The sequence below is a fragment of the Symphalangus syndactylus genome, chromosome 19 (genome assembly GCF_028878055.3).
Source record: "Symphalangus syndactylus isolate Jambi chromosome 19, NHGRI_mSymSyn1-v2.1_pri, whole genome shotgun sequence".
Classification (NCBI taxonomy): domain Eukaryota; kingdom Metazoa; phylum Chordata; class Mammalia; order Primates; family Hylobatidae; genus Symphalangus; species Symphalangus syndactylus.
The window spans coordinates 37308231-37452409 of NC_072434.2; the positions used below are offsets into that span (position 1 = coordinate 37308231).

The 144179-nt window shown below is 38.4% G+C and overlaps 2 protein-coding genes and 2 long non-coding RNA genes across 19 annotated transcripts in view; 2 read left to right on the forward strand and 2 right to left on the reverse strand.

Moving 5' to 3' along the window:
- Positions 1-2808: 2808 nt before the first annotated feature.
- Positions 2809-60423, reverse strand: LOC129458902 (uncharacterized). The gene is made up of 5 exons (XR_010114741.1): positions 60090-60423; positions 58659-58737; positions 8321-8442; positions 5385-5495; positions 2809-3535 (listed from the first exon to the last, which is right to left on the reverse strand). It is a non-coding gene; the product is annotated as an uncharacterized lncRNA (long non-coding RNA).
- A 27-nt stretch (positions 60424-60450) lies between these two features.
- On the forward strand, positions 60451-83217 carry IVNS1ABP (influenza virus NS1A binding protein). Of its 4 annotated transcripts, none has more exons than XR_010114740.1 (16): positions 60451-62704; positions 68325-68552; positions 70106-70234; positions 70439-70608; positions 70736-70811; positions 71943-72116; positions 72424-72549; positions 73925-74053; positions 78045-78174; positions 78414-78638; positions 79045-79166; positions 79260-79386; positions 79469-79600; positions 79721-79894; positions 81314-81614; positions 82858-83217. XR_010114740.1 is itself a non-coding variant. In XM_063613769.1 (15 exons), the coding sequence occupies exons 3-15, from the start codon at positions 70124-70126 to the stop codon at positions 81559-81561; spliced, it is 1944 nt and encodes a 647-aa protein (XP_063469839.1). In that variant the 5' UTR covers positions 60451-62704; positions 68325-68552; positions 70106-70123; the 3' UTR covers positions 81562-81836. The 4 variants fall into 4 exon arrangements, 2 of the variants coding, with proteins under 2 accessions (XP_063469839.1, XP_055091268.1); XR_008649763.2 differs by having other exon boundaries at positions 73925-74032; XM_063613769.1 differs by lacking the exon at positions 82858-83217 and having other exon boundaries at positions 81314-81836.
- Positions 83218-86569: 3352 nt separating this feature from the next.
- LOC134731979 (uncharacterized) lies at positions 86570-91318 on the forward strand. Its single transcript, XR_010114743.1, has 3 exons — positions 86570-86819; positions 90465-90534; positions 91032-91318. It is a non-coding gene; the product is annotated as an uncharacterized lncRNA (long non-coding RNA).
- SWT1 (SWT1 RNA endoribonuclease homolog) overlaps positions 87923-144179 on the reverse strand; it is a 128476-nt gene continuing 72219 nt past the window's right edge. For 11 of the 13 annotated variants that reach the window (XM_055235284.2, XM_063613763.1, XM_055235282.2 and 8 more), the window contains 4 exons: positions 141216-141347; positions 107050-107116; positions 101734-101798; positions 87923-88932 (listed from right to left, as the gene is read on the reverse strand). In XM_055235284.2, coding sequence (XP_055091259.1) covers positions 88803-88932; positions 101734-101798; positions 107050-107116; positions 141216-141347 — 394 coding nt within the window. In that variant the 3' untranslated portion in view covers positions 87923-88802. Of the gene's footprint in view, positions 88933-101733; positions 101799-107046; positions 107117-141215; positions 141348-141890; positions 141986-144179 lie in introns of those variants that run through there. The other 2 variants (XR_010114739.1, XM_055235288.2) reach the window with 2 other exon arrangements.

Consider the following 144179-nt stretch of genomic DNA (forward strand, 5'->3'; position numbering starts at 1 on the left):
TAAATAAAAAGCCCATGGATGCAAGGTTAAGAATAAAAGGAATTTTACTTGGGAGGCTGAGGAGAGGGGATTGTTTGAGCTCAGGAGGTCAAGACCAGCCTCGGCAAAAACAAGACCCCATCTCTTAAAAAATAAAAAAGAATGAAAATAACTTGTGGATTTTCATCCCTCTAATATATGTATACACACTCTATATTATGTGATCCAGTAAAAATGAAAATAAATAATAAATAGATTCATACAAATAAACATTTAGGAATATCAAATAATAAAAATAAAATCAAGTAATGGATTTCTTTTTTGCCAATACAAAAATTCCCAATCTCAGCTTCTGCGCAATTAAAGCCCTCCTTAAGACTTAAATTTAACCACTGCCTTATGTTGGGAAAAAATGTACATGACCAGCTATGAAAAACAGTGCCTAGGCTGATTGATTTCATACTTTTCTGGTAGAGATAGAAGACGTAAACAGTTTCACTCTCCAGGAGATCTTAGATCATGGCTTTATTGAGTTTAGCTTGTCAGAGACTGATACTTTAGAAATGGCGATGCCGGCCGGGCGCCGTGGCTCACGCCTGTAATCCCAGCACTTTGGGAGGCCGAGGTGGGCGGATCACGAGGTCAGCAGATCGAGACCATCCTGGCTAACACAGTGAAACCCTGTCTCTACTAAAAATACAAAAAATTAGCCAGGCGAGGTGGCGGGCGCCCGTAGTCCCAGCTACTCGGGAGGCTGAGGCAGGAGAATGGCGTGAACCCCGGGGGGGCGGAGCCTGCAGTGAGCCGAGATCGCGCCACTGCACTCCAGCCTGGGCGACAGCGAGATTCTGTCTAAAAAAAAAAAAAGAAAAAGAAATGACGATGCCATTCATGGTCACATGAAAGGCAGAGCATGGTCACAAGAGAAGGCAGAGCTGGGATTAAAAACTAGGGTTTGAACTCATATCTTCCCAACCTCAAAAGTAATCATTCCTGAAATTGTATGTACACTGTCCATCAGTATCAAGTAGAAGAATCTCTTGACTATTTGTTTTTTGTTTTTTTAATTTTTTTTAAGACTGAATCTCGCTCTGTCATCCAGGCTGGAACGCAGTGGCACAATCTCGGCTCACTGCAATCTCCTGCTCCCTGATTCAAGCAATTCGCCTGCCTCAGCCTCCTGAGTAGCTGAGATTAAAGGCACTCACCAGTATGCCTGGCTTTTTTTTTTTTTTTTTTTTTTTTTGTATTTTTAGTAGATACAGGGTTTTGCCTTGTTGGCCAGGCTGATCTTGAACTCCTGATCTCAGGTGATCCACCCACCTCGGCCTCCCAAAGTGCTGGGATTACAGGCATGAGCCCCGTAATAGTGCCTGGCCCTATTTGGTTTGCTTTTACTGAGACCTTCTTGCCTGGCAAATATAAACTTGAAGATTCATTAACTTTTTAATAATCACTCATCTGTCCATCCTATGTATGGTGGATTAGCAGCCCTCACAGCCATTCTAACCTGTTTCCAATGTGCCCTCCATGCTACAGAGACTGGAAAGCTAAAAGCCACGTCTCCTAGACTTCCTAGTAGCCAGGGTTTTGTTCCACCAATCATGCGTACTGGCATGAGAGCTAGAAGACAAGACAAATAAGCTTCCGCTGCTTTGGCGCTTCCTGTTAGCCAACACTAGAGTGGTAGTGTCTGGTTTTTCTGAGGCAGTTTCTTGAGAGTATTTATTTATTTCTTCTGAGTCAACTTGCTAGGGAATTTTTTTTTTAATTGGAGAAAAGGGATATACATTTTATTAACATGTACACAGGGAGAACCACACAGAGTCATTACCCCAGTCTCTTGATCTTGTCAGTTCCCAGTAGTGCTGACCTCCTTTACATGCAAGTGTGATCTTCCCAGAAGTGGTCATTTGGTCCCAGACTCAGCAGCTGACCCCTCAGTGTCCCAGCTTGGCTGTAGTTCTCCCAATCAAAGAAGAGCGTCTCTACCTTGGTGGCCCATGTAGTTCTCCCAATCAAAGAAGAGCAGTCTCTACCTTGGTGGCCCAGTCAGTGTGTGGTTTCCAAGGTGGTTCCTGAAAGCTCACTGTGGAGGATGTTGCTGCAGCCTTCTCAGTGGTGAACCACATTCTCTAATTAATCCCTTTCTGTTCAAACTAGCTAGAGTAGACTCTTTTTTTTTTTTTTTTTTTTTTGCTTCTGGACCTTGACAGATACAACCCTTAAACCCTTTCTATAGAGACTCTCTTCCACCCTGAATTGATTAAAAGATAGGCATACTTATTCAATCAGCTCATCAACGATGGACCTTGCACTGTTTTAGACTACTGTTTTAGATTACTGCCATTAATAAACAAAGCAGATAATGTGGAGTGGTCAGGGAGCATTCATTTAAGGGAACAAGGTGGACACCTGCCACGTAAACAAGATAATTTCCAAGACAAATGTAATGCAGAAACTAAAACAGAGTAACAATATAGAGAGTGACTCTGGCTGGCAGGGAGGGTCATGTAGGATATGGTGATCAGGGAAGCCTCTCTGAGCAGGTGTTATTGGACCTGAGTAACAAGTAAACAGAGACCTGCGAATAGAGCTTTCCAGGAGTGACATCTGAAAGAAAAAGGCTGAAAGGTGAGAAGGAGCTCCAGATGTCTGAGAGGTGGAAGAAAGGTCAGTGTGGCTAGAGCTTAATGAGCACACGGGAACAAGGTCAGAGCACATTTCATTTATTCACCAGTGAAATATCTGTTTGAGCACCTACTATGCATCATACCCTATTCAGAGTGCCTGCATTATATCAGTGGAAAATAGACACAAAAATTCCTGTTCTCGTAAAGATTATATTTTATTGGTGGGGAAGGGAGGAATAATAAACAAATACATAGGTAAAATGCATATTTACATTATGTCAAAGATTCTCAACCAGGGGTGGTTTTGTCCCCCAGGAGACATTTGGCAGTGTCTGGAGACATTTCTGGCAGTCACAACCTAGGGAGGAAAGTTGCAGGTATTGAGTGGGTCGAGGGTGGTGATGCTGCTAAACATCCTGCAAGGCACAGGATAATAGCTCGCAACAAAGAACTATCCCAAAATGCCAATCATGCCAAGCTTGAGAGGCCCTGTATGAGGTGGTGGCAAGAGTTACAGGGAAAACAATCCAAGAAAGGCTAAAGGGAGTCTCGGGGGCAAGGTGGAGGGGGTGAGGAGCCGTTCAGGGAAGAGCTCACCAGGAAGATGACATCTGAACAAAAACCTGCAAAAGGAGCAGCGGGGAGCTGCTGTAGATATCTGCAGGAAGAGCATCATAGGACAGGAAATGACAAATGCGAAGGCCCTGAGGGAGGAACACGTTGGGCAAGTTCCGGGAGAGCAGGAGACCAAAGTGGCAGGGGCAGAGTGAGCAAAAGGAGGAGGAGCAGAAATGAAAAGCTTATGGGTCCCAGATGTGTCGAGCTTCAGCTTGTGCTCTAAGTGATCGGGAAGTCATTCAAGAACTTTGGGCAGAGCAGTGACATGATTTCTGAATCCATTTTTGAAAGGATCACTCTGGCTGCTGTTTGGAAAATGATTCATAAGAGAAGAAGGGCAGAAGGCAGGGATATCAATTAGATGGCATCAAGTAGACTGCAAGAGAAGGAGGTGGTATAGGTAACAACAAAATGTCTGGTGTAAGCAAGGGAAAGATCTGAGATGCTGGGCCCCAAGATGGGAGAGCCATGAGAGAAGCTGGTTTAGGAGGCAATGGAGATCAGGCATTCCAGGTTAGACATATGGAGTCTGAGATGCCGACAAGAAATCCAAATGGAGATGTCACAGATTGTAGAATGAGTCTAGGGTTTACCAAAATCTGGGTTGGACATACTAATCTACTGGAAACAACAAACAAATGGTATCTAAAGTGGCAAAGAGTATAAAATCGCCAAAGAAGTGAGCATAGAGAGTAGTAGTCTGAAGACTGGGGAGTTACGCAGGGCCCAGATTGTAGAGAATGTTATCAAAATGCTAGAGATATATGGTCTGGCCGGGTGCAGTGGCTCACACCTGTCATCCCAGCATTTTAGGAGGCCAAGGTGAGCAGATCACTTGAGCCCAAGAGTTCGAGACCAGCCTGGGCAACATGGGAAAACCTCACCTCTATTTTTATTTAAGAAAAAAAAAAAAAGTAGATAATTGTTACTATAAATTCCTTAGAGGAAAGCTAAAACCAAGATTTTTAAAGCAACAGTATCATGGATTAGTGGAGTTGTTTAAAGAATTCCATTGCAGGACCATAAAAATCAACTAGCTTAAATCCAAAATATTAGCGATGAGGAGGCTGATGCCCCACATAGCCAGGTCACAGAATAGCGGGATTTTGGAGTGCCATTAGCCCGGGGTCCCACAGCTGATTATGGCATAATCAAAACAAGAAGCTTAATCTTCTTTCTTATTCTAATGCTCTTTCTTCTTTATCTGCTGAGAAGTCCAACTCAGAAGTCCAATTCAAAACAAAGAAGAAATTCTTCTGAAATAATCATTTCAACTGGGGGAGAAATTTGATTTGCTTACAAATATTTGATACTCACAAAACGTCTTATAGACAACTTGCAGCATAAAGCAGTGCACCTCTCTATCTACAGAAGAATAAGAACAATCCTGTGTACTAAACTCAAGGATGAAACACCAATCTTGTTTTGGGGAGGTAAAATAAGCTCTCTGGCAACTGGTCCTGTTGCTTTAGCAGCTAGGAGGAAAGTAAGGAAGTGAGTCAACATGGGGATGTAACTTGGTTAGCCCAAGATTTCGTTTGTATTCTGCAATAAACAAGCCAACATTCAGAAAGCTGCTGTGGGTCCCTGATAAAATTACCCGTGAATGTTGCTGGTGCTAACAGTAATAGGAGGGAGAGTGATTCTGTGCTTTCCCTGAAGAGGACAAGAACTAATCTCCTTTTCATCCTTGTCTCAAAGCACACTCACAAATATACACATTTATTTCCATGGAATGAAGAAAGACGGTGAGGACTGCTATGGTCCCACTGTACACAAAGGAACAAAAATATCAGGAGGGGAAGTGAGCTGGCCCTGCCATCCTGTGAGTCAGTGGTGAAGAGACAGTATTCTATCCACAGCTTAGCCACTGACCATATATTTGCCGTCTGTGCCCAGCAAGCAAACCCAGAGAGGCAGAGCAGACCTAGGTCTGAACTAGCTCAGCATAGGGGGAGATGAACAAGAGTGTACATTCACACAGTGAGTAGCCCATATGGTACAACATGAACCAAAACATCTCAGACCTCAAACCTCTGCTTCCAAGGATGCCAAGGTTCTCACTCTTAGATGCCATTTGTATACTACAGGACAAATTGTGGGTTGCTCACCTTTTTCCTTATTTCTTTTTTAAAAATTTCTGAATAAAAATACCTTTTAAAATGTCTCCCTTGTTTTTGTTTTGTTTTGTTTTTCAAAATGAGTATTTGCAGTTGCTTTCCGGAACTCTGTTTACTTCCTTTCTTCCATCAGCATGAAATTACTCTGGGAACAGGAAATATGGTTTAGTAAGAAAACAGTGTTTGTTGAAAAAGAGAAATACTAACTGCATCTTCTGAAAATCAAAGGGTACAGTAATCTACATCTCCAAAGCAGGTCTTTGACTGGTAAACTCCCCACTGTTGTCTCCTGGGAAATGGGGTTCTTAAGCAAGTAATGTGAATCTTATTGAACTATTTTTCCATGTAATACAACTTTGCTTATTTTCTAGGCCACTCTTGGAAAAGTCTTTCCAAATTCTACCTACACTTCAAGGCTAAGTTCACATACTATCTCTTTCCTGAAACTTCCCTGATTATTCCTGTCAACCAACATGTATGTGTGTCTTGTGTCTAAATTTCTCTACTAGGCTGAAATGTCCTTCAAGTCAAGAGTCTAGTATATATTATTGAACCCTATTCTCTCCTTATAGTATCTAACATGGTGCTTTTGTATAAAAACAGAGGAATCCCATATATTAATAGCTAGAAAGAGAAGGTTACTTGGTTACCAGAATGAAGGGTACATTCCTAGAAGATTATAGATATCTTTGGGGCATAAGTAAATATATCTAGAAAGGCTACTACCAAAATGGGGCATTTAAATGCACTACATATCATGGAAGGTGTTCAAATAGAAAGTGGATAATCACTTACGAGATGTTAGACAGCAGCTGGGAAGGTAGAACAGACGACCTCTTGGCCCTTTCCAACTCTAAGTTTCAAAGTGATTTTTAGAAGGATTGGTCAGCTGGGTAACCCTGTTTTGCTATTGTCTCTGTGCACACTGCCACTCTAGCAGGAAACTCTAAGAGCTTTTCCAAACAGCCTGGTGGAAACACCCCAGCTTACAGCTTCTAAGGAATGCATCCTAGAACCTTCTCACTTTGACATTATTCTACCTTCACTTTACTTGCTCATCACAAAAGGTCATGATTCAGAAAGACCACAAAGTAGCTGGCACCTGAACTCTTCAACTCTCAGTCCCAGATACAGAAATTTAAGTTCTGTGTCAATTTTGCACTCACTTGCTCTGTGCTCTTGGTCTCTCCTAGAATAAGCCAGATACAATAGAGAGCCTGAGAATCATTTTCCTAATATTTGCCATTGTTGCTTTTTTCTATATCTCATCAGCGGGAAATACTGCAGGGACTTTGGCTAGCTTCATCCTTTCTCAATAATTGTATGCGTCAGATTAGTGGCACAAAGGAAAAAGTAGCAGAAGAGTTGAAAACATGCCCATTGCGTACGCCATACTTCTTGATTGTTGGTGTTCCTTAAGGTAACACCCTCACTCTCTGAAGGACCTGCCCAAAACACTGCTGAGGAGGACTATGCCTAACACTATGGAGGCATGCATTAACAGTGGGATTTCAGGCATCAGTGGGATTTGGGGACAAAGTTAAGAGTGTTTCATTGTTGTCTGTCTATCTATTTCTGTTCTAATCACGACCCAGACCATAGTAATGCTAGTCCCTACGTGCTGCGTATGCAGATTTGTATAGAACAAACAGTTGAAGGTGTCAAAATTAATCAGGACTCAAATAGCAGTATGTTATAATATGATAATCTGTTTCATTATTCTAGTTGTTTTTACTATTTTGAAAGCCTAATAAAGCTAAAAAAGAAGTGACAGACCTGTCACATGTTTCTTTCCACGAGTCTACTTCACAATATAAGTGTTTTTGTGAGATTAATGCAGATTTCTCCAGCTAGAGATTGTTTTTATTACCATAAAGCTAAACACCCTATATATTAAATTCTAAAGTATAGTGATCACAAATTACTTAAATCACAAATTACTTAAAGTAATTCCAGCTAATTGAAAAACACGTTCTCCATTTAAAAAATTATTTATTATATTTTCAAGAGCCTCTTAATTATCCTTGGGAAAATATGATCAGTGTGGACATCTGTGGAAGTAGTTACAGTGCAAAATAATCAAGCCACAGCTTACGTTAAACAATCCAACAAATGAGAGCAAAATCAATTATTGCTTCAATTTTTTTTTTTTTTTTTTTTTTTTTTTTGAGATGAAGTCTCACTCTGTCACCCAGACTGGAGTGCAGTGGTGCGATCTCGGCTCACTACAAGCTCCGCCTCCCGGGTTCACACCATTCTCCTGCCTCAGCCTCCCAAGTAGCTGGGACTACAGGTGCCCATCACCACGCCCAGCTAATTTTTGTTGTATTTTTTAGTAGAGACAGGGTTTCACCATGTTAGCCATGCTTCAACTTTTAAAAAGTCTTCTCCCATGACATTAGACCAGGCTCAAGAAGACATTGTGTTGATTCATTGCTCATGTATGAATACACTGAAAAGACATATCCTAATAGGATTATCGTGAATCTAGCAAAAAGACAGCCTCAAGCCCCTTTTATAAGAATGAAAGATATGTCTAGGCACAGTGGCTCATGTCTGTAATCCCAGCACTTTGGGAGGCCAAGACAGACATATCCCTTGGGCCTAGGAGTTTGAGACCAGCCTGGGCAACATAGTGAAACCCCATCTCTACAAAGAATACAAAAATTACACTCTGGAAGGCCAAGGCAGGTGGATCATGAGGTCAAGAAATTGAGACCATCCTGGCCAACATGGTGAAACCCCATCTCTACTAAAAATACAAAAATTAGCTGGGCATGGTGGTGCACGCCTATAGTCCCAGCTACTTGGGAGGCTGAGGCAGAAGAATCACTTGAGCCCAGGAGGCGGAGGTTGCAGTGAGCGGAGATCACGCCACTGCACTCCAGCCTGGCAGCAGAGCAAGACTCCGTCTCAAAAAAAAAGAAAGAAAGAAAAGAAAAGAAATTAGCCAGGCATGGTGGCACTCACCTGTGGTCCCAGTTGCTTCAGGGGACTGGGGTGGGAGGATCGCTTGAGGCTGGGAGCCTGGGAGGCAGAAGTTGCAGTGAGCCACGATCATGCCACTCCAGCCTGGGTGACAGAACAAGACCCTGTCTCGAAAAAAGAAAAAGTAAAGAAAGATATGTTCACAGTATCTCGAAACCCTGCCTGACTTCCCTAGATGCTAAATCAAACATGGGATTCTGTAGCCTAGCACATGTTGGTTATTTATTAAACAATTATTAAATTAATTCAAATAGCCACCAAATTGTGTTACTCAAATCAGCACTTGGGGGGAAGGAGGACAATGTACTTGGATTTATCTTTTTCACCAAAGGCTTTAATTTCATCTGGTCTGTGGATCATCTTTCCATTGCATAAGTGCTACTATTGCTGTTGCCCATGCTGGACATGGCCCTGAGTCCTTCACATCCACACCTCACTTTATGCTGACAAAAAAAGAAAAAGAATTGACACATCTCACTTCAGATGCTAAAGAAGTCAGGCATCTCACCTCAGTTGCTATAAACCTCATGCATTTATGCTGACACAAGTGACCAGAATCAGATAAGTTATGGGACTTTCAATAATTTTTCGGGCAGCTATAAAGGAGGAAGCACATCCCTTCATTTTCCTGCTGAAAATCACCAACCAGGGCATGGAAAAATCCCAAACCCGGCACCTCTGCTTTAACTAGCCCTGCCGGTGTCCTGGCAGACCAATTTGGAAACCATGATTAATCCCTTAGTAAACAGAAAATAGATTCTGGAGCCAAGACAAGCCAAATTTGAGTCACTCTCTGGAGACTACATTTGGCTGATCTAGCTCTACCTCCTCCTCCAGGAGCTGGCTCACTTGCCTGGTGACTTTCAGCAAACAGAAAGGCCTTTCCATGGTGGCAGACTAGCACAGTGAAGCAGAGACCAAAGCATGGCTGCCAGTGATGACCATGAGCTGGGGTAACCCAGATCTATGCAGGGATCACCATGGCCTATATGGATCAAATGAAATTGGCTGAAACCCTATCCTATATGAAATGGAAAACTCAACAGGATTCCCATTTTCTCCAGCAACTCGGGGGAAAGAAGACAATGTGCCTGGGTTTCTCTTTGTCATCAAGGGAGAACTTCATCTGGTCTGTGGGTCATGTTGCCTTTGCATAAATATTGCTACTCTGTTGTCCATGCTGGACATGGCCCTGAGTCCTACACATCCACACCTCACTTTAGGTACTTCCCCAAAATACCACCCATTCCAGGTTCTGGGTGTAACTAACTTTTATGGAAGATTCAGGGCAATGGAGAAGTTTTACATGGAAACGCCAAAAATAATTTAAAATATCATTGTTCTCTAAAGCCCTTCTATCACTCTGGCCTCAGAAGTTTCTGACCAGTTATCCTTTCTCCTCAGGCTCTGGCCTCCTGCTCTGCACACTTCACTTCCTGCTTCCTCCCCTTCCCTCTATCTCCAGTTAAGCCTCTCTCCCTAATTCATGTCACTTTTTGTAAATGTAATTTTGATTTCCCATCTCCTTGCAGACTGCGTCCTCACCTCAAACTCTTTAAACATTTTCCTAAAGAAAGACACCTCTTTTGCAAACAGGAAATGTATGGCTCATGGTTCAAATACATTTACACACATACACCTGTACCTGTTTACCATCAGAAAACACAGGCTCAGAGGTACAAGCTTCCAGAGGGTGGGCCCATAGGACAAGAATGGTAGGGCTGGGCAAAAGGTGAGGTTTTTAAAATGCATTTTAATTTTTACATGTGAGTACTACTTTTCCCTTACTTTCCTAGGGTGTGTATTCACTGGAAATACTAAAGATTCTTGGCTGCTGTGAGACTGTCTGAGGCCAGGTGGGCCCTGAGAAGCCAGCTCCCACTACTCACCAACGTATACATGGTGCTCCTGGCACCTCAGGCTGTCACTTCACTTTCTCCGGGTCCCACCTGTTATTTCAGTCTCTACGTTTTTGTTCATGCTGTTTCACTCCCACCACTCCCCGACACATTGTTTTGCTTCCTGCAATGCTTTTCTAACTTTCACCTCCTGAATCACATCCATTCTTCAAGGTTTTTCTGCATGAAGTCTCCTAGATTGAGGCATTTGGTTTTATTCTTTCTCCTTCTTATTTGTTTCATTTACATAGGCATTTCCTCCCTACCAGTAATATGTCTGGCACCTTCTCTGTGTTCCCCTAGATGAACTAGCACAGTTTCAGACACACAATAGATGCTCAGCAATGACTATTGAATTGGTTGAAACAGATCACAGTGTCTCTAAACCAGAGTGTAATTAACCACAAATATTAATTTGCCCAGTTGAGGTCAGCTGAAGAAACCTGAAACCCTGGAAATAGCATTGTCGGGAGATTTAGGTAGTTTCTAATACCAAATCTAGTATCTACCTTTTTTTGTGAATTTGGGCCAGTTATTTAACTTCTTTGAGCATCATTTTTAAAACTGTAATATAAGAAAAATAAAAATACTTGACCTGCTCATCTCATATAGTATGCAGTTGTAAGAATTAAATGGGTACATACTTATATATATATTCTTTTATATATTCATATATAGATATATCTACATATATATAACAATGACCTGAGAAGCATTGTGCAGAAGACAAATTATTACAAGTTCCAGGTGTTCCAGATCTCTTTTTAAAAGCTCGACTATTTTATCAAGTAGCATAGATTATACAGACTATCTTCTAATATTTATTGTGAAACATTCTCCTATAAATAAATGCCAATATTATTTCCCACAAAACATTTCCTTAACCATAAGAAAGCTTTATGACAGCTTTCTAACCTATGCAAATCTCACCTATAAGCAAAATATGTCCTGTTTTTCTTTCCTCCTGTCAAGAGAATTTATTTTCTTTCCTGTGGGATTTGCTATTATATGAAAATTAAGATATATAAAGGCCATGTTTGATGCCAACATTATGAAAATTATTACACTTTAACATTTGATGGCAAGCTGTGTTGGGAAAAATGTTTAAGAAGTGGCAAATTTTACAAAAGGATCACTAATTTTAGATATTTAAAAAATAATAACAAGTATATTTTCTTATAAAACTCTAATAAATTTTTAAGTAGTTTAGCATATATATCTCCTCATTCCTTATGAGGAGTGTATTCCTTTCCTGTGGCTTCTGTAACAAATTACTACAAACTTGATAGCTTAAAACAACGGAAATTCACTTTCTCACAGTTCTAATTCGGAACTATGATTCAGAAATTTGAAGTCGGTTTCACTGGGCTGAAATCAAGAGGTCAGCAAAGCCGTCTGTGATCCTTCCACATGCTCTAGGGGAGAACCCATTCATTTCCTTTTCCAGTTTCCGGTGGCTGCCCTCATCCCCTGGTTGTTGCTGCCCTCATCCCCTGGTTGTTGCTGCCCTCATCCCCTGGTTGTTGCTGCCCTCATCCCCTGGTTGTTGCTGCGCTCATCCCCTGGTTGTTGCTGCCCTCATCCCCTGGTTGTTACTGCGTCACTCCAGGCTCTGCCTCTGTGATCACAGTGCCTCCTCCTCTTCCATGTGTGTAATCTCCCTCTGTCTCTCTCTTAAAAGGGTCCTTGTGCCGATATTTAGGATTCATCCAGATAATCTAGGATAATTTCTTGTCTTAAGATCTTTAATCAGATCTGCAAAGACCCTACTGTGAAATAAAATAATATTTTATAAGTTCCAGGGATTCAGATGCACTGTCTTTTGAGGTGCCATTTTCAGCCTATCAAACGGTGGTTCTCAGACTTTAGCATTCATTAACCTTGTCTGGGCCTGGCGCGGTGGCTCACGCCTGTAATCCCAGCACTTTGGGAGGCCGAGGCGGGCGGATCACGAGGTCAGGAAATCGAGACCATCCTGGCTAACACAGTGAAACCCCGTCTCTATTAAAAATACAAAAAATTAGCCGGCCGTGGTGGCCGCCGCCTGTAGTCCCAGCTACTCGGGAGGCTGAGGCAGGAGGATGGCGTGAACCCGAGAGGCGGAGCTTGCAGTGAGCCGAGTTGCCCCACTGCACTCCAGCCTGGGCGACAGAGCAAGACTCCGTCTCAAAAAAAAAAAAAAAATTGTCTGAAGGGCTTGTTAAAACACTGGTTGCTGGGCTCCACTCCCAGAGCCTCTGACTCAGTAAGTCTGGGGTGGGGCTCAATATTTTGAATTATTAACAAATTTCCAGGTGACAAATGCTGCCGGTCATGAGGCCACACTTGACAAACCACTAGCTTATCGAAGCTGTAAGAATTGTCTTCTTGCTTATTTTTCCCACTTTAAGCTATATGTCACCAACTTTTTGTGCCCATTTTTGTACATATTCTAACATCAGAGGTTTTGACAGAAACAAAGCAGCAAGCACCTATTTTCTCCTTTCACATACTGCCACACGTTCCTCCAATTAGAGCTTTGCAATTAGACATGTCCAGAGATGAAAAATCTTCTATACACTCATTTAATGCAGCCATTGGCTTCTGTGAGAGAAACCACAGGATAATTGGTACACATTCCTTAGCCTGACATTCAAGATCCTCCATAATATAACTTTAATCCCCACCTTCGGTTTGCAGCTAGATTCTTTGCAGCTCCCCAAATGCCCTCTGCACACCTCTCCCAAGTAGAAGACTTCCTCATGTAGTTTCAGCTAGATAGAGTATCCTTTCATCACTGTTCAAAGTGCCAGCTCTGCCCATCAAAATCCCAATGTCCCAAAGCCCAAATCATCTGCCTAGACTTTTCCATTCAAATTAATACGGTCTCTCCCTTGGCACTGAACTCTCTAGAGCCCTTTGTAAACATTTTGTGATCATTAGTATAGTCTCTCTTGAATCATAATTACCTGTGCACTTTCTAATCCCTCCATGGATTATAAAATTCTTTAGGATAAAGATTATTCCTTGTTTATGTTCATTCCTTGAGTGGCAGTGATAAATGTTTGTAAAATTGGCAAAAGAATTTTGTCTGTTGTTTAGCACTTCATATCTCCTCCAACCTCTTTGCAGTTAAAAGGCACACAGATGTCATGGTTGTCTTTTTGGTGACCCTGTAGCACACGACTTTGGGGGAACTCCTCCCACCTCATTCCAGCAATGTGGTTCTGATGATGGCTGTCAATCACAATAACCCACATATAACCCATATTCCTCCCTGCCTCTCCTACAGATGTGAGCCCCTTTCCTAGATTTTTTACCTTGGTTTCTAGAGAAAATGAGCCCTTTCCTCTCATGGAAGCAGCTGGGAATAAGTTGGCCTTTCGGGGAAAACAGTCTTCAGATAATGAGATTAACATATAAAGAGAAGAATGAGAAGAAGGGAGATGTGAGTCCTTACACCATCACATCTCCAGCAGTTTCATTTTTCGGGCTAATATGGTTGCCATTTTGCCTACTCTAGTTCAAGTTAGATTCTGCCACTTTCAGTCAAAAGTCCTATCTAATAATCCATGTGAAGCATAGAGGAACTCATTATCCTTGTTACCCTTTTGGATTGTCTGGATGAGAGTGAGGCTAAACACCACAATAGAGAGCTTCTAACCCTCTGTGTATATAGATAATGCACTGTCTGTGATGATATTAGGCATAATGGAAACTTACACATAATTAATTGTTGTGAAGCTATGACAACAGAAAAATAAAAACAGAAGAGTCCAACACTTTTTTTTTTTCAGGAGACATATCCCCAGGAATCTTGGTAAGGAAGGCAAATATTAGTTTTACTTTTGATAGCTTAAACAGGTAAAGCCCAAATAAGTCAATCGGTTTTAATTATGCAATGTAAAGATAACAAAAGAAATGATTCCTCTTAAAAGAGTGGTAATAAAGAACCAAGAATGGTAGGTAGATAAATACATTTAGAAGATCAGAAAGACACATACCAAAGAAGTTTAACCAGAAAAATAGCAATTTTCCAAAAGTCTTTATTTTTTCAATGGCTAGATGTTTTTGTTTTTTAGTTTGTTTTTGTTTTTGGTAAAACAATGTGTTTTCTTTTGGATATATAGCCGGTAATGGAATTGCTGGGTCAAATGGTAGTTCTGTTTTAAGTTCTTTGAGAAATCTCCAAACTGCTTTCCACAGTGGCTAAACTAATTTACATTCCTACCAGCAGTGTATCAGTGTTCCCTTTTCTCTGCAACCTCATCAACATGCTTTTTGTTTTTTTACTTTTTAATAATAGCCATTCTGGTTTAATAATAGCTTTCACCGGTATGAGATGGTATTTCACTGTGGTTTTGATTTGCATTTTCTCTAATGATTAGTGATGTTGAGCATTTTTTCATGTTCATTGGCTGCATGTGTGTCTTCTTTTGAGAAGTGTCTGTTTATGTCCTTTTCCTATTTTTTGAAATGGGATTATTTGTTTTTTACCTGTTGATTTGCTTAAGTTCCTTATAAATTCTGGATATTAGCCCTTTGTTACATGTAAAGTTTGAGAATATTTTCTCCCATGCTGTAGGTTGTCTGTTTACTGTATTGATAGTTTCTTTTGCTGTGCAAAAGGTCATTAATTAGGTCCTACTTGTCAATTTTTATTTTTGTTGCAATTGCTTTTAGAGTCTTTATAATGAAATCTTTGCCAAGGTCTACGTCCAGAATGATATTTCCTAGGTTTTCTTCTAGTGTTTTTAGTTTTACATCTTATATTTAAGTCTTTAATCCATTTGGAGTTGATTTTTCTATATAGTGAAAGGAAGAGGTCCAGATTCAATCTTCTGCATATGACCAGCCAGTTATCCCAACACGATTTATTGAATAGAGAGTCCTTTCCCTGTTGCTTGTTATTGTCAGTTTGTTGAAGATCAGATGGTTGTAGCTGTGCAGCTTGGTTTCTGGGTTCTCTAACCTGTTCTATAGGTTTATGTGTCTGTTTTTGTACAACTACCATGCTGTTTTGGTTTTGTTCTCTGGCTTTGTTCTTTTTGCTTAGGATTGCTTTGGCTATTTGGGCTCATTTTTTGTTCCATGTGAATTTTTGAAGTTTTTTCTAATTCTATGAAAAATGATGTTGGTAGTTTGACAGGAATAGTATTGAGTCTGTACATTGCTTCTGGCACTGTGGCCTTTTTAACAATATTGATTCTTCCTATCCATGAGCATGAGATGTTTTTCCATTTGTGTTATCTCTTATTTCTTTCAGGAGTGTTTTGTGATTCTAGTTGCAGAGATCTTTCATCTGCCTGGTTAGCTGCATTCCTAGGTATTTTCTTTTTTCTGTGGCTATTGTGAATGGGACTGCATTCTTGATTTGGCTCTTAGCTTGACATTATTGGTATAAAGAAATGCTACTGATTTCTGTACATTAATTTTCTATCCTGAAATGTTACTGAAGTTGTTTATTAGTTCTAGGAGACTTTGGGCAGAAACTATGGGGATTTTCTAGGTATAGAATCATATCATCTGTGGAAGGAGATAGTTTGGCTTCCTCTCTTCCTATTTGGGTGCTTTTTATTTTTTTCTCTTGCCTGATCGCTTTGGCTAGGACTTCCAGTACTATGTTGAACAGGAGTGGTGAGAGTCAGCATTCTTTGTCTTGTTTCAGTTCTCAAAGGAAATACTTCTAGCTTTTGCCTGTTCAGCATGATGTTGGTTGTGGGTTTGTCATAGATGGCTCTTATTATTTTGAGGTTTGTTCCTTCAATATCTAGTTTGTTGAGGGTTTTTAACATGAATGTATGTTGAATTTTATTTTTAAAAAAAAGCCTTTTCTGTATCTATTGAGATTACCATGTGGTTTTTGTTTTTAGTTTGATGAGATGAATTACTTTTATTACATAAAAGTGATTTGCATATGTTGAACCAACCTTGCATCCCAGGGATAAAGCCTACATGATCATAGTGGATTAGCTTTTTGATGTGCTGCTAGATTTGGTTTGCTAGTATTTTGTTGAAGATTTTTGCATCTATTTTTATAAGGTATTTTGGCCTGAAGTTTCCTTTTTTCATTGTGTCTCTGCCAGGCTTCAGTGCCAGAATGATGATGGCCTCATAGAATGAGTTACGGAGGAATCCTTCCTCCTCAATTTTTTGGAGTAGTTTCAGTAGGATGGGTACTAGCTCTTCTTTGTACATCTGGTAGAATTTGGCTGTGAATCCTTCTGGTCTAGAGCTTGTTCTGGTTAAGTTTTTAATTACTGACTCAGTTTCAGAACTCATTTTTGTCTGTTCAGGATTTCAATTTCTTCCTGGTTCAATTTTGGGAGGTTTTATGTTCTAGGAATTTATCCATTTCTTGTAGGTTTCCTAGTTTGTGTGCATAGAGATGTTCATAATAGACTCTGAGAGTTTTTTGTATTTCTGTGGGGTCAGTGGTAATGTCACCTTTGTTATTTCTGATTGTGTTTATTTGAATCTTCTCTCTTTTTTCTTTATTGATCTAGCTAGTATTCTATCAATCCTGTTTATTGTTTCAAAAAACCAAGTTCATGTCTCAATTTCAATCAGTTCAGCTCTGATTTTGGTTATTCTTTTTCTTCTACTAGTTTTGGGATTGGTTTGCTCTTGTTCTTCTAGTTTCTCTAAATATGATGTTAGGTTTTTAATTTGAGAAGCTTTTCATCATCTTGATATAGGAATTTAGCACTATAAACTTTCCTCTTAACATTACATTAGAATCTCTGAGTAAATGAAGATTCTAGCAATACTATATCTTTGTTTTCATTAGTTTCAAAGAATTTTTTGATGTCTGCCTTAATTTCATTCTTTATTCAAAATCATTCAGGACTAACTTTTTAATTTCCATGTAATTTATGGTTTTTGAGAGATCTTTGTATTGATTTCTATTTTTATTGCTCTGTGGCCCAAGAGTGTGGTTGATATGATTTTGGCTTTTTAAAATTTGTTTGGAATTGCTTTATGGCCGAGCACATTGTCCATCTTAAAGTATGTGCTGATGAGAAGAATGTATATTCTTATTGTTGGGTGGAATGTTCTGTAGATGTCTGTTAGGTCTGTTGGTCAAGTGTCAAGTTTTGCTCCTGAGTATCTTTGTTAGTTTTCTACCTCAATGATCTAACACTGTCAGTGGGGTGTTGAAGTCTCCCACTGTTATTGTGTGATTATCTAAGTTTCTTCATAGGTCTCTAAGAACTTGTTTTTATGAATCTGGGTGCTCCAATGTTGAGTGCATATATATTTAGGATAGTTAAGTCTTCTTGTTGAATTAAATCCTTTATCAGTATGTAATGCCCTTCTTTGTCCTTTTTAATCATTGTTGGTTAAGTCTGCTTTGTCTGAAATAAGAATAGCAACCCTGCTCTTTTTTGTTTTTCATTTACTTGATAGATCTTTCTCCATCCTTTTATTTTGAGCCTATAGGAGTCATCAGATGTGAGATGGGTCTCTTGAAGACAGCATACAGTCAGATCTTCCTTCTTTATCCAAGTTGCCACTCTGTGCCTTTTAAGTTGGGTGTTTAGTCCATTTACATTCAAGGTCAATATTGATATGTAAGAAGTTGATCCTATCATCTTGTTGTTAGCTGGTTGTTATGTAGACTTGATCGCATAGCTGCTTTATAGTGTCAGTGGGCTGTGTACCTAAGTGTGTTTATGTGTGGTAGGTATCAGTCTTTCCTTTCCATGTTTAGCACTCCCTTAACAAACTCTTGTAAGGCAGGTCTCATGGTAATGAATTCCCTTAGCATTTGTTTGTCTAAAAAGGATTTCATTTCTCCTTTGCTTATTAAGCTCAGTTTGGCTGGCTATGAAATTCTTGGTTGGAATTTCTGTGCTTTAATGATGCTGTATGTAGGCCCCTAATCTCTTCTGGCTTGTAAGGTTTCTGCTGAAAGATCCACTGTTAATCTGATGGGGTTCTCTTTGTATATGACCTGCCCCTTCTCTCTGGCTGCCTTTAAGATTTTTTTATTTCACACTGACCTTGCAGAATGTGATGACTATGTATCTTGGAGATGGTCATTTTGTATAGTATCTTACAGGGGTTCTCTGAACTTCCTGAATTTGCATGTCAACCTCTGTAGCAAGGTTGGGGAAATTTTCATGGACAATATCCTCAAATATGCTTTCCAAGTTGCTTACTCTCTCTCCATCCCTTTCAGGAATGCCAATGAGTCATAGGTTTGGTCTCTTTACATAATCCCATATTTCTCAGAGGTTTTGTTCATTTTTTAAATTATTTTTTATTTATTTTTGTCTGTCTGCACTGATTTGAGAGAGTGGTCTTTAAACTCTGAGATTCTTTCCTCAGCTTGGTCTAGTCTGTTATTAATGCTTCCAATTGCATTATGAAATTCCTGTAGTACATTTTTCATTTCCAGAAGTTCAGTTTGGTTCTTTCTTTTTTTTTAGACAGAGTTTTGCTCTTGTCGCCCAGGCTGAAGTGCAATGGCACAATCTCAGCTCACTGCAACCTCTGCCTCCCAGGCTCAAGCAATTCTCCTGCCTCAGCCTCCCAAGCAGCTGGGATTACAGGCACTGGCCACCATGTCTGGCTAATTTTTTGTATTTTTAACAGAGGCGAGATTTTACCATGTTGGCCAGGCTGGTCTCAAACTCCTGACCTCAGGTGCTCCACCCACCTCAGCCTCCCAAATTGCTGGGATTACAGGCATGAGCCACCATGCCCAGCCCAGTTTGGTTCTTTCTTAAAATGGCTAGATTTGGAAGCAGCCTAGGTGTTCATTAACAGATGAATGGATAAAGAAAATGTGGTACTTATACACAATGGAGTACTATTCAGTCATAAAATGAATGAGATTCTGTCATTTGCAACAACATGGTTGGAAATGGAGGTCATTATGCTAATGAAATAAGTCAGGCACAGAAAGACAAACATCACACATTCTCATTTATGGGATCTAAAAATCAAAATGATTGACCTTCTGAAGAGAGAAGATACAAGGATGGTTACCAGAGGCTAGGAGAGGTAGTGCAGGGCTGGGAGGAGGTAGGGATGGTTAATGGGTACAAAAAAATAGACAGTATGAATAAGACCTAGTATTTGATAGCACAACAGGGGAACTATAGTCAATAATAATTTAACTGTACGTTTTAAAAATAATTAAGAGTATAACTGGATTGTTTGTAACAGAAAGGATAAATGCTTGAGGGGATAGATACCCAATTTTCCATGATGTGGTTATTATTCATTATTGCATGCCTGTATCAAAATATCTCATGTACTCCAGAAATATATATAGCTACTATGTACCCATAAAAAATCAAAAGTTAAAAAAAAATTTTTAATTTTTAAATGGCTTCATCTTTCAACTGTTGGATCATTTTACTGGTTTCCTTGGATTGGGTTTCAACTTTCTCCTGTATCTTGTTGAGCTTCTTTGCCATGCTGATTCTGAATTCTATGTCTATCATTTCAGCCATTTCAATCTTGTTAAGAACCATATCTGGGTAGTTAGCATGGTCATTTGGAGATAAGAAGACACTCTGACTGTTACAGTTGCCAGAATTCTTGTGCTGGTTCTTTCTCATCTGTGTGGGCTGATGTTCTTTTAATCTTTGAAGTTGCTGTCCTTGAATGTGGCTTTTTGCTTTTATATTTTTGATGCCCTTGAGGGTTTAACTTTGGTATAAGTTGGGTTTACTCAATTGGCTTCCTTTCTGGATAGTTTTAGGGGCCCAGGGGTCAGCTCAACACTCCTGGGCTGCATGTTCTAACCCTGTGGGGCTGAGACTGGGCCCGTGGCTTTGTTCTCCGGCTTCTTGAGATTAAGCACTGCTGTGCTGGAAGGGCCAAAGTGTTCCAGTCCACTGGCAATAATAGGCCCACAACGACTGCCAGCAAAAGCCTCTGATGGGGCAGCAGGGGGTGGGGGAGTCCAGAAGAGTGTGCTGCAGTCCAGAGGCCATGGGGGAGTGAGCAGCAGCAGGACAGTATGACAGAGGGAGGGTATGGGCATGGGCACAGTGGTGAGGTGGCAGCAGTCCACACACATGCACACTGGCAGGATGGTGGTGGGTCTCAATGGGACTGCGCACTGGTAGGGCAGCTGGGGAGGCTGCAGGCAAGTGTCTGCCAGCTAGGGTGTGTCTGCAAAAGTGCTCCAATGGGAACATGGCTGCTGCCAAGCATTCCAGCAGGGCAGCTGAGGCCTGCTACAAGTGGATGTGTCCAGGCCTGGACCCTAGGGGAGGCCAGCAGACAGGAAGGTGTTCAGATCATACTGACTCTATCCCACAGGCATGACTGCCCTGCTCTCTCCAAATCTGGCAGCTAACAAAGTTTGCAGCCACCTAGAGGAGTATGGCAAGCCTTGGGGGATGAGTACTCCAAGGTTATGTTCCAGAGCAGACGTTCTCACACCAAATCCTCTGGGATCTGTGCAAGCTAGAGCTCTGTCTCTGCCAACTCTCTGGGCAGTTCTCCCTGCCAACTCAAATATCCACCCATCGGGGTCATGGGGTCTCCCACAGCTAGGATCCTGGAGGTCCATGGTGAGAGTGGGCTGCTCCATGCCTATTCCACTTACCGCTTCGCTAAGAGCCACTTGTGGTCAGGATTAAGTTCCAGTGCTTGGCAACCCTGTGCAGGATTCCCAACTTTCTCTCCTTTCAGCTCAGGGTCTGCATCCTCCCTCTATCCACTCTCAATGCCTTCTTTCCAAAGATCTATTTGGAGTGTGCTGGTCTACTTGATAGTCTGGTCTCTCTTGGTGGGAGAAGGACGGGGAAGATCAGGAGGGGTCATCCAAGGGGTACAAAGTTACAGTTAGGGAGAATAAGTTCTATCTTATATTACATAGTAGAGTGGCCATAGCTAATAACAGTGTATTGTACAGCCAGGCGCAGTGGCTCACGCCTGTAATCCCAGCACTTTGAGAGGCTGAGGCAGGTGGATCACAAGGTCAGGAGATCAAGACCGTCGTGGCTAACATGGTGAAACCCCGTCTCTACTAAAAATACAAAAAAAAAAAAAAATTAGCCGGGCGTGGTGGCGGGCACCTGTAGTCCCAGCTACTCGGGAGGTTGAGGCAGGAGAATGGCATGAACCCGGGAGGCAGAGCTTGCAGCGAGCTGGGATCATGCTACTGCACTCCAGCCTGAGCGACTGAGCAAGACTCCGTCTCAAAAAAAAAAAAAAAACAGTGTATTGTACATTTCAAGATAGCTGGAAAAGAGGATCTTGAAAGTTTTCACCACAAAGAAATGATAAAGGTTTGAGGTGATGGACATGCTACATGCTAACTAATACTGATTTAATCATTATACAATATATACATGTATTGAAACATCACATTGTACCCCATAAACATGTACAATTATTATGTGTCAATTATAAACAAAATAAAAGAATATTCATAGCTTTAATTAATAAACTTTGAATCATACTATCATATTATTTTCAAATATATTTATTTCACTTAATGATATATTCTGAGCATCTTTCCATATCAATAGCCAATATTTCTGTACCTGTTTTTGTTTTTTGTTTTTTGTTTTTGAGACAAGGTCTCACTTTGTCACCCAGGCTGGAGTGCAGTGGTGCGATCATGGCTCACTGCAGCCTCAATCTCCCAGGCTCAAGCAATCCTCCTGCCTCTGCCCCACAAGTAGCTGTGACTACAGGTGCACACCACCATACCAGGCTAATTTTTGTATTTTTTTGTACAGATGGGGTTTTGCCATATTGCCCAGGCTTGTCTCGAACTCCTAAGCTCAAGTGATCCACTCACCTCAGCCTCCCAAAGTGGTGGGATTACAGGCGTGAGCCACCACACCTGGCCTACCTATCATTTTTAATGGCAGTGACACATTCTATTGTGTTGATATAACTTATGTACAGTTTCCTTTTATAGGATATATAGATTATTTTTAATCTTTCATTGCAACAAACTACTTTGCAATAAATATGAATCATTTCCTTCATCCTCAATGTTTTCCTTAGGACAAACTCCTAAAAGTAGTGTTTTTGTAGTATTTTCGGGTCAAAGGGAGTGTACATTCGTAAAGCTTTTGATATAAGACCCTATGTTTTTCTGAGGACCCTTTGAAACATTTGTCTAGAATTTCAGCAACATGACAGTGAAACATAGAGTCTGAAAGTGGCAGAACTACACCTAAAGATGCCCTTAATCATCCACTTTCAGAGGATAACTCTGAGGTGCCAGCAGGTCAATTAATTTTTTTTTTTTTGACGGGGCCTTGTTCTGTCATCAAGGCTGGAGTGCAGTGGTGCAATCATGGCTCACTGCAACCTTGACCTCTTGGGCTCAAGTGACTCTTTTATCTCAGCCTCCTGAGTAGCTGGGACTACAGGCACATGCCACCATGCCTGGCTAATTGTCTTATTTTCTTGTAGCGACAGGGTCTCCCTATGCTGCCCAGGCTGGTCTTGAACTCCTGGGCTCAAGTAATCCTCCAACCTCAGCCTCCCAGAGTGCTGGGATTATAGATGTGAGCCACTGTGCCTGGGCCTGATTACTTCCTTAGCACATTATGTATTACCCTGATAGTCTGAAAGACAACAGTTTAGTTTATATGTACAGAATACACACTACAAGAATTTTCTCACTATTTTCTAATGTTAGTGAATTTGATTTAGGGTTTGTTTCTTTGGATTGACATTTGGGTTGCTATTGCTGTGTTTTAATAAGTAGACATTTTCTGGTTTAGCACAATAAGATAGTAGTAAATTTGTAATGGAATGGTATGCCAGAAAACTTCCACTCTACCAGTCTACAACAGCTAAGAGCTATACTTTCCATTTTGGTTACAACTAGGAGTGGCCATGTGACTTGGCACATGATATGCAAGCTGCAAGGATATGAGCCCTCCCCTTGGCCCTTCTCCTCTTCCCACTGTTTGGAATGCAGATGGCGGCAGTTGCAGGAGCAGCTACATTAGACCACGAGATGGAAACTTCATGTTGAGAATGGCAGAGCACCCAGATGGAAAGAGCCGGATCCCTTGCACTATGAAATGGCCATATCAGCTCTAGTCTATTTAAGCTTGACTATTTTGTGAGAAAGAAAGAAACTTCCACCTTGTCTGACACTGTTATTTTGGCCTTCGTTTCAGGAGCTGACCTGGTATCCTAACACAAAAGATTTGGGGAGTTTGGTCATTTATTTTCACTGGCGACTGCCAGAATATTCCATGTGGCAGATTCAAATTGCAACAAAGACTTTTTTAGGTTAAATGACAAGGACTATCGTTGACAGCCAAGTAAGTGAAAGCCAAAATATTTTAATAAGAAATAGGTACAAATTCTTTCACTATTTAATGAGTTTTTTCCTTTGAAACTAAAATCCACTTACAGTATATAAAAGGAATGATTTGGTTCACTGACTTTTTGGCTTCCTCTGTGGTGAGTGAAAAGTTAGACTCCATGGCTTTGGTCTCTTTTTGATATAATTCTTGGTGATTCTATAGATTTTCCCACTGTCTTTGATATTCAGGGATATTATAAAGATAAAACTTCAAATCATAAAAATCAACTCAAATTGCATATGAAAACATGCAAACATCACTGTTTTATAAATTCTAACCATACTTACATATTACCTCACAGGCTAAAAAGATCTAGATACCACTAACTAAATGATAATTTTTACAGTATTTAGTAAATACATGAAGTTGATGATTTTTATATCCATGTTAGAGGTGAGGAACATGAGAAGAAAAAAAGCAATTAGGTCACAAATGAGTTGATTTGTAGACACTACAGATTTACCAAAATAGAGATTTTTATATACAGTTGGCCACTGAACAATACAGGTTTGAACAGCATGGGTCCACTTATACACAGATTTTTTTTTTTTTTTTTTTTTGAGACAGGGTCTCACCCTGTTGCCCAGGCTGGAAAGCAGTGGCATGATCACAGCTCACTGCAGCCTCAGCTTCTCAGGCTGAAGTGATCCTCCCACCTCAGCCTCCTAAGTAACTGGGACTACAGGTATGTGCCACCATAGCTGGCTAATTCGTGTTTTGTTTTGTTTTTGTAGAGACAGGGTTTCACTATGTTGCCCAGGCTGCTTTCAAATTCCTGGACTCAAGTGTCTGCCCGCCTCGGCCTCCCAAAGTGCTGTGATTATAGGCATGAGCCACCATGCCCAGCCAACAGATATTTTTCAGTAAATATATTGGAACATTTTTTGGAGATTTGCCACAATTTGAAAAAAATTTGCAGACAAAATGTGCAGCCTAGAAATATCAAAAAATTAAGAAAAAAATTAGATAGGTCATACATGCACAAAATATATGTAGATACTAGTCTATTTGATTATTTACCATCACAAAATATATAAAAATCTATTATAAAAAGTTAAAATTTATCAAAACTTATGCACACAGACCATTCATGGCCTCATTTGCAGTTGAGAGAAATGTAAACAAACATAGAAATGCAGTATTCAATTATAACTACACAAAATTAACTACAGCAAATACTGTACTGCTGTAATAATTTTGTGGCCACCTCCTGTTGCTATTATGATGAGTTCAAGTGTTGCGAATATCTGCTTAAAACACTGTGTGATGGTAATTATCCCCACGTGAACCATTTGTCTTTCCAGTAGAACTGAAGTAAAGAGTATCTCTCACAGTTCTTGCCTATTTTTCACCCTGCTTAGTGAAATACCTCAAACTTGAATAACACCAAGGGACCCATACAAATGCCACCAATGATGCTGGAAGTGCTCCCAAGAATCAGAGAAAGTCATGACCTGGCCGGGCGCGGTGGCTCACACCTGTAATCCCAGCACTTTGGGAGGCCGAGGCGGGCAGATCACGAGGTCAGGAGATCAAGACCATCCTGGCTAACACGGTGAAACCCTGTCTCTACTGAAAATTCAAAAAACATTAGCCAGGCGTAGTGGCGGGCGCCTGTAGTCCCAGCTACTCGGGAGGCTGAGGCAGGAGAACGCCATGAAGCCGGGAAGTGGAGCTTGCCGTGAGCCAAGATCGCGTGACTGCACTCCAGCATGGGCGACAGAGCAAGACTCCGTCTCAAAAAAAAAAAAAGAAAGAAAGAAAGTCATCACATGACAAGAAGAAGTTGAATTGCTTGATATGTCCCATAACTTGAGATCTGCAGCTGCAGTGGCTGCCATTTCAGACAGAGGATTCATCTTGGAAACAGATGACATAAACTTAATAAACACAGAATGGTACCATAAACATATGTATCTTCCTTATGATTTTCTTAATAACCTTTTCTCTAGCTTACTTTATTGTAAGATGACAGCATATAATATAACGTACAAAATGTGTTAAGCAACTGTTTATGTTATTGGTAAGGCCCACGGTAGGCTAGCAGTAGTCAAGTTTTTGGGGAGTCAAAACTTATAGGAGAATTTTTGACTGCAGGGGCATCAAACCCTAACCCTTACAATGCTCAAGGGTCAACTGTACATAATATCTCCACACTGTATATCTATCTCTCCAGCTATACATCTCTAGCATCCATTTCTTTCTTTCTAATAGCACCCGGAATTCCTTTTGGAGAAAGGAAACCCCCTATGCAGTGTTCCGTCCTGTAAATACAGATGCATGTCTCCATGGAAATGGAAGGGTCCATATCCTCCCTGGCCCCTGACTCACCTTGGCCAAGGAGCAGGCAATGAGGAATCAGCCAGGCAATGAGCAATCAGCCAGGCAATGCTCTCCCCTGGCCTTTTGAAACTTGAGAGACACAAGGAAACAGCTGTGGCTCTGGCCTCAAGAAGTATTTTTGGGCCGGGCGCGGTGGCTCACGCTTGTAATCCCAGCACTTTGGGAGGCCGAGGCGGGCGGATCACGAGGTCAGGAGATCGAGACCGCGGTGAAACCTCGTCTCTACTAAAAAATACAAAAAAATTAGCCGGGCATGGTGGCGGGCGCCTGTAGTCCCAGCTACTCGGAGAGGCTGAGGCAGGAGAATGGCGTGAACCCGGGAGGCGGAGCTTGCAGTGAGCCGAGATTGCGCCACTGCACTCCAGCCTGGGTGACAGAGCGAGACTCCGTCTCAAGAAAAAAAAAAAAAAGTATTTTTGAGTGCCCAAGGTTCCAGCCTATTTCCAAACCTGGCTCTGCAATATCCTATCAATTCTAAGCACACCACCACTGGCACCAAATCTTTCATGCCTATAAATATTCTTTAGCTTCAGTTAGTCAGTTTTTGTTAGCAACAACCAAGAGACTCTCATCATTATACAACTTCTCATTCTCTAGCAAGTACTCTTTGTTAAAAACCTAAATAAATGAATATATATAAAATTATGTTAAAAACTTTTATAGGGTATATGTCTATGTTTTGTTGGATAGAATTCAAGAATTTGTTATGTGTATTTTATATTTTCCCCCTTTAAGATAAAAATATTTTCTGCCTGAAACTTTTTTTTTTTTTTTTTTTGAGACAAAGTCTTGCTCTGTGGCCCATACTGGAGTGTAGTGGCGTGACCTTGGCTCACTGCAACCTCCACCTTGTGGGTTCAAGCAATTCTCCTGCCTCACCCTCCCACGTAGCTGGGACTACAGGCATGTGCCACCATGCCCAGTTAACTTTATACTTTTAGTAGAGACAGGGTTTCACCATGTTGGCCAGGCTGGTCTTGAACTCCTGACCTCAGGTGATCCACCTGCCTTGGCCTCCCAAAGTGCTGGGATTACAGGCATGAGCTACCACGTCCGGCCTCTCTGAAACTTTTAACATGTACTTTAACACTTAAGTAACTTTTTTAAGTCCTTGAATTATTCTTTTTTATATATACTAATTTACATATTCTGAATTAATCTGTATTCTTTAAAATAATTAGTAAATATCATGGTACAGCTTCAGATTTTATCTTTTCCACACTAGGAACCCTAAACCAAATTGGGAAACAATTTAATAGTTAAAACCAGTAACTTAGCACTCCTAATGCACAAAATTATTTGCCTCTGATTTGCACAGTTTTCCATTTTACACATCAGCCAAGCGGAAACAACTGGTTGCTAAGCAACAGCTTTTCCCTCAACAACCAGAAATAGAATACATAGAAGGTCAATTTAAAAATATATAATATACACATATATGAAGTTAAAGAGGGCACATGCCCCACAGTTTGGCTATTTGCCCAGAATTCTTGTCATGAATATTGAATTCACGATGATAGTTTGTGAATTCTGGATACATTTGATGTATGAATACTTGGGTAACTATATCATTTTGTATTTTCTTCCACTGTGTTCCTCGCTACTGAAAAATTATGGAGTAACACGGAAATCAGGATTTTAAAGCAAATCTCTTTTGAAAAACTGTTTGTAAATTGTACAGTTAGGTTTGGTTGAACCAAGTCATTCTTAAAGTAGCATTAACATTCCTGTTGCACTACTGCTCACTCTGTTAAAACTACATACATATTTAATGCTCTGGAAAGATATAGTCTGAGTGGTTAATAGTGACTACCACAGGCAAATGACCATTCACTTTCATATCTATGTATTCCTTACAAAGAAAATAATAATTGTTAGTAATGATTGGGTGTTTACAAAGTACTAGGCACTGTTCTAAGCTCAATATACGTATTAACTTGCATTAATATTCCCCATTTGGCAGATGAGGACAAAGGCTCAGAGAGGTTATATAACTTGCTCAAAGTCATGAATCTAAGAAGCAGCAGAGCCAGTATTTGAACTCAAGCAGTGAGGCTCCAGGTCTTCACCACTTCACTGTTCTGCCTTTTACAAGGTGGTTCCCATATTGCCTAAATACTTTCTTAAAAAATTATACTGCCCCAGGACACACAGCATTGTAGTTATCTCTGGGTGCTCAATTCATTAGCAGCTTTTCACTGCTGGCTTTAATCAGTTTTACACCAGCAGGAATTAAGAGCATAACGGAAATGGAAGGAGTGATGAAGATCAACATGTGGATTGATTCAGTTAACAGAGAACTAAAATTGTGCCAAATCAGTGGAACCTGTGGCCACATGCTATGCTTACTCAAAATAGATCATGCAGCTACAGAAGTTTCTAAGGAATCTCTAAATAAATACCATTTCTGGGAATTGATTTCCTTCTTAAAGGTATATTTAGTGATTTCTTTTCAAAATGTACTTAATATACAAAAAAGAATAAAAGACAAACATTATTATTCTTAGCAGCTAGAGTGAGATACCGTCTTAATGAGAGCCAATCATTTGTTCAGAAAGTGTTTTACTTTGCTTACAGTCTAGGCTGACAAGGATTTGCACACCTGTGGTCTAGCTACACACACGAGAATGTTGGATAAAATGTAGATATTTTTTAAGTTTGGAAGAAGATTGAAAGAAAAGGAGACAGGGTAACTGACAGGAGAGAAGAGATGTCCAGTGGGTATTTGGAGGTGAAATGTTTTGAGTGACATAGATTCCTGTATAAATTCATTAAAAATTTCCATATTTCTAAATAAACATTGTTTTCATTTAGAGTACTTGATAACAAATATCCTTTAATGTAACTTTACCCTCCCTTTATATTGTTATTTAAATTTCTAAAGTGATACAAATTAATAAAAAACCATGTTCTGGTATATAAGTTTCTCTTCTTTCTCACTTTTGGGATCAATGTAGAAAAGATGAGTGTTTAACAGCAATACAGGCAGAAATTATTTTCTCCTTAAATTATTCCCCCACAGAGATAGATAAGGTATTCAATAAAGAAAAATATAAATCAGACTGGAAAAAGACCACTGAAAATTTTGCTGATTAAAATCAATTTAGGAAAGATGTAAAACGCCAAATGCGCTGGTTAATCTCTTTGTTAGAACATTTTTGTGTTCATTCAGTCATTCATTCTGTGTGAGGACACTTCCCTGGACACTGGAGACACAGAAATGAAATGCACACTCCTATACTCACACTCGAGAAGCAGCAGCAGATATATAAACATGAAATTGCAGCTTAATGTAAAGCCTCCTAATGGAGGTAGAAAGAGGGTAGTGGGAACATGTGGGGATGGATTGACCACATAGGAAAATGAGCTCTAGGTCTTGAAGCATCAGAACAAATTTGCTAGAGAGTTAATAATATGTGCAAAGTCCCAGGAAGACATATATATGAGGTCAGCGAGAACTCTTTGTACTGCATATTAGGCAGGGGAGACAGGATGGGGCTAGGTAACTGGGATTTTATTTACTATGTAGAAAATGTGGACTTTATCCTGAGGGAAAGTAGTAACTGATAGAGATTCCAGAAGACAATGAAGCATGTTATAAATGTGAATGTTATAAGTCGTGGCAACATACAAATAAAAACATAACTTAAAAAAAAATTAGAAGAGAGTGAAACAATGGATACATGTGCTAATGTACTCAGTTTTCATAGCAAGGAGTCAACAGCTATATCTAAAAATCAGTTAGAAAATAGAGGTCATCTGTATTATGCAAAGTCATAAGAGACAACCAGTAAACAAACTGAATAAGCTAGGCCTGACAAATATGAGAAGGTAAAAGACAGTAATTTAGGTACAGGGTTCTATGAGAATGCTTCCCATTCTTTACAGCAAGGAGTCAGGAGATATTGCCCCGAGGTTATAAATCACGAATGAGAAATTGGCAGAACTTAAAATTGCTGCCTCTGCAAAAGAACACTTGGTTAGAAGGGGTGCCTGGGGAATAAGATGTTTATTTTCATTGACTATGCTTTTACATAGTTTGAATGATGATTTTTTCTTCTATGCTTGTAACTCCCACCTGTAATCCTAGCACTTTGAGAGGCTGAGATGGGCAGATCACTTGACTAGGCAGACACACCAGCCTGGTCAACATGGCAAAACCCCATCTCTACTAAAAATACAAAAATTAGCTGGGCATGGTGGCATGCACCTGTAATCCCAGCTACTTGGGAGGCTGAGGCAGGAGAATAGCTTGAACCTGGGCAGTGAGCCAACATCACGCCACTGCACTCCAACCTGGGCGACAGAATGACACCTTGTCTCAAAAAAAAAAAAAAAAAAATTATTTATGCTCAAAGGAGAGAAATGGGGAGGGAAAAGGGAAGAGAAAAGAGAGGAAACAAAAGAGTGAGGAGAGAGAAAGAGAGAAATTGGAAAAAGGCTACCACTAGGTAGAAATCTGCCTGGCATTGGTCAGACAAGGTAGATATACAGCTCCTACCCATCCCCCTTCCTAGAGCAGTCCTATCAAACATTTACCCAGGCCTTTTATCTTGAGTTATTATTCATAGTTTAACTAGGTCTTTGATTAAAAACAAATAGGAACTAGTCTAAAAGGAAATATATGTAGAATGTGCTCTACAAATTAAGATGACACCAAATATAAAACATTAAGTAGCTCTGACTTTTTTGAAGCAGAAGTAATAGAGTTACCAACGTTATATTTTAGCTCCCAGCTTCACAAGTAAAATTGCTTAACATATCACATAAAATATATAAGTACCATATTTTTACAACCGTAAACTGAGATGTGAAATCGGACAATGAGTTTTTTCGGAGCTGTGAATGTATTACAGAAAAGATGTGTTAGAAGTATAATGTTAAAAAAAGTTAACTATTGAATAAATCACCTTTATTGAAAAGAATATTATTCTAAAAAAGATCATCCCCAATATCCTATAAGAAAGTGCTTTCTGCTGGACACAGTGGCTCACTCACACCAGTAATCCCAACTCTTTGGGAGGCCAAGGTTGGAGAATTGCTTCGGCCCAGGAATTCAAGACCAGCCTGGGCAACACAGTGAGGCCCCATCTCTAAAATAAATTTTTTTTAATTAGCTGGGCATGGTGGCACATGCCTGTACTCCCAGCTACTCAGGAGGCTGAGGTGGAAGAATTGTTTGAACCTAGGAGGTCAAGGCTGCAATGAGCGGGTGACAGAGAGCAAGACCCTATCTAAAAAAACAACAACAATAATAAAAAATTGAAAGTACTTTCTGTTGGTTTTGATACCTGGAATTCTTTCCCTATATCTGGTGCAAAAGGCAAAAGGGGCACAGATGCCTTTTCTTTTTCTTTCATCACTTTCTCCAACAGCATTATTTATCACTGTACAATCTTTAAAATTCAATCTCTCACCTCCTCTCTTACGAGTAGGTCTCCGAAGAGATGTTTATTACTCTTCCAGTAATAAACAGTCTTCACTGATATAATGAGAAAAATTGTCTTTAACCCGTGCACTCATGGTAAAATATAGACTCCTGAAGACTTCAATGAACTTAAAATAATTAGTACTGGTGTCATTTCTCTACTTTAGATATAGAAAACCTAAGGAACAAGAAATGTAAAGCCTCTGATCATAAATTATAACGTAGATGCTAAGTTAACTTTATTGTTTTTTATTTCTTCATAATTTTGTATGTAAATTAGGGATGATTCAAATCTTATTTAAAACAGTCTTAATGAGTTAGAATGAAAAAATGTCATGGGAGTTTTAACTTTCCCTTGGAAATAACATCTTTCTCTTGTGACAAAATTCAAGCTAATTTTTTTTTTAAATACAGTTTAAAGAAATCAACAACAATCTGTTGGAAGATTTTGCTAAAAAGCATAGAGCCAATATCCCTAAAAAGAAAAGATTCATGCCATCATTCTGAGACAAAAAGAATGACATCGATTACATTCAAGGCAAAACAATTTTTAAATGCTTCTCATGGTAGGATCATCTACATAAAACCTGACATGACCAATAAGCCCTTCCTCTTCACATGTAAAAACATATATATATATATATTTATGAGGCTATATTCTATAATATTCAAGAGTCTGAGGGCTGACTCTGCAAGACCTGAGTTGAAAGCTCAGCTTTGACACCAGCTAGGTGACGTCAGACCAGTTATTTAATCTAGATCTTGGTTTCCTAAAAGCACCTGTTTCACAGAGTTGTGGTGGGGGGTAAATAGAAAAATGGATATAAAGTGCTTAGCATAGTGAATGGCACAATGTTAGCTTTTGCTCTAAGTAAACTTTATTTAGTTGTTTTAACAAAAATATTTTCTATTTTAAAAAGTACCTTTTAACGCAAATATCCTAGGCTGGCAGTTAACTTTTAATAAGTGGGAAAAAAACACAGAATTGTGCTTAGTTACCTACTATGGATCTAACAAAGGAAATCTAAATGGTAACAATCTAGAAGCCACAGAGGAAGTTATAACATCACCCAGCCCCTCACTGGCCATCTTCATCAGGGACCATCTCCTTCCAGAGAGCTCTCTCCCAAGGAATACTTTTTCATTGCAAAAGTAATGCATTGCTACTTTCTCACTAGCAAGAAATGATTTGGTTATTGTCTGTTGGGATGAGAAGAGTGCTTATGTGGTCAAGGGTAACTCCTACAAAACACTTTATATATCCAAATGCCAACATGATTTTCCTTTGACGTTTCTATCTCAGCATGTTGACAATTCCAGCATCAGACAATCTCCTCTGGGCAGGGAGGGGAGGTGGTCCAGTGGAAGAGGTATTGAGAAGACACATATACACCAATAATATGTAGCCCACAAAGCCTAAAACATTTTCTATCTGGCCCTTGACAGAAAAAGTTTGTCAACCCATGCTTTAGAGCCTAAACACTAAACTTTGAGAGCCCCTACTTTAAGAATTTCAAACTCTGCAAGCAAATCAAATAGAATCATTGGTTCCTGCATAATGAATGATGTGAACAAGTTCTAGTTATGGGTCTGAGATATTGACTAGAAAAGGACATTTTTTCTTCTTGCATCTATTTGTTTGAATTATTATAGATGAAATCATTGGTTTTGTGGCACAGAGTTGTCATTCAATCAGAATCATGTGTCATCTGTCCTATAACTGGGAGTGGAACTGAGAACGGGAACAGGAACTTTCCTAAAGCCAACAGTCCTCTGGGTCATGCAGCCCTGAGAATTGCCACTCAGCAGTAACACTCCCAGCCAGGAAAACAACTCAGAAGTTCTGAAAACTGAGAGTTTTCCATGCTTTTGGCTCTAAAACTCACTGTTGTGGAAAAACCTGAATGCAACTGATGCGGGCGATTTGTTGTCTTTACCCACCTAGGGTGGCTATTCACACTTTCGCTGCAGAAGTGTTGGCATGTTTGAGTACAGGGCACTAGCCTAAAGTCTGCTGAGTGTGTAACAAATTGGAGTTCATGCACTGCCTTCTAAAACCTGAAGAAAAGAAATCCGAATTCTGAACACAGCTGGTCCCAAAGGTTTTCAATAAGGAACTATAAACCTATGTTCCATTTGATTATTGTTACAGCAAAGGAGGAACTATGCAGGCGCCACTACTTTGAAACGGGTGAATTATTTTTTCCATGACACTCCCACATAATAACCCCCCACCTTCAGTTTTTCAGTGTTTGCAAACACTAAAAGCCTAACATTAATTCCAGTAAACAAGTGAATGCATCATACTAATAGGTTTCTCTTTTAAGGATTGTGTACACAGTAGTAACATCAGGGTTACAAACACTATGAATATAAACAGAAGTATTTTTAAGATTATACACACTCTTCCATCTCCATTGTTACCACTTGCAATTTAAATGAATTTAAATCAAAAAATTATTTTTTGAGACCTTCTTATGTGCCAGGCACTAAGGTAGATACATTGTAAACAGAACAGGCATTTTCTCTCATAAGAAAACTAACAAGATTCATGTAGTTATTCATTTACACAACAAATACATTTACTGAATGCCTTCTAAAAACCAAGCACTATTCTAGGTGCTAGGGATTTGGCTATTGATAAGGTAGAGAAAAATCCTTGTCATCACAAATTCTACATCCTAATAGAAAGAGATAGATAATAAGCAAAATAAAAAAATAAGTAAAATAAATAAATACAAAGCAGAGCAGAAAATGGGGAGTGCCAGACTGGGGGATGCTATTTTAAATAGGTGGATCAGAGAAGGCCTCACTGATGAGAAGACATTTTAGGAAAGTGACAGAAATGAGAGACCGCCATGGATATTGGGGAGCGGGGGCTCCAGTCAGAGAATTAACAGGTGCCAAGGTCCTGAGGTAGGGGAGAGTGCTGCCACCTTCGAGGAATAACAATGAGGCCAGGGTGGCTGCAGAAGAGTAAACAAAGAGAAAAATTAGTACAAGACAAGGTCAAAGACATGGGAGTAGCTCATGTAGAACTATGTAGGCCACTGTAAAGACTGGATTTTAGTCTGAATGAAATGGAGAGCCTTGGGAGGATTTTGAGCAGTTGAGCAGTTCACTAATACTTTAGAACTTTCTTTTTGCCATGAAAGCACTAAGTGTGGAAGAACATCCAGTAAAGTGATTTCCCTCCACTAAGAGGTCCGTGAAGGCCTCCCTGAAGAAATGATATTGAGACCTGAAGAACTTGTTCGCTGTGGGAGATCAGTTCTAAGGAAAAGGGAGGAGCACTCTCTGGCTAAGAGGACTACCTAATGGAAGGGAGAACAGAGCAAGTGGGAGGCTTTTAAAGTCATGATAAGCATCTCATACTTCATCTGCTAAGAGTAATGAGTATGAAATTATTGAAGGGTTTTAAGCAAGAAAGTGACATGGTCTGCCCAGGGTTTATAGACACTATCCTGGTTGTTTTTTATAAAATGGAATAGGCAGTGTTTTTAAATTGCAGGCCATCCCTCATCAATGCAAGAGGTTACCAACTAGCTTTTTTTTTTTTTTTTTAAAAGAAGAAACATTAGACAACATCAGAATATCCAGCAAGTTGTGAGGGTAAGTATAGTTTGCAGAGAACTTGATTCTGTATATACACATATGTCTGAAGTTTGAAGTCACTTCGGTTAGAAGGAAGGACCTACAGAAAAGGAAAGCGGTAGAGACTGTGCTGTAACTTTAGTAAAGGTTTTGCTGGCTGCTGAGACCATATAGGGAGAGAAGCAAAAGGGCCCACCTAATGGATGTGGGGCAAAGGGAATGGTCAAGGGCAGTTTCAAGAACTGGATGGATGGAGGCAACATCACTGAAGCTGAGAAGACAGGCGGGGGAAATGATGAGTTAAATTTTCAACATGTTGCCTGCAAGACTTCACAATGGAGATTTTCAGTTTAAAACACATGATGAGGCTGGATAGTGAGATTTGGAAGTGGTCAGCATTAATTGTGAAACAAATTTTTTAAGGATTTCATCACAATTTATTTCATATAATGTTGTAGTCATCCCATGTAATATTTTGGGAGAGATTTATACTTTAAAAAATTGGTGGTATGTCCAAATTCATATTTAATAGAGCATCCTGTATTTTATCTGGCAATCTTAGAGTTCAAGTCCCCTGAGAACAGAGGCAGACACACCAGTTAGGACAGAATGACCACAATCCAGGCAAGAGGGAAGAGAACACTAAAACTAGTGTTTCATAGGAATTCTCTGCTTGACATTTTTTAAGAGACTGGGTCTTGCTCTGTCACCAAGGCTGGAGTGCAGTGGGGGATCACAGCTCACTGCATCTGTGAGCTCCTGGGCTCAAGTCATTCTCCTGCCTCAGCTTCCTGATTTACTAGCACAATAGGCACACGCCACCACACCTGGCATTTTTTTTTTTTTGGTAGTGACACGGCCTTACTATACTACCTGGGCTGATCACAAACTCCTGGCCTCAAGCGATTCTCCTGCCTCAGCCTCTCAAAGTTCCGAGATTACAGGAGCAAGCTTCTGTGCCTGGCCTGCTTGCTTAGTATAAATGCAGATTCTCAAATGTAAATTTAAATGATTAACTTTTAAATTAATTATAAGCACAATGCCTTCCTACAGACTACTTCTCTCTCAGGGTCGGGATGTATACCTGGTGTCTTGGAGTGTGTGGCTGGCTCCAGCTATGGGGCTCAGATGCATGATTGGCCCTACTGTCTGCTATTGCAGATTCTCACAGAACACGTCACCCTAGAGAGGGAATTGAGAGCTGGTTGGGCTGTCCTAAAGGGACTTAACTGTGGGAAGAAAGATCCGTTTGTGTTTTTCACTTCAATACAACTTGTTTACAGTGTTGAACTTGACATAAAAACAAAAAGTGAATGGTCCTATTGTAGATATAACTTTCCTTCAGGAAAATGTTTAAACCACACACATTCTCAATATGTAAACCCATGATTTTAGTTATTTGGTTAAAAAAAAGGCCATGGAAAAACAAAATAAAAATAAATGCCACATATTAAAACTATTTCAAAATACATAATATTTTCTTCTTTCAGGGCAGCTGTGCTCCTACTGCCCTGAAGTTTCACTATAAATGGAATTCCATGGCCTTGATCTATCAGCAAACACTAAAGACCTCACTGTCCCTGGGCTCTGTCTCCAGAGGGCTCCCGGGAAAAAAAAAAAGAGCGAACAATTGCATACACATGTATGCATTCACAAAGTGGATTGGCAGGTCCCACAATGACAGTATCTTGGCTTTTGCAAGCCCAAGTTCCATAAGCAGAAATGTCTACAATGGCAAAAGAATTTTAAAAAACTTGTAAATAGATGTGGAATAGAAACACGATTAAAAAAACATGAGTGACATTTGTCATTTAATTACATGACATCTTCAACACTCAGATTCAAATGTAATTTCAGTAAGGGCAGTAATGCTAGTCTGGGCTCTGTTTTCTCTTCACAAAGTGAGGCGAGGTGAAGAGTCCAAGGTAGCCAGTCAGCATGTTCAACGGGATGCTGAAAGTATTCAAGCTTTTCGTCTTTAAGCTGTCAAGAGCAACTCAGTAACCAAAAGTGGCCATTTCAATTCTTTCATTCATTCAGTAAATACCTACTGAGAGCCAAGTTTTGATATGTGGCATTTATTTTGTTTTTTCCGTGGCTTTTTTTTTTTAAACCAAATAACTAAAATCATGGGTCTACATATTGAGAATGTGTGTGGTTTAAACATTTTCCTGAAGGAAAGTTATATCTACAATAGGACCATAGGCACTGTGATGGGACCTGTGCTTCAAGAATAGAAAAGGTCATTCTGTTGGGGCACAGAAAATGATTCCCCAAAACATAGTGCTTCGACATGCTGAGTGCTTTGAAAATGGAAAGGCCTCAGAAATAAGCCTCAGAAGTAGCCTCAGAACCGAGGTCTCTGTCAGACATTCCCACCTCTGAATCTTTCTGATCTTCCCTCCCAAAGCACCAGGAGGTACTCCCAGAGGAATTTTCTTATCTAAGAAAGCTTCTTTCCAACAGCTTTCCAAAAATTGTCTTAAGACCTCCTCCCTAGGAATCTCATCAAATAACCAGGAAAAATCAACCTCAACCACCAAAGAGAAAAGAAAACAGTGGGAGTTGTCACCATGCCCAGACAGACTTTTAATCTATTCTTCTGAGGCAGTTCCTAGCAATTACCTGGGGGACTTAATCTGCATAAGACAAACTTTGTTCCTGTGCAGTTCTGCCCTCACTTTCCCATAACTTGCCCCATCTAGCTTCCAGAGAGAATCATTTACAAAATAATGTCTGCCTCCTGGGTTCATACATCCCTCCCCTATGAAGAGAGTATTTAAGCCTCAACCATCTGGCCCCTCTTTGAGTCTCATACTGTGTGTTTGGCTTCCATGTTTATGCAAGTCAAATGAATTTTGTATGCCTTTTTCTTCTATTCTGACTTTTGTCAGTTCATTTTCAGCAAACTTTCAGTGGGTGAAGAGGAAGCTCTCTTTCTGCCCCTACAATATGTAAAGAACTGTACTGCAGAAATCCACACTTTTACACACTAGTCCTAGGTGCTATTAAACAAAATTCATGGAAGACCATTGTTTTGAGCTAAGTTCCTGCACTAGGCCCCAACAGACCAAACCAAAATGGAGTCACTCATACTAAAGTTCCATGCCACCAAATCAAAACTAATTTGTTTATCTGACCTTCAGAGAAATCAGGAGAGAGAGAGAGAATAGCCAAATTCCCTAACAGGCCAGTTTTAGCCAGCATAAGGAAATCCCCTGTTTTTAACTCTTACAAAGAAAGTAACCTGAAGTAATCTGGTATTAACCTATGAGTCTGAGTTTTATTATGCTGTTTCCTTGTTCCTGCTCAAACTACCTTTATAAAAACAGATTTTTCTGCCTTGCCCAGCTTAGCATCTATTTTTAGATTAGATACCACCTGATTCAAGAATTGCAATAAAAGCCAGTTCGATCATTTAAATTTGTTGAAATTTTGTCTTTGACAATGCTATCTTAAAAGAAAGTCAGTATACTAAAACCACCAAATTGTACATTTTAAAAGGTTTAATCCTATGTGAGTTATATTTCAATTTTTAAAAAGTGGTTAAAAAATAAATATAGGCATGGCAGTATGTGTCTGTAGTCCCAGCTTCTCAGGAGGCTGAGGCAGGAGGATCAATTGAGCCTAGGAATTTGAAACTGTAGAGCACTATGATCACACTGTGAATAGCCACTGCACTTTAGCCCGCACAACATAGACTCCACCTTTAAAAGTAAAATAAAATAACAGTTAAAAGTTCTAAAACGTGGGAAGCTAAAATGTAATTAGATACTATCCTTTTTTATGCAAGTGGATAGAGGCAGTAAAATTAATACTTTTTAATTAACAAAAAAAACCTAGAAATTGTCAAGTTAACCTAAGATACTACCCAAAACCAAACAATATAATTAACATTTTTTTAAAGACAAAAGAATGAATGCCTTAATTTCAAAGTAAAAACTGATTTCTGACTGCCCAGGAAAAACAAATAAAATGACTGACATCAGGTAAGAGAACAGAAAAGCAAGACGGGGGGAGAGTCTCTAAAATGAAAAGTTTTTCTGGATTCTTGGCCAGCTATTTTTAAAGGGAAATGATTTTCAAAATCCTTAGGAGTAATTTTAAGACAATTTTTAAAATAAAGGCTATGAAAGAACTGCTGGCTCTTTTGTTCCATTACTTAGTACATTTAAAAAACTAGAAAATTGTTTTATGAATTACAAAGTGCTATCGTTTGAATGTTTGGCCCTCGAAACCTCATACTGAAATTGATACCCCCCCGTCAGAGTGGTGCCTAATGGGAGGTATTTGGATCATGGAGATGGATCCCTCATGAATGGCTTGGTGTCATCCTCACAGTAGTGAGTTATTCTATCAGTTACTACAAGAATTCTAGCAAGAGTTCCCCCGAGAGCTAATTGTTAGAAAAGGGCCTGGCACCTTCTCCCTCTCTCTTGCTTCCTCCTCACCATGTTATCTCTACATGGCGGCTCCCCTTCACCTTGCACCATGAGTGGAAGTTTCTTGAGGCCCTAATCAGAAGCAGATGTTGCCGCCATGCATCTTGTATTGTCTGCAGAACCGTGAGCCACATAAACCTCTTTATACATTACCCTGCTTTAGATATTGCTTTACTGCAACACAAAGATAGCAAGTCTGCATTTTATAAATTACCACATCAAAATAATATGCAGATCTAAGTAAATGAAACTGCCTCCAAGGTTATCTAAAACCCTACTAGAGTGTTAAAGAAAAAAAAAATTCATGACACTTATTAAAGATGGTAAGGAAGCCTTTATTCAGGCGGGGCAGGATGGCGGGCGCTGTTACAACGAGGTTTTTGTTATCAGGGGAACGAGATCAGTTTCAACTCCAAGTACAACAAGAAAAAGGGGGAATTTATAGACAAGGAGCACAGTGCAGGAGTAGGTGGATGGAAAATTGCCAAGAGAAAGCATCAAGGGTAAGGGGATTTTCTGGTTAAACAAACATAATGGGATTCTTGCTGAAGGCAGGTCAGGGTGATCTGATGTTACGTAGTGGATGGTAGAGGATGAGAATGTTGATCAGATTTTGAGGATGATCAGATATTAAGGTGGGAGATTCTGGCTAAACTGATTCAGCAGGATTCTTGCTAAAATTGGACACTTGGGGGACTTGCCCAAGGTCATAGAAGCCTGACTAAGGTTTCGTCAAGAGGAGACTCAGTAGCACAGATACAGCCCTAAAAAGGCACTATTACAGATATGGCTGTAAAAAGGCACTGCTTCTCTCCTTAAGTTGGGAACCACAAGCAGGAAATGATCTACAAACGCTGAGGTTTCCTTTCAGATCCTCCTTTCAATCCACGAGCTCAGCTGACCATGTCTTATGCAACTAAGAAAGTTTTTGTGGCAGGAACAAAAGTTGATTTAGGCATTAGGAGTACCCCAGTCTGGCTCCTGAGTCTTCCGCTACCTGGGTTTGAATGACACAGTTATCTGTAACAAGGTCTTCAGGAAGACAAACTTATAAAGGTAAGCCACTTGGTACATTGTAAATATTCAACAAACATGAAGGCCTAATCTAAGAGCTGCAATCAGATCTGTGTGGGCACGCCCCAGACTCAACTGGAATAAGTGGACGGGTCTAAAGAAGTGGTCTTCAAACTGAGGTACTCATAACTCTGGGGATATAAAGACCTTCCAAGGGTTCACAGGCATGGGTAGCTTTAACAGAATCAATGTTCAAATCCTCAGCTCCCACGTGTCCTCTCATAACACTGCTCTACAGAAGAGAAGTCTGCAGCGGCCTGTGGTTCCCTTTCCCACATCCTCCCTTCCAACCAAAGGCCCTGCAACCATTTTGTAAAAGAAAGGGAAGACAAAGCCCCACTGGGACCTAAGCTTCCTGTGTGCTTGCTCCAAGGGTAAACACCTCTGGGCCACCAAGCAGAGGGACCAGGGAATGGAGATTTCAGGAGGGGTAGGGCAAGGTGAAGAAAGCCACAGCAACGCTCCATGCCTTTTCCCTGATTTTCTAGCCCACCCTCCCCAACATTGTGTCTCTTACATTCAGAAGTGAGGTTGCACAGATATGCATGTAATCACATTTATTTTCCGTAAAAATAAATAAATAAAGTCAACTTTTTCCTGACAGAAACAGCCAGTGTAATTTGATGCAGATAATTTGCTCTATGAACAATTCCTGACCTGAGACAAATCTGAAACTCTGTGATTTTAAGGAAAAGGTATTTAAAGCATGAAGATAATACTGTTAAATAAAAATCACAAGAGGCCATTGTTTTGGACTAAATTTCTGCACCAGGCCTCAACAGACCAGATAAAAAATCAAAATGGGATCACTCATACTAAAGTTCCCTTCTACCAACTGAAACTATTTATTTGACCTTCTGAGAAATCAGGAGAAAGAGGTAACAGCTGATTTTCCAAACAAACCAGTTTAAATCTTCAATCAGCACGAAAAACTTCTACTTAAATCCTTACACATATAAACAGTTAAAAGTTTTAAAAAGTGGTAAGTTAAAATATAATTAGATACTATCCTTTTTTACACAAGTGGATATAGAGGCAGTAAAACTAGAAATTTTTAATTAACAACCTAGAAATTGTCAACTTACCCAAAGATAGTACCCAAAACCAATCAATATAATTAACATTTTTTAAAGACAAAAAAATGAGTGTCTTAGTTTCAAAGTAAAAACTGATTTCTGACTGTCCAGGAAAAACAAAATGACTGACATCAGGTAAGAGAACAGAAAAGCAAGAGGGAGGGAGATTCTCTAAAATGAAAAGTTTTTCTGGATTCTTGGCCAGCTACTTTTAAAAGGAAATGTTTTTCAAAACACTTAGGAGTAGTTTCAAGACAATTTATCTTTTTTCTTTTTTTAAATAAAGGCTATGTAAGAACTGTTGGATCTTTTGTTTCATTACTTAGTAAATTTGAAAAAAACACACACACAAAAGAAGTAGCCTGATGTTAACTAAACAGTTATTTCTCTCTCTCTCTTTTTTTCTTTTTTTTTTTTTTTTTTAAGAGGGGTTCTTGCTCTGTCACGCAGGCTGGAGTGCAGTGGCATGATCGTAGCTTGCTGTAGCCTAGAACTGTTGGATTCAAGTGATCCTCCCACCTCAGCCTCTTGAGTAGCTGGGATTACAGATGGGAGCCACATTTTTTTCTATTATTCTGCTTCCTTGTCCTGCCTTACAGAAAAGTAGCTGTGGAATGACTAATATCCTCTTTGCTCTCTTCACTTCTGCTTTCTTCAGCCGTCCTCTGCCTACAAAGCTAACTCCTGCTCAGCTCATCAGAACACTTATTATATTTTATGGAATGAAGTGTTGCCCAGTTCTAGAACCACAATACAGCCAACTGAGCTATTTAAACTGTTTGTTGTAATTTTGTCTGTTGACAACATAAAATAGATTCTTTACACAATATGTTCATGTTGACTTGAAAATGTGCAAAGAGATACTAAGTTTTACAAGTCTTTTAAAGCTTTTGAGAGCAAAATCTTTGAAGACTATTAGTCTAAGGAACTTAACTGAAAGGTCTACACCAGCTTATACACATGATTTAATGATAAGCACATGTCTTCTTAAGGAAAAGGTGATTTTGAATGGAGTTAGATTGTTCCCAGCCCAATCTTCAGGAACTTGTGTCCATGTCAGGGGAAAAATGGCTTACAAATAGTGCTGGTAAAAAACACGGAGCCACATCACCGAGATATCTGCGGGAAACAGCTCAAACCAGCACAGTTTTAAGACAGACAAATGAAGGGTGAAGGACTAGCGTCATTATAGTGCCTATGCCAAGAGCCACAGGGCACCAGAAATACCACAAGGTAGCCAGAGAGACCACAGAAATTCAAATCGCTGTCTGACAAACCTTGGGAACCTTCTGCATTAGTTGGGAGAAGTTGTGGGGAGCAGGATGCATGTGGTTCTAGCTCCCTCTATTTCATCCAATCTGTAGGATTAGCATCTAATTGCTGTTCTTGATAGCTCATTGGGCATGGCCTGGGGAAATGCAGGTAACACTTTAGATAAAATGTCTAGAAGTCATTAAATAGACAATCCCTTTCTTCATTGTCTCCACCTCAGCCTACCTCTCTTCCCAATCAAATATGAGGAAACTGAGGCCCAGCAAAGTTGAACTGTCAAAAGTTCTGAGGCAATGTCTGGTCAAACTGAGAAAGGAACACAGACATTTCCATTTCTGTTTCTACTCAGCTCTCCTAATTTCAAGTCCAGAATTTTAGCCACAAACCAGACACTACTGCAAATAAACTCTCAGAAGGACATTACTTTGTTTTTTTTCTCAAGTTGATTTTTATGTCATTTGGCTAAGACACAGAATTGGATGTAGACGACAAGCTGGGTGTGAAGTTGTAACTCTTCCTGACTCACCAGGTGCACCATTCCACTTGGGCAGCAGCTCACCCATCAATAGGACAAGCCCTACTAGGAGATGGTGGCAGGGATTTGTCTGGATGCTATGTGATCAACAACGACACAACAAGTACTAGTTTTCTTCCTTCATTCCCAGTCTAGTATACCTCCTCTTGATAGTGTCACCTGTTGTAGGGACTCTGGGAAATCCCTATGGGTAACAGAGGCCCCATTTGTAAAAGGAAAGAAAATTATTTATATTGAGAACTTCATCAAGAATTTTCAGTACTGCTTGGCAAAGTACAGATATTAACATGAATTTGATGTATCCATAAGAAAGACCAACTATATAATCTCCAGCAGAAATTCTCATACAGACACTATACAAAATTTGAAGAAGTACACTTCATGTGCTAAAAGATATTTGTAGACTTCTTTGTCAAGGACTCCTTTCTATGGGGTCCCGGGTTGTACCACATTTCTGCAAAGTTCACACTTCTAATCTAAATTAATGTTACTTGGCTCCCTTGTACACCAGTTTCTTCTAGACCTATAGGGTTATATACATTCTGCACGATTTGACAAAATCTTGTGAATCATTCTATTTCTCAAATTTTTGTTTCTGATCCAATCCAGCTCACAGCACCCTTTACAACCTAACATACTTTCAAGTATAACTTAGAAAGGGGATAGAAACTACAAGGATGGGAAGCTTCATACACTTCCTCCAGATAAGGCAGATATTGCTCATCAATTGCCACATTTGTTTCATGGATTCAGTTGAGGTTCAGCCTCTTCTCGTCCTAATACTCCAGGCAACACTGACAACTAATTAGAATTGACATCTAAATATCTCAATTAAAATCTATTTGCTTGGGTAAGCATATGCACAGAAGAAAAGAAAGAAAAAAATCTATTTTCAACCCCAGGATTAGATTTAATCACTAAAACATCTAGTTCTTGAGAGTTTTTTGTATTTCGGTTTTTTTTGTTTTTGTTTTTGTTTTTTTTTAAGTGAGGGCTCACTATTTTACCTTGAACTCCTGGGCTCAAGCGATCCTCCTGCCTCAGCATCCCAAATAGTTGGGATTACAGGCATGTGCCACTGCACTGGCCTTAGAGTTTGTTGAGCATCCCAAATCTTATTCCCGGCACTTAAATGTTACATTCCCAATGGCAACATTCTTTAGATGACTCCAAAGTTCCATCTCTCTTTGAATACACATTAGAATTCTAACCTCCTGAGTTTTGACACGTACCAAGAAATATCTTCAGGTGTGGAGATAAGGGATGGTTTATCTACTCCCTCTTTTCCTTTCATTCTTTGAAGTGAGTAGACCTGCTATTTCCCAAAATTTCTACTAAGTTGGCCCTAGGATTTTAGTTTGATTTGAGTTTAAGGTGGACATTATATCTGTTCATATTTTGTCTGACTTATTCACCCTTCAGGACTCTGAAAAATAGTCACTGCATAGTTATTATTAAATATCAACAGACTTGAGAGCTTATATATGCCCCAGATAAGGCAGATATTGAATGAATGAGCATAATTCCATGACGAATAAGCATTATGGAAAAGTAAGTCGAACTCTTATTTTTTTAGGATTTCAGAACCTAAGGAAGAATCTCAGAGTTTGTAACAGAATCAAACGTATCTGGTTCAGTATTTTACCAAGAGTACTCCTTAGAACAGAAGACCATAAGTTCCCCACATAAAAAAGGATCCTGTAATCAAGTTTGGGGACCCTGAATCCAATGTTTCACTCAAATATTCACAGTTTACATTATCATATTAAATGTTGTTTTAAAAAATACTGCAGTAACTAGATAGGCCTATTCAGTTGTGCCTAAGCCAAACTTCTGGGGAGCACTGAAACTTTGTTTTCTGTTATCTGTTAACAGATGGAATGACTCTTCTAAAGAACACGCTGTAGGAAGTCTGAATATATCCAACCTCTTGCCTCAACCAGAAACAAAACTTACAATGTGAAAGATGATGACAACCCTTTATAAAACATCCTCAGGTCTGAAAAGGCTACCAATTCCTTTCATGACCTCTGTCTAATCCCCACAGGGTCAAGTTCTTACTTTGTCTAATCGAACTCTCTCTTGCAACAATTCATTCTCTGCATGTTATCTTTTCTCTCTTACTCTCTCCCTTGTGGATATGGAGAAGTCAACAGCCTTCTCTTTAAGAAAACCATCCACAAAGGCTTTTAAAAATAAAAGCAAATATGAGAATATTCCTCCCTAGATTAATTCGTTTCTCATTGCCTTTAAGACAATTCAAATGCTGGGACTGCCCTTTCTATTTCATAAAATGGGTTGTTGCCTGATTCTAAAAAATAAAAATAATAATAATGAAAAGACAATCCAAATTCTAAGGAATAACAGTTGCAAGCAAGGCACCCTTTTACCTGTTCATCTTCTTCTTTTTTTTTTTTTTTTTTTTTTTTTTTTTTTAAGAGACAGGGTCTTGCTGTGTCTCCCAGGCTGATCTGGAACTCCTGGGCTCAAGCAATTTTCCTGTCTCAGCCTCCTGAGTAGCTGGGATTACAGGCATGCACTACTGTGCCAGCTTCACCTCTCTTTCTTTGGTGTCCAGCATGCTTTCTTCTTACCCCCTCTCCAACATACTCTATTTAGGAGTCCTCAAATATACTGTTTCTATTTTCCACATGCTTTCTAAAATGCCTTCCCCTATCCACCAGGTAAACTCATACCCATCTTTAAGTCTGAGGTCAAATCTTGCCTTCTCTGGAATCTTCCCTGATCACTGACTCACCTGCCCTTCTTCCAGGCTCCAACAGCATTTGGAATCTATCTTCCCTCAGCATATCACAGTGATTATAGACATATATTTCAATATCTAACTTCGACCCCACAGGACAAAACCTTACCACAGTACCTGGTGTGTGATAAGCATGTAATCAATATTTGCTTAGGAATTAAACAGGACCCTCTGCTTGGCCACAGCCCTTGTCCAGCCTTGCATGACATGAGATTGGAGAAGATCTTCAAGCAGTGTCACTCCTCCGAACAAAGAGTGGATGTCCCACTTATCTGACAGCAGCATCTTACCAAAATCCCAGTGACAAAAGAATGACAGTGGTGAAAAGCAGCTGCTTCTCGTTCTGGAAAACCAAGTAATTTTGTACCTGATCAGGTCAACATGAGTAAACTAGTCAAGATAATTAGAAGGCCCTTAAAGCTCGACGGTAATCAAGCCCTCTTCCTAGTGGTGAGCAGAGACACCTTGGTGAGTATTTCCATACTGATTTCTGAAGTATATGAAAGTGAGAAGGATGAAGACGAATTCCTGTATGTGACAGTGTATACCTCTAGGGAGACATTTGGAGTGAAGCTGTCAGTATAAGACTAGAAACACACACATACAAAATGCATCTATTCTAGAATGTTTAAATCATTCCCAGAGTCGGGGGCGAGGATAAAAAGGGGATGTTACCAATTGAGATTGATCAGTTCATCTAATCACAGATCATCACAGCAGTGTTCCCACTTAGGAGTCTAGAAAGTTGTGTTTGTATTCAGAGCTCAGAAAAACTGAGCTCTGAATGAGCAAATTCAATTTTAGAAAACTGTATTATTTATCCTAGGCTATCTTGTTTTCAAATTTTAAAAGTTCAGAAATAAAATACCTTGCATTCTATGTTGCCAGTGAAATAATTCTTCAGGTTCTTTTAATGCTCCTTTCCCCACCCCCCTGCCTCTCAAATAGGCACTTGCAATTGGAGCAGTAACTTAAAGGCATTCAGAGAGGCATTAAGTCTTCTCTTTAGGTTCATAGAACCTGCCACGTTTTGTAGAAGACTACAAATTGGGTTTGACGTATACTGCTTGGGTGATGGGTGCAACATAACTGTACATGAGCCTTCAACTTAGCATTAAGTCTTCTCTTTAGGTTCATAGAACCTGCCACGTTTTATCAGAAGGGTTCTTACCTAACTAGAGAAATCTGCTTAAGAAGATCTCTAAGCATAAATAGTCCAGCAACCCCCTCCAAAATACATTGCCATAAGACTTGGCACAAAGCAGGGAAAATGGGGGCATATAAGAAAATGAGACTGACTGTGAACTGCTGTTAAAGATTCCTAATTCCTAATAGAAATATACCAAAAGGCAATGCTCTTGCAGTTAGAAAGCTCTTATTTGGTTTGTTCTTTAGACAGTTAGTTACACAGAAAAACACCACTACTGTATAGGAACTTTGAATAATTTATAAATTTGGTCTAGTTCCTTTAAAGGCCCTACAGAAAAAGAGGGGCATTTCTTGTTTTGTATTTTCTCTAATCTAAGAGCTCAAACTACTGCCTGCTTTGGTAAATGAAGAAGGAGTTGTATCTATTTTATTCTTTAGGATAGTATTAGAAACTATAGAAAATGAAAACTAAAATCATTAAAATTTAGATGCATTCCTTTCTACCTCTTAGAACAGTTATAGAAGACCCACGTTTTGTGTTAAGTATGTGACTAAAATGTATTAGTAAAAAGTAGTTCAGTCATTACTGTTAGGTCAAACAATTATCAAAATTATCCCACTCTGATAAAAGACTACAAATTGGGTTTGACGTATACTGCTTGGGTGATGGGTGCACTGGAATCTCACAAATCACCACTGAAAACTTACTCATGTAACCAAATATCACCTGTTTCCCCAAAAACCTATGGAAATAAAACATTTTTAAAAAATCCCCCACTCTAAGTGCAGGTCAGTTGTGAGGAAAACATAGCAAAAGGAAATATGCTCTTTACAAATATTAGTGTCAAGAGTTAAACATCTTCCAGGCTCAAACTAGAATAAGCTACCAGTGCTTCCCACTGCCTACATGGGGTTCACTATTTACTATTTTCATGGGAGTATCACAGAAAGATCACAGTTATACCACTTTAGGTTGTACATGTAGCAGGTCATAATTTACTTTGTGTACTGAATATGTATGGAATACCTGTATCTGTTAGTGAAAGTTATTTTCTGTAATGGAACGGGGAAAAGCAACATAACTGTACATGAGCCTTCAACTTATCATTAAAGGGATTCCCATAACCTACTCTCCCCGCTGCAGGTGTATGTCCACGTCTCACTTTTGATATGGACTATACTTTTACATTATGTAAGTTTTTTGTTGTTGTTTTGAGATGGCGTTTCGCTCTTGTTGCCCAGGCTGGAGAGCAATGGTGCGATCTCGGCTCACCGCAACCTCCACCTCCAGGTTCAAGCAATTCTCCTGCCTCAGCCTCCCGAGTTGCTGGGATTACAGGCATGCACCACCACACCCGGCTAATTTTGTATTTTCAGTAGAGACGAGGTTCCTCCGTGTTGGTCAGGTGGGTCTCAAACTCCCTACCTCAGGTGATCTACCCACGTTGGCCTCCCAAAGTGCTGGGATTACAGGTATGAGCCACCGCGCCCAGCCGACATTATGTAAATTCTTAATCAGCCTGTCTGGTTTAGACTGTATATGTCATCACATCTGACATTCTTGTAACTACTATGTGATCAATCAGACTCCTATAAGAAATACTGCTTAAAAAAATACAATGTTGAGAGTGACCTACATCCCACATAAGCGGATAGTCATTTATAGGATCTTTAAAACAAGTATATTTTTAATGAAATAGAGTGACTAAAGGCACAACTGTCAAAAAAAATGACGTCAGAACTTTGGTGGATGTATAAAGTCACAGTATTAGTGATAATTTCAGACTTCTTCCAGAAAATTCTCCCAATAATAGCATTGCTAAGAATTCTCAAAGACGTAATCCACTTTTGACTGGGCTATTACTTTAGAGCTCTTTTTATTAGAGAACTATGTTTCAGGCACTAGGAGGAACACATTCTTTTTAATGTTGAAGGACTTTGGGTTCTGTAAAAGAAAACATTTTTAGTACCTTTATAGTTAGGTATATAACATGTATCAGAACATAAAACATTTAAAGATAGTCACATACTTTATAAAGACTAGTGAAAATGATTACTAAAAGTAATGTAGGCTGGGCACGGTGGCTTATGCATGTAATCCCGGCAGTTTGGGAGGCCAAGGCAGGCGGATCACTTGAGCTCATGAGTTGGAAACCAGCCTGGGCAACATGCTGAAACCCCATCTCTAAAAAAAATACAAAAATTAGCTAAGCATGGTGGTGTGCACCTGTGATCCCAGCTACTCAGGAGGCTGAGGTGGAAGATGGTTTGAGCCCGAGTGGTAGAGGATGCAGTGAGCCAAGATTCTGCCACTGCACCCCAGCCTGGGTAACAGAGCCAGGCCCTACCTCTAAATAAATAAATAAATAATGCGAACGTGCTTTTTTTTTTTTTTTTTTTTTTTTTTTTTTTGAGACAGAGTCTCGTTCTGTTGCCCAGGCTGAAGTGCAGTTGAGTGATCTTGGCTCATTCCAACCTCCATCTTCCACATTCAAGTGATTATCCTGCCTCAGCCTCCCGAGTAGCTGGGACTACAGGCATGCATCAGCATGCCCAGCTAATTTTTTTATATTTTTAGTGGAGACAGGGTTTCACTATGTTGGTCAGGCTGGTCTCAAACTCCTGACCTCAAATGATCCACCCACCTCAGCCTCCCAAAGTGCTAGTATTATAGGTGTGAGCCACTGTGCCCAGCCAAACCTGCTATTTTGGCTTGTTATGGGAAAGGAATAAGAAAATTTCTTTAGCCACATATATAGAACAGTAAAATTCAGAATCACAAACATAACTATGCACCCAAACATAACATTGGTGAATTTGTCAACACAATTAACTATATTTTTTTATTGTTCCCAGTAGCCAGGAGGATCCCAGAATGGGACATCAATAAATTCTTTCAGTTATCAGCACTCACTGGAATAAATCCATCTTGAGAAAATATGCCAAGAACATAGCAGTTCTGACGACAATGCACCACAGGCAACAGTTTAAGTTGAGAAGTGGGATGCATTACAACAGCCAGAACTATTGGGTTACAAGTGATGAAAAGCCAAGTCACCTGGCTTGAAAAAAAAAAAGGAAGTTACTTGACTTATGTAAGCATAAGTCTAAGCATTGACTTCATGACTGGATCCAGGGCCAAAGTCACCATACCTTGGCCTTGGCCTCTCTTCATCTTACAACCCCTATCCTCTTCATTGCTTTACTCAAAGGCAGCTTATCTCTAAGTGACGGCCCCAGCAACACCACGCATATATCTCCCAGATTCCTGTCCAGTCAATATGCAAGGATTCATTCTAATTGGATCAATTTTGGCCACATATCCATTAACAAACATGCACTGTGGCAAAAGGGTTGTAGTCCCAGAAGGAGGAGTGAATGCTAGACAGCCAGAAACAATAAATTTCCACCATGGTAACTGCATAACAAATTTTACATTGCTTTTGAGCTGTGTAACTACCTCAGATCCTAGTTCTTAAAAATTAGACATCCTGAATTCATGGAGCCATCTGTCATATCATCATGGTTATCTCAAATTCAAGTGTTCTCTTTGTGACAATTAAAGCATGCTAGCTTTATTTGTGAGAAGGTTTTTATTTAACAGCATGCTGTATGAAGTTTTGTTTTCTTTATATTTTAGCCTAAGTCTCAAAGCTGAAAATAAGAGACAATTATCCCCATATTTTAAAGAGAAGTGTCTGACACATCCATGCCACTTAGTATAAAAAGCCAGATCAGTCTAGTATTTATAAAACTCTTACCTCCAGATTCTATATGCCAAAGTCAATGAGAACAGGAATTCAAAAGAGTAAAGAACGTGTTGGCCTTTTTCCACCCCTTCTCATAGAGGGGAGAAAGGAGATATGGTTAGGCTTTGTGTCCCCACCCAAATCTCATCTCGAATTGTAATTCCCATAATCCCCACGTGTCAAGAGAGAGACCAGGTTGGGGCAACTGAATCATGGTGGCGGTTTCCCCCATGCTGTTCTCATGATAGTGAGTTCTCACAAGATCTGATGGTTTTGTAAGGGGCTCTTCCCGATTCACTCGGCACTTCTCCTTCCTGCCACCTTGTGAAGAAGGTGCCTTGCTTCTTCTTCGCCTTCTGCCATGATCGAAAGCTTCCTGAGGCCTCCCAAGCCATGCTGAACCATGAGTCAATGAAACCTTTCCTTTATAAATTACCCAGACTTGGGCAGTTCTTTATGGCTGTGTGAAAACAGACTAATACAGTGTGTTATCTCCCAACCTCCCTCATAAAGATGGGAGGCACCTGCAGAAGGTGAAACAGACACCTAGCTTCCCAGCAGAAGTATAATTTATCAGACGGTGAGATGAGAAAAATAAAGCAGAATAAGGAAATGATGGTTGTGGGCATGTGCCACTTGAGACAGGGTAGTTAGGGAAGGGCTTGCTGATAAGGTGACATTTGAGCAGAGGCTTAAAAGTGAGGGAGCAAGCCACGCTAGCTGGAGGGAAAAGCTTTAAGAAGAAAGAAGAGTAAATCCAAAGGTTCTTGGAAAATGGTTAATATATTCTGGGATGGAAAGAAAGACACTGGAACTGGAAAGAAATGAGCAGCAAAGAAAGTGGCAGGAATTCAGAAGACAGATTAAAATGGAGTTGCCATTTACTACCATGTGGTAAAGAGTAAAGTAAAAGTCAGAGAAAGATCACACTCCCCATGCCCACTGTGGGTTCCTGAGCCTTGGGAAGTAAGGGAAGCCAGGGAAAACTTTGAATTAGATGTGAGATTAAAGTCTTGATTTAGACCTAACTGTATTTGTTTTTCTTTTACTATCTGAAAATGAACCTTAAAAATATCCAAAAGGACTAAAAATTTTTGGGATCTTAAGGTTTATCTATAAGGCAAGAATGAAAGAGTTATCAGTGAATGTTTGAGGATCAGAAAAAAATAAACCCACTCCCCATTTGTACCCCACAGATTCTACCCTATTGAATAAACTGGTTACTTTCTAAAAAATCAAAAACTTCACAACACATCTGTAAACATCACGGTATTCAGCACAATGCTTTACATAAAACAGACACTCAGTAAATATTTGCTATAGCCCATCAAGTAGACTAATATGCCATTTGGGAGAGTAAAAATGATGTGGCACTAGATTAACAGTCAGATAAGACAGAGGTGGGGTAAGGCTTAACCTTCTAAATTGCAAAGTTCAAAATTTGAGATTGTAGACTTTGGATGTGGTCTTGACTTTTAATCAGAGCCACCTACAAACAACTTACTGCAAACTTGATGGAATGAGTAATCAGTCTTTAGCACTGAACCTATGTTTGCAATTTGCTAGTTTCAAATGCACAGTGTGGACTCAAGGAAATACAAACAGCTACTGTATTATAAAATGAAATAAACTGAACAGAAAGAATAGGATACAAAAAGGATACTTTTAAAAAGTGACAGAGATCACTAAATTGGCTATTTCCATTTCCATTTGTGACTTAAACAAATCAAAGTTTGTTTCCTTTTCACACAGAGGAAGTCTAGAGTTTGGGAGTCCAGAGCATGTATGGCAGCTCAAAGGTCACTGGGAGCTAGATTTGTTCTATGGCACTTCTCAAATCATCCTTGGTGTGTCACCTCTTGGTCTAAAATGGTAACTTGAATTCGAGATACTTTTTCTAAGCCAATCAGCTGATTTGGAAGTAACATAGGAAGCACTGTACCCTTTTGTTTGTAAAACAAATATTCTGAAAAGCTTTCAATTCATTCTGACTGGCCTAACCTTTCAATAACATGAATTTCATTCTTTATACCACTTTAAGTACAAAGTGGTATAGTATGGCAAAGAAGTGACCATGGTTCTTTGATATCTTTGAAGATTTTCTTAACCTATATGTAACTGGCTTTTCTGATATAGACCCTAAGGCATGTCTACATTACTATTCCATTGGGTGAGGGGGCATCATGCTTTAAACTTGGTGAGACCAATAAGAGATTATCTAGAAATTTCTATATACAGTAGTGACAATGTGGTCAATTAATGAAGCCAATTTCCCAGTAGACAATCTGGTACCTTTAAAAAATGTATACAAACTAAAAGATTTTTCTCTTTCATTTATACTTAACATGCAAATTGGACATCCATAAATGCATTCCAGATAGAGTAAAACTAATAAAAGTTTTATGATTCAGTAGATCTTAAATCATTTAAGACACTATAAGTTCTTGAAGAAAGCATTTTAAAATTTACAGGATCCTCTTAAAAGCAAAGAAAATATTAGTTCTTTGCAGAAAAGGAAATTTCCTATTCAATTGACATAAAGAAAATCACTTCTAGGCTGGGCACGGTGGTGGACGCCTGTAATCCCAGCACTTTGGGAGGCCAAAGCGGGTGGATCACGAGGTCAGGGGATCGAGACCATCCTGGCCAACATGGGGAAACCCTGTCTCTACTACAAATACAAAAATTAGCTGAGTGTGGTGGTAGGTGCCTGTAGTCCCAGCTACTCGGGAGGTTGAGGCAGGAGAATAGCTTGAACCTGGGAGGCAGAGGTTGCAGTGAGCTGAGATCACGCCACTGCACTCCAGCATGGTAAAAGAACGAGACTCTGTCTCAAAAAAAAAAAAAAAATTAAAAAGAAAATCACTTCTAAAAGTTCAATTCATCTATTTTTTTAGAAGACAAAAATTATGTACAAAAACACTGGGATAGAAATTACGGTTAGATGCAAAATGAACCATGGTCTTTATCCCCATAGACCACAAAGCAAAATACATTTCCCTTTGCATTCCCACAATAGTTTCCTATTAACAGAGACAGCTACAAGAGGCACGGATGATTAAGACATGAATTCATTCAACACTTCTGAGGTCAGAGGCACAGCCCACTTAGGAGTCTGGACTGCTTCCATGTACTCAAAGATTATCATCACTCAATTCTTTTTCTTTTTTTTTTTTTTTTTTGTGTGTGTGAGATGAAGTCTCCCTCTGTAGCCCAGGCTGGAGTGCAGTGGCATGATCTCGGCTCACTGCAACCTCTGCTTCCCAGGTTCAAGTGATTCTCCTGCCTCAGCATCCCAAGTAGCTGGGACTATAAGCGTGTGCCACCACGCCCAGCTAATTTTTGTATTTTTAGTAGAGATGGGGTTTTACCGTGTTAGCCAGGATGGTCTCAATCTCCTGACCTCGTGATCCTCCCATCTTGGCCTCCCAAAGTGCTGGGATTACAGGGGTGCACCACTGCACCCAGCCTCACTTAATTCTTAAATTTGTAAGTATAAAAGTACCCTGCATTGGATTAAGTATCAAATAAATGTTACTAATGATATGTCGGGGTTCATAGATTTGGAAGAAAAGCTATATATGCTGGAGTAATTGGAGGAAGCCTTAAAATAACTAAGTAAACAAATATTTACTCATAACACTAGATGTCAAGTACATATATAGGTTGGTGCAAAAGTAATTGCAGTTTTGGCCATTAGAAGTAAACATTTGCACCAACTTTATTTCTGTGAGATAAGTTTTATTGCTCCCATTTTAAAGATTAGAAAACAATCACCAAGAAGACAAGAGATCTGACTTAGGTAGTTGAGTAACAGAGCCAAGATTTGAGACTAGGCCTCAAGTCTAGCATTCTTTCCATTATACAAGCCCACTTCTTGGAAATGAAAAGGTACTAACTGGGTCTAAAAGGACAGGAGCAAGGTATTGAGAACAGAGAAGTGCTATTGTGGGACAAGGGTGACTCAGGCATAGTGACCCAATAAGGCCTGTCGGTAGAATATCTTGCCACAATAGTTTTCCTTTCACATTTTTCTTTTTTAAGATATTGGAGATGGTTGAGAAAGAAAACATTTCACTCAATAATTCTTTCCCTAATGGCACCGATTTTGGAGTAGTACAGCAGGGAGGAATTATTTTCAAGGGGCAGGAACCTCTAGCTAACAGCTTTGTGACTTTCTTTCATAGTTAGAAAGTCTAATTCAGGCCGGGTGCCCTGGCTCACGCCTATAATCCAGGCACTTTGAGAGGCCAAGGTGTGTAGATTGCTTGAGCTCAGGAGTTCAAGGGCAACATGGCAGAACCCTGTCTCTACAAAAAATACAAAAATTAGCAAGGGATGGTGGCACGCACCTGTAGTCCCAGCTACAGGGAAGTCGAGGCTGCAGTGAACTGTGATTGTGCCACTGCACTCTAGCCTAGGTGACTGGAATGAGACCCTGTCTCAAAAAAAAAAAGAAAGTCCAGTTCACTCGACTCTTGTAAAACATCATTTTCTCCTTGTACTTTACTCTGCTCCTCTTTAGACAATAAGAATACAAGAAAGGAGAACTCATGTTTACAACCCAACCGTTCTGTCCTTTCTGGTTTTTTTCCATTGAAGTAGTCTCTTGACTTCATGTTGAGTGATCAGTTTACACAGGCAACAGTTGGCTAGCTAGTCCAATTGAATTATTATTCTTTTTGATTTTATTTCCTGCAGCACTACTTCCTGAATAGTCCAACTGAATTATATTGGGTAACTTTCATTCACCAGGTATCCAGTTTTGAATGTGATCACAACAAAAGATCTCTTTCTGAACTGTATAGATTGTGCTATATGTTACCACACTTTTGTTTATACATTTAATTTAGTGATTACGTTAAAAACTCAGCTTAGTATAAAGGCTGCTTATTCCATGCCTTGCTCATTCTCAGCAATCAAGTTGATTAAAAAAATAAGTTTTTTTTATTGAAGCCTAGGCTATATATCAGAGTTCACAGCTGAATATGACATTTCTAAAGATGGAGCAGGCTTGAAGATTATACAGTTTTACAGGATACATGCTTGAATGACATAAGAAGTTTTAATTCCTAAGAAACTGTTGAAAGAAAGAGCAACTATTAGTGAATCCTGGTTGTTGGATGAGGAGGCTAGAATTGTTCTCAAAAACTTTAACAGTAATTACTTTAGAATACTAGCAAAAAGTTATTAGTAAAAGTTTGCTTGGATAATGTAATAGCCGACAGGAATAATTCAAGACTGAAGTATTCTGACGCATGTATCTGGAGAATTATAACCCTTGGATTTTTTATTTTTTAGAAAGGGGGTCTCACTCACTATGTTGCCCAGGCTGGTGTTGAATTCCTGGGCTCAAGAGATCCTACCGCCTCTATCTCCCTAGTAGCTGGGGTTACAGGCAGGCACCACCTTGCCCAAATCCTTGGATTTTTTTTTTTTTTAATAATCACAATTTGCCTTATTCTGATGAGGTATTTATGGAAGCCTTATCTGGAAAATGGAAGATTTTCTCTGAAAGGGAATACTAATTAAAAAGCCTTTTTTTTTTTTTTCAGAGGCATCAAGTTCTCAATTTATTATACATTGTAACACAATTTCTAATGACCTACTTTAGTGGAAGTAAGTATGAACGTTTCAAGATTTTTTTCCTAGGCTTCTTGTGACTTTTATGATACTACCATTTTCTTGTTTTGGCTCTTAAGACACCATTAATATACCCTAACAATATTTTCAAGTGCCAAAAGGAAAGAAGAGAAAGAAATTGAGAACAGTAGCACTGACTGCAAGGGATGAAAGAAATATACCACAGAAGAGTCAGTCACTCAGAGTACAGGAGAAACTAGCAGACTGGAGGAGGCAGGCAAAGCATTGCTTTTTTGCCAAGTCACAAATTGGCAACAGTTTTTCATTAGGCAAATGACACCCAGAAAATGCAGACAGTTGATCAAAAATAATGTAATGTGGCATAGAAGTTTTAAAATGTAAATAAGATTCCAACTTAAATTAAGACTATGACTGGTAAACTGAATTGCTAAGTAGTAGTATTGAATAAAATCAGCTTATCATAATTAGCATGGTTAATAAATAAGAGAGATGACTAATATCTGAGGAGAAATGGAACATGTTCATACGCCTAGAAAATGCTTTTGTGTTTGCAGTGGTTTTCTGGCTTTAGTAGGGGTACAAGATGCTATGGTGTTTGTCAGAATGTAGGTTTCCAGGCCACTTTCCCAGAGACTAGACTTACCAATTTTAGGACAGGGTTTCTCAATCTCGGCACGACTGACATTTCAGGTGGAATCATTTTTTGCTGTGGGACAGTGTCCTGTGCTTTGTAGGATGTTCAGCAGCATTCCAGGTCCACTAGATACCTGTAGCACATCTCCCCCAGTCATGGTTTCCAGGGATTGCCAAATATTCCCCAGGGGAAAACCACTCTCCTCCTTTGAAAATCATTAGTCTAGGGTAAAGCCTAAGTGAGAGGTGACAGTGTGCTGGCAGTCCTTGCAGCCCTCGCTCGCTCTCAGCGCCGCCTCTGCCTGGGCTCCCACTTTGGCAGCACTTGAGGAGCCCTTCAGCCCACCGCTGCATTGTGGGAGCCCCTTTCTCGGCTGGCCAAGGCCGGAGCCGGCTCCCTCAGCTTGCGGGAAAGTCTGGAGGGAGAGGCCCCGGCAGGAACTGGGGCTGCCCATGGCACTTGCTGGCCAGCGCGAGTTCTGGGTAGGCATGGGCTCGGTGGGCCCTGCACTCAGAGCAGCCAGCCGGCCCCGCGTCCCGGGCAGTGAGGGGCTTAGCACCTTGGCCAGCAGCTGTTGTGCTTCTTGCAGGGCCTTAGCTGCCTCCTCACGGGGCACGGCTCAGGAACTGCAGCCCGCCATGCCTGAGCCTCCCCCCTGCCACCGTGGGCTCCTGTGCCACCCAAGCCTCCCCCACGAGCACCGCCCCCTGCTCCACGGCACCCAGTCCCATCGACCACCCAAGAGGCTGAGGAGTGCAGGCACACCGCGTGGGACTTTCAAGCATCTCCACCTGCAGCCCTGTTGCGGAATCCACTGGGTGAAGCCAGCTGGGCTCCTGAGTCTGATGGGGACTTGGGGAACCTTTATGTTTAGCTAAGGGATTGTAAATACACCAATCGGCACTCTGTATCTAGCTCAAGGTTTGTAAACACACCAATCAGCAGCCTGTGTCTAGCTCAGGGTTTGTGAATGCACCAATCGACACTCTGTATCTAGCTACTCTGGTGGGGACTTGGAGAACCTTTGTGTGGATACTCTGTATCTAGCTAATCTAGTGGGGAGGTGGAGAACTTTTGTGTCTAGCTCAGGGATCATAAACACACCAATCAGCACCCTGTCAAAACGGACCAATCAGCTCTCTGTAAAATGGACCAATCAGCAGGATGTGGGTGGGGCTAGATAAGAGATAAAAGCTGGCTGCCTAGTCAGCAGTGGCAACTTGCTCAGGTCCCCTTCCACACTGTGGAAGCTTTGTTTTTTCACTCATTGCAATAAATCTTGCTGCTGCTCACTCTTTGGGTCCACACTGCCTTTAGGAGCTGTAACACTCACCGTGAAGGTCTGCAGCTTCACTTCTGAAGCCAGTGAGACCACGAACCCACCAGAAGGAAAAAACTCCAAACACATCTGAATGTCAGAAGGAACAAACTCCGGACACACCACCTTTAAGAACTGTAACACTCACCGCGAGGGTCCATGGCTTCATTCTTGAAGTCAGTGAGACCAAGATCCCACCAATTCCGGACACATGAGGACTTGCATTTCTAGGAGGAATACACAGGTGATTCCAATGAATGTGTTCAGTGGACCACACTTAAGAAATGAACTAAGGTGTTATGAGTTGAGCTGTGTTCTCTCAATATTTGTATGTTAAAGTCCTAACCCCTAGTACCTCAAAATATGACCTTATTTGGAAACAGAGTAGTTGCAGATTTAGTTAAATTAATGTCATACTGGAGTAGGGTGGGCCCCTAATTCAATTAACCCTGGTGTCCATATAAAAAGGGGAAATTTGAACAATAGATACCCAGACAGGGAGAACATCATGTGAAAACTGGAGTTATGTTGACAAGCCAAGGAACTACCAGAAGTTAGGAGAGTGGCCTAGAGCCTTCAGAGGGAATAGGGCCCTGACAATACCTTGATCTGACTTCTGGCCTTCAGAACTGTAAGACAAATTTCTGGAGGGTTTTGTTTTTGTTTTTTTAGAGACAGGGTCTTACTCTGTTGCCTGAATGCAGTGGCACGATCATAGCTCACTGCAGTCTTGAACTCCTGGGCTCAAGTGATCCTCTAGTAGCTGGGCTTATAGGTGCAAGCCATCATGCTTGACAACTTTCTGTTGTTTAAGCCATTCGGTCTGTTATGGCAGCCCTAGCAAACTAATACATCAAGAATAAATAAAACACAGGTCAGTTAAGGATGGAGACAACATCTGAAGCAGGATCAGGGTGAACAAAGAAAAGATGGCAGATTGACACCAATTCCTGATTATCTTTCTCAGGACCTGACACAAAATAGATACTCAAGAAATTCATACTTTTTATTTTTATTAAGCACTCTCCAAATAAATCTTACCTAAGTACAGTAGTCACCCTCACCCCCTATGCCTGGTGGATATGTTCCAAGACACTCAGTGGATGCCTGAAACCTCAGATAGTATCGAACTCTAAATGCACTATGTTTTTTCCTATACATACATACCTATGATAAAGTTTCACTTATAAATTAGGCACAGTAAGATACTGACAACAATAATAATAAGATAGAATAGGCTGGGCGCCATGGCTGATGCCTGTAATCCCAGCACTTTGGGAGGCCGAGGTGGGCAGATCACCTGGGGTCAGGAGTTTGAGACCAGCCTGGCCAACATGGCGAAACCCCACCTCTACTAAAAATACAAAAATTAGCCAGGCGTGGTGGCAGGCACCTGTAATCCCAGCTACTTGGGAGGCTGAGGCAGGAGAATCACTTGAACCCTGGAGATGGAGGTTGCAGTGAACTGAGATTGTGCCATTATAGTCCTGGCTGGGAGACAAGAAGCTGTCTCAAAAACTAATAATAATAAAATAAAATAGAACAATTTTAAGAGTGTACTGTAATAAAAGTTACTTACGGTCTCCCTCTCAAAGCATCTTAGTGTACTGAACTAACCATTCTCCTTCTTGTGATGTGAGATGATAAAATACCTACACGATGAGATGAAGTGAGGTGAATGACATAAGCACTGTGACATAAATAGCAAATAAGTACTGTGACATAAATAGCAAATTCCAGAAATAAGCGATTCATAAGTTTTAAATTGTGCACCATTCTGAGGAGCACAGTCTGCTCTGTCCCTGCCCAGATTGCCATTAGCCAGTTGCTGTCTGGGTTGTCAGACTGTTGCAGTGTGACAGTGCTTGTGTTCATGTAACTATCATTTTATGTAATGATACCCCCCAAATGCAAGAGTAGTGATGTAACATTTTTGGGCCATGGTTGACAAAATCTTGGAAAGTGAAACCAAGGATAAGGGGGACTGCTTTATTAAGAGCAAAATCTTACAACATAATGTATTACTTTAAGAGGTTGAAATTAACCATCAGGCTCCCTGAAAGGCAAATGGAATGCATAAGTTATGCCATTATTCATAGAGAAGGTAATAAGTAAATTTGAAATTCCATACAAAGCAAAAATACAATGAGTGTGGGCACACTGTAGCTTTAAGAAAAGTGTTGACTGTTTCAGGTCACAAAGACACTATTTAGAGTATAGCAAGTGTGACCATGTGTCCAACAGGCCACACAGTCATGTGCCTACCCAGAGTGGGCAATTCATACTCTCCCACTGGAAGGATGAAACCCATTGTATTAAAAGAGCTTAAAAGGTATGTACCCTGATAGTTTCATTTGTAAGAAAAGTAAACATTGCTGTCAGTTATTATCAGCAAGACAAAACAGGAGCACAGTGTCAAATGTCAGTCTTTTTCTCCTTAAGAAAGATATAAAAAAATCACACGAATAGACATCTTAGTTCTTGTTTCCTCCTACAATTGAATTGTTGGTGGGGGGGCGGGGCGAGGGAGACATACAAGAAATCTGTGAGAAAAAAAGGGGCAGGGGAATAAGTCTCCTTGCCTCAAGATTTTAGAAAAAAAGTTGTAACCTTTCTATTGCAGATAAGGCTCCCACAATTTATTTTTCCTGCTTCCATAAGCATAAATAGTTAATGATAAAAATGGTAAGAGGCATTGACAAAGAGCTCCTAGAATGTCTACAAATTAAGGTGAGTGATCAAACACAAGGTTAGGCCTAGACAGCTTAAGTGTCCTCCACAAATCAGGATAAGCGTTAACAGGACATTAATCTGGAAGCCTTTACTAGACTCTAATTTGGATATAATTTTACCTCACTAAATTCCTCACCTTCAATCAAAATACCTTTCCCGCGTGCCCTTCAGAGTCCACGAAGTTGCTGCCAGATCCCAGCTTAAATCACTTTTCGCTTTCACAGATCTCCCTCCTGGGCAAGGTGGTGGGGTGGATAATGAAGTGTGGCACCTGATCTAAAAGGCCCCAGGAGGTTAGGATAGGAATTACCACTTCTCAGGTCTGTTATCTTTTTCCGGAAGAGGGCAAGACCAGTAGAGAACTGACTCAGCGTCTCCAACAAGAGGAGAGCTGCACACAGACAAAACAGACCCGGGGGGTGAAAAGCGGAAGTAAACTGGTGTTTGTGGCACCACTGATAGTATTATACCTTCTCTGACTTCTCCAATATTTTTTTTCCCCAAGTGACTCAATCTTCTCACCCAAACTAGGCCAAATGAGGGGTTAGTTGTTCGACTTCTTCTCAGAGTGCCTCTCTTCTTCCTCACACTCTCTACGCCTCCTCTCCGCACACGCCACTTCCCCCCCGACCCTAAAGTTAAGGGCTTACGCCCAACTAGCTCCTAAAGTCCGTGGCGAGCAGCTCCAGTCTAGGGGGGGTTGCCTAGAAGTAGGTCTGACGCCGAGCAATCTAATCTCCCACGTCTGATCTCTCAGGCTATTGTGCCTCGAGGGGAAGTCAGAACAGGTGAGGGCGGCTGGAGGGAACCAGTTCCGGGACAGGCAACGCACAAGGCGAAAGTGAGGGTGCGGGGCAAGGAACGGAGGGAGGGACAAAGGCGCGATAAAGAACGAGGGCGCCCCCCGAGCGCCGCCTATCTCCTCAGGATCACCTTGCGCTGACCTAGTTACACGGAGAAGGAAGGAACCCCAGTCGACCAGGGAGGAGGGCGGGGCGGGATGTGGGCGGGGTCGCTGGCGGGGCGGGGCTTAGAGTGGGATCTTTATGGGGCTCGCCTGTGATTTGCAGATGGATTCGAGACGGAAGCGGGCTGGGAGGCGTCGGCGGCGGCAGCACACGTGGTGACGTGCGAGGGGGTGCGGCGCGAGCGGTCGGCGGCGGCGGAGGCAGTGTCTCCCGGTCGCGCGTGGAGGTCGGTCGCTCGGAGCTGCTGGGCGCAGTTTCTCAGCCTGCTGCTTCGGCGCGGCTGTGTCGGCGAGCGAGCGAGTTCCCGCGAGTTCTCGGTGGCGCTCCCCACTCCTCTCAGTCTCCACGGACTGGCCCCTCGTCCTTCTACTTGACTGCTCCCCCCTTCCGCCGCCTCCTGGCGCTTTCCGTTGGGCCGATTCCCGCCGGCTTCCTCCTGCTTCCCATCGAAGCTCTAGAGATGAATGTTTCCATCTCTTCAGAGATGAACCAGGTAATACGCGCTGGTTCCCCGAACGGCAGATGAGGGAGAGGGCGCGGCTAGAATCCGAGAAGAGGGGATGGCGCCGGCGGATGGGAAGAAGGTGGGAGGCGCGGAAGCGGTGTCCTCATCAGGGGAGGCAGCCCCAAGCGGCCGCCGCCGCCGCCGCCCTCTGGGACGTGAAGCCAGCGCCGCGCTGGGCCCGCGCTCCAGCGCTGCCATGGTTGCCAAGTTGCGTTGGCGGCCGAGAGCGGGCGCCGGCCGCCTCGGAGTGCGCGGAGGCTCGAGCCCCTTTGCTACACTGGCGCGGGTGAGGCAGGCTGGGAGGAACGAGAGTTTTTTGCTCGAAGGGTTTTGGGGGACCTGGGTTAGGGCGCCGCGGGGCGGGGATGACCCGCCGGAAGGAGGGCGCGGGACTCCCCGTTCTTGCTGTCAGGAACGGACGCCTCGCCTTGGGTTTGCCTGGGGTTTGGGATTCTCTTCTGGAAGAGCTCCCGGGACTCGGCTTGTGTGGGCGGGCAGCCAGCCCCGGGCCTGGAGTAGGGTGGCACGGAGTCCCCGATCGCCGTGGGCCGCGGGGTCCTTTGTTCCCGCTCCACGTTGCCCGCTTTTCTTGCCAAGCGCGGGGAGAAGGGGGCGGGAGGAGGGAGGGAGCGGCTGCCCTGACGTGTCGGTACTGAGTGACTGCGGGGCTGGCCAATCCCGGGCGGGGGTGTGCGGGCGCTGGGGGCCTCGCCTCGCAGCCTGCGGAGTGGGCGCCGGCCTGGCTGCGCGAAGTGGAAGGCCTGGGACGCTTTTTCTTTTTTATGAAAGAAATCAGTGGCAAGATTTGCTCTTTTTCCGTCCCTCCACGCTTTTGTTTAAGTGTCTCTGATTATAAGCTCTTGATGATAGGAAGGTATCAGGCTGAGGGTTGAACCTAGGGTAACTTGAACCACTACTTGAGAACTACATTCACTTTTTCCCCCGATACGTAGTGGACATATCTATTGGTTTGAGACAGCTGACATTTCAAGGAGAAATCAGATGTCCAAAAGGGCGCATTTTTGTTTTTTAATATCTGTCGCAGTGATGGAGCGTTAGAACACCTTGGCGTCAAGCTACTCATTGAGTGTGTTGTGATCTTCTGTCAATAGATGACAACTCTGGAAGCCTAGTACCACTCTTAACAGATGAATAAGTACAGCATGGACTAGACTGCCACGGGCCATGCTTTCTTTTAATAATTCTAGCACCAGTGATTGACTTAGGAAAAACAAAATACTGATGATTACTTTTAGGCTAAAGCCTGCTGACACTTCTGTCTTAAAGATACTGAAAGAGAAGTTGTATTTGTTAAGTCTGGACGTGAGGTAAACATGGAGTTTAGAATTGGATTGAGACTAGTATCATTTAATGCCAGCTGGCAGGCTACTTATCAAGTTTATAATTTGGTAGCCAGAGGTAAACAGAACTTGAGCCACTGACCAAAGAGAGCCCTGGAATGGTTTTCCTCTGTGTTTTCCTAATAGATGAAATCTCTAGTTAACTAATAGATACTAATTTCTATAGCCATTGTCTTAATTTGTAGTTGATTTTCTAACTTTCCCCCCAAGACAAAACATTTCAGGTTTTAGTCTTAGTTTTAAATTAGTGTCTTTTTGGCTACTTGCTTTTGGAAGGTGGGATTTTGTTTTTCTTGCTTGAAGGATTTGTTAGCTGGTAATTAAATGTAGTTTTGCAAATACGTTTTTAAATATAAATGTTTTCCTGTTAAGGAAGTATCTTAATAATTGATATTAAGATGAAGTAACTCTAAGTAAGTCATTTCATCCACTTTTTAGCAGTGCGATTGTATAGTCAAATCCTGCAAGTAGGAATTATTAAAGGTTGGGGGTCTTCCCACCATGTCATGTGCTAGTGTGTGTGTAAATTGAAGTATTGTAAGAGAGTGATTTCTGGGTTTTTGTTAAAACAACAGAAAATACATACTTGTAAACTACAAGTTGTATATCTTGTAAATGTTTCTGAACCTATACTTAACATCATACTATTATATTTTTGTTATTAACACGCAGATACCTCAGCATTAGAACGTCTCAAACCAAATTCTTCCTTTCCTTCCTTCCCTTCTCCATGTAGCAAACTATAAACGACTTTGTGTTATGCTTTTTGGTAATTGATTTTAATAACGATGCCATATATCTTAATTTTGATAATTGATGTTAATAAGGATGCCACATATCTAAGATAAAATATCTTAAGTCCTCACTGCCTTAAAGGAGCATGGGTGTACAGAATCTTAACTGCCCTGTTTCCATGCTTTACTTATTCCTCTAGACCATCCCCCACATTTCTGCTAGGATGCCCTATGCTTCCTTGTTTAAATCCTTCATCTACTTTCCATGCTTAGCATTGTTTAAACCTTGGAATTAGGCTCTCTTACTTCCTCGCCCACTATTACCATATGCATCCTGCAAATCTACAATCTATCGAAACTGAAATAGCTGCAGTTTCTGGAATATATTTGCTATCATACCTTTTTTCCTTTCTGCTCAAGCTATTTCACAGCTTGTTTTATCTTTCTGACTGGCCTGTGAAGTGTTCAAGGCTAGAGAACTGAGTTAACTTCTATTGTGTTATGATATGAGCATTCCATTTCAGTTTGTGCCTTACATATGTTTGGTGCTACACATGTTTGTGTTGTAGTGAAAGAATTACAAAACTATGAGCATGGATGGAATGAATGAGTTCGGTGAGTTTTCATATACATGGATGGTGATGGTGGTTTTAGAGGATACATTGGAAAGCTGTAACTTCTGATTTTAAAAAGATCTGTTGGTTTACTTTGTATTATAAAGTCTTTCCTTTAAAAATGCAGTTGATGGCTACTTGGTGGGAGCTGACTGCCCTCAAACGATTGCCTTTTGTTTTATCTTGGTCTTACTGAAGGCCAGAGAAAAATTTTAGCAGAGGCCATATTGTGCCTACCTTTTTAACAACTCTTTGATAAGACCTGTTGAATTGTATTTCACTTAAGCTAATCTTTCTGGGCTGTGAACTTCTGGGTGTTATTAAAGCAGTTTAATTACTCATTTATGAGTCTTCGGTATTCCTTGCAGTGGCCATAGAAGTATGCTGAATTTATCTGAATATATTGTATTTGATCCTAGTTTTAATTTTAAATGTGTAAAAATAGTGACCTAGGTGTAGATTTAGTTGAAAGTGTATTTTAAATACCAAACAATTCTACGTTTTATACTCTTATATGACTCTGGGATGTTTGGACTTTTGGTTTGGATTTTCAAAGAAAACAATTTTCCCCATTTTTTAATTCCACTAGTTATCGTGCTTGAGTTTTATAGACCAAACAAGATCTCCCGTCAATTTGGGGAGTAGTTTAAAACTCTTGATTTGCCCTAGCTCACTTTAATGAAAGTAAATGTGAACTTTCAAAAACATGGTTTTACAGACAGGAATTGATCTGATCCCCTCCAAACTTGAGGTGGGTGGGAAGTAGGTATATAGTGTATGAGGACAATAATTGAATAAAATAAGTTTGCATTAACTTAAATGTCATCTAGATTTGGGCTGGCTTTTAAAATCAAGTAGCTTTGTACTCTGATCAGTAGATATTAAAGAGATGAGGTTCATATTATGACCTTGATGTACTAAAAATCAGGTACTGTCATGGAATTAGAGTAAAAATAAATAAAAATCAAGCACTAAATATAGGATTCATTTTACTGCAAAACTCGTAATAATATTGTACAAATTTGTCTGATGCAAATTGCCCCAAAAATTCTCCAGTGTTTTCTCCAAGGGCTGCAGTAATTTTAACCATTTTTTTCCAAAATAAATTTTAGGTAGAACATTCAATTTGTCCAATACAGTAAGTGGATGCCATTTTTATTTTTTGTTAGATCAAGTTTAGAAGTAAAAAATGAATAAAACTGGTCAAAGTTTAAAATAGTACCTTCATATTATAATGTTTTTGGCTTTTCAGAGGATGCATTTTAATATAATAATTTGCATGGGGACTCCTTCCTCTTACTCTTATTTTAAGAGCAGCTTATGAAACTGAAGTTAGGAGTTGCCAACTATGCCTGTGAGTTGACCACGCCAGTATAAATCATATATATATGAAAATTTTCTTAGTTTGAGCCGGGTCTTGGCTGAAAATGTTTGAAGCTTTCTTTAGGATAGTGTGTTCTCTCTGTGTACAAAGAATTGTGTATATTTGGAAAACATTTGTTAGAACTAGTTTCTTAGAGAAAAGCCAAATTAACTGACCTAGATAAAAGGTAGAGCAGAGGAAATCAATATTACCTAATGCTGTGATATAGTTTTGATGCAGGGGTAAGTATTCACAACAATCCCAACCCGAATTGGCATTCTTGGGTTTCCTTGAAATGAAACCTGTTACAGAGAAACCTGTTAGGACACATGTTGAACTAAACATAGTAGGTTTGTTGAATTCGAACTGGACCAGCCTACAGTGGAGTCCTGTGGTAAGTGATTATTCACTTTGACGTAATTGTTAGATTTAGAATTGTTGTATTCTAAATCTGTATAAGGCAAATAATCTTAAGATATCCATAAAAATGAATATATTTGCACATATTTCAGGTAAGTTATTCCTTAGTTCTGGTTTCCAGAATTAATAGCAGTGTAATAGCAGTTCAGGTGATTAAAAAATAAGTACCGTCTGAATTTGACACAAGTAATTGATGATGTGAAAACGAGGGAGGGAGAATAGGTAGGAGGACTGATTACCTTGAAGATTAGGTTTGAACCAGAATGATTCCATTGGTAGTTTATTACTGTGGATGAGAAAAATGATCATACAAAGCACAGGCATCAGTATTTTCCCTTCTGTTTAGTTTATTCCAACAAATTACTCATCTATGTTCAAGTTTTTAGGCTAGTCCTGGTAGAGAGGAGATGGGATGGATGCAAAAGATGAACAAGACAGAAGGTTTGCCCATGAGTCAAGGAAGATAAACAAGTATATATAAATACAGCATGAAATAGACCAGCTGGAAGATCATAAATACCTCCCAGATAGGGTTCTAAATGTAGAGGATGAGGAGAAACTGCTTCCCAACTGGGAGCATTTGGCAGAGGCTCTATGGCTGTAAGATTTCCTCTGGCAGAGGTTGGGTTTAGGGCCTTCCAAGTAGAGAGAAGAACTTGAACAAAGTTAACAGTCTGGGAAGTGCAGAGTTCATTTTGAGGAACAGTAACATAGTATATATGCTTGGGAATAATGTCTAAGGTTGCTTGCTGGCTCAAAACAGATCGCATGTTTGCATATTAGTTGGAAATTAATAGTAAAGAATATTAGAGTTAAACAGTATTGACATTTGTTTTGTAGTCTTGTGCTTTTACACCTCTCATAAACATAGGTCATTAGCCCCTGCCCTTTGGGAAAGGACTTTTTTTTTTTTTTAATCACTTGGGTTGTTGCAAGTTAAATGAAAAATGTTTATGTGGAATTGCATTTGTGTTCTTTTTTCATGTAATGGGAATATTTTTGCCATTTATCTCAAATCTCTTGAAGATCAGGATTTGTTTTACATGATCTGCTCTACCTAGATCAATGACATTTTGATCATTCTGAATATCTAACTTAAATTTATCATTGTTATAGATTATGATGCATCATTATCACAGAAGAAATTCCTGTCTATAGCTTTTAAGGACTTGATTACATCATTTTCAAGCCTGATAGTTTTGGAATCACCATTAGAGCTTAAGACACATCTGCCTTCATTTCAACCACCTGTCTTCATACCCTGACGAAGTGCGCCTTTTAACACTCCTTTGTCCTTGGATTACTTAAGAGTTCCCAGAAATACATTTGCCACCAACAGAGTAGGTAAGTGAATGTTCTCTGCCTAGTACAGTATTAAGACACATTGTTTTTCTGAAGACGATATGTCGAGTACAGTAAACGTTTCATACTTTTTTTTTAAAGGCAGAGAAGTCAGTAATCATTTGAGTATAAAAAACATTTTCATATTTTTCTTTTCTATATTTTGACTTTAAATAAATCAGTTACTTCAAATTAAAATTTCTTACTGCCTTTTTTTTTTTTCCTTAAAGAGATAAGGTCTCACTCTGCTGCCCAGGCTGGAGTGCAGTGGTGGGATCATAGCTCATTGCAGCCTGGAACTCCTGGGTTCAAGTGCTTCTCCTGCCTAACCTTTCCTAGTAACTGGGACTACAGGTGTGCGCCACCACCATGACTGCCTAATTTTTACATTATTTGTAGAGACAGGATTTCACTATGTTTCCCAGACTGGTCTCAAACTCCTGGGCTCAAGCAATCTTCTTGCCTTGGCCTCCCTATTACTGTTCTTTATTTTATTTTTTAAGATGGAGTCTCTCTGTTGCCCAGGCTGGAGTACAGTGGCACAATCTCGGCTGACTGCAACCTTTGCCTCCCAAGCGATTCTCCTGCCTCAGCCCCCACAAGTAGCTGGGATTACAGGCATGTGCCACCACGCCTGGCTAAATTTTGTATTTTTAGTAGAGATAGGGTTTCACCATGTTGGCCAGGCTGGTCTTGAACTCCTGACCTCAAATGATCCACCTGTCTCGGCCTCCCAAAGTGCTGGGATTACAGGTGTGAGCCATAGCGCCCAGCCTATCACTGTTTTTTAATTATGCATTTTGTGTAGTCATTAGTTGTTTATAAATAATGGTAAAAATGCAAAAAAGTTTTAAGTTCCCATTTATATTTATATAATCTGATGAGATAAATGATTTAGAATATATGAAAGAAAGGGAACAGAATATAAGTTCATCTTTTTAAATCACTATATGTGTTTCAAAACATTTATAAAAATCATTTCATAGATACAGTGACAAGACTAATCAGACTTTTTAAGTTTGTGTATTAGGCAAGTTCTGCATATAAGTCTTGATTATATATAATTTTGAAGACTAGAAGCAAATTGGGGGCCCTTTAAGGCAACTGAAAAGGGCTAGGATTAGGATAAATAACAGTTTTTCTCATTTGTGGGTAAAGGAATGACAGGAGCCCAAATCCAAGGAAACCTATATGTACTGGCTATTTCACCCTTTCAGGCTTTCAGGTTACTTGTTATATGGGTTTGGGCAGGATGGAGTTTCCTTTCCTTCCCTTCAGAATGAATTTGCTTAATAGGCATGGGAACCCAGCCAAAATTGTTGAGATAACTGCTACTGTTTGAATCCTTTAAAAGTCTTATGACCAAAGTATTAGGGAACAAAGACTTGGACATTCAACACAGGTGTTGTTTCAGCTAAATTTTTTTGTGATGAAATTTTTATGTGTTGTTTATAGGATGGAATTTGAGAATAAAGAGACTGTATTACTCTTTAGCATTATATTTTTAAAACCATCATTTGCAAGTAAAATAACTCAGCTTTCGTTTCATCATTTAGCCAAATTTATAAGGAAAAATGATTCCCAATGGATATCTGATGTTTGAGGATGAAAATTTTATTGAGTCTTCTGTTGCCAAATTAAATGCCCTGAGGAAAAGTGGCCAGTTCTGTGATGTTCGACTTCAGGTATTTTAAACTTAATTCAAAATTTATAGAATTTTTTATTACTAAAAGCCATAAGTTCGTAGATTTGCTTATTTTCTTTTTCATAGGCATTTAATGAAATGATTTTTAAAAGAATACTGAGAAATGTAAGATAAAGGAATCTGATATAGTAATTAGCTAGAGAAATACGTAATCCACAATACTTATAATTCTTCATAATTTCAGGTCTGTGGCCACGAAATGTTAGCACACAGAGCAGTGCTAGCTTGCTGCAGTCCCTATTTATTTGAAATCTTTAATAGTGATAGTGATCCTCATGGAATTTCTCATGTTAAATTTGATGATCTCAATCCAGAAGCTGTTGAAGTCTTGTTGAATTATGCCTACACTGCTCAGTAAGTACATTTGAAGTAAACCATATTATTAGGAAATATCTTCAGAAAATTCCAAGTCTTGCTACATATATTTAAATTAAGTGTGTTCTAAGGCTTTGGTATCAAAAATAACTTTTTTTTTAAATAGGTTGAAAGCAGATAAGGAATTGGTAAAAGATGTTTATTCTGCAGCAAAAAAGCTGAAGATGGATCGAGTAAAGCAGGTAGAGTATCAGAAGTAAATAAAATCACTTATGGAGTCTTATTTTGTGTGATCGCAATGCTGAATTCGTCATAAAACATCTTGTTACTTTCAAGGACTTGAAAATGTCCCTTTTTTCCCTCAGAGTAGTCAATATGTTATTTTAACTGTTTGGCTATAATAATGTAGCAAGATCACACTTCTTCTCAGATAATTTGGGCTAAAGTCTTACCCTTTCAGCAGTCTTCTCTGGTAGGGTGGCTATGTCAGCCTTTGATAGCATGAATTAAAATTAATGTTTTCTTAAAAGTTAATCACATATGTCTTCAATTCTGTGTTCTCCTAAACTTCCTGTGCTCTCTAAAAGTATTCCTTCTAGAATTTAATGCCAGTAAAAAGTACTTTTGGAAAACAGGCATTGAATCCCCTAATGCATGGGGGTCAGTAAACTTAAGGCCTACTGGCCAGCTGCCTATTTTTATAAAGTTTTATTTGAACACAGCCATGTGTGTTCATTTACATATGGTCTAGGCTGCTTTCCAGCTACAGTGACGGAATTGAGCAGTTGTGACAAACAGAATGGCCGACAAGCCTAAAATGCTTTTACTATCTGGCCCTTTAAGAAAAAGTTTGATTTGCTAGCCCTTCTTCTAATACCACTCCTTTGTTCAAAAATCATTCCTTAATTTACAGCACATATCCTTGAGTTTAGTATTCTAGATTTTCCCTTATATAGTTGCTGTCTTTCCAAAACTATTTCCTAGTTATCTTTTCTCCAACCAAATTAAATTGTTTGCAGCATCTTCTCTACTTCTGTCTGCATTCAACATCAACATCATCTCTCCTGCAGAGCCCAGTTCAGATACTGCATTTCATGAAGCCTTACCAAATTATTCTACTTGAAAATACTTATGTGAACTTACATAGCATTTCAATTTGTTGCACCTCTCCTTAAACTAAAACTTACATATCTGTGTGGCATAATTTGATGTTTATCATTTGTATACATGTTATTACCACTATTACATTTGTTGTATTAAAACAGTGATTTTTGATTCTTTGTATCTTCACATAGTGTTTACCACACTGAACATTAAATATTTGTTGAATAAAAGATATATAAGTGTTGGCACTCATATATTTCTTTTCCAAGGTTTGTGGTGATTATTTACTATCTAGAATGGATGTTACCAGCTGCATCTCTTACCGAAATTTTGCAAGTTGTATGGGAGACTCCCGTTTGTTGAATAAGGTTGATGCTTATATTCAGGAGCATTTGTTACAAATTTCGGAAGAGGAGGAGTTTCTTAAGCTTCCAAGGCTAAAGGTAAGGAGTAAAGTCTATAAACAGATGTATACTATCTAGTTCCAGGCATGGAATCTTGGTCTGTGTTTCAAGCAAGTGAGTAATGATTATGAAATAATACATTGAAATTATATTGTTATTCTTAGCAGCATAATAGGTTTCTACCTACCAGTTTGTTTACTTTGTTTTTGATTACTGGTTCCTTACAAATTAGAGTAAATGTATGGAATGAATTGTGCATCTGTGACAACTTTATTATGAAATTGGGAATTAAGCTGAGAACTAGGAGGCCAACACTGATCCATGTCATTGTTTTTCCCAATTCTAGTTGGAGGTAATGCTTGAAGATAATGTTTGCTTGCCCAGCAATGGCAAATTGTATACAAAGGTAATCAACTGGGTGCAGCGTAGCATCTGGGAGAATGGAGACAGTCTGGAAGAGCTGATGGAAGAGGTTAGTTTTAAAGTAAATGGGATTCAACCATTTTTAAAAATTATTTTGCTATAACATGAAGGATTCCCTTTCACTTTTATTTTATAACCATGACCCTAAAGAATTTAAATTTTGCTATAGGTACCCCTAAGCTGAGAAACAGGGGGGGTGTCCAGGTGAGCTGAATGAACTGTTCAGTTTGGTCTTCTGCTTTTCTTTTTTTATTTCTTTGCTTATTATGTGCTGTTAACTTTCTTTAAAGTAGCATGTAATTTGCTTTAGAAATGGGAAGTGGTACTGAAATTTTCTGTAGATTCTTAATTTTTCTTCACAGGTTTTTGCTTTAAATTTGACAAGTAGGTAAAAGCTTCTAATGGTTGTTCCTCCCCATTGATTTATCTCCCCATAGGTTTATTAACAAAACTAGGATACCCAAGACTGAAGAAACAAGAAGAAACCTCAAGTGTATTGACACGTAAAGAAGCAGCAGTCCTGCCCCAGTTCTCCTAAGAAAAATCCGCTGTGGGCAGAGAACGATGATGATTTAATGGTGTTTACTCCTTTACAGGATTCTTGTCTTTAAAGCTGTGTGTTTTTCAATGGTGTTGTTCATACATACAGTCACTCACTTAACTTGGGCTACTTTTAAAAAAAATAACGCAAGATAAAATTGATGGAGAAATGGTGGGAATTGAAAACACACAGGTGGAGCCGTGGAGTAACTTTGAGTTTCTCTCTCCACTTAAACCTTTCAGGGTTCCTTTATGAGGGCTTACCAAATTTGTTAGGCCTGCAGAAACACTGTCATCATTATGTTCTAAAAGGGCTAACAGATTATCTTTAAATTCTGTGATTCCCACTTGAAAGTCAGATGCATTTGCTATGTATTTGCATCTGTCTCAATGGAGATGACTCTACAGCTTGCTTGAATTTTTGCATTTGTTTTTTCTTTGTTTTTCTTGACATTGCTTACAGGAAGGAAATATGTTTATGCAAACCAGACCACTTATCTGCAAAGGTGTAAACTATATTCAGTATTTTATTGTAAACATGTATATTCTTTAAGAGTATATATTGTACTAGTGCTTTTCTTCTTACTGTTATATGATGGAAGCCATGAAAAAAATGAAGATTTCTTTCAAGCCAATCAAGCCAACGACTCTTCAGCCAGTATTGGAAGATTTTGTATTTGATTTTGGTTTTTTGTTTTTGTTTTTGTTTTTTAATTTTTACCACCATGACATGTATTTCTTTACCTCCGGATCCTGCCAGAGTAATACGTCAAGAAGCTCAAGAAGCACACTGGAGGTTACCTTGAGGCGTTTGTGTAATCTGCATACTAGTGGAGTAGCCATGGTGACCGTAGCCACATGGGTGTTCTGTTGCTGTTTTGCAGGTTCAAACCTTGTACTACTCAGCTGATCACAAGCTGCTTGATGGGAACCTACTAGATGGACAGGCTGAGGTGTTTGGCAGTGATGATGACCACATTCAGTTTGTGCAGGTACACATTGCACAGTCTGAGGTAACCTCAGGTTAAAATTTGACTAGAGAATTTGATAGCATACTTAAATTTTCCTTTAATAAAGGAAAGTGGACCAATTTCATTGGTATAACTGGACAGAAACATTTTTGGGAGAAAACAAGCATATCTTAGAGTTAGTATTTTTGCGACATGAAAAGATATTAACAAATTAGGAAACCCTATTGAAATTTGTTTCTCATAAAGCGGGAATTACAAATAGTAAAGGCCAATAAGATGGAACAATATAGAAATTATTTGGGAAGATTATGAAAAGCAGTTGTTTGTGTCAGGCATGACTGATAGTTTTTTGTTTTTTTTTTTTTAAAGGGGCAGGGGGACTTAAATTGTTGATGGCTATGAAAGAAATTTTGGATGTTACCTTAACTACTGAGCTGTCTTACTGGAAATTAGAAATGGTACAGTTAAGATGGACTATACAATGTAATAAGTTTAAAAGTGGTGGATCATATGTTAAAACCTGATCTAGATGTTTCTTTAACCAAAATGAATTAAAATATAGTAGAGTTCCACTGTGCTGATTGAGTTACTTTGCCTTTTATAAAATCCAATTTTATTTTTCCCCTAGAGTAAACACATAATTATTCAGACACATTATCAACAATTACTAGAGAACAAACTTCTCAGGTATAAATTTTTTAAGTTTATGGACAGATACAGAAAAGTACACAAGTCATAATTGCCACATAGTGAACCTTCCAGTGTAAACATTACCCAAGTCAAGAAGAGAAGGTTTCTAGCATCCTGGCAGCCTTTCTCTTGCCTCTTCCCAACCGTTTCCCTATAGTGCTCCCAAAGGAAACCATTATCCTACCTTCTGACACATTAAATTAGTTTGGCTATGCTTGAAAAAATTTATATAAATGGTCATATAGTATATATTTTTATTTGGCCTTTAGCTCAAATTATGTTTTTGAGGGACAAGCTATAAAGCAGTCGACTCAACCCAGACTAAGGAATGCTTTTCTTTAAAAATCAGAGGGTAAGTGGTAGACTTAGTAGTAGCCTATATGGTTACAAATTATCAGGTGTTAGCTCTCTCTGGTGTCCTGTGGCAACAGTGGGTGAATATCTTTATTTTCTAAAAGTTTTGGAATTTGAATTAGTTGAGAACCTATGTTTGTGCATTTTGAATATATTGAGGATATTTTCCCCCTTAACTCTAAACATTTCGAGTTAACATTTTAAAAGTACGTTTTCAACATGCAGAGGTTTAGTGCCCAATAAGTGGCAGGCCATAATGTTCGGTGTGGCAACACAAAAATGTGTAAGAGACAGTTTCTGCTTGTAGGACCTTCTAAGAGTAGGCGAAACAATACAGGCTTATGAGAGGTAGCTACGAAAAGCCTAAAGGAGAGGACACAATGAGGCAGGAGAGAAGCCAGGGATATTTCACACAAGAGGTAGCTTTTGAGCAGTATTAGGATTTAGAGGAGTCTGCATAGCAGATAAAGGGAGAGGTGTTAGATAGCAAAGAGTATCTGCAAGGATGATACTCTTGGTATTGCAGGTCATAAGACTGGGAAAGTAGGTAAATGCTCCCTGAATGGGGCTTATACTTTATCCTATAGGCAGTGGGAAGCCTTAGGTAAGAATACAGTGATATGAAAGTTTTGCATTCACAACTTTAGTAATAGTGAAAAACTGAGGAACAGTCTAACTATTATGTGGCAGTCTTTGGGCTGGGATATCCCAACTGATTTCTGGTCTTATTTTCTAAAATTGTTGCCTTGGACCCTTCCTATTTTTATAACCAGACACAGAAAATCAATAAAAGTTTGAGCCCAGTTTATAAACTATTGCCAGCAGTAGTTCAGGTTTTAAAAAAATGATGAGGGCTTAATCTAGGGGCATGAAGGAGAAAGGATGGATTTTTTATCTATGTATATAAATAGACATTTATATTTACAAAGGTTGACTTAGCAGGACTTAGTGATTGCTTAGCAAGATCAGGGAAAAGGAATAATTTGAGAATAAGTGGGATTCTGACATGTGTGACTCATTAGAATGTGATGCCATGAATAGAGATCATGAATTGAAGAGGATGAGAGGGACACATGTTAGACTTCAGGAATAGAAAAAGGAGGTTGAGAAGAAGCCATTAGAAAAGTTAGAGGACAATAAGAATCTAATCGTGTTGTAAAAGCTACCTAAGGTAGGAGAAGAAAGTTTGAAGGAGGACTAAACTGTACACTGTCAAGTCCTCTGGGAGGTCATGTAAAATAAGGTTTAGGGATATATTCCTTACATATAAAGGATTTAACCAGCATTTCTATAGTAGGCTTGTTATTAGGCATTGCTTTTGGGCCTTTCTCTTTCACAGTCATTTTCTCTTAATTATAGTTTGTACATTAGAACAGTTTTTTACCTCAATACAGCCTCAATGTAAGCATCATCCATTTGTGATATTTGGATCCCTTCTCCCATAGGTTGGGATGAGGTTTTATGTACCTTGTAATTCATAATAATAGATAAGGTTAGATAAGTCTAACCTTATTTTTTATTCTTAATATTCATAGTATAAAAGTGATATGAACAGATGCATTCACAACTTTAGTAACAGTGGAAAACTGGAAAACAGCCTGTCATAATGTAAATCTGTTTTATACTATGACATAACTTGTCATAGTATAAAAAGGGTGGGGTTTATCTTCATAATTCCTAATCTTTATTTTAGCTGTATTGCCTTGAGCAATGCGTATCTTCTTGAGTTTCAATATTTTTATCTATAAAATGGGTAGATAATATCACCCTCACTGGACTAAAAGAGATGATGTAAATAAAGTACCTAGTAATATCTAGATACATAATAAACATCTAAGTGGAATTTAATGACAACCATTGATAATGATACATTCCCTGCCTTTTCTCAAAATAGCCTACGTATGTTGTAACCACACTCAGGCCTAACTTTTGATATAGCTTTTTCTTATAGCTTCAAGTAGCTAGCAAAATCTTTTTCTCAATTACTTGTTATATGGCCTTTTGCTTCCACTAGCAACAGAAATTTCCATTAGAAATTTTACCTATCCATGTGTTCTGGCCGTCTGGACCAGCACAAGTGGGATGAGCAAACTAGGCCAGGTGCTGAAGGTGCTACCTGTTCATTTGGCAGTTCCTCTCAGAGTAGTCTTTACTCTTCCAATTCCATATGATCATATCCTTTGGAAGTGGCAAAGGCTAAAGTAATTGGAAGGAAGCCATCAAGGAAAACTCATACATGAGAACACATGTGTAAAGTAGTTCTCTTACAATCATTTGGAAATTGACAGCTTTGTTCATTTCTCCCTCTTTAGTGTTCTTGTATATTCTACTTTTGTGAATATTTGGTTGTTTTTAGTAATGTTTCATTTCTGATTACTATTTTCTTGTGTTTTGATGTAATTTTGTCTAGAAAACTACTCTATAATGCCTATAAGGTAATTCTAAAGAAATATTCTTTAAGTGTTTCTTGTAATTGCCACTTTTTTCCTGTGAAGTACTTTCAGAGAAACTGGATGAATCTATATCTGCTTACGTTTTGCTGGCATTGTATGAAGGATACCTGTACATATGATTTAGTTAGGTTTGACAATTTCATGAAAATAGTGGGTTAAATGTATTCTGTGTTAATTCATACTATGTTCAATTTATAACATTCTTCTAGAAGATTCTATACTTAATATTAAGTAATTATAGATTAGTTTTTTCTTCTGCTGAGGTCTTGATTTGCAACATGGTTTTCAAATTGTTAAAATTGAGCTTTTTCTTACCTAGGCTAATTGTGTAGGTGTAGTTGTCTCATCATTGAGTGGAGATGGAAGTATGCCAGTAATTTGTGTCATTTGGAAAGTGTTGGCTTGAGTTAAAGTTAGTGTCCTATAAATGTCATATATAGGTGAAGGATACTCAGTGTTGTGGAGTAGCTCAGGAACAAAGGTACATCAGATGTGGTCTTTGGCTAGGTTTCTGTAGCTACCTTTTGATTTTGCAGAAAAAGCCACCACGTGAGAATGGCCATAAGCAGATAAGTAGCAGTTCAACTGGATGTCTCTCTTCTCCAAATGCTACAGTACAAAGCCCTAAGCATGAGTGGAAAATCGTTGCTTCAGAAAAGACTTCAAGTAAGTATATGACACTTGCCAGATTGTTTTCAGCTTACCTATTTTTAAGAAGGAGTGTTGCCAATTTAATACCTCTTAAATTGACTACTCGAGGAAAAAACTCAGAAGCAATTAAATTTGGAAAACGAGAGCAGCTTGTTCCAGTCTGGGATGTGGAGACTGTGGAGTCCAATTCAGGATCATATATACCAACCGAAAGTAATAATTACATCTTAAACATGGAACTCTTGTGCTTACAGATAACACTTACTTGTGCCTGGCTGTGCTGGATGGTATATTCTGTGTCATTTTTCTTCATGGGAGAAACAGCCCACAGAGCTCACCAACAAGTACTCCAAAACTAAGTAAGAGTTTAAGCTTTGAGATGCAACAAGATGAGCTAATCGAAAAGCCCATGTCTCCTATGCAGTACGCACGATCTGGTCTGGGAACAGCAGAGATGAATGGCAAACTTATAGCTGCAGGTAAGAACAGAAGCATTCAACTGGCTAAGCATGTAGATGGGCATTTTTGTGACATGCAGACTTTCAAAGAGAGGGTTTAATATGCCATCACGGCAATCCAATAAGACAGAGAAATAACAATACTATTGAATATGGCTAACCTTCAGTTCAATCTGTCTCTAATTTTTAAAAAAAGTTATGTCGTGGCTAAATTTTTCTAATATTCAAGCTGAGACTAAGCAATTTACTTATACTGATAGTTATTTTTCAGCTATTACAAGCACTTAGTTAAAAGATCAACTAAGGCATCCTTAAAAAGTTTTAATACTTTTTCTCATTGTGCAGATTTCTTAAACTTACAGGACTGGAAACCGTGGTCCAGTTTAATATTTTAAACATAAATCTTTATGGTTTTATTTTTTACCAGGTGGCTATAACAGAGAGGAATGTCTTCGAACAGTCGAATGCTATGATCCACATACAGATCACTGGTCCTTTCTTGCTCCCATGAGAACACCAAGAGCCCGATTTCAAATGGCTGTACTCATGGTAAGCGCATTATGTTGCAGGAGCAACCCCTATTTAGCTTTTTCCTTGTAACTTCAGGATGTTAGAAATTCTCATCTCTCACTTTTGGCATAGGGCCAGCTCTATGTGGTAGGTGGATCAAATGGCCACTCAGATGACCTGAGTTGTGGAGAGATGTATGATTCAAACATAGATGACTGGATTCCTGTTCCAGAATTGAGAACTAACCGTTGTAATGCAGGTAATAATAGTCTTCTCCTGAGATATCCAGTATTTAAATATGATAAATTATCAGTATGTAACTTTATTTTATACTTACATAGGAGTGTGTGCTCTGAATGGAAAATTATACATCGTTGGTGGCTCTGATCCATATGGTCAAAAAGGACTGAAAAATTGTGATGTATTTGATCCTGTAACAAAGTTGTGGACAAGCTGTGCTCCTCTTAACATTCGTAAGTTGATTTTTTTTCCTTTTTTTTTTTTTTTTAAAGACCTTCAAATCAACAGTACGTGTAGTATACACTTAGAATCTGGGAGATGTAGCAATAATGTTGACTTGACTTTTCTTGTAGGGAGACACCAGTCTGCAGTCTGTGAGCTTGGTGGTTATTTGTACATAATCGGAGGTGCAGAATCTTGGAATTGTCTGAACACAGTAGAACGATACAATCCTGAAAATAACACCTGGACTTTAATTGCACCCATGAATGTGGCTAGGCGAGGAGCTGGAGTGGCTGTTCTTAATGGTGAGTGTTGGGATTTGGAGAGGTGAAGAGTAGATAGTGGCAAGACTTTGTTCTAAAACTCTGAGAGAAAAGGCCAATGATAACTATAGTTGTACAGTTAAGAATTCAGAAGCAGTCATCTCTTTTGATGCAATGGAGATTAAGGTGATTTGTCCTTTAGAAATATATTTTCTAATCAAAGACTTATAATACTTGATATATAACTTAATTCACCAGTCTTTTGATGGGTGCACTGAGTGAATTTCCAAATCATTTTCTTCTATAAAACATATCCATAATGCATCATCTTGAATTTTGAGTTTCCCCTTCTTTACAGCCAGAATTTAAAGAATCTGATCTGCAAAACAAATGCAAATCCCTAGTCTTTTCCAACTGTGTACTCCATACCTAATTGGAAATATAACCTTTAGACTATTTTAACAAGTTTCCAAAGTATTAAACTTTTTAAATGTAGACATAGCTTTCTTTCCACCTCCATTTTATTGACTTTTAATGTCTAATTATATAACCATAATTTAAAAGTTAGCATTGTTTTTGGTACCAGGCTGAATCTTAGTAGGCTTATGGTTCAACTGGTGAAGGCTTAAGTGTAGACACAGCCTGTTGGCCTAGAGCCTTGTCAGCGTGCTTTACAGATACATAGAATGCAAGCTGGTTAAGTGATGGTCAAATGAAAATATAATGAATTTGAGAATCAGTAATAAAATTTTTTCTAAGCTACAGAGTATTTATTGCTAACATTTTATCTATTTGAAAATAGTCATAACTCTGTTTCCAGAAGAAATTTCTGTACCACAATATTTTATTTTTTTAATTGAGACATGGTCTCACTGTGTTGCCCAGGCTGGTCTCGAACCCCTGGGCTCATGCAGTCCTCCCACCTCAGGCTCCCATAGTGTTGGGATTATAGGCATGAGCCACCGCACCTGGCCCCAAAATCATTTTATACAGTTGGGAAGCCCTAAAATATTTTTCTGCTTTCCTATAATCTCTTCTGAGTCTTAATTCTGTACATTGGGCTGATATAAAGTCCAGTGCACAGAACTATTCTGGTTTGCTACTTAGTAGCTGCATCTGTAGGATAATTGTCCAGCTTCTTCCTGCTTCTTTTCTTCTTCTCTGAAATAATAGTAGTAACTACCACAGAGTTGGTGAAAATTGTACTTTATTTACATGCTGCTACTGCTTCCTCTCCCTCCCCCTTTTAAGTTGCCTAAGTTCCACATGGGAATGGTTTTTTTATTGATTTGATTCCCAGCTCTTAGTATTTGTCATATTAGTAGGCATTTAATAAATTCTTTTTGACAAAATGAACAGGCATTTGTTTTAAAAACCACTGATTTTTAAGCATAAGACAGATTTAGGGGAGTTTTACCTTATTATAGTCTCTGGATTTACCCCATCTCATTTCTCTTTTAGGAAAACTGTTTGTATGTGGTGGCTTTGATGGTTCTCATGCCATCAGTTGTGTGGAAATGTATGATCCAACTAGAAATGAATGGAAGATGATGGGAAATATGACTTCACCAAGGAGCAATGCTGGGATTGCAACTGTAGGGAACACCATTTATGCAGTGGGAGGATTCGATGGCAATGAATTTCTGAATACGGTGGAAGTCTATAACCTTGAGTCAAATGAATGGAGCCCCTATACAAAGATTTTCTAGTTTTAACAAATTTAAGACCCTCTCAAACTAACAGGCTTAGTGATGTAATTATGGTTAGTAGAGATACACTTGTGAATAAAGAGGGTGGGTGGGTATAGATGTTGCCAACAGCAACACAAAGCTTTTGCATATTGCATATTATTAAACATGCTGTACATACTTTTTGTGTTTATTTGGAAAGGAATGCAAAGATGAAGGTCTGTTTTGTGTATTTTTAAGACTTTGGTTATTTTACTTTTTGGAAAAGAATAAACCAAGAATTGATTGGCACATCATTTCAAGAAGTCCCCTCTCCTCCACATTTGTTTTGCCAATTTGCACATTAAATGACTCTTCCCTCAAATGTGTATTATGGGGTAAAAGGGGTAGGGTTTAAAGATGTAGACAGTTGGGTTTTTTAAGGGCCCTTTTTCAATAACTGGAACACTCTATAACAAAGGATACTTAAATAGATGACATTGACTATTTTTGTTTTTATTAAAAGGAAGCTTACATGCCTACCAATATTTAATCTTTTATGATTGCCTTTTTATAACTTTTTATATTCTCAGCAGAGTGCTTTACCAATTGAAGTAAAATGTGGCAGGTTGGAGTTATTGAAGCAGAGTGGCAGTCTTCAAGTTTGCAGAGTAGGGGTCTGTCTTTTAAACTCTCTGAGTGCAAACTTCAGAGCTCTTGCCTTGGCTGCAGTTTTTTTCCTTCAGGAATGCAGTACTAACATTTATTTGAGTGGAGTTACTGAACAGTAACATAGCTGTGATTTTTGGTATTTGAAACACTGGTTTTAAATATTTTGACTTTTTGAGGGTATGTTTTATATAGCAAGATATTATATAGCAGTAAAAAGCGGTGTTTTATCTTCTATATAATTCCTGTTTTTATTATTAACAAAACAGTCCTAAATAGCAGCCCTCAATTGTGAAAAACATTAAACTATATTAGGTTGTGAATGCAGGTTTTATCAGAACTATGTTTTTATTCAGTTTATCTGTTCATATGGATAAATATTGGTTGGGATGACTTGGTGTCTAATGTGTAGTGCTACACACCTAACTTATGGTGCCAAAATAGCATGTCCTAATGCTTGCTGCTGATGCAAACACATTAAAGGTACTTTGCAGGAAATCCTTGCACCATGGGATTAATATCCAATTGCTGCTTGTACACTCATTCATTACTAAAAGTTTTGAGAAATTTTTTTTCCAGTAATGAGCTCAAGAAATTTGTGGAAAATAACTCACCTGGCATCTTACATCTGAAATAAGGAATGATATAAGGTTTTTTTTTTTCTCACAGAAGATGAAGCACACAGGAACCTAATGGGCCAACTGGGATGAGATGAATATTCAGTGATGACTATTCTGAGATGACTATTCAATGGCTAACTTGGGTTAGGAAGAAAATAATTAGGTATTTTCTCCAAATGTTCACTGGTACTCTGCCACTTTATTTCTCTCATCTGTTACACAAAGAACCACCAGGAAAGGAAATCAGTTTGGTTGCTAACTCTGTAATTCCTATCACTGGTTTGGTTCTGGACTAAAACTACATTGACAGATTGAATTTGCCTAATATGATGACTGTTTTTAATATGGATCTGTATGTGTTCTATTCAGCACAAGGAAATAAAATTTTAGTTGAGGATTCAGCACTAAAGTCCTTGAGATCACTTCTCATTTCATAAGTGACATGCTTAATGCAAATAACATATGGGAATACTTTACTTTGGGTCAAAGTTTTCCTGCATTACCTTGGATGCCAAAGAGGTAGTTTGGTGGCCAAAAAGTATCTTTTTTAAGAAGCTGTTGTAGCTAGTCTTCATGAATATGAGAAGTTTCCAGAAAGGAAAAAAAGAAAAAGCAGTGCTCAGTGGCCATTTGTTACTGTTAATCTGTATCTAAAAGGTACATACTTTCTTCAGAGAGGGAGAAAATGGCATAGCCTCAGCACAATTAAAAAAAAAGCTTTTTAACCAGTAGGAATTTTTGAATAGTTTCAAAATAATATTGATAATACCACACTTCTGGTCAATTTAATAAAACACTCTAAATTTCCTAAAAAGGTAGAAAAGCTATAAAATATCTAAACCAAATATTATTGGTTATACTCAGGAGTGGATCTTTTATTATGAACTTTAAATGTAGGGTTCTGATTTTTGGCTTCTAGTGTGTCATGTACTTTACCACTGCTCAACATGTTTTCAAATTCCCAATAATCATATTTTAGGGAAAATCCAGGATTTGGGTATGTGATATATCGTTAGAATCCCTGCTTAATTAACAAATTAGGTGTGTACCCCATTACCTGTCCTGACCTCAGAATTCTTAAAATTGAAGTAGGCAAAGGAGGAGCCCCAGTAGGACATTTCTGTAACTGCAGAGTTGCCTTCAGAAAAGTGAATATGATTCATGGAAAACTCAGTTGCTGTCGTAATTTACACGCAGCTGCTTTTTGTTCCAAAAAAAAGATCTGAAGAGTCAGCAAGTGAGACATAAGATACAAGGCTAATTAACTAGGTGTAAAGGAGAAAGAAAAACACTCATATATGAATCCTTAAATCCTTGGTTAAGACTAAGCTACAAGTTTGATCCTGTAAACAGGTTTTATTAAGTTAAATCAGTGTCTCTAGGTTAAAAAGGAGGAATTGCTATGAATTGCAGATATCCTTCATAATAAAACTGCCAGTTTCTCAAGAGTATTAATGACACTTTGAACAATAAGTAGAGTTTATAAACAGGAACATACAAACTCATGTGAATGTCATGGGTTCTTCAACCTATGAGCATCAATAATCTTGGCCAATAAAATAATGAACTTTGTTAACATCTCCACACCTTATTGGGGATTGAACAAAGGTGAGAAGCAAAACTCAATCATGCTGGATCTGTGTGGAATGCCTTTAACAGAGGCATATATCTGAATAGAGGCCACACATTTGCTCAGGATGACCAAAGGGAGTAACATAATTTTAGCCAGAAAAAAAGGCACACAGAAAGACCTAACTTGGAGTAATGAAACTACCGAGATGAAATGAAATGTCCAGCAAGGTAATAAGATGAGATCTGTTGAAACGATTTTTAAATGGGTAAAATATTTGAAGACACTGCAAAAGAAGTTGATGCCATAAGAACACAGAAAGATGCTATCATAAATCAATCATTAAGAAAATGTAAATTAAAACCAAAATGGCATACACCTATTGAAACTGAATATACCAAATTCTGCTTACGATGCAGAGCAACTTGAACTCTCATACATTGCTGGAGGAACTGCAAAGGTGCACAAGCAGTTTAATAAACAATCTATCCATTTTCTAATAATCTGTGACAAAGCAATCCCATTCATATGTATTTACCCAAGTGAAGGAATATATTCACACAAACCTGTATGTGAATATAGCAGCTTTATTCATAATCACCAAAAACTGAATTCAGTAAAGTAGCCTTCTACCTGGTGAATGAATAAATTTGTACATCCATGGCAATGCAATACTTCTTGGGAATAAAAGAATGAACTACTGATAATATGGGTAAGTCTCAAGCATCATGCTAAATGAAAAGCTAGACTCAAAAGCCTCCATTAGCTGGGCATAGTGGCATGCACTTGTAGTCCCAGCTACTCAGGAGGCTGAGGTGAGAGGATTGCCTGAGCCCAGAAGTTCAAGGCTGTAGTATGCTATAATGTCTGAACAGCCACTGCACTTGGGCAACATAGCAAGACCCTGTCTCTTAAAAAAACAGTCGTCTCCATTTATATAGCATTCAGGAATAGGAAAAACTACAGGGATGGCAGACACATCAATGGCCTCCTGAGACGGGGATGGGAGTTAATTACAAAGGGACATGAGGGAATTTTTAGAGGTGGTGTGACTTTAGTATCTTGATTGCTGATTACATGATTACATGTTTGACAGAACTCACAGAACTCTACACTTACGAAGGAAAAAAAGTTTTGTTTTTCTAGCTTAACCAAAGTGGTACCAAACCTTTAAAATGTCAAGCTTAGAAGAAGGGCTAGAACATGTCCATATTTTACCTCATTAGAAATAAAGAATAGATGTTGAAAATGGTTTGTGCTCTAAGAAGACTGAACCAAGCTAGTAGCTCAGATTTGGGCGTCCACCACCACACCTTCCAGGTTTATAACTGGTAATTCTGCTTAAGAATCTGTCCTCAGTGTTTTCAACATCCAGAATTAATTTGAGACAAACTACATCTAGTTCATAAAGCTAGAATTAAAAAGGATTCCTGTCACAGGCCAAAACTAGTCTACAAACCCTCAGGGTGGCCAATTCTTGCTTTTAACAACAGCCAAAGATACTAAAGAATTCCATGAATACAGAGATGGATTTTTAAAAATACAAGTATATGTAATACTAAAACCCTCAGGAAAGCCAACATCTTGAGGTACTCTGGCTCCAGAAGAATCCATTTCTGTGGGGCATATTCCAAGATCTAAGAGAGGTGTATCTGTTTGACTTTACTAAGTGGCTTTTCATCTGACAGACCAGACAAACTTAAAAGCTTTCAGGTCAAACTTTGGTAGGCAAAGGTAAAGTATGTCTTTTTTTTAAAAGTAGATGGGCCTGCAGGTCAATTTGTCAAAAATATTAACTAACCACAACTATGAGACACTAGACACAGTGTAGTTCCTGCCTTCATGGAGCTCAGTTCTGTTCACTGGAGTGGGTTTTATTAGCAAGATACCCAATAAATAGGAGTGTGACTGGCCTGTCCAATCTCGAAGTCAGAAAAGGGCCATGGGTAGCATCACATCCTTAGAGACTGGACGCAGTCACCAGCCTTTGAGGAAAAAGGGAAATTCATCCCAACTTGTCATGCTAGCTAAGAGAGCAAAAAGTCAAGAATATGAACAATGTGACCTAGGCTCTGAAAGCTGACCAAGACACCATCTAAATAAACCTGGACTGACAATGAAAGAACTTGTGTTCTCCCTTAAAATAATGTTCAAAATAGCAAGGAAACAGAGCTTCAGATGTCTTGTGTCACCTGGCCTTTCATGTGACAGTCAAAGATCCACAATGTGAAAGTGGGATTAACCCATCTGTGAAGTTCTAGTCTGTGCAGTCACAATTGACCATTGCAGGTCTTAACAAGAGGACCCTGCGGGGACACAACAGACTTCAATTCTTTAGCCAGCTTTTCCTCGGCTCAGAATATGGAGAGAGCTGGAGACCCTCCAAACCAGAGGATGTTCCCTGGTCTTCCCAGGAGAGAAATGAACTATCTTTTGTAAAAGTAAGTTTCAAAGGCCAAGTGTGGTGGCTCATGCCTGTAATCCCAGCACTTTGGGAGGCCAAGGCAGGTGGATAACTTGAGGTCAGGAGTTCAAAACCAGCTTGGCAAACATGGTGAGATCCTGGGTCTACTAAAAATACAAAAAAAAAAAATTAGCCAGGCGTACTGGTACATGCCTGTAATCCCAGCTACTTGGGAAGCTGAGGTATGAGAACTGCTTGAACCCGAGAGGCAGAGGTTGCAGTGAGCCGAGATCGAGCCACTATGCTCCAGCCTGGGTGACAGAGTGAGACTCTGCCTCAAAAAAAAAAAAAAAGTAAGTTGCAAAACACTAATGTAAAGGAACTCTCAACCCCTGCATTACATGATTAGGACAACAAATAGAAAAGTAATAAAGTTTAAGATCATAAAAAAAAAAGCAACAAAGAAGGGAGAGGGAAAAACAAAAAAACAAAAAGAAAAAAAAGCAAGACCTGACATTTCAAATGATTTCAAATGGAAGAAATAAAAGCTAAAACAAAAATTTTAAAACAATGTTTTTGAATAAAAAAGACTAGAAAGTTAAAAAAGGACATCTTCACATATCAATAATATTGAAAAAGTTTTTTATATAAGACTGAGGTAGGCATAAGGGTAAATATGTGATAAGACTGAAAAGAAATTTTATGGAAAGGATTAACCTATATTAAAGTGATAACAAAAAAAAAAAAAAAGGAGTTACCAGAACAAGGAAAAACAAAAACCCAACAATAACAACTAGAAGTTGAGGGATAAGGGTCTGAAGAAACTTCTTTTCATGGGGGTCAGCAAGCAACAGATGAATGTATATTTGGCTTCTCAGGAAAGAAAAGGAAAGAGGCAGAGAGCAGAGATGCCCTCTTAAAGCTTCTCCATTTGCCCAGAAGCTCATATCTCTGACAGCACTTTGAGCCCCATCTGTGCAGCTGGTGGTGTGGTTTCCTAATCTGGCAAACCCAAAGCTTAACAGGTCCTACACCAACTAGTGAATATCCTGAACAAGTTCTCTTTTATTGCAGACAGTCACTTTTATAATCATACCTTATGTACATATCAGAAACAATTTGGAAGTAAGAAGCCAAATCTTACCAAAAATAAGTTATTTATTGCTTTAAAAAATAAACATTTATAATAGAATACCAAATTCGATTTAATCTAATGTGTTAACAAAAGCATAATATATTCCAGTAAACAAGGATTTCCAACTTATCCTATAACTAAAAAGTCAACTAAACAGCTGGTTTTAGCTAAAGACAAACATCAGTCACTGCCACCAAATTCTATTATATAAATCTCTTATGCTTCACATTTAAGGAGAAACTCAGCAGAGGGGTCGCCCTGCTCTTCCCCACTAGAAATGCACTGAAAAGTGACAAGCCCACAGAAGGAAAAGCTGTATAAGGAAGTAGGAGCTTAAGTCAAATTTCTACTTTCATTACCTTGAGGGAGGTGAAGGAGGGTGTTCTTTTCATCAGGTCAACATGGATGATAGTTTGATCATAAAAAAGAGCCCATGTTAAGATTTGTGAAATATGGTGAGCATGATCATGTCCTAATGATTTCTTAGGGTTTGGCAGTGTCTCTGGTCACATGCCCATACCTAGGGTTGACAGAAATGCTAATACTGTACCCTGGGTCTTCCTCAGATGCCACAGTGGCTCCTGCCCTAGGATGACTAAAAATACGGCTCTCCTTTCCTTAGAGATACTGGCTCACTATCAAGAATAGAGGTAGGGAGACATTGTGAACTCCAGAAGAGTTGAGTCTATGCAGTTTATTCCACAGTGGACACATTAGACATTTTAGAGCTACAATGACATTGTCAGTAATAGGTGATCACCTTTTTATACCTATGAAACATTTCTTAAAATTCTCTTGGGTTTGGCCCAAAAGAGTGACTAGATTGAAAACTACTCTGTTATTCTTAAGGACAAATGCAATTCCTTTAAAGTTACAAATCAGTATTTATATCCTATAGTTGAGCATGTCTGCACACCATCCCCTGTTTTTGGCCTCCATATAAACAGATGCATTGCACTGCTGCATGGTATATTCCATCTCAACCAGCTGGCGGCATCCAATGGTTAACTTTTCCCTAGGAGAAAAAGAAATGTTAAATCACTGCAAGACAGCTAGTCAGAGAAATAAAAATTCTTTTTCATTTTATTTTACATTTTAATTGACAAATAAAAACTATATATATATATATATATATATATATATATATTATGTATAACATGATATTCTGAACTAGGTATATATTGTGGAATGGCCCAATCAAGCTAAATAACATACGCATTATTCCACACACTTATTTTTGTGGCGAGGACATGTAAAACCTCCATTTTTAAAATTACTATCATAAAAAAAACTTTTTTTAGAGATAAGAGTCTCAACATCTTGCCCAGGCTGGCCTCGAACTCCTGGGCTCACGTGATCCTCCTACCACGGCCTCCCAAAGTGCTAGGATTACATGTGTGAGCCACCACGCCCAGCCTTAGTTATTATTTTTAAAAGACAGGGTCTCCCTCCTGTTGTCTAGGCTGGAGTACGGTGGTGCAATCACAGCTCACCGTAGCCTCAACCTCCTGGGCTCAAGTGACCCTCTAACCTTAGCCTCCCAAGTAGCTGGGACCACTGGTACACACCACCACACCTGACTAATTTTGTTTTGCTTTTTTTTATGGTAGAGACAGGGTCTCACTATGTTGCCCTGGCTGGTCTCATTCCTGGGCTCAAGCAATTCTCCCACGTTAGCCTCCAAAAGTGTTGGGATTGCAGGCATGAGCCAGTGCATCTAGCCAAAGTCTACTTTCTTAATGATTTTCAAAATACATTGTCATTAACTAAAGTTGCCATGTTGTACAATAGATCTCTGAACTTATTTCTCCTATCTGAAATTTTGTGTCCTTTCACCACCATCTCCTCAAAGCCCCCCATCCTCCTAGACCATGGTAACCACTATTTTATTCTCTACTCATACTTTTTTAGATTCCACATATCAGTGAGGTGGGTATGTGTCTTTCTGTGCCTGGTTTATTTATGTCTTTTAGGTTCATCCATGTTGTTTCAGACAACAGGATTTTCTTCTTTTTTTAAGAGTGAATAGTATTCCACTGTGTATATATCCCACATTCTCTTTATCCATTCGTTCACTGATGGACATTTAGGTTAATTCTATATCTTGGCTATTGTGAATACTGCTACAATGAACACTGGAGGCAGATATCTTTTTGACATACTGATTTCATTTCCTTTGGATATATTAAAAATTCTGTTCCAACTGTGTGGCTTACCCCTTGGATTAAAACATCTTAACATAAGCCCATTTCCTACTAAGAGAGGTCCTTCAGAGGGTAAGGTAGAACTAGATTGTTCAACCAAGCCCATTATATAAAAGGCTATGCTTAGGCACCCTTATTCCTGAATTCTAGGAATCACACCGAGGTTGTCTTCATGTTGGCTATGTAAGAATTTGTGCAACTAAGTGCTTTTATCTTCCTATGTTATTTGTTTGTGCTAATCATAATTGATGGTATTTTACCTCAAATATCAAAAAATGTATTTTAAATCCCAGTGTTAGTCCATTATATTAATAATTTTTATTTTTCTCTTATTTGGCTTGAGAGTAAAGAAGAGGCGGACTGGAGGATATTAAGAGGATGTACCTCCTGAAAGGAACAGATACTTGAGAGGGGTAAGGAAGTTGACAGAGTTTCAATTCTTAGAAATATTGCTGAAACAAGTTACCTAGCAGTTACCAAAGGAAAGTTAGTGACCTTAAACCAAGGATGGGGAAGCAGGGAGTGCTTAATATGTGCCATATCTACTTCACAATTTTACTTCAGGCAAAGCCAGACAGGCTCTCAAAAGCTAACATGAGCCTACAAATTGTAGAATCCCAAATTGCAGGACACCAATCCATTATATCTAGCATCTAGAATTCAAAGTGTCAAAGAATTCAATCCCATAAATAACTCTTTCAATCTACTGGGAGATGGTCTATGTAAGTTCACAAAGAGCACCCAACATCTAGTATAGCATCTGGCATGTTAAGTATTCAAAACTGGCAGTCATTTTTATTATAACAGTTACACTGTCATTACTTCCTTGGCTTCTGAGATAGTTCTGCCGTATTCATGGTGTTGGAGAGAACCACTAGCTACCTCTCCCACTGCCCCTCCCACATAACAGATCGCTTGATGGAGGGGACAATCAGAACTCGGGACAGGACAAGGAGTAGTGACAACACCGAAGTAAGTAATAATAAAGTAAATGTACCATATTTGGAATAATCTCACTTCTTGACAATGTGTGGTTTCTCTGAGACTGATTAAAGCCTGACTTTTGGGAGGCTCACATCTGTAATCCTAGCAACTCAGAAGGCTGAGCCAGGAAGATCATGAAGGCCAGGAGTTTGGGAGCAGCCAAAGCAATACAGTATGACCTGCTCCCTAAAAATAATAAAAAATTTAAATCTGACTTTTGGCTTTGTGTAACCCTAATCTCATTTTCTACATTTAAAGTTTAAAAATAGTGCTATGGTGCTGCCAATTCTTCATAACTACTCAAAAAAATGATTTTGAAACACAAGAGATTCAAAACAGCAGAGATATGTTTTCTTATAAACTTAAAAACAAAACAAACTAAAAGGGTAGGCCTTTATTCCTGTCCTTATTTATTCCACATGTGAAAAAAATATCCTTCAGTAACTAGACTTTTGAATCTATTTCTGTATCTTATCTTTTTCTTCCTCTCACCCCTTGTAATTAAGAGGTGAGCTCTATCTTCTCTTTTCCTCCTAGTGGCATTTGTTTCTTAATTCACGTGAGTTAGTATTCTGACAATGGATTATCACCTACAGATTTTGCTTCCTGTAGCAAGTTCTGTCATCACTGGCTGAGAAAAGTATTGTGTTTTTCATAGTGTCTGCTTGGCCTATACTTTTTATTAGATCATGATGATAGGCATTCTTAAGTTCCTTTTCCTGGTGATTAATCTGTAGAATGACAGAATATTGGCTGCAGGGGCACCTTAACACCTCTGCTTGTCTTCTGCAGCATCTCCAGTGAGTCATCTGACCTCAGCTTTTCCCTCCTGGTGATGGGACACTCACTATTGTAAGAGGCAGTTCACTGCTAGATAGTTCTTCCTTTATATTGGGCCTATAAAAACCATCAATCTGACCTGAGTCTGCCTAAATTAAAACAAAAACTCTCTTTCCCTTCTTCCTCTGATAGTACAAATATTTTATGTCCCTATTTCTTTTTTTCCAAGAGAAATTATTCCAATTCCTGATTCTTTCGAGAAGAGAGCTCAAAACTGGAGGTTGCTTCTAGTTCTGCGATTCATGAGATTCTGCAAAATAACAGCCACTATTTCTCTAGATTTTCCTATTAATGGTATCAAATTTGCTTTGACCAAATCTCAGGTCAAAATAACTGGAAATTTTATCAATTTAAAAATAATTCCACACAGTTTTGTGATTCCTTTCCCATAACCAATCTGGTCAAAATGGCATGGTACTAGTGAATTTACGTGATCTAATTCCAACGTTGGATGCAATTTTTCCAAAATCCAAGAATGAGGTCTATAATGGGTATGTGTTTTACAACCCGCTGAATTTTTTATTTTTCTGAATTTTCTATTGCAAATTTCTACATTTGCAATGTGTACGTCAAATAAAAGAAAAATGGAATACAATGTAATATATAAAATATAAATATAAAAGCAATATATAATAGCTAACATCAACAGTAAAAGAATGAATGCTTTCCTCCTCAGATCAAGAACATGATAAGGAAGGCTTCTTTCACTATTCAACTTTGTACCATTTTGTACAACTTTGTACAACTTTGTACTATCCAACATTGTACTAGAAGTTCTAGCCAGAGCAATTAGGCATGAATAAGAAATAAAAGAGATTCAAACTGGAAACAAAGAAACAGAATAATTTCTATTTGTAGATCCTAAAGAAGTCACAAAATAACTGTTAGATCTAATAAACTAATTCAGCAAAGTTGCAATGTAAAAGATCAACACAAAAAATCAATTGTATTTCTACACATTAGCAATGAACAAGCAGAAATGGAAATAAAACAATTCCACTTATGATAGCATCAAAAGTAATAAAATACTCGGGAATCAATTTAATCAAAGAGGTATAAGACTTGTATACTGTCCATATGCGGTGGCTCATGCCTGTAATCCCAGCACTTTGGGAGGCTGAGGCGGGCAGATCACAAGGTCAGGAGTTCGAGACCAGCCTGGCCAACATGGTGAAACCCCATCTCTACTAAAAACATACAAAAATTAGCTGGGCCTGGTGGCGTGCACCTGTAATCCCAGCTACTCAGGAGGCTAAGGCAGGAAAATTGCTTGAACCCAGGAGGCAGAGGTTGCAGTGAGCCAAGATCGCGCCGCTGCACTCCAGTCTGGGCGACTGAGTGAGACTCTGTCTCAAAAACAAAAAAACCACTGATGAAAGAAATTAAAGAATATCTAAATTAAGAGAAAAGGCATCCTATGTTAATGGACTGTAATATTTAGTAAGATGGTAATACTCCCCAAACTGATCTACATTGTCAATGCAATTTCTATCAAAATCCCAACAACCTTTTTTGTAGAAACAGAAAAGCTGATCCTAAAATTCAGATAGAATTGCAAGGCATCCCAAATAACAAAATCTTGAAAAAGGAAAATGTTAGAGGACTTACACTTGTCAATTTCAAAACTCACTACAAAGCAACTATTACCAAAATAGTTTGCTATGAGCAGATAGACAGACATCCAATGGATCAGAACTAAAAGTTGTGAAATAAGCCCTCACATATATGGTCAACTGATTTTCATCAAGGATGCTAAGACCATTCAATGGAGAAAGAATGGTCTCTTCAACAATAATGCTATTAGGAAAACTTGATATCCACATACATGTATATGGATGGATGAATGCATGAATGAAGCTGGACCCCTTACCTTACATCATATACAAAAATTAACTCAAAATGGATCAATGGCCTAACTGTAAGAGCTAAAACTATAAAAATGTTAGAAGAAAACGCCAGGATAAATCTTCATAACCTTAGGTTTGGCAATGGATTCTTAGATAGTCTTAAAAGCATGGGCAATGCAAGAAAAAAATACATAAATAATCAAAATTAAAAACTTTTGTGCACCAAAGGATACTACCAAAAAGTGAAGACAACTTACAGAGTGAGAGAAAATATGTGCAAATTATATATCTGATAAGGGTCTAATATCCAGAATATATAACATGTTGAACCACCAGGTGTTGATGTGGTTAATAAGGACAAGGCAAATTAAAAGTAACCATCAAGTCTTTATTCACTTTTTGCCACAGTATAAGCAAGGGGCAAAATGAGAGGTGCTAGTTCTCCAGTGTTTCATTACTTCCCTAGGAAAGGGTCAGATAAATATGCACTGCCGGGTTGTCGGGGTGGGGCACACTGTCTCATTGCTGAGAAGCCCTAAAGAAGGCTGCTGCCTCTCTGCATCTTCATGAACCCAGGGGCCTGCAGGAAGGAAGAGGAGGAAGGGCTAGAAGCAGAAAAATACTGAGTCAGATAAGAGAGAAACACCTTAGTCAAAGCCTCCAAAAGGAAGCCTCAGTGGAGGTACCTGGGAAGTGCCTCAGCCAACTTCCCCATCTCCTCATAAGAAGGCCTCCAAACAGAGTCACCTGAGCTAGGAATGCAGCTGTGTGTGAGCGTGGCTGCAGGGAGTCTCAGTCACTGCCAGTAAGTACCTCCAGAAAACATCATACACTGCCATGGAAAAAAAAAAAGACACTTATCTGAGGAATGCAAGCCTGTTTAAACTATCAGGTGCAGCGAGGCACTGGAATGAAACAGCAGTCACATCACTCCCCCTTGAGCTAAATAATTATCTCTTGAAGCCACTTGCTATGTGGGCTCCAGGCTAACTGACAAGAAGAAGCTGTAACTGCCATATGCTGGACACCCTAACTCATACCCTCTAATTCAACAATGTATAGCCAATCACTGAACAATGATATCTCTGTCAACTATTGAGAATTCCTGTCAAATAACTTTGTATCAGCCCACTCCTTGTTCTCTCTGCCTTTAAAAATCTGCTTGTAACAAGGGCTGAGGGTACACTCCCCAAGGCAACTTTAACACACACCAGGGGCAGCTGTCTTCACTCTGGCTCAAGTAAACTCTTTAAATTATATTTTGTGCCTCAACTCTTCCTTTTAGGTCATTTCTTTAGGTATGAAGAAAGCAGCTTCCCCCATTGAGTTTGTCAGATAAAGCTTTATAATTGTCTACAGTGGGCTCAAACATCACATAAGATTTTGGCCTGAGGCCAAATTCCTCATAAAGAATTCTAGTAACAGAAAGAAAACCAACCCACTAAAAATGAGCAAAGCACTTGAATGCACATTTCTCCAAAGAAGATACACAAATGGCCAAATAGCACAAGAAAAGAAGTTCAACCTCTTCCCTAATTAATATTAGAGAAATACAAATTGAAATCACCATGAGATACAATTTCATACTCATCAGGATGGCAATAACCAACCAAAACTAAAAAAAGGGAAAATAACAAGTGTTGTCCAAGATGAAGAGAAATTGGAACTGTTGTATATTGTTAGTGGAAATGTAAAATAGCGTAGCTTCTGATAATTAGAATCTCACCCAGGAATTCTACTCCTAGGTATATGACCCCCAAAATGGAAAATAATTATAAGAATTCAAATATTTATACACAAAGAGCAATACTATTTATAATAGTCAAAAAGCGGAAAGAACCCAAATGTCCATCAAGAGATGAATGAATAAACAAAATGTGGTGTGTATATATGTGTGTGTGTGTGATGGAATCTTATTCAGCCACGAAAAGGAATGAAGTATTGATATATGCTAAAATGTGGATAAACCTCAAAAACATTATGCTAAGTGAAAAAAGAGAGATACAAAGGTCACATGTATACGTCGGAGATGGGGTGCATCTGATTGCCTGGTGTCAGAAGTGTGTTGTGATGAGTTTCAGAGAAAGAAAAACAGTTTGGTTTGGTATCCGTCTCATACAGTCAGGTACTTTGAGACTGATGTCGCAAACTAGTTTATTACCTCATAAAGGAAAAAACAAACAAAAACCTTACATAATTGCCTAACAAACATGTCAAAACACTTTATCAAGAACTTACAAGACAGAAAAAAAAAGTGAATTAAATGCTGTACCTAACTAATTTCTTATAAAGATAGAAGATACCACACAAGAGATTTGTTTGGTAATGTTTGATAATCTCCTTAATTTACCATCCTGGATTTGGAGCAAACTCCTCATCTGCTCAGGGTGAGCAGTGATCAGACACTCTACTGGCAAGAGCAAAAGCTACTTCAAAGAGTCTAAAAACTGGAGAAGAGAAAACACCAACTGAATTGCAGATAGAAGCACCAAGGTTCTTCTGTGTCTTATGGAATTCACTTTTCATCAAAGCTACTTTAATATAAAACCTTAATTCCTTGCTTTATTAGAACCCATAAAACTGTTTTCTGTTCTTGAGCTACTTAATTATATCCATATGCCAGAAGGGTGGCACACCCAACTCCATGGGGACAGAGGCTCCCATGTTTGGGACTTTCCTGAACCTCACTCTATGTATCTCCTCTTCATCTACCTGTTCATTTGTATCCCTTAATTTATCCTTCATAATAAATGGGTAAATGTAAGTAAAATGTTTCCCTGAGTTCTAAGAGCCACTCTAGCAAATTAACTGAACCTGAAGAAGGAGTCATGGGAACCCGCAATTTATAGGTAGTTGGTCGACCTGGAGGTTGTGGGGTTTCCTACTATACTCTCATATACTCCACTCAACAATTGTGACCCCAGATATGTGTGGGGTTTTCTCCACACAGCAAGCAATTCTCCAGTGAACACCAACTCGGTGTACTATAATTCAATTCAATTCTGACACTATCTGGAGTCAGAGTCAACTCCCACAGGTTGCGGGCTCATCAAACAAGACTGCCCCCCACTTCAGACAACAACTACAAGTAACAGTTTGTCACCTATACTTCTGAGCAACTGGCTTATAAATCAGGAGGGTTCCCACAACAACTCCCTCCTCAGGTTTAGTTTGCTAGGACAACTCACAGAACTCAGGGAAATATTTATGTTTTACTCATTTTTTATAAAATACTTGATATTACCAAGTATATGTTGGAAAGCACTGGAGCTTCCATGCCTTTTCTGTGTGTGCCACCGCCCAAGCAGCTACATGGGTCCAGCAACCTGGAGGCTCTCTGAACCTGGCAGTTCAGGGATTTTTTTTTAACCAAACCATTTAATTGTGTCTTTGAAGGTAAACAAAATATAAAGCTGCATCCCAAGCCCTAAGAATGCCAGAACTACACATAGATCCAAAATATGGTGTGGTTTTCTCAACACAGTTCAAAAGGGTCAGAACTCAAAAGTGTTAAAAGGCAGAGAATGGGTGGAATTCACGCACTCCGTTCAGCAATTTTGTAAATTACCAGAAACAGACCCCAGGAGTCTTTTAAGGTGGGAGAAAATTCAACTCCTGGTTTTACAGGTAAAGAATGAAGAATACCAGAAATGTTATGTTGACTTCTCTTAATTTTTCTCACACAATCTGAAGCTGGAGCTGACTATTATATCCTCAACTCCCAGCAGTTGAAACTGCAGTATTAGGTACAAGATCAGTCCCTCTATCCATTTGCTTCCACGAGCTCTGGCATCACAACACACCCTATCCCTCAAGGCCTGGCTCCCTGCCACTCGCCAACACCAACAGTGGCAAGGACTCTCGCAGCTCCTCCAGGCCCAGTTTCTCCTATTCCAGTTTGGCAGCTGCTGCCAGTTCAGGGATTTTTATGGAGGAGGCTTCATACTGTAGGCATGCTGGATAATTAACCTGGAGCCCCTCTCCCCTTCTGAGAGGATAGGGGGTAGAGCTGAATGTGTTAAGCTTCTAATCATGGCTTGGTCCTTCTGGTGACCAGCCCCCATCCAGGAGCCCACCAAGAGTTGCCCTGTTAAAGCAAACGATGCTCCTATCACCTAGGAAATTCCAAGAGATTTAGGAGCTCTGTGTCAGGAACCCAGGTTAAAGACCAAAGATTAGAACAAAAGATTCTCCCAGAAGTCCTATCTATAAGGGTTTTAGGACCTCTGTCTCAGGAACCAGAGTCAGCGACTGTCATTAGTCCGTTTTCATACTGCTACAAAGAACTGCCCAAAACTGGGTAATTTATAAAGGAAAGAGGTTTAGCTGACTCACAATTCAGCATGGCTGGGGAGGCCTCAGGAAACTTACAATCATGGAGGAAGGGGAAGCAAGGCACCTTCTTTGCAAGGCAGCAGGAGTGAGAAGTGCTGAGTGAAGTGGGAAGAGCCTCTTATAAAACCATCAGATTTCATGAGAACTCACTATCATGAGAACGGCATGGGGGAAAACTGCTCTCATGATTCAATTACTTTCGCCTGTTCTCTCCCTGGAAACGTAGGGATTGTAGGGATTATAGGGATTACAATTCAAGATAAGATTTGGGTGGGGACACAAAACCTAACCATATCAGGGCATAGATACATTTCTCATTATTTCACATCTCCTTATTGCAATAAATATGGTGTGGCACATCAACAGTTTCCTTGTTTACAACTAATGCTTTAAAAAAAACAAACAAAGATTATCAAATTCAGACAATTTAAATAATTGTCTTAAACATTAAGTAACTGTCCTTCACATTCCCAAAGGGAGTCATCTATATGCAAGTTAAATCATTCTTCTGTTTTCACCTCTGAGTCACACGGAAATGGTGTCACCTTTCATCTGCCACAACTGGCCTCATATCTAGTATGAACCAGTGAAACCAAAAAACCCTCTCTTTTGGCAGCTTATTCGAAAATTTTAAGTTGTGGAGCACATCAGAGGCAAATATGGAAGATACTGTGTACTCTAAATATTGGCAAATAATTTCATAAAAAACCCAAAAGATCTAAATGCTATTAACTGAAAGCTTGCTGAGCAGCAATTACCATTTTTCAATGCCTTCAAGATACTAAATATATTTGATTTCTCTTTAAAATCATCCTTCTGGGTATAAGAGGGTTTACTGATTAACTTCATAGTTTAAATCCCTGACATAGTAAATGGAAAGAAAACAAAGAAAAAAAATAGTACAACTACTTTAACTATGAACATTTGACCTGACTCCTGAACTTCCCCCAATAAAAACTCTGCCAACTGCTCCAAAAGTAAGCTAAAATCAAAACAATTCTAGACGTCTACTAGGATCATGCTTCAAGAGATTGTGGCCTCCATGTATCTGCAATAAGCTTTTTACACTAAAAAATATGGCTAAGGTTGGAAGATGTTATATTTTTGACACATCTCACACAATATTTAAATATGGATTATCTGTAAAAATCTATATGAGTACAACCGATTCACTGATAATCTGAAGATTAGGGCAAGAAAACATTTTCTCCCCCAATTGTAACAGATTTGTGTATGCCAACTGGCTTCAAATTTTCTTGAAAAACTTATTTTGATCTAATGAGTTGGTGAACTTTCATAGTTGTGTTGAAACATTTGTGTATGACTGACTATCAATCCTACATCTGATATCCTCAAACAAATTTATCAGTCTGGAGCTTTAACAGTAGAAGCATTTTGCTAGTTAACTTTGTCGCTAGGCCTGCTCATAATATTTTGTAGCCACACAGGTACATATGTTAAGTTATAAATAGCAAATGAACTGTGGTTTAGTGATACTTATTATTAAGTTCCTATCTTTTTAAAAATGTGTCCCAAATGAGGTTAAGTGTTATGCTCCTAATCCCATTTTTCCCATAAGCCTTGTGGTTTTTATTGCATGAGTATACAATGCAGTGGCAACATTTACAAATGCACATGTCGTGTTACAACAGAACTCAATGAAAACCAATTACTGCCCCATGTGTCAACATGGATCAATCCTGATGTTAAGCTAAAATGGAATATGTAGTGGTGGAGGGTACTGGAAGGCAACAGTGAAGGAGTTAAACAGTTTTAGCTCCTCATGAATTTGCCTGGGCCTAGAATTAAAGGGATATCTTAGACTGTCCAGGCTGCCATAACTAAGTATCTTAGATTGGGCAGCTTATAAACAAGAAAATTTCTCACAGATCTGGAGGCTGGGAAGTTCAAGATCAAAGCACCAGCAGATTTGGTGTCTGGTGAGGGTCCTCTTCCTCACAGATGGTGCCTTCTATGTGTTCTCACATGGCAGAAGGGAAGGAATTAGCTAATGCTCACGTCTCTTTTATAAAGGCACTAATCCAATTCCCAAAGGCCCCATCTTCTGATACTATCACATTGGGGATTAGATTTCAATGTATAAGTTTGGAGGGTGCATATTTAGCCCACAGCAAAGGCTTCACAACTATACCCTGTGTATATATAAGAATTGGATTTGCGGCTGGGTGTGGTGGCTCATGCCTGTAATCAATCCCTGTACTTTGGGAAGCCAAGGCAGGAAGATTGCTTGAGTCCAGGAGTTCGAGACCACCCTGGGCAACATAGTGAGACCCTGTCTCAAAAAAAAAAAAAAAAAAGATTAAAAAAAAAGAATTGGATTTATAATACTTGCCCTTTTTGTTATGTATGAATGCTATAAAACAAATTATTTTGGAAAAAAAAGTATATAGTGTGATACATTTAAGTTCAAAAATCAGCAAGATAAATCAACATATTTTTGTTATAAATAATAGTAAAACCATAAAAAAAAAGATGAGAACTATAAAGATACAGTCCCTTGAGAGACAATAAAAGGTAGGTTACAGCTAGAAATGGGTAAAATTCAAGTTTGTTAGTTGAATGGTAGGCAGATGGGTATTTTTTATATTAGTTGTTCTTCAAAACACGGTCTGGGGACCACAGGGAATCTAAGACTCTCTCAGAGGGTATGCGAGGTCAAAGAAGTCAAAGCTATTTCCATAATAAGACTAAGATGTGGCCGGGAGCGGTGGCTCAAGCCTGTAATCCCAGCACATTGGGAGGCTGAGGCAGGCCAATCACCTGAGGTCAGGAGTTCAAGACCAGCCTGGCCAACATGGTGAAACCCCGTCTCTACCAAAAATACAAAAAATTAGCCGGGCATGGTGGTGGGTGCCTATAATCCCAGCTACTTGGGAAGGTGAGGCAGGAGAATCGCTTGAACCTGGGAGGCAGAGGTTGCAGTGAGCCAAGATCGCTCCATTGCACATTGTCGCACCATTTGCGACAAGAGCAAAACTCTGTGTCAAAGAAAAAATAAAAAAACAAATAAATAAATAAAGACTAAGATGTGATTTATCTTTTGTACTCTTGCTCTTGCAAAAGTGAACAGTAGTTTTCCCGCAATCCAGCCATGCTTATCAAAACAGATTGAATGCAAAAGCAGTTGTAAGAATCCCGCTGCCTTCTATTAAGCCAGTCATTAAAAGATTTGCAAAAATGTACAGCAATGTCACTTCTAATATTTTCATAATATGTTATTTATCTTAACATGTAGTTGTTATTTTTAAATGAATTAATAAACATTTTAAAATTCTCAGTTCTAAGTTTTAATACAACAAATATAGCTAGATAATGACCCATATAAAGAAATGCTCTTTGGGATCTTCGATAATTTTAAAAAATGTAACAAAGTCTTGAGGCCAAAAAATTGGAGAACCACTTTAAACCTTATAGCTGATAAACACACATGACCTTTTTGTATGTAGGAAATATTTCATATTAGTAAGGTTAAAAAAAAATAGTGTAGTGAAAAGACAATGAAAAAACACATCACCACCACCACCACCAAGTGCTGCTGTATGTGGAAAAGCTTGTTACAATGGTTTATATATAGATATGACTTACCTATACTCAGTCTGAGAAACACAATCATAAAGTTCCTGGGCAGTAAATTTGACATTTTTATTTACCTGAAAGGAACCAAGATATAGTTATTAAAAATATATATTAAATAAAATGAGTGATGACAGCAAAATTAGAGTAACCCATATTCTGAGAGGAAAGTTCAAATTTCTAGTTATTGCATAAAAAGGATTAAACAGCAACAATAAGAAGTGCAACGACTATAATGCTAACATGGAACTGTGTGCAAAAATATGAATCCCACTGTTACATCTTAATCTGTTAGTAGAACCAGCAGAGGTGAGATGGGCCTAGACACAGTAGAGATCAAATGGACAGAAAAACACAAATAAGATTATAAACTACAGACATTTCTATCTGGTTTAGGAAAAAGTCTGATTTACAGACATTTTCTAAAGAAATATATTTTTCAGATTATTGAGGTCTACATGTTTAAACTAATAGGTTTAAGTTAATAAATATCTATAATTCAGAGATATAATTTATAATAGCATAAATATAAAAATCTTTCATCATATAAAAACTAGCTATGGCACACATATGGAAGACACAGTGAAGGAATCTTGAAACTTACTATTGATTTAGACAATATTCCTATTTATACGCAGGGAAGAATCTGAAAACTTGCAGAGAAAAATTATTTTGATCAGATAACAAATAACATACTGACTAAATTTTCAGAAAATTAGAATTAGTAAAAGGAAACAGTAAGGCTAATTTCTATTCAATTTACTTAAAAAATATTTCTAAGTGTTGCTAGCTGGCATGCATTTTTTGGTGGGGAAGAATTGATACCCCCTGATTTAATTGCTACTAATTTAAAGATTCATATCATAAAAGTCTTCTATACGATTCAATGTATTGCTTATTGGCAAAAATTCTATGACTTTCTTCAATGTTTTCATAGAAAGTTTACCATATTTGTGTAGAAAATGTTTCATTCAATGAAAGTTTAAAAATATAGTTTTTTTTTGGCCAGGTGCAACAGCTCATGCCTATAATCCCAGCACTTTGGAAGGTCAAGGTGGGAAGATTATTTGAACCCAGGAGTTTGAGAGTAGCCTGAGCAACATAGTGAGACCCTGTCTCTATTTAAAAAAAGAAAAATTATACATTTATATACACACACACACATATATATAGTTTTCAAATATTTAAATGAACATGGATATTTTGCTTAAAATTAGTATATATTTATATATTTAGTATTATTTATATAATATTTGATATTATATTTAATGATTATATGAAATTGGTATATAATTTACCATAATTTTTATTAAAAGAATCTTCTAAAAATATTATAAATATTCATTTAAACTATCAACCAGTCCACTTCTTTCTTCTTTACATGTTCTGCCTTCTCCTAAGGGCTGTTGATATTGTTACCATAGCCACACATTCTGGGACCTATAATGTATCAGAACACGGGCCACCAAATGTCAACACACTGCAGATATTTGGTCAGAGGATGAAGGGAATGATCCATTTTCTACAACAATTGAGAAAAATCAGCTGAAAAACTGACTTTGAACCTGTTAAATATGAATATAAAATAATTTATATTAAGCTTTTAATAAATTTTTTTAAGTATCTAGATTTATCTCTAGTTGTAAAAGCAACCATCCACATACATTTAGACATTTATCCAAGAACACAGCTGGAAGTATAAAGGTGACATAATTCCAGGTTATAGTAGATAATTTACAAAGTAGGCAGTTACTTTACTAATATAGAAAAACTGAAGCACAGTCTCATGATGGTCTGGCCTGATCTTGTTTCACCATATTAATTAATTTTGGCTATGAAGACATTTTCACTTACCCATATTGAGACATTTTAAATTACACTGTTAAATATCATCTCCATGCTTAAATGAACAATTTTAATTTCCAGGGTAAAAAAATAGCTAAAAGATGCCATTGTCAGCAAACATTAGAGTTGTGACTATAAAACGAATTGTGAAATGGGTATCGTTACTTTTTAGCTGTAATACTTAGAATAAAAGCCAGATATTAGAAATGGCTTGTTTTTAATTAAGAAATTCAAGAAAAGACAAAGGAGAAGTATAAAAATAGTCAAACTCCTTAAAAGATTTAGACAGTCCTACCACTATTTTTTATATTAGACGAATATCTCCAATGTAGTAACTGATGTAGGAAAAGCAATTCTTTTAAGAGAAATGATTTTAAAAATCTGTGAATCAGCCAGGCACGATGGTGCGTGCCTATAGTCCCAGCTACCTGGGAGGCTGAGGTAGGAAGATTGCTTGAGCCTAGGAGTTCAAGGATCTAGTGGGTCATGACTGTGACTGTGAACAGCCACTGCACCCCAGCCTGGGCAACACATTGAGACCCTGTCTCTAATATTTATATATATATATAAAATCTGACATCTATATATAATTATATATTATATATATCTGACATCTATATATAATATATATACAATTCTTAGATCTACATTTTTTAATTTTTAAATTTTTTTCTTGTTTCTTTATATCACAAGACATCATGAAGCAACAGATCCACATATTCTTATAATTAATAAGTTAGGTACTTTCTTCTAATACTCTTGGCAATAGAAAATACTAGATTAAAAAGAACTATGCCCCAGAATTTTCCAGGGTATGTGATTTTAAAACTGTCCTATTGTTCATCTGTATTTTAGAGCTGGAGTCTTGCTCTGTCACCCAGTCTGGAGTGCAGTGCCATGATCATGGCTCACTGCAGCCTTGAACACCTGGCCTCAAGCGATCCTCCCACCTCCAGCCTCCTGAGTCGCTGGGATTACAGCCACCATGCCCAGTTCTACAAATACATTTTTGTTAGACTTAATGTTTTGATTTGAAATTCAGAAAGTAAGATGAAATAATTATATGAATCATTTCAAAAGAGGAAGTTCTCTTAATAATCATATAATATGGTGATAAAGAATTCAGGCTCTTTTATTTTTATTTATTTATTTCTTTATTTGAGACAGAGTCTCGCACTGTCACCTGGGCTGGAGTGCAATGGCGTGATCTTGGCTCACTGCAACCTCTGCCTCCTGGGTTCAAGCAACTCTCCTGCCTCAGCATCCTGAGTAGCTGGGATTACAGGCATCCGCCACCATACCTGGCTAATTTTTTTGTATTTTTAGTAGAGACAGGGTTTCACTATGTTGGCCAGGCTGGTCTGGAACTCCTGACCTCGTGATCCGCCCGCCTCAGCCTCCCAAAGTGCTGGGATCACAGGCATGAGCCACCGCGCCCGGCCTATTTTTACTTTTTTGAGACAGAGTCTCAGTTACCCAGGCTGTAGTGCAGTCGTGCAATCTCGGCTCACTGCAACCTCCACCTCCCAGGTCCAAGCAATTCTCCTGCCTCAGCCTTATGAGTAGCTGGGATTGCAGGCCCATGCACCACTCCTAGCTAATTTTTGTATTTTTAGTAGAGATTGGGTTTCATCATGTTGGCCAGCCTGTTCTCAAACTTCTGACCTCAAGTGATCCACCTGCCTCGGCCTTCCGAAGTGCTATTATAGGTGTGAGCCACGGCGCCCAGCCAAATTAAGGCTGACTCTTAAAAAGCGCATATAAACACCATTCATTGCTTAAATAAAACTAGTTAACCATCCCCTCCCCCCCTTTTTTTTGAGACAGGGTCTTGCTCTGTCAACCAGGCTGGAGTGCAGTGGTATGAACATGGCTCACTGCAGCCTTGACCTTCTGGACTCAAATCATCTTCTCTCCTCAGCCTCCCAAGGAGCTGGGACCACAGGTGCATGCCACCATGCCAGCTAATTTTGTTTGTTTTTTAGAGAGATGGGGTCTCGCTGTATCGCCCAGACTGGTCTTGAACTCCTGGGTTCATGCGATCCACTGACCTCAGCCTCCCAAAGTGCTAGGATTACAGGTGTGAACCACTGAGCCTGGCCAAGACTAGTTAACACTTACCAAACACTCACTCTGTGCCTGGTACTGTTTGGAGCACTTTACATATTTTACATTATTTAATCTTTGCAGAATACAAATAATTTACCTACTATTGTTACTCTCATTTTACAGATGAAATTGAGATAAGGAGAATTAAGTAACTCTTCCTAGATCACACAGTTAATAAGTAGAAGAACCAACATTTAAGCACGGGTAGTTTGACTTCAGAGTCTGTGTTCTTAATCACTGGGTTCTTAATGGAAGATGTGGCATACAAAAAGTTAAACAAAGAGCTAACCAGGAATAAAAGTGAAGAAATATATTTAAAGGAGTTTGACTTCATAAGAAATGTGAGACCTGAATATATGCCACATTCCTTCATTTAGAATGTTTTAAAAATTAAACACATATACACACAAAATTGAAAGTAATAATATGACAGGAAACATGAACAAAGAACATTAAGCAAATAGAAATTGACAATCAACAGAATACCCGCTTCGGTTCAGTAATGACGAGGAGAGCATGCAGGTTAATTTACAAAATACACTGAAGCCTCATTATAGTTCTACCTCCAGGGTTTATGCTGCCACTACAGAGGAAACTAAATTATAGCTTTCCTTTCCAGTAATAAGTATTTCTCAACCAGGAGTTCTTCCTTTCTGAGGTATTCTGGGTATGTAAGTTGGATGGGGAGATGGAATACTTTTGGTTGTCACAACAACTGGGATAGCTACAGGCATTTAGTACCTGATGTATAGGGATGTTAAACATCCTGCAGTGTTCCACACAATGAAGAACTGACCTGTCCAATATGCCAACAGCACCCCTGATGAGAAACAATTTCGCGTTGAGGAAAGTATGTTATTTTAGGACTCTTATATTTTTACTTAGGGAATCAAAGAAAAAATTGAATATGTCACTGGCAGGGAGGAGGGGAGGAAATGGACAGTTGTAGGTCACAGGATAGGAAGTTGCAGATATGTAGGATGAACAAGCATAGAGATCATACAATATGAGGTCTATAGTTAATAAGATTGTATTATATTGAAAATTTTTGCTAAAAGAGTACATTTTAGGTGCTCTTGCCACATACACAAAAAGGGGTAACTGTGAGATAATTGATACGTTAATTTACTTACCTACAGAAACCATTTCACTATGTATAACATACCAAAACATGCTATATACCTTAAATATACAGTTTTTTAAAAGGGAGAAAAAAAGAATATGTCACTGACAAACTTTTATGGCATTCAATAATTTAAAGCAAATATCAATTAAACAGCATTCCACTATGTTTGAGAACTCCTACTCTGTTTATTTACATTAAAACTTGTTTAAAGTAGAAATGTGATAAATATTTAAAAATATTTCCCATACCTCATACTTGATTAGGAAGTTATAGAGGATCTCAACATCTTGATAATTACTGTTTGGGGCCAAAATCCTAAAAAATAAAATAAAAACAAAAGGGGGGAATAAATGATTTCAGAAAAAACCAATACCTTGAACTTTCTCCCAAAACATACCCATACCACAAGAGATAACTTGTTGTTTAATAAGCTTACAGGTTTATAATATTTTAAAAAATCAATTAAAAATTAAAAACCAGAAACTTAATTCAACAGAGGTCAACTTATTAAAATGTTTTTGCTTATTTAAATTCATGCTTATAACATCAATTAATCAACAACTATAAGCATTCTTACATGTGAAGTTATAGTTCACATTTTAAGATACAATAATACAGACTTCTCAAAAAGTAGATAGAAATGTGAAGTGCATTTATACTTCATATCTTTTAAGCTCCAGACAAAGCTTGAGTATTTCCCACAGAAATGTTCAACCAGTCCAAACAGACAACTGATGAAACTATTAGCCACTTAAAAGATATCCTAATAAAAGATTCTGACTAAATTCAAATAACAGTGCTTGAACTATCAGCCTACAGCTCTACGAAAAATCAATAGATTACTATAAATTGTGAAAATAACACTGATTTACAAAAAAATAACAAATGACAAAAACAGAAATAAAACAACTTTTTAAATTTATTTTTTCGAGACCAGGTCTCACTCTGTCACCCAGGCTGGAGTGCAGTGGTGTAATCACGGCTCAATGCAGCTTCAACCTCCTGGGCTCAAGCGATCCTTCCACCTCAGACTCCCAAGTAGCTGGGACTATGGGCAAGCACCACCAAGTCGGGCTAATATTTTAAAAATTATTTTGGTAGAGATGAGGTCTCCCCATGTTGCCCAGGCTGGTCTCGAACGTCTGGACTCAAGGGATCCTCCCACTTCAGGCTCCCAAAGTTCTGGGATTACAGGTGTGAGCCACAGCACCCGGCCATAAAAATAATGAAGGGAAGAACATATTTTTCCTTCTAGTAGTAAAGTATTAATTCTCATTTTCTTATACTAAATATTTTTTCCATCCTTTCAGCATGAATACTGTTTTTCTTTTGGGAAAAAAAAAAACAAAAAAGTAAACCAGCCTGTCATTTTGATACAGTGTAGTGCCTCTGAGTACTGCCTGCCTCAGCTGTGTGAGTTTTGTCTAGCTGTGTGACCTTTGGTGAGTTACTTAACTTTTATGTGATTTATCTTCTTATCTGTTAAATTAGGATAACTGTCCCTACTTCATAGGGTTACTGCAAGAATTAAATTAATTACTATAAGAAAAGTCATTACAACAGCATATGAAATACAGCAAGTACCATACAGTATATGTCAATTATAACAGTGACAGTAACAACTATCATCATCAAAAGATGCTCTTTGACTTATAATGGGGCTATACCCACATAAACCCATCGTAAATTGAAAACATCCTAAGTAGAAGTGCATTTTAACTTGTAATATTTTCAATTTATGATGTTTATCAGAAGATAACCCTAACCCCATGGTAAGTCAAGGATTATACTAAATGCTTTGCACCATCATAGAATTGAAAAATCCTAAAACAAACCATTATAAGTTGGAAACCATCTGTAGTTTCAAGCCATAAAATAAGTAAATATTGATATAACTAATGAGAAATCAAGCCACCTCAGTTTAGATTCCTAATGGCTTTTAATTACAACACTGTCTCTGGGTCTTCACGTCCTTGCCACTACTTGATTCTGTCAGACTTGATAATTAACTATTCTCAATAATCTTAATTACATCCTTAGACTATTTGGCCTTTATTACACTTGTGGGAGAGCTTTTATAAATAGTTTTTCGGGACATAGTCAAATTTTTAAAGGTCCCTTGGAGGGGGCACACATACAGAACATCTTTAAGAATATATAACAACCTCCATAAGAATACTATTTCATAGAAAAAGTTTTTCTCCCAACAAGTAATTTTAAAATACAAAAAAAAAAAAAAAAAAAGCCTCTTAACCCTCCAAAAAAGCCCTGAGGAATACTACATATGGAGAAGGGTCCATATATAATTTGCTTGGATAATACATATGGAGAAGGATCCATACATAATTTGCTTAAAACATGAAGACAAAGTTATCTAGGTAACTTAAACCAATCCTTTGGAAAGGCAATGGGAAACAAACTAGTGTGTTCTAACTTGATAACCAAGTGAAAACAAACTAACAGGCCGGGTGCGGTGGCTCACACCTGTAATCCCAGCACTTTGGGAGGCCAAGGCAGGCGGATCACCTGAGGTCAGGAGTTTGAGACCAGTCTGGCTAACACGGTGAAACTCCGTCTCTACTAAAAATACAAAAAATTAGCCGGGCGTAGTGGTGGGCGCCTGTAGTCCCAGCTACTCGGGAGGCTGAGGCAGGAGAATCGTGTGAACCCAGGAGGCGGAGCTTGCAGTGAGCCGAGATCGCGCCACTGCACTCCAGCCTGGGCAAAAGAGCAAGACTCTGTCTCAAAAGAAAAAAAAAGAAAAAGAAAAAAAGAAAGAAAACAAACTATCAGCCATGTGGAATATTTTATACCTATTCTTTTTTACAGCTTTAGAAATAATCTGAACTGTCCATAAAAGAGGGTGAGAAAATTAGATAAAACAAGATGTTCTATATTAAGAGGCTAGTAAGTTTAACATACTATATTACACTCCAGAGGATGAGACAAACTCTAGTGAATGTCCAACCCTCACAGTGTATTTGATGAGTAAATAAAAATGTAAAATATGTACTAAAGATGCCCAGATCAGAACAAGGGACCCTTTATTCTCTCATTCAACAACTATTTGAGACCTGGGCCCCTGGATACAACAGTGAACGATCCAGAGTAGCCCAAAGCCTCATGGTTCTAAAGAGGGCATGAAAGAAACAAATCCTGACCAGGCACAGGGAGATAATAAAGGACGAAAAATATCTCATTCTTGTGCATTTGGCCATCTCTTCCAACTTTTCAATGGCTACTTGTAAACAAATTAAGAAACACAGGAATTTTAAGTTTCTAAGAAAGAAGTAATTTGTTCTAAATGTAAATATTTAGTTATTTCACAAAATATCACAGAATTGTATTCTAATGAAGAAAGGTTTATTGGGATCTCATCTTCATTCACAGCTATATTACTTTTACAATCAGATAAAAACTATATATGTTACTTTTTAAAACACGGATATGCGTTATAGGGTATATGATAAAATTTGTTATTTTGAAAGATGGTTGGAGGTAAACTGAGCCCAGAATGGACTGGACAACTTTATTAAAATGCAGTCAACTTGGGGTTCAATTTAGACTTCATTACATCCTATGAACTCTGAATATGAGAGAATGGAATGTGGCCTGGCACAAAAAAAATTGCAAACTTTTACTCACTAGAAATACAGCTTGTTGAAAATACGTAGAAAATAAAATAGAGAAAATGCCTTAGTAATTCCCCACACAAAAATTCTTGAGAGGTCAGCCTTCTCCAAAGTTTTTTCATTCTTTTTTTCTTGTACCAGTATGAAGACAAAAGGCTTTTTGAATGAAAGTCCTAAAACCACCCTTCAATAGCAACTCTCTACAAGAATGGTGGAATCAAGAAATTAGCCCTTGGGAAAAATATTTTTTAGACAATGGCCATTTTTAAAATTTATAAATATATTCACATTTGTCCTTTAAAAAGAAATTCATAATAATTACAGTAAGTATATATTAAATGCATATTTGTTCAAATGCACATGAAGCTATGAAATATTTAAAAAAAATAAGACATGATCCATTATCCTCAAGTGGTTTATAATCTTAAAATTTCACTCTTAAATTCTGGAATGAGTTTTGGGGAACAGATGTTGAAGCAGGATGTAATCTGCAGCTCACAGCTGGATGTGCTCTGGTTTCCTTTATGACAGCATCAATAACAACACAAAATGACTTACTGAACACTTAAGTCTGACCCTGCTTTACATACACTATCTCCCTGAATTTAATTATGTAGCCCAGCTTTAACACCCTAAATTTGGTTTTGCGACCTTGATCAAGTTGCCTACTTTTCTGTATCTCAGCTCCTTACCTGTGAAATGGGGATAAAGTAGCGTTAACCTCATAAAGTTACCGTTCGAATTAAGTAATGCATCTACAGTGTTTAGCACAACATAGGGCACACAGTACATGCTCAATAAACATTAGCTGTTATATAATAACCACTTTTCAGATGTAGAAACCAAGGTCCAACGTTTTAAGATACTTGCCCAAGATTACACAGTGAGTGGTGGTAGTTATTCAAATCTCTTTGGGTTTGATTCTGGAACTCATACTTTTCCCACTAATAAAAGGAGAACCACCACCATCTTCTTGCCTTTAAATTACTTTACAAAATCAAATGAAATAAAGTCCATTTAAAACAGTTAAACTATTGCTTTTTTATATGTAAGCAAAAAAAAAAGCTGTCTTTTATCAAATGCTTCTGGCAAATTATTTCATGTATGTTCAAACGCTAATGTAGTTGTTTTATCTTTATCAGAGCCACAAAGCAAGTTGGTTAGCAGAACTGACACTCACTAGCAGTCCTGACTCAGTTACATAGGCACTCTCGGTATTCTATTTATCCATGAACAATTAGCATTAATATTAATCTGAATTAAACAAATTTCATTTCTATATAACTCAATAGTAAATAAAAATCAATGTATTTATTTAAGAAAAAAAAAAAAGACCATGCCACTCAAGGTTTAAAAAAAAAATTTTCCCCCAAATGCCAGTCAAAGGAAGCAGTGGGAGTGGAGAAGGAACAAAGAAATCTGTAACTGGTTGTGATAAACCGCCACTCAAGTTTTTAAGAGACAAAAGAGAATAATCTGACTAAAATTTTTAAGTGATGCATTAAAATGGACTAAATTTTCAATTTGAATTTTAAAAATTCAAATAGAACTTAACTCCTATTTAGGAAAAATAAAGTTGCAGATTCAGGAACAAGGAAAGAAATCTAAAATATTCCAGTTTAATATTTAATTCTAAGGCCGGGTGCGGTGGCTCACGCCTGTAATCCCAGCAGTTTGGGAGGCCAAGGCAGGCAGATCACCAGGTCAGGAGATCAAGACCATCCTGGCTAACATGGTGAAACCCCGTCTCTACTAAAAATACAAAAAAATTAGCCGGGCGTGGTGGTGGGCGCCTGTAGTCCCAGCTACTCGGGAGGCTGAGGCAGGAGAATGGTGTGAACCCAGGAGGCGGAGCTTGCAGTGAGCCGAGATGGTGCCGCTGCACTCCAGCCTGGGCGACAGAGCAAGACTAAGTCTCAGAAAAAAAAATAAAATTTAATTCTAGAAATTAAAAAAACTGAAATGTTCTTGGATATTTATAAATAATGACTTACAACCCACAGAACTGAATAAATTGTGGCCCCTTCTGGCAAGACAATGTTTTATATTAATATAATATTTAAAATAGTTTTAGAGAGTGTGAAAAAAAGTTTTAAAAGGAATTGCAAGAAGTGGAAATGTTTATAATATTATATTAAAAATTCACTTTTATATTCTCTATAGCTAATAAATGAGTCAAGGTTTAAATATTATGAACCACTTACATTGTTATTGAGGATAACAAAATCATTTATTGAGCATCCACTAAGTACAAAGGACTGAATAAATGCTATCTCCTTTAATCTCTATAGCTTAATAAAGCAACTGTTTTAACTCCATATTAGGAAACAAACACAAAAAAGGCTAATTAACCTATCTAGGTAACAAAGCTGGTGAATGGATAGAAGCAGAATTCAACTTCAGACCACTCTGGAGGCTCAAAGCTCTGTTCTTCTCATTTTAATACAGTGACATGCCTGAACAATATTATCAAATTGGATTTTGCTGATGATGAATTTAAGTTATGTTACTGATAAACTCGGTGAAAATTTATCAAATCCACAATGAGGAAACACTAAGGAAAAAAAGTCTTGGATCTTAGAGCACTTTTGGGGGGAGATTATTTATTACAAGTAAAACTAAAATTATACATTTTCTATAGTTAATTTGGAAAATCAGCTATGCAAATGAGAGCTAGCCATCGGTCCTAGATTTTGAAAAAAAAATGCCATATATAGTTAAAATGGTGAAAGAACAATTAAACAATTTAAGCAAAATTAATTGTTAAAATTTTATGTTCCTATTTTCCCTTCAGAGATGAAAATTTACAAGCTCATTATACTAAATACATATAGGTTGACTATACTAATTACATATAAGTATTAAACATAAAAGCTTTTGATAAGTTTGGACAAAGTTCAGAATTAAAATTTGATCTATTCAGAATACTAGAAATCTTTTATTTTTTAAGTTGGTGGTGGGAATAGGAAGAGTTTATAGGTAATTTTAATGGCTATATTTCAGATTTAACTTAAAGCAATTCTAGAGTAGGAAAATATCATTTTGATAGTTAAAAGAATAGATTATATGTCTTACATGTTTGTTAGACATAAACATACATACAATTAGAATATACTAATAAATACTACAAGTTTCTGTTAATTTTGCAGAAGGATTAAAACACAATATAAAATCATAAAATTTTCAACTAATCCTGTCTTTTATCTTGGGTCACCAGCCTACTCCTCTCCTGTATTTTCTTCATTAGCATTGAAACATAATAATATAATGGTTGTGATCACAGTCTCTCTGGAGTCAGCCAGCCAGAGTTCAAATCAGAGGTTTACCACTTTCCAGCTAAGTGATATCAGATAACTTATTTTACCTCTCTATGCTTAGTTTCTCATTCATAAAACAGGGACAACAATAGTACTTATGTCACAGGCGTATTAAGATGATTAAATGAGTTAACATAGGTAACATACTTGGAACAATTCTTGGCTCAATAAAATATTAGCTACTACTATTATTATTATTCTATTTCTTATCTTTGAAAACACCACAAATTATCATGTAGCTTGTCAACTAGGAACCAAATGAACATTCAATTCAAGCTGTCTGGGGACTAGTTCTCTTCTCATAAGGCATCTCCAGAAGTGAACTTTTATGTCATCCATATGAACAGTAATGGTCTTCTCTCCTTAGTCCTGATATTGGCAATAAACATTAATAGGAGAAATCAAGAAAAGTGAAAGGCAAAAGATGTCTACTATATACTTAACCACATTTTCATCCCTATTGATTACTGTAAATAAGGTTAAAAAAAAAAAGAGCCAAATGTGAACAAAACCATGATTGTTATCACTAGAGAACCCAGTCTGTAAAATATTTTCTGGACAGGAGGGAACATAGGGACTATGCCCTACCCACTGGCTACCAACTAAACGAGGAGAGACCGTTTCACATTACCAGAATCCAGGAGCACACCCAGAAGTACAAGCTGATATTCTGATAATCAGCTGCAGCCATATTACTGAAATTTGCTTAGTTGTGATACTGGCTGTTGTTATGGACTGAAGTGTGTTCCTCCAATATCGATATGTTGAAGCCCTTACCTCCAGTACCCCAGGATATGGATACATTTGGAGATAACGGCTTTACAGAGGTAATTTAGAGTAAATGAAGCCATTGGCATGGGCCCTAATACAATCTTCTGCCAGGGTAAAAGATGTAAAATTCTAGCTCTAGTTTCATCTTTATGTGACTTTGGGTCAATCTATGGGAACTGAAATCAATGCCAAATTTATTGTTAGAAAAGTCATGAGAAGTGGACTGGAAATATCTGGAAATCACTGATTGACGAAAAGACAGCTTGTGTTATCAAAAATCCATCTCGTTAATTAGGTTTAGTGTTCAGTTGAAACCACCTTCAAAAAATTTTAAAACTCTGTCTACAAAACAGCATATTCTTATCTTAGCTAGTGAGTCCCTATAGATAAGGTGTTTTCAAGCCTCTTCTGTGATATACTAGGCAAGCAATGGATGGATCCTCATTCATGACTAAAGAGACATTTTTGGCAAAGTGATCTGAGATGAGTTGGTAAAGTTAGGCCAGGGGACCATGGGATCCTAACTTTATTATTTAAGAAATTCTGAAAAACACCAGCCACAATGCACCCCAAGAGTTCATCACAACACTCTGAGTTTCTTCAAATCCAGCACTTTTTTTTTTGTTACTGGGTATTGGCTGTTATGGGGTGAACTGTGTTCCCCAAAAATGTGTATGTTGAAGCCCTAACCTCCAGTACCCCAGAATGTGGATATATTAGGAGATAAGGGCTTTAAAGAGGTAATTTAGAGTAAATGAAGCCATTGGCATGAGCCCTAATACAATCTGAATAGTGTCCCAATAAGAAGAGAAAATTTGGGGCTGGCACCATGGCTCATGCCTGTAATGCCAGCACTTTGGAAGGCTGAGGTGGGTGAATCGCTTGAGCCCAGGAGTTCCAGACCAGCCTGGGCAACATGGTGAAACCCCGTCTCTACAAAAAATACAAAAATCACCCAGGCATGATGGCACACGCCTGTATTCCCAGCTACTCAGGAGGCTGAGGTAGGAGAATCACCTGAGCTTGGGGAGGTTGAGGCTGCAGTGAGCCGAGATCAGGCCACTGCACTCCAGCCTGGGCACAGAGAGTGAAACCCTCTCTCAAAAAAAAAAAAAAAACAGAGAAAATTTGGACAAAGTGACACCAAGGATACATGTGCACAGAACAATCACGTGAAGAGTCAGCCAAGCACAAGCTAAGGAGAGAGGCCTCAGAGGAAACCAACCCTGCCAGCACCTTGATCCTGGACTTCAGTTTCTAGAACTATAAGAAAATAAAACATCTGTTGTTTAAGCCACTCAGTCTGTGGTATTTTGTTATGGTGGCTCTAGCTAAGTAACATTCAGCTGCCATCCACAGATACTGGTGGCCCAGCTTTGGGGAGCCATGTACCTCATGATTAGAAGCAAGATGGAACATTCTCCAGAATATGGGAATGATGTGGAATTCACTGAGTAGTTAGTTGTTAAATACTTTCTTTGCTTTGCCTTCTAGCATTATGCTTCCTTGGATGATAATCTTAGTACTTGGGATGCTGGTACTGCTGGAGGCCAGTTCTATGATCAGGGTTAACAATGTACTAAAGGGAGCCAGTAACAAGTATGACAAACGGGTTCATTTTTCTACTTAGTGAGTCTCCTGTGAGGTTCAAACAGGTCCTCAATGAATCCTGTGCCCTCTATGAAACCAGATACTGCCAGCTAAATCTACACAATACCTAACGATTCTCCAAATACTTTATGAATGTTCTTCTCTAATTGATTAATCCTACCCCATTATCAGGTATCTACTATTTTTCCACTGTAATATGACAAATAGGATCACTCTCGTTAACAAGGAAGGAGCAACTGAAGAGCTGAGAGTAAAAGAAACAAAAGATCATATCCTCTCACCATTTATTCATACTGCCATTAAGATCTCAATATACCCAGTCAGGGCTGAGACACAAGCCTGTTACTGCCTCATTACAAGCATACCTCACTAGATGCAGAGACTTTTGACAATAGATGAACAACATTAAAGAAATGTTCTATTTAGAAGAACCTCGAGGAAAACAATTTTGAAGCATAAGAAAAATCCTTTTATTATACACATTTAATTGATGAACTTTGAAAGTGCACAGTTTTGTATATTAGACTTTTAACAAAAACAGGACAAACCAAATCACGACATACTACCCCAAAACCCATTAGGATGACTACTATTAAAAAAAAAAAAAAAAGCAGAAAATCACAGGCATTGGTGAGGATGTGGAGAAATTGGAACCCTTGTGCACTCTTGTTGGGAATTAAAATGTACAGCCAACTGTGATGAAAAACAGTATGGCAGTTCCTCACAATATTAAAAATAGGATTACCATATGGTCCAGTGTACTTCTGGCTATACATCTAAAAAATTAAAAGCAAGGACTCAAATAGGTATTTGTTCATCCATGTTCACAGCAGCATTATTCACAATAGCCAAGGGATGGAAGCAAACTAAGGGTCCACTGATGCATGAATGGGGAAAAATGTGGTATACTCATATAATGGAATATATTAAGCTTTAAAAAGGAAGGAAATTTTGACACATGCCACAACATAGATGAATATTCAAAACATTACACTAAGTGAAATAAGCCAGTCACAAAGGACAAAGAGTGTATGATTTTACTCATATTAGGTACCTAGTCAAATTCAGCTGGTTGCCAAGTGCTGAAGGGGATGGAAAACTGGGGAGTTAATATAATGGGTACAGAGTTTCAGTTTTACGAGATGAAAAGAATTCTGTGGATAGACAGTGGTGATGGTAGCACAAGAGCAGGAATGTTCTCAATGCCACTAAACGATATACTTAAAAATGGTTAAGAAGATAAACTAAGTTATATGCATTTTACCACAATTAAAAATTTTAAATATTAAAATCTTTTTAAGGAGGGAAAACCTTGATCAAAAAAATAAGGAGGTTTTTGAGGAACCAAAGACTTTGTAGAATTACTGTGGGGAAAGAGTCAAGAAAAATTTCATGTGTCATTATTACAGAATCACTTTTGCTCTGGTATTTATATTATTATGAATGGTTTTATCTTTTCATGTACAATCTAAGAAACATTTATACTACTGACTTGACCCTTTGTTTTTCCAAGGAAGTCTAATACACATATTCATAAACACAACCCTTTCACCTGACCTTGTGATCTCCTCTAGCTACAATTACGTTCTTTTGCTATTTCTACTTCCTCACCTCCAAGTCACTCCTTGGCCTACTATCTAACATTTGCCCCAACATTCTCATGAAACTGCCACCGCCAAATTCACCAATGACTTCTGTGTTTTTCAATCTAATGGACACTTTTAAACCATATCTTATTTGGCCTCTCGGTAGTAGTATGATGCTGTTAAAGATTCATTTTCTTTTGGAACTCATTCCTTCCTTGACATTTGTGATGCTAGTCTCATGAACTTTTCCTTCTGCTCCTCCTCTTCAATCCTCATTTACAGCTCTGTAGCATTAAACTGGACTAATTTATCTACACTGCACAGCCATCGACCAGTAAAATAACAGCACAAGTACTCTAGCACCATTTAAAGATAAATGTCTTGGGTTCTCTCATCCTGTGCCTACCCTTATCCTTTGTTCTCCAATCCTTTCCAGTGTCTTCTAGACTCCTTCCTGGTTTTTACCTCAAATTTCTGGCATCACAGTTGCCCCTTGGGCTTAAGGATGATTTCCCTTATCTCTTTGGTACTACCTAAGCCATCATGTGCACTCCTGCTCTAAAATAAATAACCATTGTTTTCCTTTCCCATCCTAAGCTTAAAAATAACAAGTATGCTTTGTGAGTTCCAAGGCATTTCTAAAGTACTCACCCATGCCTCTTGCTATATAACAGATTAGATTAATACCCACCCTAAGAGATGGTTTGCAAACGTACTGCTGATAGAACCTTAGTGACCATCCAGTTCTAATCAAGGTCATCAGGGTATCTCTTTAGGGAAATATGAATGTAATGTAAGTACTATAAATAACCTTGAAATCTATCCAATTGTGTTTCAGTATTTTTAGATAACTTTATTAAGCTGACATAATTGACAAGAAGTAAGTGGTCTAAATAGAAAAAGGGATTCAAGAACAAGAATTTCCCTATATAGGGAAAAGTCTGCCCTATTTGACAAATAAAGCTTTAGAGTAGAAAAGAGAGTACTTTAGCTTGAGGTCAATGTCCCCAGGAGTCAGCAAGAAAACTTTGACAGTAATCTAGTTTGCACTGTAAACTTCCCTCTAGGAGTCACTCGATTTATAAATATTTTGATTCAGTTGACAGTTACTGATCTCAACATAAAAGTAAGTGGGCATTCTGACGTATCAGCCTCATTTTGTTCAAATCTGATTATTGTGAATCTAAGTTCTCAGTAAACTGGTAAAATAAAATTCCTAAACTTGCAAATCTGGGGACTAAACTCTGTACCTATGACTATGCAGTTATGGCATGAAGATTCAAATGACCACACAGTTTCTTCCTCTCTATTTATTCCTGCACCTATTGATTGCTGATCGTATGTTAACTCCTATGTGAGATGGGAATATATCAAAAAGCAAAATAGTTCTTTCCATTAAAGAGCTTCCAGGCTAGTCTGTCTTTAAAACAGCTAACATAAACAAGAAAAAGGCAGCACATGAAATTGATTAATATTGGCTGACTTTGAGGAGGAGAACAGGCAGTTGAGGTAAAAAGGGTGAAAAGAAAAACTTTCACCTTTTATTTTAAAGTAACATAAAGGTATTATGTACATTTTAAGTGATCAAAAAATTTTAATTAGGAAGAGATTTAGTGAATCAGAAAATAAGTCTGAGGAAATTATTCAGAATGCAACATCAAAGAATAAAAGAGATGGAAAAAATAAAATAACAGTCAAGAGATATGGCTGATAGAATCAGGAGAGCCAGGAATAGGAATTCCATATAAGAGAATTAAGGAGAATGGGAGAGAGGTACTATCTGGAGAGGTGAGGAGTGAGAATTTCCAGAACTGAAGATATGTCTTCAGACTGAAAAAAGCATACCATATCTCAAGAGAGATAAGCAAAACAAAATCCATACCCAGATATATTGTGATAGAATTGTAAACATAAAAGACACAGAGAAAAATCTTGAAAGCATTCAGGAGAAAAAAAGGCATTAGCTACCAAAAAAAGCAATACGCTGACAGCAGATTTCCCATTTCCAAGAGGACAGAAGATAAAAAAATTATATTTTCAAACTACTTAGGGAAAATAATAGTCAATCTACAATCCATAGCCAGCAAAATTATCAATTAAGAATGAAAGCAAAATAAAAACACATCAGTGAGAATATTTACCATTAACAGATCTTCACTGAAAGAACTACTAAAATTTTGCTTCATTAAATAGGAACCTGAATCCCAGAAAATGAGTAAAATGAAGGAAGCAATGGAAATTTTTAAAAAACTAATAAAGCATGACAAATAAGCATGATAAAGCTAAACACAACAAAAACTATTTTATATAGTAACAAATAATTTGAGGTGGTGATTTAAAACAGCAGGGAACATTATATAATGTTAGAAAATAAGGACAGGAAAGATGAGAGGATGGAGATCAGAACTCAAAGTGTTCTGAGATCCTTGCTATATTCAGGATCTGAACAATACTGACATTTTAGACTTTATAAATGAAGCACACATTTATTACGTTAAGAATAACAATAATAATGAAATAGAAATAAAAGGTACAACCTCCAAACTAGTAGAGAGATAAAAAGGAGAATTAGAAAAACTAACAACAGTATATCTTGCCCAATCCAATAAAAGGCAAAAAGAACAAAGAAAAAGTATGATAAAGAGGAAAGACAGGCTGCTCCAAGTGTAGTGGTGTTTACAACTAATTGACCACAACCAGTTACAACAGATTTCTTTGTTCTTTCTCCTCTCCCACTGCTTCACTTGACTGGACTTAAAAAAAATAAAATAATAAAATAAAAACAAGAGGAAAGATTTTTAAAATGGTAGAAATTAGTCCAAATACAATACACCAATAATCACAATAAAAAATATATAAATTGTTTTACTTATCAAACAAAAAACAAATTGTCAGATTGGATAGATAAAATCTAGCTAAAGAAAATAATGACTCCAAATGGTTGATGATAAAGCAAAGAAAAAATACTAGTAACAACAAAAAGCTGGTCTAGCAGTACTAATATATGACAAAACAAACTTTAAGACAGAAAGTCTCACTAGCAATACAGAGGATCAATTCACCAGAAAGAGATAACCTCAAAATATGCAAAGCAAAAATTGGCAGCATTACAATAAGAAATTGAAAATCCCACAATTACGGTAGGAAATTTTTAACATAAATCATAAAACTGATCAAAGACAAAACTCAGTATATAATAATATGGACAACACAAAATCAATTTTTTTCTTTGGGCTAAAGTGAAGCAGTGGGAGTGGAGAAGGAACAAAAGAATCTGTACTGTCTGTGATCAATTAGTTGTAAACACCACTGCACTCAGACCAGCCTGAACAAATTTGATCTAATAGACACATTTAGAATTGATGTAGCTTTATAAAAAATAAAAGGAAAAAACAGAAAGAAGTTAGGTGGCACCAGTTCAGGATGTTGTGGGTTTATTTATTTATTCTTTTTAGGTTTTCTTGGAGTCTGTGATATTTGCATCTTGCAAATTCAAACCACATATGCTCTTTAATAAAAACTTTTCCATGCACACCGTTAGGAACAGCATCATTAAATCACTGACTTCTAAAGCCATAAAAGGATGATTTTTCAGTTTCAAGAATTTAGATTTACTAGAGATAGCCTATATTTAAGTATATCAACCATGTCAAACAAAGAAAAATATTTCCAGGCCAGGCACAGTGGCTCATGCCTGTAATCCCAGCACTTTGGGAGGCCGAGGAGGGCAGATAACCTGAGGTCAGGAGTTTGAGACCTGCCTGGCCAACATGGCAAAACCCCGTTTCTACTAAAAATACAAAAGTTAGCTGGGCATGGTGGTGCATGCCTGTAGTCCCAGCTACTTGGGAGGCTGAGAAAGAATAATCACTTGAACCTGGGAGGCGGAGGTTGCAGTGAGCCAAGATTGCACCACTGCACTCCAGCATGGGCGACAGAGTAAGACTCCATCTCAAAAAATTAAATTCAATTCAATTAAAATTAAATTAAATTAATTATGAGTTTAGTTTTAGACATTTGGAGTCTAAGCTGAAAATTCACAACTGAACCAAGTAATGGGCACGAAGGAGTTGGGATCAGCTCACAAAGGGAGAGTGGAGTATAGAGAGAGGAAGAGGAGTGGTAGGCTACATCTGGAGATACACGTAGGAAATGTTCCAAAATTTTCTTCACTTAGCAGTGTAAGAACTATTCAATATTTACCATTAACAGGAATGGCAGGAAAACACAGTCTAAAGATGAAGACAATAGCATTACTGTAAAACCTTTTATTGAGACTCAGAAAGAGCTAAAGTGCCTCTTAGAATCATTCAGATACACAAAAGGCCCTTTAAGGGTCTTAAGAATGTGTGCCTCTCACATTCTTATGGTGACAGCTACTAGGGAGGCTGAGGTGGGAAGATCACTTCGGCCTAAGAGTTCGAGGCTGCAGTGAGCTATGATCATGTAACTGCAACCCAGCCTGGATGACAGAGTGAGACACCAGTCTTTAAAAATAAATAAAATAAAATCATAAAAGCATTGTCCATACAGATTCAAAGGGAGCCCAAGGTGAGAGAGTAGTTTATCTCAAAGAGATTTGTGGTTGTGACTTTTGTCTAACACAGTGAATCCCAATAAAGATTCATAGAAAACAAATAGCTTTATAGGATTGCTCTGGTAAAAGTACTACCACTTGGAATAAAAGAGAGAAGTAATACAAAATGAAAAAGGTCTTTGGAATCCCTACCTTTTACAGGAAGGACACAGCTTGAGGAGGCTCCTCAATTGCAGCTTCCTTTTCTTACGAGAAAGTAAATCAGAAGCCAAAACCAAGAGCCCAGAGAGCAGAGTCAACAACAGTGGTGAATAATTCCCAGGCAGTCAGGCTGAGCCCTTATCAAGTACTAGCAACACGTGCATGGCTGGATTTTAGAATTGCTAGTGACCTCCTGTGTTCTCCCCTTTTGGAATACGAATGTTGAGAGTATTTATAAACTATGGGGTGGGTGGTGGGGGATCAGTTTGTCTCTTTAGTTCACAGTACTTCCCATCTAGAGGAATGGTAGGTACTCAAGGAGCTCTGCTGAAGGAGCCACACCCAAGGAGCCTTGCCTCAACCACACCTGGACCTGATTCAAATAATGAGATTCTGGACTTTAACCTAATCCTATAAAGGGACAAAACTTGGGGATGCACAGGTCTTGTAAGTTGGAGGGATGTAAACTGCTGTGACCAGAGGGCAGATGGCCACACGAGATCTCTCATCCCACATGTTCTTCTTACAGGGTAACACTGGCATTCCTATCAACAGGCAGGACCCTCAACCTAGGCAGGTCTGTGACTGTAGGGGAAATGACACTATATGATTTCTGAGGCAATGCCATAACAGGCAACATAGCTTCCACCTCATATTGTGGGACACTCTTGGAAACCAGCCTGCAGCCTGTGACAAAGCTCAGGCTACATGAAGATGCCACATATTGGCGTTTCACTTGAGAGGCAGCATCAGCCAGCCTTAGAGGTATTTCCAGACACTATCTGAATGCAGCTACACAAGAAATCTCAAGTGAGAATTTCCAAGATGAGTCTAGTCAACTCCCAAAACATTACAAAAAACAAATAATTGGTTGTTACTGTTTTAAGCCAATAAGTTTTGGGGTGATTTGTTATACAGCAATAGATACCAGAACATGAGAGTAAAGGTAAGGGGAATCAACCATCAGCTAGATAAACCACATGGTATGCAATTTCTTTTCAGCTAATCTTTTGATTGGTTTAGCATAAAAAACTGCTGAACTGCTTTTGTCTTTTTTTTTTTTTTTTTTGGCTTAGTCATATCTTCATTAGCTTTTTAGCGAAGGTTGCTTTTAGTGAAAGTTCTACTGCATGTAGTTAAATGAAGGATATTTTCCATATCTCAGCATGAAGAGAGAAGAGAGATCAGTATCTCCACTGATGGTAGACAGATATGACAGTGACAGCAGGAACCATCACCCCAGAACCAATGAAAGACACAGACCAGAGGTGGAGTGTAGAAATTCATAAGGAATAAATAGAGTGTGTAAACAATGGTTCCTCCCCAGGTGAATCATTCCAGTACAGAAGTTTCTAAGTTGAATAATTAACATACTAAATTTCTGAACATGGACTTCTATTTAGAATGACTTTCAATATAAAGTAGAAAATGCATGATATGAAAAATATGTTGTCCTGGATCATAAAATCCTATCCTTGCAACTTCTCTGAAAATCCATGTATTTATGAAAAAAATAATTATTGTTTAATTGTATTGAAAGTAAGTTTTCTTTGTTTTGTGTGAGAACACTGTTGTTTGCATATTAGTCCCTAAGATTAAACATGTAAGGAAAGAGTACAATTACAGTTTAATTGGTGGAAACACACTGAACTACAGATGCCCTCTGCTTCTTTCTATATGGCAAATATATTACAGGGTCATATCCACTTCTCTTAATTGTTCACAACTGCTTCCAAGCAATCTGAAGGAACTGTTGACTTTTTGAAAATAACCATAGTAATCATGTACTATGACCCTATATTGCAGAGGGAATCCTAACAAAGCACCATGAATGCAGAGAGTTTCAAAATGCAAAAAAGCCTGAAATAACGATTAATTTAGGCAAAGGAATAAGAGGCCCAAAAGAAAGCACTGTCACCAACTCATACTGTAATAGCAAATAAACAAATAGTCTGCTTTTTAGGAAAGAAAAAAAACACTTCTAGAAGCAAATTATATAAAATTTAGTTCCATGATTGAAATATTCTATTTTTATTTTGTAGCAGAGCTTGTTGAAACCTAAATGAAAGCTTACCCAGAAATCTCATATATTTCTAAAACAGACAAAGGAGAGCCATACATACAGAAGCAAAGTGCAGGTCTGGAGAACAATGCACTCAGCCTTCTTTATGCTTTCCCCTACATCACCCTGAGAATCAAGACAGACCTCTACAGAGCCAAACTGAAAATTTCCATGTATCAAGTTTCAGTACAACAAAATTTCCCTTATAATTGAGGTAGTTTCATCTTTATGATACATAAATATGAATCTCACTGAGAAATTAAATAGCTAAACAACTTTTTTTCTAAACTTTCAGTGCAAAAAATGAAAGAGCAGAAATAAGTCTAGAGAAAGCCTAAAGCATCAACAGTCCATTTGTCCAGTTACACATCCCACTATTTAACCTCCAGTATTTCCAACTGCTCTGACTCTACTTTCCTAACATTCTATCTTCCCCTTTCTTTTATCCTTTCTGAACTTGTGCCTTTACTTTAGTCCATATGTCAGACAGCCCCAGGTCACACATGTTGAAGTATCCAGAGGATAAGGTGGGAGTTCCACATTACGGAGGAAAGGAGAGGTATGTACCTTATTTATTGGCTTTCAATGTTCTTCAAGGCACTGCATTTTACGTATCTCTGGTTAGATGATTTAACAGATTATATTACTTATCGAATTAATCATCAAATGGGTAACAGTTTAAAGGATTCCAACAAGAAACCTAAGGACTGAAGGTAATAATGATAAGGCAATCACACGCAATCAACAAGAAAAGAGCTGATGCCACTATTTCTAGTTTGAGTTTTTACCAGTCACAATAGAATGTAAAGAAAAATGATCTTAGAAGATCTTTAAAAAATTAGCCCCTGGTCAGGCATGGTGGCTCACACCTGTAATGCTAACACTTGAAGAAGCTGAGGTGGGAAGATCGCTTGAGCCCAGGAGTTCAAGACCAGCCTGGAGGACATACTGAGATCTCATCTACCAAAAATTTAAAATATTAGCCAGGCATGGTGGAGTGCGCCTGTAGTCCTTCCTACTCAGGAGGCCGAGGCAGGAGAATAACCTGAACCCATGAGTTCCAGGCTGCAGTGAGCTATGATCACACAACTGCACCATAGCCTGGATGACAAAGTGAGACCCCCTCTATTTAAAAAAAAAAAGAAGCTCTCCAAAATATGAACATAATTAAGATACACAAATTAAAGGATATGGCCAGGTGCTGTGGCTCATGCCTCTAATCCTAACACTTTGAAAGACTGAGGAGGGTGGACAGCTTGAGCCCAGGAGTTCGAGACCACCCTGGGCAACATGCAAGACCCGGTCTCTACAAAAAATACAAAAGTTAGCTGGGCGTAGTAGGGTATGCCTGTAGTCCCAGCTACTTGGGAGGCTGAGGTGGGAGAATCACCTGAGCCAGGAAGTGGAGGTCACAGTGAGCCATGATGATGCCACTGCACTGCAGCCTGAGCAACAGAGTGAGACTCCAAGAAAAGAAAAAATAAAAATTTAAAGGATGTGATACTAAGCAGCATAGATCTGTCCCTCTGGCCATTTCTCCAACAATGCTGGCATTTTAGGCCTGTAGAGATTAGCATTAACTCAGAGCCAGTATGTAGTAATCCCCTAAAAAGTCTAAGTACAGTTATGCACTGCACAATGACATTTTGGTCAACAACGGACCACATATATGATGGTGGTCCCGTAAGATTATAATGTAAGACTGGGCGTGGTGGCTCACACCTGTAATCCCAGCACTTTGGGAGGCCGAGGTGAGCAGATCACCTGAAGTCAGGAATTCAAGAGCAGCCTGACTAACATGGTGAAACCCCGTCTACACAAAAATACAAAAATTAGCCAGGCATGATGGTGGGTGCCTGTAATCCCAGCTACTCGGGAGGCTGAGGTGGGAGAATCACTTCAACCTGGGAGGCAGAGGTTGCAGTGAGCCGAGATCGTGCCACTGTGCTCCAGCCTGGGCAACAGAGTGAGACTCTGTTTCAAAAAAAAAAGATTATAATGTAAGATTATCAGCAAGAGTGGAAAAAAAATTATACTAGAGCCGAAAAATTCCTGTCACTTAGTAACTTCCTACTAGCACAACTCATTACTCATGTGGTTGTGGTGATGCTGGCATAAATAAACCTACTGCAGTGCCAGTTCTCTAAAAGTATAGCACATACAATTAAGTACAGCACATTATACTTAATAATGATAATAAACAACTATGTTACTGTTTTTTTTCTGTATTTACTGTATTTACTATACTATACCTTTTATCATTATTTTAGGGTATACTCCTTCTACTTATAAAAAAAGTTAGCTAAAAAGAGCCTCAGGTAGGTTCTTTGAGAGGTATTTCAGAAGAAGGCATTGTTATCATGGGAGACAGCTCCATGTGTATTACTATCTCTGAAGACCTTCCAGTGGGACAAGACACGGCGGTGGAAGACAGTGACACTAATGATCCTGACCCTGTGTCGGCCTAGGGTAATGTGTATGTTTCGTGTATTAGTTTTTAACAAAAAAGCTTAAAAAGTAAAAAATAAATAAAAATTATTATAAAAAGAAAAAAGCTACAGAGTAAGGATATCAAGAAAGAAAATATTTTTATACAGCTGTACAATGTGTTTGTTTTCTAGAAAGCATAGATCTCAAAGGGGTGGTCCTTTTTTATTTTATTTTTAAATTAAAAAAAATTGTTCTTAGAGATGGGGTCTCACTCTGTTGCCCAAGCTGGAATGCAGTTATGCAATCACAGCTCACTTTAACCTTGAACTCGTGGGGGGCTCAAGCAATCCTCCCGCCTCAGCCTCCCAAGTAGCTGAGAGTACAGACGCACACCACCATGCCCAGCTAATTTTATTTTTTTGCAGAGACGGTGTCTCACTACATTGCCTAGACTAGTCTCGAACTCCTGGCTTCAAGCAATCCTCCTGCCTTGGCCTCCCAAAGTACTGGGATTACAGGTGTCAGCCACCATGCCTGGCCATTGTGTTCTAAGCTAAGTGTTATTGGAAAAGGGTCAGAAAGTATTAAAAAATCAGAAGTTTATAAAATTGAAAAGTTATAACAACCTAAGGTTAATTTGTTATTGAAGAAAGAAAACACTTTTTAATTGAGTGGAGCCTAAGTGTACAGTGCTTATAGTCTATAGTAGTGTCATATCCAGGGCCTTCACATTCACTCACCACTCACCCACTGACTCACCCAGAGCACTTCCACTCCTGCAAGCTACATCGTGGGAAGTGTTCTATATACGTATACCATTTTTTTATCTTTTATACCATATTTTTAACCATTCCTTTTCTATGTTTATATATGTTTAGGTACACAACTAATTACCATTGTGTTACAACTAACTATAATATGTACAGTAGCATGCCATACAGGTTTGTAATCCAGGAGCAACAGGCCATTTACCATATAGCCTAGGTGTGTAGTGGGCTATTCCATCTAGATTTGTGTAAATACACTCTATAATGCTCACACAAGAACATGTATCCCCATCATTAAGAGATGTATGACTAGCTGGGTGTGGTGGCTCACGTCTGTAATCCCAGCACTTTAGGAGGCTGAGGCGAGAGGACAGCTTGAGGATAGGAGTTCAAGACCAGCCTGGCCAACACAGTGAGACCCCATCCCCATTTTTTTTTAAAAGAAAAAGAATTATATATATTTAAAAAGAGAGAGAGATGTATGAGTGTATTTCCCTTTCTCTAGAATACAGGCAGCATGGTAAATGGATGAAAGTCCATTAAAGAAGGCTGATCGATACATTCTATACTATTTTACACTCCAATAGTATACAAAACTGCTGACATTTTTAATCAATATTATCAACAAGGTTTAAATAAAATCTGTGTAAGTCACTATCTTTAATAATAAACATAATTTTGAGTATTTTACTTATTTGTCTTATTTCAACAATTTGGCTGGGGAAAATATATAGCTACATGCTGTCAAAAATAATACATTAACTACATATATTTAAACAGTAATAAAGTAGCTTAATGTTAGCAAAAAAAATTAGACAATTTAAACTTATAGTTCCAGTTACCTTATTGTTAAGAGAAAGTGTATATGTTGATTCTAAAAAGGTTTAACATGCCTTGTTAACAGGGATTGGCGCATCAAAATGTTTAATAATTCCAGAGGTTTCTGATATACACTTAAGTATTTACTGAGTATCCTCTATGTGGAAAACACTGTCCTGAGTTAGAATCAACCTTTTCTTATTATTGGAAAACATCCTTGAGGACATTGTATCACTTCTCACTACTGGCAGCTGGTTAGCCTACTGCGGTGCTAAAAGTTCTTTAGAGGCACAAGAATATATTTCTCAAAATAGATAAAATTAATCCTAGGCCAGACGTGGTGGCTCACACCTGTAATCCCAGCAGTTTGGGAGACTGAGGAAGGCGCATTGCTTGAGTCCAGGAGATCAAGACCAGCCTGGGCAACATGAAGAAACCCTGCCCTACAAAAAGTACAAAAAATAGGCTGTGTGTGGTGGTACATGCCTGTAGTCCCAGGTACTCCAGAGGCTGAGGTGGGAGGATCACCTGAGCCCAGGAGGTGGAGGTTGCAGTGAGCTGAGATCACAGCACTGCACTCCAGCCTGGGCGTCAGAGTGAAACCTTGTTTCAAAACAAACAAAAACCCAACTAGTTAGAATGTATCCTAGAGTATAGGGTACACTCTACCTTTACACCTTTTATATAACTGCTTTGTAAGAAGGAATTAAAACTGATCATCTGGGCCGGGCGCGGTGGCTCACGCTTGTAATCCCAGCACTTTGGGAGGCTGAGGCAGGCAGATCACGAGGTCAGGAGATCGAGACCACGGTGAAACCCCGTCTCTACTAAAAATACAAAAAATTAGCCAGGTGTGGTGGCGGGCGCCTGTAGTCCCAGCTACTCAGAGAGGCTGAGGCAGGAGAATGGCGTGAACCCGGGAGGCGGAGCTTGCAGTGAGCTGAGATTGCGCCACTGCACTCCAGCCTGGGTGACAGAGAGAGACTCCGTCTCAAAAAAAAAACAAAAAAAAACTGATCATCTGGCTTTATCCCATATACTTACTATATATACTTGCTGTTTAAGTTAAAATTATGATAGCCCTTATTCAGAACTTTCTATTGATTTCTCCCTAATTTCACTTCTTTTACCGGTGTTTAACATCACTGACTTATTAGGTCATTTATTCCATCTGGTGGTTTTCGCATTTCTTAAAACGAGACTTAATAGCAAGGAATTGTAATTAAATATCAGAACAATAAATCATTAGGTAGAACTAGTCAGATATAAAACAAGAAGTAAATTTAAATAAAAGAACAGATTATAAATAAAAACTCCATAAACAAGTTAAAATACTTGTCTTCGGCCGGGCGCGGTGGCTCAAGCCTGTAATCCCAGCACTTTGAGAGGCCGAGGCGGGCGGATCACGAGGTCAGGAGATCGAGACCATCCTGGCTAACACAGTGAAACCCCATCTCTACTAAAAATACAAAAAAAAAAATTAGCCGGACGTGTTGGCAGGCGCCTGTAGTCTCAGCTACTCGGGAGACTGAGGCAGGAGAATGGCATGAACCCGGGAGGCGGAGCTTGCAGTGAGCCGAGATCGCGCCATCGCACTCCCGCCTGGGAGACAGAGCAAGACTCCGTCTCAAAAAAAAAAAAAAAAAAAAAAAAAAAAAAAAATACTTGTCTTCAAGAAGTAATCTTCATATTATATTTAATTGCTTAATTTGGATGTAATTTGAGAATTTATAATGGGATACATTTAACTCTGTCATCCAAAACTGAATTATACTGGCCAAGGGAACACTAACACCTAAGTCCACTCTAGGGGCGATGGGAATAACTGTGGCATTTCTCCGCTGATATTTAAGGTAAATACAAGGTGTTTATTTCCAATTCTTGAATGACAAATGCTGGGAAACACAGATAAGAGTTTTAGATATGTAAAATGAAATCCAGTTATTCTAAAAATTAAGTCATAGTGATCTATTATCTTCAGTAACATACAGACGCAGGTTTAAAAAAATCAGCTGGTTACTGAAAAATTCAGTCTGACTGACACATGAATGCCACATATTTTATCAGCTACTTTAATAAAAATTTTGTTACATATTACATATAAAATTTGATATACACATTAACTGTGTTTGTCAAACTGCAATGTAGATACCATAAAAGCTCTTAATAACTATATATATTTTACACATATGACCTTATATATGTCTATAATATCTTATAACAAGAACTGTCTGCTTATATTCCCTGAGTCTAACTCTTCCATTAGATCCTATCTTTCCTTCTACTAGCCTTAATTTACATAGTTGATCTAGAGAGTAATCTATAAGTAATAATCTATCCTTGATAAAGTAATCAAGAATAACAATGTAACCCGAAGAGACATTTGGGTGAATTACTGGAGGCTCCATCATCTGCTCCAGACATAAATGCCTTTTTAATCTCCTTAATCTCTCTCTCTTCCAGTCTTTCTCCTTCCTCCTGATTTTCTTATTCTTTAACCTTTCTTAGCTTGCTCATCTCTCTTCTATACCTCTTTTAAAACCTCTACATTAACTATTCATCTAATGTCATAATGTAGTATAATTAGCATTCAGCCTTAAAAGAAGTTGCCTTCTATCACAAAGACTATAAAACACTCATTCAATAATCACTTACTGACCATCTACTATGTGTCATTACCTGTGCAAGGCTCCAGATACAGAAAAGTAAGACAGTTTCTGCCCTGGAGGCATTCAAAGTATTAAGGAACTGATTATAAAAAATAAAATTATTTTTTACAAAATGGTAGCATGAAGGATGAAGCAACTAAGTCTTTTCATTTTTAAACAATAAATTGTATTATTTTTTCTTACTCAACAAAGCAACTGATATACTTGGTGATGAAAGGACAAGGTGTTGAAAGTCTGAGAAGGTAACGCAGTGATATCTGAGGAGCTGTGAAATCCTAACTGAAGAGTGGGAGGTGAAGCCTAATTATCTAAGGGTGAAAAGGCCAAGCCTCAAAGAAAGTAGGTCAGACACAAACATGAATAAACCACTCCACTCTAGATAACGATGGCCGAATATTTTGCACACTGCAATGAGTTCAGAGTCTAAAAAGTCACTTCTAAACTTCAAAGGATGAAGTTTCTAAGGTCTTTATTTTCTACACATTAGCATACCTCTGACAGAACCTTTAGTTTCAACAACTAGTTTAAAGAAGTAGCTTAAAGCGTGTTATCTTTGTGTAAAGGATGACCTATTCTAAATAACCTTTTCTAAAATCTTCAGGGGTCAACTATCAACATATACAGTAAGTCAAAGAGGCTAAGTTAATAAAATTTTGTCTCAAAAGCAAAAATAAGTATCTTTGAAGCATATTAGTGGATCTGAAAAGCTACTGTGATTTTAAGGTTTCTTTTCCCAGAAATAATGCATAAATATACCATATATGGTCTGTTCTTATGTTAAAATGGGGTAGGAGATTAAAAAGAAAATAAATTTTTAGAGGTTTAATAAGAAAACAGAAAATATATGTAAATCACACCAAAAAAACCCCAAACTTCATGACTGTAATTATTTTAGAAAAATAGCTGTCTAAAGTATTCCAAACTAAAGCCACAAGAATGTGACAGAGGTTATTAAAACTTAGAAGATTAAACAACTCAACAAAAATTAATCATCTTCCTTTCCTAAATTGAAACTGAGGTTTTATTTTCCAAAATCCTGTTCTATCATCAAGTACAAATGCCCATGCAGCATATGATCATGTCCAAACACAACAGTTAGCAGTCATTTATTGCTAAATTTAAATACAACCAAACAAAATGACAGCTAGAAAAAAAACTAAGCTATATACACTTGAGATATCTTTTAATATAAAAGCATGTCCTCAAAATGCACCTATTTATAAGGAATTGAAATTCCCTCTGCCTCTTTCCCACACCACATATGAGTCAAAATAATAAACCAAGAAAACACTCATTATCTCAAACATTTCAAATAAAGCTACTTCAGTTCATGAAACTCACATATGCAAAGTTTTACATGTTAAACCAAACATATTTGGGCATGATCTAGTATATTTTTGGATTTAAAATACTACCTTTTTTGTTTTTTAAAACATAATTTCAACCTTATTTTATAAAGGTGAAATACAAACATAAAATCTAAGCAAGTTAAAGTTTCTCACCTTCACCCTCTTTCTTCTCAGCTTCTAAATCAGGCAGCTAGCTCATCATCTATTTCACAGACACAGAAACATATCTAAAACACTCGTATTGTTGCTTTGAATATTAGCTTTCAAGTTGAAGCTGCATGTATTTACAGTGTGCCTCAGAGTTGGATTACATGACCTGTTTAGTTAACTCTGCAAAGATGACAGTTTAAGCAAAAATACATGTGGACAATGCTTTTTGATCAATACAGAAAGTAGAACTTTCCCCATTTTTAGAAATTTGCAATTCAACTCTCCAATTAATTTTTGTTCCAAATGAAACTTTATCATCTTTATATACTAAGCAAAAGGCTTCTGTGATCTTAAGAGTTACTTGATCAATCTAGACATAAGTTTACAAAGGTATAAATTAAGACTATGTAGTACTGACCAAAAATAAATCTTAAAACACTTTTGTCTATCTGAAAAAAAAATTATCAACATTGTCCTTGGCTATCTAGTGATTAGATAAGTATTAACAAAAGTGCTCAAATTAATCCCGTATACATATAAAAGAAAAGATGAGGAGAGAAGCAATTTCTAAATGATTAGCAAATAAGCTAATTAAAGTTCTTCTCCTATCTAAAAAGAAAGTGTTCAGAAAATATAGGAATTTGCAAGATCCTCACCCTTTTTCGAACTTTGCAAAATTAGGTATTTTGCTGCCAAATGTATAATCATACCAACAACTGCTCCACTAATGTTTTCAATCTTAACCACAATCATGTTTAGAGCTTTCTTAAAACTGAAATACACATTTTAAACATTTCAAACTTAACATATCAACTTTAAGGAAAAAGCAAGATTAGCGCATGTAAACATAGAAAGTATTTTCACATACATCATTTCACACACTCTTCTAAAGAAGGTACCAGGATTCTCATTTAACAAGGAAAGAAACTGTGACTTAGAGCATAAATGACATGCCCAAAGTCAGCTACAAGGGGATAAATCTAGAACTAGAACCCAAAGCTGTTAGTCTATCAAATATGTTTTCATTCACTTCTTTAACTGAAAGGCCAAGCTAAAGATCACCTGATTATTGAGCCCCAATATAACACTACATATGATCTACTATTTTTAAGATAAAAGGGAATAGAGCTAACATATAATCACTGAGCATGTATCTCAAAACCAAATGAAACTAGGTCATTTTAGCAAGCATCAAAAATGCTAATTTGCAGTCACTACAAATTGCATGCAATTTCAATGTTTAATTTTAAATTTAAATTAAATTGTAAAATTTTAAATCAATATTTAGCAAAAAGAAATTTTTAAACTGAGCTTCTTTTGATTTAACATGATTTTGTTTCTTGAAAGATTTTAAGCACTACATGTACACTTGAAAAAATAATTATTACCTTTTATTAAATTTTAATTTAAATGCCTATTATCTGCAGGGCTTAAAAAAAAAAAAACTTCACAATTTTGTAGTTTCCTGTTAACTGAATGGTGAGTTAAGCAAACCAGTTTAGTCACAATGCCCCCTACTGGTAGCTCAAGAGAAAAGCATTCTCCAATGTAACATTACAAAAAATTGCATTAGTTTTATTAAAAGTGATCTCTCACCACCTGCATACAAATCCCCTGGAAAGCTTAAAAATACAACTTCCTTGCTCTACACAAATACCTACATATATTTTTATTTAAGTTAGTCTGGGGTAAAACCTTAAACTTTATATTTGTAACAAATTCCCCAACAAACAAGTTAAGAATTGCTGATTTGGTTAGTAATACCAACACCTTGCTCTCAAAGCACAATAGTAACCCCATGAAATGCTCTGGGAAGGTATTATTATGGCTGTTTTATGAACACTGAAGCTCAAGATAGCTTTAAAAATTTACCCCAAGCTAGGCAAGGTGGCTCACGCCTGTAATCCCAAAATTTTGGGAGGCCAAGATGGGAGGATCACTTGAGCCCAGGAGTTCAAGACCATCCTGAGCAACATGGCAAACCCCATCTCTACAAAAAATACAAAAATTAGCTGACCATGGTGGCATGTACCTGTAGTCCCAGCTACTCAGGAGACTGAGGGGGGAAGATTGCCTGAGTTCAGGAATTCAATGCTACAGTGAGCTGTGATCGCTCCACTGCACTCCAGCCTGGGAAACACAGTAATACTCTGTCTTAAAAAAAAAAAAAAAAAAAAAAAAAATCACCCCAGGTCACATGCTAAAAGGTAGCAGAGCTACCAATCTTTTCTTATCCCTAGTGCTAGGTGTCCTTAAGATGAAAGAGTAACAAATTGTATTAGCCTTAAAATTCAAGTAATTATTTCTTTTAGATACTGCTTATGTAAGCAATACATGCTAAACCTTCTTAACCCTGGTTCCACCCACATCACTTGGGGAGTCTGCAGAAATGTCTGACCAGGTCCCATTCTCAGATTCGGATTTAATAGGATTAAGGTAGGTCCCGACCACTGTATTTTTATTATTATTATTATTATTATTTTATTATACTTTAAGTTCTGGGGTACATGTGCAGAACGGGCAGGTTTGTTACATAGGTATACACGTGCCATGGTGGTTTGCTGCACCCATTAACCTGTCATCTACATTAGGTATTTCTCCTAATGCTATCCCTCCCCTAGACCCCACCCCCTGACAGGCCCCAGTGTGTGATGTTCCCCTCCCTGTGTCCATGTATTCTCATTGTTAAATTCCCACTTATGAGTGAGAACATGCGGTGTTTGGCTTTCTGTTCTTGTGTTAGTTTGCTGAGAATGATGGTTTCCAGAGTCATCCATCTCCCTGCAAAGGACATGAACTCATCCTTTTTATGGCTGTATAGTATTCCACGGTGTATATGTGCCATATTTTCTTTATCCAGTCTATCATTGATAGGCATTTGTGTTGGTTTCAAGTCTTTGCTATTGTGAACACTGCTGCAACAAACATACGTGTGCATGTGTCTTTATAGTGGAATGACTTATAATCCTTTGGATACATACCCAGGAATGGGATTGCTGGGTCAAATGGTATTTCTAGATCTAGATCCTTGAGGAATCGTCACACTGTCTTCTACAATAGTTGAACTAATTGCCACCAACAGTGAAAAAGTGTTCCTATTTCTCCACATCCTCTCCAGCATCTGTTGTTTCCTGACTTTTATGATAGCCATTCTAACAGGCGTGAGATAGTATCTCACTGTGCTTTTGATTTGCATTTCTATAATGACCAGTGATGATGTGCTTTTTTTCACGTTTGTTGGCTGCATAAATGTCTTCTTTTGAGAAGTGTCTGTTCATATCTTTCACCCACTTTTTGATGGGGTTGTTTTTTTCTTGTAAATCTATTTAAGTTCTTTGTATATTCTGGATATTAGCCCTTTGTCAGATGGATAGATTGCAAAAATTTTCTCCCATTCTGTAGGTTGCCTGTTCACTCTGATGATAGTTTCTTTTGCTGTGCAGAAGCTCTTTAGTTTAATCAGATCCCATTTGTCTATTTTGACTTTTGTTGCCATTGCTTTTGGTGTTTTAATCATGAAGTCTTTGCCCATGCCTATGTCCTGAATGGTATTGCCTAGGTTTTCTTCTAAAGTTTTTATGGTTTTAGGTCTTACGTTTAAGTCTTTAATCCATCTTAATTTTTGTGTAAGGTGTAAGGAAGGAATCCAGTTTCAGCTTTCTGCATATGGCTAGCCAGTTTTCCCAACACCATTTATTAAATAGGGAATCCTTTCCCCATTGCCTGTTTTTGTCAGGTTTGTCAAAGATCAAATGGTTGTAGATGTGTGGCATTATTTCTGAGGCCTCTGTTCTGTTCCGTTGGTCTATATCTCTGTTTTGGTACCAGTACCATGCTGTTTTGGTTACTGTAGCCTTCTAGTATGGTTTGAAGTCAGGTAGCGTGATGCCTCCAGCTTAGTTAGGATTGCTTAGGATTTTTTTTTTTTTTTTTTTTGCTTAGGATTGTCTTGGCTACATGGGCTCTTTTTTGGTTCCATATGAAATTTAAAGTAGTTTTTTCCAATTCTATGAAGAAAGTCAATGGTAGCTTGATCAGGATAGCACTGAATCTATACATTACTTTGGGCAGTATAGCCATTTTGATGATATTGATTCTTCCTATCCATGAGCATAGAATGTTTTTCTATTTGTTTGTGTCCTCTCTTATTTCTTTGAGCAGTGGTTTGTAGTTCTCCTTGAAGAGGTCCTTCAAATCCCTTGTAAAAGTTGTATTCCTAGGTATTTTATTGTCTTCGTAGCAATTGTGAATGGGAGTTCACTCTTGATTTGGCTCTCTGTTATTGTTGTATAGGAATGCTTGTGATTTTTGCACATTGATTTTGTATCCTGAGACTTTGCTGAAGTTGCTTATCAGCTTAAGGAGATTTTGGGCTGAGATGATGGGGTTTTCTAAATATACAATCATGTCATCTGCAAACGGAGACAATTTGACCTCTTCTCTTCCTATTTGAATACCCTTTATTTCTTTCTTTGCCTGACTGCCCTGGCCAGAACTTCCAATACTATGTTGAATTGGAGTAGTGAGAGAGGGCATAGAGGTGTTTATAAGTAGACTCTGATGGTAGTCTGTATTTCTGTGGGATGGGTGGTGATATCCCCTTTATCATTTTTTATTGCATCTATTTGATTCTTCTCTCTTTTCTTCATTAGTCTAGCTAGTGGCCTGCCATACAAGAGCTCCTGAAGGAAGCACTAAATATGGAAAGGAACAACCGGTACCAGCCACTGCAAAAACATACCAAATTGTACATAAAGACCATCGACGCTATGAAGAAACTGCATCAACTAATGGGCAAAGAAAACCGGCTAACATCATAATGGCAGGATCAAATTCACACATAACAATATTAACCTTAAATGTAAATAGACTAAATGCCCCAATTAAAAGACAGACTGGCTAATTGGATAAAGAATCAAGACCCATTGGTGCGCTGTATTCAGGAGACCCATCTCATGTGCAAACACACACACAGGCTCAAAATAAAGGGATGGAGGAATATTTACGAAGCAAATAGAAAGCAAAAAAAAAAAAAAAAAAAAAAAGCAGGGGTTGCAATCCTAGTCTCTGATAAAACAGACTTTAAACAAACAAAGATCAAAAGAGACAAAGAAAGGCATTACATAATGGTAAAGGAATTAATGCAATAAGAAGAGCTAACTATCCTAAATACATATATGCACCCAATACAGGAGTACCCAGATTCATAAAGCAAGTTCTTAGAGACCTACAAAGTGACAATAATAGTGGCAGACTTCAACACCCCACTGTCAATATTAGACAGATCAATGAAACAGAAAATTAACACCGATACCCACGACTTGAACTCAGCTCTGGACCAAGCAGACCTAATAGACATCTACAGAACTCTCCATCCCAAATCAACAGAATATACATTCTTCTCAGCACCACACTGCCCTTATTTTAAAATTAGGCCGGGCACAGTGGCTCATGCCTGTAATCCCAGCACTTTGGGAGGCTGAGGCGGGTGGAACACGAGGTCAGGAGATCGAGACCATCCTGGCTAACATGGTGAAACCCGATCTCTACTAAAAAAACAAAAAAATTAGCGGGGCATGGTGGCGGGCGCCTGTAGTCCCAGCTACTTGGGAGGCTGAGGCAGGAGAATGGCATGAACCCAGGAGGCAGAGCTTGCAGTGCGCTGAGATCGTGCCACTGCACTCCAGCCTGGGCAACAGAGCAAGACTCCGTCTCAAAAAATAAATAAATAAATAAAACTGACCACATAATTTGAAGTAAAACACTCTTCAGCAAATGCAAAAGAATGTAAATCATAACAAACAGTCTCTCAGACCACAGTGCAATCAAATTAGAACTCAGGATTAAGAAACTCACTCAAAACCGCTCAACTACATGGAAACTGAACAACCTGCTCCTGAATGACTACTGGGTAAATAATGAAATGAAGGCAGAAATAAAGATGTTCTTTTTGAAACCAATGAGAACAAAGACACAAAATACCAGAATCTCTGGGACACATTTAAAGCAGTGTGTAGAGGGAAATTTATAGCACTAAATGCCCACAAGAGAAAGCAGGAAAGATCTAAAATTGACACCCTAACATCACAATTAAAAGAAGTAGAGAAGCAAGAGCAAACAAATTCAAAAGCTAGCAGAAGACAAGAAATAACTAAGATCAGAGCAGAACTGAAGAGACACAAAAAGCCCTTCGGAAACTCAATGAATCCAGAAGCTGGTTTTTTGAAAAGATCATTGCTATTTTTTTAAACTCCCAGGTGATTACAGTCTGCAACTAGAGCTAAGAATCACTTGGGCCAGTGATGCTCAGCCTTTAGCATGAACAGAATCACCTAGAGGACACAGACCTATAGGCCTCATGCCCAGAGTTTCTGATTGAATAAATCTGAGAGGGCCTGAAAATCTGCACTTTTAACAAGTTAGATGTGGTGATGATGCTGGTCTTGTGATTACACTTCGAGAACCACTAGATAAGCATATTGGCTAGAGGTTCTCAACCTTGCTGACACATATGAATTACCTGGGGAAATTTTTTAAATCTTGATTGCCAGGCACACCCCAGACTAATTACATATGAATCTCTAGGGTGGAGGATCCAGGCATCAATATGTTTTAAAGTTCCTAAAATTAAAAAGATTTCCTTACAGCAGAGGTTTATAAAGCCATTAATATACTAATAATACAAGTGATTTCCCCAGAAGGTGGTATAGTATGCAATATTTCCAGTTTTTTGAACCAGAAACACTTGTGGCACATAATTAACAGCTCTGAACGTCTGAAATACTGGCCTATCAGATAAAATGGAAACTGCTTTGCATGGCCTGAGACACTCTCCAACCTCGATCCAGCCTCATCTTTTGCCAACCCTTCCTCCCACCACTGCATATATAGATCCCTATTAAAATACTCATACCTTTTGATTGCAAGATCTGTTTTAATATGATTGAATTATTTCTACAGCTGTTTGGATTCAGAGGTCACATCTTATTTCTCTTTGGTCCCCAGTGCCTAGTACGATACCAAGTATAGCAGGTGCTCAATGAACATCTGCTGAGTTATTAAATACAGATTTATATCCTTACTTTCTGTAGAAAATATACTGTCAAGTATGGCTTTTATGCAATCTAGAGTGAACAGAAGTTTTTACATAGCTAAAATCAGAACTGAATAGTTCACCCTTATGGAGCCACTCTTATTTTAATAAGGCTTTAAATTATAAAGGGACTATTTGCATTTAGAGGTAACATTTAACTTGTGTTAGGATCTGCCATACTTTAAATTCATTAATAACTTAAGGGTGGCAGAAAGTTTAGATAACTTTTTATTCTAAGAATTATTTAGGCCAACTGTGATCCAAAAAGAGGCAAAAATGCCTTCTAGATTAACAAGGCAAAAATGCCTTGTATATTAACAATAGTTTCCAAAAACCATTAAAGAGAAATGAAAAAAAAATTTTGAAAATTCAAGTTTTTCAAACTTGAACATAGCAAAATCAACTCAGTTTTGTTTTTGTTTTAATTTACAAAGAACAGTATTTTTGTGTTATCAACCTGTAACTCTCATTCAGGTCAAACCATCTTGGTACATAACAATAAAACTGCAAAGGTTAGAAGTATCCTCCTTTAGTGCCACAAAAGAAAGCACTTGATTTCATGCTATAAAGTGCCACGGTCTATTCTATAGCTTTCTGGTACTATATTTTCCATATGCATCACAAATATTTTAAATAATCACTATACATAAATTTCAAAGCATCATAAGACTATGTTGCCTTTTTTTTTTTTTTTTTTTTGAGATGGAGTTTTTCACTCTTGTTGCCCAGGCTGGAGTGTAATGATGTGAGCTCGGCTCACTGAAACCTCTGCCTCCCAGGTTCAAGCGATTCTCCTGCCTCAGCCTCCTGAGTAGCTGGGATTACAGGTGACTGCCACAATGCCCAGCTAATTTTTTGTATTTTTAGTAAAGACAGGGTTTCACCATTTTGGCGAGGCTGGTCTCGAACTCCTGACCTCAACTGATCCACCCACCTCAGCCTCCCAAAGTGCTGAGATTACAGGCGTGAGCCACCATGCCCAGCAACTACGTTGCTTTTCAAACTTATTTCAGTTTGTAGTTCTGTAAAACTATATTGGAAGAAAAAAATCATGCTAAAAATATTAACATATTTGTTTTCAAGAGCAATTATAATTACCTTAACATATATTTATTCCATAAGTAATTATGGAGTGCCCATTATATGACAGGCACTGTTCTAGGAGTTATTGTTACACAATCATGAAAAAGTTCATGAAGTTCACAAGCTGGTATATTTTTTCTAGAAAGGGAAAAGGTGGAAACATTCTTGTGATCTCAACTAGAAATAGGGATTATTTGCAAGAGAGGGAAAGAGTTGAATCTAAAAGCCATTAGTTTATAAAATTTGCTATGTGACTCCTAGCAACTCTGAAAAAGTTGGTAAGCCTAGGAGAAAGGGAAAAGTAATAATAACACTTTAAAATTAATATAGTGTTTACCTTTGAATTCCTTCAAGAATACCCCTCACAGCTGCCATTAACTTTTGAAGATACATAAATGCTTCTTCAAATGATGCTATATTTGAAGTAGTCAGAGCTGAATTTGAGCCCAATCTTTGAAATACATCCGTGCTAAAATAGAGAAAAAAAAAGATACTCATAGGTATACATACATATTTAATGTAATTCAAGTATTTCTGTTGCAAATGTATAAAGTAGTATTTATTATCATTAATCTCTCAGAATGCTGATCTATTTAAATTAGAAATAAAAGATAGTAAAATACGAAAGTCTGGCATAATATTCATGTAAAGGATCTAGTTCAGACACTATACAGGTCTAATCTAAAGTAATACTATGAAAGTTGTGTGAATATTGTTTCATTCTAAGAGACAACAAGAGATAGAGGAGAAGTAATGCTATCAATCTGCATTCAGGTCAGTACTCAGGATGAGAAGGATGAAGAAAAAATTAGAGATCAGATTATTCCTGTTAAAACTAGAAGTTTATCCTAGTAATTTCACTTGTAGAAATTTATCATAAATTAATAATAGTTATTCACAATCAGGCAACAATTAGTAACACCTTAAATGTATAACAATATAAGCAGTGTTAAGTAATCAGTAAGTTGGCCACTTGATAAAATACCAAACTAGGCTGGGCATGATGGCTCACCCATGTAATCTCAACACTTTGAAAGGCCGAGGAGGGAGGATCACTTGAGGCCAGTAGTTTGAGACCTGCCTAGGCAACATCGTTCGACCTTGTCTCTAGAAAAAAATTTTAAAATTAGCGAGGCGTGGTGGCACTGCCTGTAGTCCCAGCTACTTGGGAGGCTAAGGTGAGAGGATTGCTTGAACCCAGGAGGCCGAGGCTTCAGTGAGCTGTCATCGAGCCACTGCATTCCAGCCTGGGCAACAAAGTGAGACCCTGTCTCAAAAGAAAACAAACACACACACATACACACAAAACACCAAACTATTAAAATGATGCTTATGCCACCTATGAAATAGAAAAATAAAAGTAGAGAAAATTTACTTCATAAAATAAGAACAACCATATAAAAATCCAAAACATGTTGTGCTTGGTTTGAATAGTGTCCCCCATAATTCATATATTCACCCAGAACCTCAGAATGCTACCTTATTTGAAACACCATCTTTGAGATGTAATTAGGGTGAGTTAAAATAAGGTCATGCTGGATTAGAATGGGCCCTACTCTATGTGAAGAAAAAGGCAGAGATGGGAGTGATATATCTACAAGGCAAGGACTGCTGGCAACCACCAGAAGAAAAGAGAAAGACATGAAACAGATCCTCCCTCAGAAACTCCAGAAGAACCAAGCCTGCAGACACTTGGATTTCAAATGTTTGGCCTCCAGGTCTGTGAGCGAATACATTTCTGTTGTTTTGGGCCAGCCAGTTTGTGATACTTTGCTATAGCAGCTGTAGGAAACTAATAATATTCCTAAAAAACAAGAATGAGTATGCTTAATAAATTCACAATGTTGACCACGGTAGACTTCAGGCAGCAGCACTCAAAGGAATTTCCTCCCCTACTTTATACTTTTCAAAGTATTCCTTTTATAACTGTCGTAAAACACACTTAACATAAAATTCACCACTTTGAACATTCTGAAGCATATAATTCAGTGGCATTTAGTACATTCACAATGCTGTGTAACCATCACCACTACCTAGTTAAAGAACATTTCATTACCCAAAAAGGAAACTGAATCCATTGAGTGGTTACTCCCCAGGATTCTCCTCCTGCCCCGCCAAACCCCTGCAACCACCACTTTGCTTTCTGTCTCTATGGATTTGCCTATTCCGGGTATTTGCGTGTGTGCATTTGCTGTTTTTTAGATAAAACCAAATTTATTTTATTTAAAAATATTTACATTTAAAAAAATTTTTCTACATTTAAAGCCTAAAAAGAGAATGTAAAAAGAGAGTATGTAATACCCACAGTCTACCAACCAGAGATAAGCATTACTAACATACCTGGTTCTTCATCTTTTTCTGGATATACAAGCAAATTGTGTGTGTGGAGGTGTGGTTGTGAGAGAGTGGCTGGGGAGGCAGGAGACCGAGAGAGAAAACAGGAAACAACATCTTCCAGGAAAGCCATCAGTAAATCAAAGTACTGTATACTAGATACCATTATTCCAAAAACTTCCATTATAATTTCTATATAGATTTATACAATTTAGGTAAAAGGATGAGGGCACTAAAAGCTCTTCCTCCAGGGTTTATCCTAAATGACAAAATGTGGGAGAAATGAGAGTGAGATGAGGATGAAAATAACCATACCAGTCATAGGATTGCCAGGTACAATCATCTTTTGCTGTGGGTACTACTATTTTTGCTCCTGTCTCTTGAGATGTATTGGCAAATCTTGTTGTTTTTACCTTTAAAATATATCCAGCATTTGACCAATTCTTATCATCAATCCCACAACTGCCCTGACCCAAATCATCATTATTTTCCACCTGGATTATCACAGTAGACACCTAACTGGTATCTCGCCCTCTTCCTGCCTCACCCTCATCACTTCACAGCCTGCTCTCAACAAGGCAGAGCAATCTTTTTTAAAATGCAGGCCTGATCTTGTCATTTCTTTGCTTAAAATTGTGCTGTAGCTTTTGCTAAGAGTAAAAGCCCTAAATTCTTACAATGGCTTATAGGCCCTACACAATTAGCACACTGTCCCTCCCCACTTCATCTCCTCCTACTCTGCCCCCTTGCTCCAGCCACACTGGCCGGAGCCAGTTCACCCAAAGTATTAGACATGCTCTTTCAAGCTCTTTGTAATTTCTGTTCTTCTATCTGAAACACTTTTCCTGTAAATAACTATATGCTCCCATCCTCACCTCCTTCAAGACAGTACAAATGTCATTTTTTAACTGAAAGTTTTCTTGAACACTCTCTAACACTGTAATTACCACTCCTCCCTAAAACCGTG

Coding starts and splice junctions, on each gene's coding strand:
- IVNS1ABP (XM_063613769.1), top strand. CDS start 70,124: ATGATTCCCAATGGATATCTGATGTTTGAGGATGAAAATTTTATTGAG. Junction 78,175..78,413: donor TGCTTCAGAAAAGACTTCAA/GTAAGTATATGA, acceptor TTGTGCTTACAG/ATAACACTTACTTGTGCCTG. Junction 79,167..79,259: donor TTCAAATGGCTGTACTCATG/GTAAGCGCATTA, acceptor CTTTTGGCATAG/GGCCAGCTCTATGTGGTAGG.